At 46.1% G+C, this 144,179-nt stretch overlaps 1 long non-coding RNA gene and 1 other non-coding gene across 3 annotated transcripts; one reads left to right on the forward strand and one right to left on the reverse strand.

Moving 5' to 3' along the window:
- The first annotated feature begins 27,268 nt into the window (after positions 1 to 27,268).
- LOC103234414 (uncharacterized) lies at positions 27,269 to 75,130 on the forward strand. 2 transcript variants are annotated; one of them, XR_497602.3, is made up of 4 exons: positions 27,286 to 27,366; positions 54,098 to 54,172; positions 70,284 to 70,413; positions 72,980 to 75,130. It is a non-coding gene; the product is annotated as an uncharacterized lncRNA (long non-coding RNA). The 2 variants fall into 2 exon arrangements; XR_005238216.2 differs by lacking the exon at positions 54,098 to 54,172 and having other exon boundaries at positions 27,269 to 27,366.
- On the reverse strand, positions 74,960 to 75,062 carry LOC119621824 (small nucleolar RNA U13). The gene has a single exon (XR_005238423.1). It is a non-coding gene; the product is annotated as a small nucleolar RNA U13 (small nucleolar RNA).
- Positions 75,131 to 144,179: the final 69,049 nt, after the last annotated feature.

Genomic DNA, 144,179 nt, shown 5'->3' on the forward strand with positions numbered 1-144,179 from the left:
TGGCTTCCCAAAATGCTGGGATTACAGATGTAAGCCACTGCACCCGGCCACTTTTTCTGACTTTCACAGGCAAGAGCAGGAGAGCTTGGTGCAAACCTCAGCATTACAGACATCTGCAAGAACTTTCCGGAAGGCTGCTGGCTTCCTACGGCTGAGTCCCTTTTTCCTGGGGTAGGGGTGGTCTCTGATCCATAGAATGTCTGCTGTTCAAGTGGGAGAGCCTGGGCCCAGAACTGAGAAAAAGCCTTTTCCAAGTCCCAGAGTGAGCTGCTAAGCGAGATGGAACGAAACCTTCACCTCTGGCTTCTTCTCAGCCAAGCCCACATTCATTTTCCCTGTTTGACATTTTTGACTGGAGGTTCCAACTAAAAATAGTGACCCAGTTACACACAAGGACTAGGAAACTCACCCTCCGGCCCTGGTGGCTGCATCATCGCAGCTTCACTCTGCGGGGCGTCAGCCACAGACCCATCCCTCTCCAGCTGCCTCTGCAGTGTCAGGATGATTGAAAACAAAAGGAGACAGTGCTGAGACATGCCAGGCTTTATCACAGCCTTTGAAAGGATTCAGCCTGCAACCTCCAGCCTGGCCATTCATTTCCAGATTATCAGCAGCTCTGAAGATGGCGCTCAAGAGCCTTCATTGGGAGTGCACAGCGCGGCCTGAGCTGGTTGTGAGAGTGAAGGTCCTCCCGTGTGGGCTGGGTGAGGGGGGAGCACAGAGGAGGGGGGTGGTGGTGGGGTCACGTTGAACCAGCCTGGGCAGCAGCCTGTTTAATAGAAGTCAGTGGGCACACAGAACTAATGCCTGAGCTTTTCGTTCAAGACCACAAGGTCCTATCAGGGGTTCGGGAACCCAATGTGCTAGGAATTCTCCTTAAAGGTGGCACCCAACCCTCCCAGCCTGTCTTCCCCGAGCATACCTGAGCAACATCTTCATTACATTTTAGTGCTGAGATGGGGAGGGGACCCCCTCTTAGGGGCCTGATGAGTCTTCCCAAGCATGAAAATAAAGAAAACTCCTGAGTTCCTTGAAGGGAAATTCCAGGCACCTAAGTAGGCCTGAGAAGTAGATAAGCAAGAAAGCAATCGTCACCTAAAGCCAAGGAAATTAGTCCAGAGATTTTTGGTTTCTCTACAGAAATGAAAGATAACATTTCAACATACGTCCCTGAGTTCTTTCACACACTCAGACCCCACCGCAGACCCCTGTGGGATTCGCTGACAGGTAGATCTCAGATAAGGGGGAACTGCAGACAGAACTCTGACCACACTGTTCTTTGTTCTCAGTTTATTCCTGAGAGGTTTGGTGGGAATCACCCCTGTCCCCTAGTCAGTTAACATAGTTAACATGTTTTTCTGCTGACCCCCAATTTTTAAACAAAGCTTCTCTTCCTTAACTAATTTCAAATCAGAAAATCTTTGAATCCACCCATGACCTGTACGCTCCTCCCCTAAAGATGCCCCGACCCTTTTAGGCCAAAATCAATGTGTACCCTCCATATATTGACTTCTGATTTTGCCTGTGGCTTCTGCTCTCCTGAAGTTTACCCATACATTTCTTCTTTCCTTCCTTCCTTCCTTCCTTCCTTCCTTCCTTCCTTCCTTCCTTCCTTCCTTCCTTTCCTTCCTTCCCTTCTTCTTCTCCTCCTCCTCCTCTTCCTTCCTTCCTTCCTTTCCTTCCTTCCCTTCTTCTTCTCCTCCTCCTCCTCTTCCTTCCTTCCTTCCCTTTTCTTCCTTCCTTCCTTCCTTCCTTCCTTCCTTCCTTCCTTCCTTTCCTTCCTTCCTTCCTTCCCTTCTTCTTCTCCTCCTCCTCTCCTTCCTTCCTTCCTTCCTTCCTTCCTTCCTTCCTTCCTTCCTTCCTTCCTTCCTTCCTTCCTTCCTTCCTTCCTTCCTTCCCTCCTTCCTTCTTTCCTTCCTGTCTATCTTGCTCGGTCTCCCAGGCTGTACGGCAGTGGTGCGATCTTTGCCTCCTGGATTTAAGGGATTCTCCCACTTCAGCCTCCCAAGTAGCTGGGACTACAGGCGTGCGCCACCACAACTGGCTAATTTTTGTATTTTTAGTAGAGACAGGGTTTCACCATGTTGGCCAGGCTGGCTCGAACTCCTAACCTCAAATGATCTGCCTGCCTCAGCCTCCTAAACTGCTGGGATTACAGATGTGAGCCACTGCGCCTGGCCTATCCCCACCTTTAAACACCTTCACCCTCAAGCCGTCCGGGAGGTCAGGATCTGAGCAATAGCTTCCAGATCCTCCTTGCTTGGTGCACTGCAAATAAACACTTTCCTTTTTATTGCTGTGAAACCTTGGTGTGGCTGTCAGGTTTTACTCACCTAGCGAGTGGACCCCAGCTTGGTTCTATAACAGCGTCTCTCAGTGCCCAGGGCTTCGTGAAGATAAGGGCTGCAGAGCTGCTGTCTCCCTCCCCAGGGCCAGCTCGGGGTCTCACGTCTGAACCACATGCTTTGTTCAGTCTGTCACAGTTGCTTTTCTATCTTAGAGGAGAAGCTTCTTCCCATCTTCCTACTCACATTTGTGGGTGTCATCCCGAGACCATCCCACGTCTTGCTTAAGGCATGGGGCTGGGCAGGAGAAAGGCAAACCGTGAACTTCCAAGAGACCCATCTGCTCCCACAATTTGGTGCTTGGGGGATTCTCTGACTCCATTCCTTTGGGTGAGGGGAACACGTGTTTAGTCAACACCGTCCTTGTTTAGCCAACATTTGCTTTCAGAAAAGTACATTTCCCAGGGAGACTTTTATTCCCAAGCTTGGTCGTCCTGAAAAAAATCTTTTCTCCTTTTTCACCCGTTAAGCAGAAACAAAAATGCATTTCTGCAGGGAATAAATAATTTGCCTGGAGGCCAAAACTCTAGAGGAAATCTGTCCAAATGTTCATTTGCATATTTGAGCTTTTAGCATTCTCCTCGTGTCTCTGGACTGGAAACTTGGGAGAAGTACTGACTCAGTGTTCCAGCACAGCATTTTATGAAACCCAAACCAAGTTGATCAGTGAATCAGTCACCCAGAGCCATCTCCTCCCAGGAATGAGCTCTGGGAGCTAAGCTTGAATCAGGAAGACAAGATGAGGAAGGAAGGAGGGAATCACTGGATTAGAGCCGCCTCTGTCACCTGGTGGCTGAGAAATTTTTTATTTCTCTGAGGCTTGTCTTTCTTATCTGTAAAATGGGCACACCTTGTTTTCTTCCATCCAAGTATTAATCAAGCAGAGCCTGTTTAGCTTCTGAGATCAGGTGACACCAAGCACGTTCATGGTGTTATGGCCATAGACACCTTGTTTTCTTAACTGCAGACAGTTTTTTTTTTTGGCGAGGAGGGGTCACATTTTAACCTTTCTGAAGCTACTGCCGCTTTTTCAGTGGACCAGTCGTCCTCTTAACAGGCTCTTCCTACAAGCCGCTTGTGTGGAAAGTAATAGCGGGGCCTCCCTTTGGCAGAGGAGGGCAGGGACGGGGAGCTGGTGGCTGCCTCCAGCTCTCTCTCACCGTGACGATGCCATGCTTCCCCAAGACTGCTGCCCTAGTGTTCCCAGGAGTTGGCCACATTCCCTCCCGTGCTCATGGGTCCTGGCGTGGATGCACCTCTAGACACCTGGACATTTCCAGGGCTGGGTGATGTCCTCCATGCTGGCGTTAGATTCCTAGATAAGATTCCAAGGTAGATTCCTCCCACGTCTACTCCTAACTCCCTGCTCTCCAGGTGCATAATGGGATGTTTGTAAAGAGCAGTTCCGGAGGCCCTGGACCCTGGTTCCATTCCAGGACCAGTCACCCACGTCTTTGAAGTGGAATCCCCGACCCCTCTCCCCACCTCCCCCACCCCTCTCCCCACCTCCCCCACCCCTCTCCCCACCTCCCCCACTCCTCTCCCCACCTCCCCCTCATGCACCAAGGATGGCTGGGGCACCACAAGGATGTATTTTGGAGTGAAATGACATGACGTTGGGAATTTGTCTTAAAAATGTATGTGTACGGGGCAGCTGAGAGAAGAACGACAGAAATGCGTAAGTGTTAAAAATGAGGGCTCGTTATATTATTTTCTTTACTTTAGGGAGTGTTAGAAAATTTCCCTAATTGAAAGTAAAAAAAAAAAAATTAAAACTTATGAACAGAGAATTGAATGAAGGCTGTGTGTACCCCACTGGCATTGATAAACAGCTCTTGCTTAGAGCAGGGTGGGCCATTTTTCTAGGCTTCTGAATCCAATTTACTCATTAACCTAATTGTGGACTCATTGCAGGGTGCAGAACACCAGGGGAAGAGCTGGGCCTGGGGAAGCGTTTCGCAGGAGACAACCTAGCCCTCTGTGTGTCACCCTCTCAGCTCGCGGTTCCCTTGCCCCTTGGGGTGTCCCAGGACAGAGACACAGAAGGCAGCCTACTGGGGTAGGTCACCTCCTCCATGCCCACCTTCTGCTCTTTCAGAGCTCCAGCACCTGAGGGGGATGGAGATGTGATGACGGGGATGCTGATGGCTCCCCTATTCTGAGCACCTACTGTGTGCAAGCCCCCAGGTATCTCAACTACACAGCAGCCCTGCGAGGTGGTTGCTGTCACCTAAGTTTACAGGGGTGGAGTCTGAGGCCTAGAGGGACTGAGAAGTGGTTCTTGGCAGTATTGAAACCCAGTTCTCTACAGGGACTGCTCTTGCCGGGGGCCCTTCTCAAGGTCACCCAGGTGGCTGTAGGCTGAGCTAGGGTGAGAACGGGCTTGGTAGCCACAGCTCTGAGCCTGCCTCAGGAGGGAGGGAAAGAACATGAGGACTCTCCAGTCCCTGGGGTTCTCCTGGCACCGTGGCTCTGCCCCTGAATGAGCACAAATGACCTTACAAGCTTCCCTGAGGCTACAGGTGAAGGCTGCTGGTGCAGGCCCCAGCTGTGGCTCCCTCAACCCCCCAGTCCCAGGGATACCTGCATCTTCTTTGCGTACCTCCCTGGAGGCTGGTGTTCAGAAAACCCTCTGAGAAGAGACTCTGACAGTTTGAACCTGCGCCAAGAGCACCCTGGCTGTGTGGGCCACGTCTGACTGCCTCGAGCAAGACTGATAAGCTCTGACATTGCAGGGAATTACATCTGACCTGACACCCATTAGGAGATAGTCATAAAAATCTCAACAGCGTCAACAGCCCTCCTTGCGTCCTGATCACCCGCCAAGGCTGACGGCTGTTATTATTCAGCAGTTACAGGGCGCTTTATATTTGCAAAGCCCAGACAGGAAAGGTTATTGTGCCTTCTCCTCTGTCTTATTAGGCAGTCAGGACCTGCCCTGGGAGAGAAGTCAGCCAGGCCTTCAGCGGCAGGGTGGTGGCTTAGAAAGATGCCTAGGGATGGAGCCAGTCACACCCAAGTTTAAGTTCTGATTCTGACAGTTAGTGGCTGTGAGACCTTGGCGACTCACTTTACCTCTCCAGTTCATAAATGGGAAATGATTCTCCATGCTCCAATAATTTTGTTGTGAAGACAAAATGACCTCATTTATGAGCAGTGGATGTGCCGAAGCCCACGTGTTACGTTCATGTTAGATGTGGGAAAGCTCAGATATGATTTGGATATTTGTCCCTCCAAATCTCATGTTGAAATGTGATCCTCCGTGTTGGTGACGGAGCTTTGTGGGAGGTGTCTGGGTCATGGTGGTGGATGGCGGGGTGCGCTCCCAGTGGTAATGAGTTCATGGGAACGCTGGTTGTTTAAAGGAGGCTGGTGCCTCCTTTCTCCTCGCTCTCTTGCTCCCTCCTCACCACGTGACACTCCTGCTCCCCCTTTGCCTTCTGCTGTGAGTAAAAGTTTCCTGAGGCCTCCCAGAAGCTGAGCAGGTGCTGGCACCATATTGATACAGCCTGCAGAACCATGCGCGAAACAAACCTCTTTTCTTCGTACGTTACCCAGTTTCAGGTGTTCCTCCACAGCAACACAAAATGAACTAATACACGCTCTTTATCAAAATGAACTGATAAACATGTGTCTTGCTCTTGGGAATATACAGTGCAGCAGGAGAAACAAGACATAAACATGTGACAGTTTCTATTAATTGCAAGGAATTTATATTTCAAGGTAGAATAAACCATCGACCCAAGAGTAATGGGCCTCATGAGCTGAGGCTTAAATTATGTGGAAGCAAATGGTATAATTAGGGTGGCCATATAATTTATCATTCAAACAGAGACACGGTTAAGAGTGAAAGGGGGTGTTCTGAGTAATCAATATCAGGACAACAGATGTGAGTGGGGACTGACCTGGGCACACTAGGATGTAGGGCGTGCTGAGGACGGCACATGCTGCCTCGTTTATGGTGTAGATGTGTGAATGTTTAACCCGTCCCTTGGAGCATCTCCAGGCAGGCATGTGCCTTTTCTTGCATGATATAGGCCTCTGAGAGCATTGGTGTCCATGGAGAAGCCTGCACATGTGTTAGAATTTTGGTCTGTTTCCTGGGAATTGCTCCTGCGCTCACCAGCTTCCCATCTTCCTTAGGAGACAGTCCAAATTCCTGATCATGCCCCACAAGGCTTTTGATGATCAGGTCGCAAGCCACCCTGACTCAATGCTCCCTCCCTCCTCTCCTGCCAGGGTGCTCCCTCTCCACCCATTTAACTTGCTCTTCTTCCTGCCTGGATGCTTGTCCTTCAGCTTTCACACAGTGTATTAGCTCTGTGGTTTGCATTTTAGCTTGGCGTCACTCCTTGCAAAGGGCTCCCATGACCATCGATGCCCAGCCAGCCTCAACAGACTCCACAGCCTCTGGCTTACTTGTGTCATTGTGAGGAGAGAGGCCATTTCTCTTACTGTCTCCTGTCTGCAAAGAAAAGGAGGAAGTAAAAACTGAAAAGTAACAGACTGATTGGCATCACTGGCCAAGTCTGAAGGTTAAAGATTAACCCCGACTCTAATCACTTGTGCTATCTATAGAACATAGACAATAGTATTGAGAAATACTTGCCTTGCTTACCCCCACCTAGTCACGTACCACCTGCTTGCTCAATCTATTACAACCATGTCATGTGGACCCCTTAGAGCTGTAAGCCCTTAAAAGGGCCAGGAACTCTTTCTTAAAGGCGCTGTGTTCTTGAGAGCAAGTCTACCTATGCTCCTGGCCAAATAAAGCCACTTCCTTCTTTAACCTGGTGTCTGAGGGTTTTGTCCATGGCTCGTCCTGCTACAGTTGTCTCCAAAACATTCAGCACAAACGATATTCTTTTTTGTTTTACAGAGAGTCTTGGTCTCCCATTCTCCACTATCTTGCACCCAGAACATTCCCTTGCCTAAAACAGGCCTGGCTCCTTATACAAACCTGACAGGTGAGTGGTCCAGTGGCCTCCAGGGGAGCTGTTAGACAGAAGCATGGGGATTGCTTTCTGGAGAATGATCGTCACTCACCTTGATGAGCCAAGGATAGAGACCAAGAGATAAAGGAGAGGAACTGTGAGGCAGAGCTGAGAGCAGTGGAAGGGGCTTCAGGAAAGGGGAGGATCAGGAACCAGGCACTCTTGTCCCAACTTTACCACTATCTGCTCAGTGACCTTGGGGAAAATGTCTTCCCTCTTTGGGTCACAGTCTCACCGTCTGTTAGTCTAGAACTATTCTGCCAAGGACCAGATTGTAAATGTTCTGGGCTTTGTGGCCACACATTCTCTATTACAAGTGTTCAGCTTTGTTGTTGCAGCCGAAAGCATAGGAAGCATAGGAACGAATGTCTATGGCTGCATTCCAACCACAGTTTACACACACAGAGACGCTGCAGGTCACATTCTGCCTACGGGTCTCAGCTGCCAAACCCTGATCTAGAACAGCAATTTCCAAACTGCCTTCTTCCAAAAGAGGGTCAAATAAATGGGGGAAATATTGAGTTCAAGGTATCTCCTCATTTCAGAACTTCTGAGAACACTTACTACATGAGTGAATACCGTGACTTTCCAGAAAGGGATATTACACATTATATTATATAGTGACTGTGGCTTTTGTGTGGCCTGATTAGAATGAGGGCTTCTTGGACTACAGAAATTTTGTTTTGGGGTAGAGTATTAGAATTCTCTACACACACACACAGAGGAAGATTTTGTTTTGTTTTGTTGATGGAGTCTCGCTCTGTCACCAGGCTAGAGTACAGTGGCATGATCTTGGCTCACAGCAACCTCTGCCTCCTAGGTTCAAGCGATTCTCCTGCCTCAGCCTCCCAAGTTGCTAGGGCTACAGGTGCACACCGTCACCCTCAGCTAATTTTCTTTTTGTACTTTTAGTACAGACGGGATTTCACCATGTTGGTCAAGCTGATCTTGAACTCCTGACCTCAAGTGATCTGCCTGCCTCAGCCTCCCAAAGTGCTGAGAATTACAGGCGTGAGCCACCATGCCTGGCCGTAAGAGACATATTTAATATGAGGGACTTGGTTCACATGATTATGGAGCCTAGGAAGCCCCCACAGTCTGCCACCTACAAGCTGGAGGCCCAGGAAAGCTGAGGTGTAGTTCTGATATGGTTTGGCTCTGTGTCCCACCCAAATCTCATGTCAAATTGTAATTCTCAATGTTGGAAGAGGGACCTGGTGGGAGGTGATTGGATCATGGGAGCATATTCCTCCCATTCCCCCTTGCTGTTCTTGTGATGGTGAGTGAGTTCTCTCAAGATCTGGTTATCTGAAGGTGTGTAGCATCCTTTACGCTCTCTCCTGCTCCACCATAGTAAGACGAGTTTGCTTCCTCTTTGCCTTCCACCATGATGTAAATTTCCTGTGGCCTCCCAGCCATGCTTCCTGTACAGCCTGTGGAACTGTGAGTCAATTAAACTTCTTTTCTTTATAAATTTACCCAGTCTCAGATAGTTCTTTATAGCAGTGTGAGAACTAACTAACACAAGTTCTAATCAAAGGCCCAAGACTCAGGAACTCGTGTCCAAGAGCAGGAGTAGGCAGATGTCCCATCTTAAGAACAGAAAGCAAAACCCCCCTCCTCAGTTTTTTTCTTTTTTATCCTCTTTTGGTGCTGAATGGATTGGGTGACGCTTGCTTGCATGGATGAAGACAGTCTTTACTCGGTTGCTTGATTTTAATGCCAACCTTTTCTGGGAACACCCTTATAGACACAGCCAGAAATAATGTTTTCCTAGCTAACTGGGAATCCCATATCTCAGTCAAGTTGACATATAAAATTAACCATCACAGGCAGGGTACCATAACAGACACTGACAGGGTTCCCACACGGTTCAGTGCCGACTCTCCGCAGGCGAGCTCATGGTGCCTTACTGCAAGCGCCAACTTCTCTGTGCAAGGACTTTCTCTCCCCACATGCAGAGACAGGCCACCGCTGCTAGAGAGCCACTGTCCCTGAGGGCTGCCCTCCATCAGCGATGAAGTTTACTTGGATGATAGATACCCAAGCTTCAAACTAATCCAGGAACAGAAATCCAAATACCACATGTTCTCACTTATATAAGTGATAGCTAAATGATGAGAACACATGGACACATAGAGCAGAACAACACACCCTGGGGCCTATTGGAGGATTAGGGTGGGAGGAGGGAGAAGATCAGGGTAGTAGGGTAATACCTGGGTGATGAAATACACCATACAACAAACCCCCATGGCACAAGGTTGCTTATATAACAAACCTATATGACAAACATGTACATGAAGGGCACATGTACCCCTCAACCTAAAATAAAAGTTAAAAAACTTCTTGTTCCTTAGGGATGGGTAGAGACAGAGGGTAGTACCAGTGGGCACCTGTGCTTCTCCAAGTGTGGTCCTGGGCCCAGCAGTGGCCATATCACCTGGAACCACTGAATCGGGAACTCTGGGGTGGGGCGCAGACTCTAACAACCCCTCCAGGGGTTCCTTCATGTGCCACTGTATGAGGATCATTACCCTTCAGAGGTCCCCAGGGGACTAAGCTTCAGTTGCTTACCAACATTCCTGGTGTGGGCTCTCTTCTTTTCTCTATTTCACTTCCCACTTCCTTTCTGTGCTTTCTGGAATTGCCTCCTAAATCAGCCAAGTGGCATGCAAACCCTTGTTTCAGGTTTGCTTCTATGGGAACCCAGCCTAAGATAGACCCTCATAACTTCTAATGGAAGAGGCACTCTATAAATCCAGATCTAGACGCTATCAGAAGCCCCTCTAGCAATGTATTATATAGCGACTGTGGCTTTTGTGTGGCCTGATTAGTCTGCTTTATCAAATAACCAGTGCGCGTTGGTTAAGTGCCTATTGTTTGCTCAACGTTATACCAGTTACAAAAATACATTTAAGAGGCATCGTTGTCTGGGGTAAATACCGGGGTTCATCATCTCATGCCAAGGAGATTAAGGACACAGGCACACATGAGGAGTGAGTCTAGGAGCAGAAGCTTAACAGGCAAAAGAAAGAGAAAGGGGAACAGCTTTCTTCCTAGTGAGAGAGAAGGGCTTCTGAAAGGAAAATCTGGCCCCCAGCATATCGCGCTAGATTTTATAGACAGGCTTGAGGAGGCGGTATCCAATTTACATAGGGCCCATGGATTGGTTCCACCAGGTGTGACATTTACATAGCATGCGAGGAAGGCTGGTCGCCCCACCCTAATCTTATGCAAATAAGCTTTCCACTTGGCCGGGCCATCTTGTCTGCTCCTCGCTGTACACGTGGCTGGCAAAGAGAAGGGAACATGGAGCTGCCATTTTGAATATGCCTAGTCCCAGGTAGCCTTTTCCTAGTGGCACAACTGCCGGCATTTGCCTGTGCAAGCTTCCAGCTTGCTTATTTATGCCTGTAGCTCAATTTTACAGGCTGCTCTTTGTTAGAAAAGAAAATGATTTGGGGGCTGCTTTTATTAAAAGGAAAACCTTGCAAAGGTCTTTCTTACTCCTACTATCTGCCTAAATAATTTCTTCTTAACTCCTATATCCATATTACATGTAGAAAAGTCATTGGTATGTCTAGGAGTTCCCCTGCAACTGGGGCATCCAAAGAAGCACCCACGGCTAAGCACGCAGCCACGTGTCACTGGTGGCTTTACGGGGTCTGTCTGAGCACCCTGTGGAGTGTGTGGTACCTAACAGATGAACGTTGTTTTAAAATGTGTTTTATTATTATTATTTAATAAGGTGAGGTCAATGGATCAGAAGAGGATTGCCAATAAAATGCTAATTTGTTATTCCTGTAATTGCCTGACCAGTTCTTCCTGCCTGCTGCACAGATCAATCAACTCACTGAGACCACAGCATCGCAGTAAAGAAAAAGTTTACCTGATACAAGGCCAGCCAAGCAGAAGATGGAGTTATCATTCAAATCAGTCTCCCCAAGGCTCTTGGGGGTTAGGGTTTTCAAGGATAGTTCGGTGGGCAGGGGCTAGGAATGGGGACTGTTGATTGGTTAAGAATGAAATCATAGGAGTATGGAAAACAGTCCTCGTGTGCTGTGTTTGCCTCTGGTTGGGGCCACAGGACCTATTGAGTCATGAGCCACAGGTCCGGGTGGAGTCATCTGGTCTCAGAAATGCCAAAGCCTTGTTATATGTAAAAATGTTGATTTAAAAATAGAATGCTTGTTTTCTGGTGCCACGAAGAAACAGTACTTGAATACAAATTTAATTCTCTCAGCAAGGCCAGTTTTACTTTCTGCAGAAAGGGTACGCTCACCAGCAGTTTTGCCACGAGAGTACACTGAACAAAGGAGACAGGGTCATTTATAACCTGATAACCTACTGCTGTGTCCAGTTTCCATTGGCTGGAATGGGACCTCACATTTTGTATTTGTTCCAGTTGGCTAGTAGCTTAGAACTTTCTAAAAGAGGCAAAGGCAGAGGAGAACAAAGGAAGGAGGAAGTAACTTGTGGAATGCTGGGAAAGGTAAAAACACCTCCAAACAAGGAAGAGGAACAGGCTGTGACCTAATGCTTGCTTGGAGCAGTATAAGCATGTCAGGGCAAATATTTAGGCTAAATTGTGGGAGCTAAGAACACAAAGTACATTGATTTCTTTATTACGGCTAGCAGATATTTAAGAATGTTAGCACAGGTCTTTGTATAAATTTTGCTTCTAAGAGAAGTTACTATTTGTTCTTAATTAGATAGGGAGGAGAGTCTCTTTGAAGAGGAACCTCTACTTCACGTTTTGCAGTCTGAAAAGACATCTCCAAAGGCCAGGCTTAGGTTCTACAATAGTGATGTTACCTGCAGGAATAATTGGGGAAGTTACAAATCTTGTGACTTCTGGAGCAAAGGCTGGTTATCATTTAGCTATGCCTAGATCTTAGCAGAATTCAGGTGCCTCTCATCATCCTAATCTTGTGGATTTTCATTAGTTTTACAAAGATGGTTTAGTTTGGGGAAGAGCTATTATCATTCTTACTTTAAACTAGAAAGCATACTTCCTCCCAAAATTAACTCGGCCTATGCCCAGGAATGACCAAGGACAGTTTGGAGGGTAGAAGCAAGATGGAGCCTCTTACTGTCAGATTTTGCAAAGACAGTTTCACTCGCAGTTCCCAAAGTGGGAGGCATGCCATGCAGGGCCTACTGGGGATGCACCAAAGTCAGTCAGGAGGCAGGGAGAGCAAGGGAGAAACAGAGACCAGAGCCTTTACTGTGGTTCCCATGGGAAAGACAAGGCAGGGCAGGGTAAGTAGTCTTGGGGCTCAGGATTGGCTCATTCTAGTACTTTCAGAGGCCTCTGGGCTATAGGCGCCTGGCCCTGGGATGATCAGGGAAAGGGAATAGTGGCCCAGAGTATATGAGCCCATGCAAGTCTGATAAAGGGGGCCTGGTGGGATGTGGGCTCTGTATTTGGTGGTTTTCATATGAAAGGGATGCTCATTTACTATCTCCAGCCATTGGCTAGCCCTAGGAGGGGTAGGCTCTCTAGGATCTGCCAAGTTCCAAGACAGAATATAAAAAGACGTAATTAATACACATGTGTTAGTCAGTAAGGCCGTAAAGTTCCAGAGCAAGGTGCCCTGGCAGGCAGGTTCTGTGCAGATCAGAGCTCCTAGGACATCCAGGTGGGGCCTTCCCCTGGGTTTGAAGGGCACCTGAGTACAGAGGACAAGTAATATCTTATCAAGGTAAAAATAACTTTATTATCTTCTCTAAAATCTAAAAAAAATCCAAGCTTATTAGAGAGAAATTCAAGAATTCAGGCCAGAGAAAGGAAGTTATAAAAAAAAAATTGTGATTTTGGCCACCCAGAGATGATCACTGGGTAAAGTGCATTATAGCCAACCTCTAGATGTTCAGTTATTTCAGATACAACTGATAGGGAACCCAATCCAAACTGGCCTAAAAACTCAAATGGATGGAAACAAAAATTCTAAATATGGGCTGGCTTCAGGTACAGTTTGATCCAGAGATTCAAAATGTCCTCAGAATTCCAGCTCTATTTCTCAGACATTCTCTCCTTTGGGTGTTAATTTTGTCTTCAGACAGGCTCCCTTTATCCCTGCAATAGTTATTTTAGCAATCTCAATAGCCCATGGCAGCCTGGCTGATAGGAAGAGGAGCTATGTCCCGCCATTCCCAGGAAGAAAGTCCTGGATGTCCTCCTGTCAGATAAGCCTGGGTCACAGGCTCGACCATGAGCCAATCTCTGTGGCCTGCGAACTGTGATGCACGAAGGGATGGCCAACTGGGGGCCTCTGTAGTTGAAGGTAGGTTAAGCCACAGGGAAAGCACAGCGATTTTCAGCAGTTTTTCCTATTGCAAATTTCCTTATAGTTAAATCTCCACACCCAAGCTTGCCTAGGAAGTATTCTATTTACCCTCCCTTTCAGTCCAACTGTGGGATCATCAGTGTAGGGTGACAGATCCCCCACCAGGTTACCAAAGGGTGCATGTCCGCTGCTCGAACCCTGAAGGACAGGTTATGAATCAAGGCCATAGAGCCCAGCCGAGAAGCAGGTGTCCCTGAGAACCCAAATATCCCAGAGCATATCTGGGAAGAAACCAAGAGAAACAGTCTCACTGCACACAGAGCCAGAAACCTAGCTCAAAAGCAGCTTAGAGATGGGAGGCGGAGCAGATCTCCAGAGCTGTCCTGCCACCACCCAGGGAGGCCCTGCATGGAGTCCTAATAAACTCATCTACTCCTCAAGCTGGGCATGTCCGAGTCATTCTTTGGTCTCTCGGCTCCTTCCCAGTTAGGGGGGATGTTCTTCTACACGGTCCAGGTTTTTCCTTTAACAATAAGCAAGTGTCTCAAGGATCACTTGGGAGAGGAAACGTTAAACGCCAGGTAGAGATTCCACGGCCGGGACAGCGCTTCCTACTTCCCCATGCCTGGGAGCTGCCGCTGGCTGCAGGGCTCCAGGAGGAGCGTGGCTCTCCGGGCTGAGAGATGCCTGCCTGTTAACTGCCTCCCAAGTCCGGCCCTCCCCTCTGGCCTTGCAGTCAGGGTGCACAGGGTCCCACCTGGAAGATGCCAGCTGCTGCTGTCACCCCGCCCTGGGCCTGCAGTTAAGGAGGAACTGGGCAGGAAGGAGAGATCACATTTCCTTCCCTAACCATCGGGCCAGTGAGGCGGCATAAGCGGATGGCAGGCTGGTTTGTCACAATGACCGCCTCTCCTGCTGGCTGGTGGGGGCCCTCGCTCAGGGTGAAGCTGGCCGGCTGTTCGCGTGCTCTGGTGGTATTGACACTGTCTGGCCGCACTGGCTGTCAATTTCCCCGGCCCTGGCTCCTCCTGTAGGTCGTATCCTAAAACACCACCCAGGATGCTTAGTTCATCTGTGGAGTCTGGCCACAGTACGGAGGGCCAGTGGTCACAGGGGCTGACTGAGTAGCCTTTTTTTTTTTTTTGATATGAAGTCTCGCTCTGTTACCCAGGCTGAAGTGCAATGCCATGATCTGGGCTCACTGTAACCTCTGCCTCCCGGGTTCAAGCCATTCTTGTGCCTCAGCCTCCTGAGTAGCTGGGATTACAGGCATGTACCAACACACCTGGCTAATTTGTTTTTTTTTTTTCTTTTCTTAGTAGAGACAGGGTTTCACCATGTTGACCAGGCTAGTCTGAAACTCATGACCTCAGGTGATTTGTCCGCCTGGGCCTCCCAAAGTGCTGGGAATAGACATAAGCCACTGAGCCTGGCCTGAGTAGTACCTTTTGACCTTGGATCTTGAGGGCACAGAGGAGCAGGACTCCAAGACAATCCCACCTGCTCTCAGCAGCCTCTGTCCTAAATACAATGAAAATAACTGTTTTGGAAAAACTCTCAAATTGTGTTTTTCCTCTGTCCTCAAACCACTGCAACAGCAATCATCAGCACAGAAGTGCGCAAACTTGTGGGGCGTTTTTCTCACCAGCAAGCGAGCGATGATTTCTGCAGCAGACACCAGCAGGGTGTCCAAAATCCATTCTGACACCGTCTACCCGGAGAGAGTGTCATATTCCACAGGGTGACGGCTCCATCCCCAACACTGCCCCACTCCCGACACCAGTCACAAGTCTGGGCCTCCAGAGCCTCTGACCAACCGTAGCTCACAGAACTCAGGGAAACACGTGTGCCAGTTTGTTATAAAGGATGTTATAAAGGATAAGAGATGCACAGGGGAGGCAGACCTGAAGGAGGCCATGGGGCTTTCGTGCCCTCCCTGGGGGCCACCCTCCAGGAGTCTGCCTGTGTTCAGCCGTCCTAAAACTCCCAAACCCAGTCTTCTTGGGTTTTTAGGAGAAGCCCCAAGATGTGTGCATTCCTTCCCCCAGGGAGTAGGGTGGGACCCTCTCTGGGGAGGATCTTATGACCCCAAATCAGAGAGGCAGGAGAAGATTCGAGTCCTGCTTTGCGGCAGGTGAAGGTAGGGCAGGAAGAACTTGGAGAGATGCTGTTTCCTGAGGCCTGTTCTTGAGGCCTGACACACCCAACATGACCACAAAAGACAGTTGCCTGGGCTACGGAGGTTGTCAGTCAGGAACCATTGCCAAACACCAATATAAATACATCTGTCACAACCCCACACTACCTGATCTCATCGGACAAGGACAGCACATGGCCCTCATAATCCCCACAGGGTCCAGGCTGAAACACTCAGAGCTCATGGCAGTGCTGAGTGCGCGGGTCAGGGTGAGTGCCTGGAGGGAAGCGGGTGGGCCCCAGGGAAGCGTGGAACCAGAGGAGAGGGGCAAAGCCTAGGGTGATTCCACCGTCCACCTCCAAGCCCAGCCTTATGCTGCAATCGAGGACAGTGAAAAGGGAACCCCGGGGCCACCGTGGAACCCTGCCCGACACACAGCTGGCCTTCTCCACTCAGAACACGAGGCCCTGGTCCAAAGTGCAGGACAAGGGAGTCTCCTGGGAGACCAGGAGTACTGGATCCCTCCAGACCACTGGATTCTCATCTTGTGACTGAACTGTGGGCCGCTCCTTCTCTGGGGCAACAGAGGAAATAACCAGCTTGGGTTTCGGGGCCACAGCTCTGAGGCACCTACACGCCGAAGCCGGTGCACAGATTCACTCCTGATCTCACGCACGCCAAGGGAATGGCAGGAGCAAGTGTCTACGTTTATGTGATTTTTCCCTCTTGCTCCTTTAAATGTTTTGAGAGTTAGTGTTTGTTTTTAATATTGTGATAAAGTTACCAAAGAGGTGCAAAAGAGTGCAGAGAATTCCTTCATACTCTTCACCTAGTTCCCCAATCTGTTAACATTTTATACAACCATAGACCCTTCATCAAAACTAAGACATTAGCCTTGGGACAGTGCTAGTAACCACAGCACAGAACTCATTCGGATTTCACCGGGTTTCCCTCTAACAATCTTGTTTTGTTTGCCCTTCCTTCCCTCCCCGGCTCCCTCCTTTCCTCCCTCCCTCCCTCTCTTCCTCCCTCCCTCCCTCTCTTCCTCCCTCCCTCCTTTCCTCCCTCCCTTCCTTCCTTCCCTCCTTCCCTTCCTTCCTTCCTTTCTTCCTTCCTTCCTTCCCTCCTTCCCTTCCTTCCTTCCTTCCTTCCTTCCTTCCTTCCTTCCTTCCTTCCTTCCTTCCTTCCCTCCTTCCTTATCTCTTTCTCTCTTTCTTTTTTCCCCCTTTCTTTCCTTCTCTCTTTTCCTTCCCTCTCTTCCTCCTTCCCCTTCTTTCCTTCCCTCTCTTCCTCCTTCCCCTTCTTTCCTTCCCTTTCCTTCCTTCTTTCCTTCTCTCTTTATCTCTCTCTTTCTCTCATCTCTTTCTTTCTTTCCTCTTTTCTTTCTTTCTCTTTTTCTTCCCTCCCTCCCTCCCTCCCACCCTTCCTTCCTTCCTTCCTTCCTTCCTTCCTTCCTTCCTTCCTTCCTTCCTTCCTTCCTCTCTCTCCTTTTCTTTCTTTGATACCTATCTCTTACACAAAAATAAAAATATTTTTTCTGTGTCAGGATCTGCCCCAGGCTCCCATGTGTTATTTAGCCACCTGCCCCTCCGTCTCTCCGCCCCACAATCTGTGAGTTTCTCTTTCCTCTCTTGTCTTTCTTAATCTTCAAAATTTTAAAGAGCAGCCTGGACAAGATAGCAAGACTCCACCTCTACAAAAAATACATAAATAAATAAAAATAAGTCAGACATGGGGGTATGTGCCTATAGTCCCAGCTACCACGGAGGCTGAGGTGGGAGGATCACTTGAGCCCAGGAGTTCAAGGCTATAGTGAGCTATGATTGCACCACTGCACTCCAGCCTGGACAACAGAGCAAGACCTTGTATTAAAAATATTATTTTGAAGAAGAAGACTCTTAAGATGGCTGGGCATGGTGGCTCACACCTGTAATCCCAGCACTTTGTAAGGGAGGAGGATCACTTGGAGCCAAGAGTTTGAGACCAGCCTGGACAACAAAGCAAGACCCCATCTCTAAAAAAAAAAAAAAAAAATAGCTGGGTGTGGTGTTGTGGTCCCAGGTAGTTGGCAGACTGAGGTGGAGGAGCGCGTGAGCCTGGGAGTTTGTTGAGGCTGCAGTGACCATGATCATGTCCCTGGATATCAGGCTACTGCACTCCAGCCTGTGCAACAGATCAAGACCTTGTCTTTAAAAAAAGAAAAAAAAGAGAAGAAGAAAGAAGAAAGGAAGAAAGAAGGAAGAAAAGGAAGAAGGAGAAAGACTGGCAAGTTATTTATTTTGCAGAATGTCCCTTTATTTGGGTGTGTCTGCTGTTTTCTCCTGATTCCGTTGACATTATGCTTTATTGGGAAGGATCCCACAGAAGCGACTTGCCCTTCCTGGGGACACGTGATGTTACTTCAATGTGTCTTACTATTGGTGAGTCCTTGATCACTTGGCTAAGGTGGTATCTACCAAAATGGTCTACTGCAAACGTACTATTTTTATCTTTGAAATTACTAAGTATTGGAAAGCAGATATTTGAGACTATGTAAATATCCTGTTTTTGCTTAAACTTTCTCCCACTCATTTTCATATCCATCAGTAGATCTTGGCTGTAACAATACTTGTGGTGTGCCATTGATGAATTTCTACTTCCCTTATTTCTTCTACATTTATTATTTGAAATTCTTCCGTAAGGAAGAATTGCTGCTTCTCCCTCATTTATTTATTTGTTCAGTTATGTATTTAATCAGGATAGACCTATGGATATTAACATTATATCTTGGGCTATAATTCAATACTACAGTTGTTTATTTCGCTCAAGTTGTTCTAACTTTGGCCATTCGGAGCACCTTCAGTTTGCTTCCTGTAGCCTTTTGAAATACACATATGCATACATATATGTTTTTGTTGTTGCTGATGTTGTTTTTAGAGACAGTCTCACTTTGCTGCTCAGGCTGTAGTGCAGTGGCACAATCATAGCTCACTGCAGTCTCAAACTCTTGGGCTCAAGTCATCCTCCTGCCCCAGCCTCCCAAATAGCTGGCTATTTTTTATTTTCTTTTTTGTTGAGACGGAGTCTGGCTATGTTGCCCAGGCTGTCTGACCTCCTGGCTGTTTTTAATACTTTCTTACTGTCTAGTGGCCACAAGGTACTCCAGGTTCTTCCTCTATTTTCTGTGCCCCATCCCTGAACCAGCTGGTTCTCCATGGTTACTCCCTTCTGTTCATTTACCCCATGATGCGTGGTCTCTGTATTGCCACATCTCAGAGGCAGAGACCATTTTGGTTGGAGGAGAGGCTGGGAGAGCATAGACCCTTCATTGTACTGGGGAGAGGTCTTGGGAAGGCCGGTGGCATGATTGTCAAGGTGCTGCTGAGACTGAAGCATTAAGGGACCACAAGTTCCAAAGCCCCGAGAAGGGATTTCAGAGAGTTGACCCTGTGTCCACAGTTCCGGATCCGTTTCTCTCCCTGGAAGACCCACCCAGGAATCCATGACATAACTCCCAGGAAGGGGCGAGGCCATGGAATAGCCCAGCTCCTGAGCTCGCACCTCTCCCCACCTGTGCCCACCCACAGACAAGAAGGGGAAGTAAAACCCCAGCCTGCTTTCAGCAGAGGAGGGTCATGCATGCCATGGCTGGAACTCCTGTGGGTCTGCAGGTCTTTCTGTCTTAGCTTGGATTCCTCCCAGGACCCAAGAACCTGGGACGAGGACCTGTGTGTAGAAGGTTGATTTTTGGAAGTGATTTTAGAGAATTTGGGATAGGGAACTGAGAAGACAGGAAGAGAAAAGGAGGGAAAGTGAATATGGGGGCATGTCTATCCACTGGCTCCGTCCCCATCAGTCCAGCATTGTCACGTAAGATGCGTGATCCTTGGCATCTCTAGAATGGTACGTGAAGCAGAGAAGCTCTTGGGCAGAGAACACTGGCCAGTGTGAATGAGGCAGTGAGTTGGCAGGACACATGGCATGAAACCAGCTGCAGAGAAGGAGAATGAGGCCCAGAGAGCTGACAAAAACGTTGTCCAAAGTGGCAGAGCTTGAGATCACTCCTAGGTCTCTGGGGTGCCATGCTACAAAACAGGTTTCCAGAAGTGCTCCTCATGTATCCACTCTGCTTCCTAAATGCCTGTGAACTCCAGATGGCCTCTCCTCGCCCTGGGCTTGCAGAGCTTTGCACCAGTAAAGTGGATTTGGATTCCCTCTTCACAGCAGGCTCTGCAAGTGAGTGGCCGTTGTGCTCAGTATGGCATGGCATTCCCGCCAGCCATCTACCTCAGACTCCTTCAAAAGCAGATGAAACGGGGGTTGCTGCTTCCGGCAAACCTCCGATCTGCCCAGTTCCATCAAAGGGAACTGCTGTCCCCTGCCTCTTCAATGTGAGATGCACCCGACGGCCGGCTCGTCCTGCCCTGCACTCTCCTTGGGCTTCAGAGCACCAGGCGTTGGAGACTGACAGTGGCCAGATCCTGCTGTCCAAGCACGCCTGGCTTTCTTTGGAAAATGTCCGACTTCCCACCTTGCTCCTGCTGATGAGGTGTGGAGGCTGCACGAGGACTCAGACCAGGGGTGTGGCTCTTGCCACGGCCACCTCGGGCTTTGGGCTATGTTGCTCCCAGTGGACTAGGGGTGTGGCTGGGGTAATCTATGGAATACCTGAGCATCACTATTGCTGCTTCTTCCCTTTGCCTTTCTAGGTTCCTCTTCCTCTTCTCCTTTTTCTTTTTAGAATTTTCCCTTTTATTTTAGATTTGGCAGCTGCGTGTGCAGGTTTGTGACCTTATATTGAGTGACAATGAGGTTTGGGCTCAAATGACCCCATCACCCAGGCAGTGAACATGGTACTCAATGGGTTGTTTTTCAACCCACACACCTGTCCCACCCTCCCCCATCTAGTGGTCCCCCCATCTATTGTTGCCATCTTTATGTGCATGGGGAACCAAGGTGTGGCTCTCACTTGTAAGAGAAAACAAGTTTTCTGTTTCTGCATTAATTCTCTTAGGATAATAGTCTCTAGCTACATCTATGTTGCTGCAAAGAACATGATTTGGTTATTTTTTATAGCTGCATAGTATTCCACAGTGTATATGTACCACATTTTCTTTCTCCAGCCCACTGTTGATGGACACCTGGCTTGATTCCATGCCTTTGCTATTGTGAATAGTGCTGTGATCAACATACGGGTGCAGATGTCCCTTTGGTGGAACAACTGACTTTCCTTTGGGTAGATACCCAGTCATGGGATAGGTGGGTTGAATGGCAGTTCTGTTTTGAACTCTCTGTGGGCTCTTCATCTTAAAAAGTAGAGTTAACCTGAGAATCACTCATGCCTTGCTGTGACTGTGTTGGTCAGACCTTATCCTTTTCATGGAAAGAAATTGCAGACAGCTCAGGGTGGAGGCAGACACCCATCCATACTCTCCCACTGGGGGTCCTGGGCCTAGCTCTGTGGGGGTCTTCACCCAGCTCCTTACCGTGGTTCCCCTGTATCAGTGTGGGCATAGGCAGTCCTTCCCCTGCAGGGTGGCCATGCCAGCTGAGCTGTCCTGCCCTCAGGACAGCTGGTCTCAGGACATTCTGCCCTCAGGACATTCTGGTCTGTGTCTGTGTCCTCCCAGGGGCCTGCAATGTGGGGGCCACTTGACCTGGTGCAGAGGCCCTGACCCTCAGGAGCTGCTGTGTGACCTCAGGCAAACCCATTCTTCCCTTTCAGCTCTATTTTCTGCTCTGACCAATGTGAGGTGGGCTGCGGTGAGGTGGCCCTCATCATGTGGCCCTCAGAGGGCCTCTGTGGGCCTAGTGAGTGCTGAGACCACACCATGGGACCCCAGGAAATGATCTTAAGTTCCATATACTCCCAGCAGGGAGGCAGAGTGGCTTTGGGAATAAGCTGTGTTCCCACCCAGCCTGTTCTGCTCCAATAACCGCTGCGGCAATTGTCTCTAGAAAGAGGACTTCATGCATATTCATGAATCCTATCATTCTCTGCATATTACCGGGGGCGGCCTGTTTTTCTGTCAAACAGTGTTTCATCAAAACAGCAAGCTCAGCTGTTCAGGTACTTTCCGAAGCCTTGGCTGGCTGGCTTGGTGTTTTGGGATAATGACGTTTAGGTGTCTGCACAGAACACCTTCCAAATGGCGGGGTTTCTGCGGTGATGTGTGGGCAAAGGCTGCAGTGCACTCTGGAACCTGGAAACCTCACTCACCCAACCACGGACACAAACATCCAAAGCCTATTACACACCACCTTCCAGCTGCAGCCCTCCCACTCTGGCCCTAGGTCTCTGACCAGCTTTGGAAACATCCCTAATCCATTGAGGCCCTTCCTGTCCCGGCAGGTGCTTTACCTCCATCTCCTTCCGCACACCTGTGGGCTTGTGCAGGACCAGAGGCTACCCGCTGCAGCTCTGTGACTCCTCTGTCCTCTCCCAACCCTCAGTTCTCACCTGACAAATGGGCTGGGATGTTCCATACACCCTGTAGGACTGCTGGGGTCACACGGATCCATGCTTGTGAAAGCCTCCGCTATGCACGGCCTTAGTGTGCACAGGTTGGGAGCTGTACTCCGGAGAAGCCCCTCCTCCTGTCCATTTCTCTCTGATAACCAGATGAGGACCCTGCATGGCTTGACCTATCCTCTTTACTTCCTTTTTTTTTTTTTTTTTTTTTTTTTTTTTTGAGACGGAGTCTCGCTCTGTCACCCCGGCTGGAGTGCAGTGGCCAGATCTCGGCTCACTACAAGCTCCGCCTCCCGGGTTCACGCTATTCTCTTGCCTCAGCCTCCCGAGTAGCTGGGACTACAGGTGCCCGTCACCTCACCCGGCTAGTTTTTTGTATTTTTTAGTAGAGACGGGGTTTCACCGTGTTAGCCAGGATGGTCTCAATCTCCTGACCTCGTGATCCGCCCGTCTCGACCTCCCAAAGTGCTGGGATTATAGGCTTGAGCCACCGCGCCCGGCCCTCTTTACTTCCTTTTAAGCAGTACTGAGGTGGTTTACTTTAAACAATTTGTTGTTGTTGTTGTTGGTGGTGGTGGTGGTGGTTGGAGACATGGCCTCACTCTGTTGCCTGGGCTGGAATTAAGTGGTGCAGTCACAGCACACCGCAGCCTCCACCTCCTGGGTTCAAGTGGTCTTCCTGCCTCACCCCCCGAATAGCTGCCACTACAGGCATGCGCCACCATGCCCAGCTGTAGTTTGCCTTTGAAATCTTTCAGTCTTTCTGCCTCTCTCTTTCTCTACCTCCCCTTCCCTGTCCATTTTTCCTTTCTCTCCTCTTTCTTCTTTTATTTCTGCCTCCATCATCCTTCTTTTCCACGTTGCTCTAGAATAAGCTGGTCCACCAGTAGATGACACAGGGGAAGCCAGGGACTCTGGGTGTCCAACTGGTCGTCTCAGCGCACACCCCTGATTCTTGAGACACATCCAGGGCCTGGCCCTCCCAAGTGTCCTCAGCCTTTAGTGGATGGGTCTGAAGTTTCTGTCTGTCTTCATCTCCCTAGAGCACAATTTCTTCTACTCATTTGTCCTTAATGCCCCCCAAATATGTTTCCTTCATTCAGATAATAAACAGCCCCAGCTTTTAGGATCAGTGTCCACAGGGCAAGGGCACAGGCGTTTTGCCCCCATCTCCAAATCCATCCTCCTCCTCTCTCCTCCGTCCACCCTTTCTCTACCCCTCTCTCTCCCCCTTTCCCTTCTTCTCGCCCCTCCTTCTCTCCTCCTCACCTGCCTTCCTCCTTCTCCTCCCTCTCCTTTCCTTCCTTCACCTCCTCTTTCACTTCTTCTCTTCCTCTCCATCTTCTTCCTCCTCCTCCTCTTCCTCTCCTTTCTCCCAAAGGTGCCTAACTGGCACAAAAGGCCTCTGTGTTTCCAGGCCTGGGCTCATGATGTTTTTAATTCCAAGGGAACCAGCAGAGGCCACAGTCCTATCTGTGGCCTCTCTGTGCACAGTACATGAGGCAGCATTTGCTCACAGGCTGGCTGTGAGGAGCCTGTGGTCAAAACACCTGCACAGGGGCAGAGCGCAAAGGCCATGTGTGCTGTTTCTGCCAAGCTGGTATCCCAGAATGTCCTCCTTTAGGGGCTACTTGGACTCACCATTGAGGAGTTCAATTGTTCATTTGTCAGGGACCAGTGATGTGTGTGCACCTCCTGTCCCTGTGATGGCTCCTGAGAATGGCGCAGGCTCCTCCAGCCCGAGCCCAGCCCAAGGCCCCCTGCCTCACTCCCATCCATCTGTTCGTGAAGAACGGCCACTTTCTGGACCAGCCCTAGAACTGGCTCACCCACCTCCTTCACCTTCCTCCCTCCTGGCCGTTAGCCAGGAAGGAGTCATTTTTCTCTCTCACTTTAGAGTATGCAATTTTTTTTTCTATAAAAGTGGCTGGCACGGGAGGACGTTATGCTATGAAACAAGCCAGGCACCGAAGGCAAATCCTGCATGGCTTCATGCATATGTGGAATCTGAGAAAGTTGACTGCGTAGAAATAGACGGCAAAACAGTGGTGACCAGAGGTGGGGCAGGTGAGGGGCGGGGTGAAGGGAGATGCTGATGAAACGGTGCGAAGTTTACTGCAAGAGGAAGTTTTACTGATGTATTTCGATGTGTGGGGACCACAGTTAATAAGAATGCATTGTATACTTCAAAATTGCTAAAAATAGATTTTTTACACTCTCAACACAAAAATATGATAACTTGGTGAGGTGATGGATATGTTAATTAGCTTGATTGAATTTTTCTACAATGTATACATAGATCAAAATATCACAAAAACACAAATAGAAAAAATGTCAATGTCACTTTCTTTTAAATAAAATTTGCAAAATTCAAAAGTATAAATAATGAAATAAAGTCTCCTGTTATTCTATTATACAGATCCAAACATTGTTACTGTTTTAGTGTATTTCTTTATTTTTAAATACCTAGCTAGATAAATAATTTTACAAAATTGGTATCACCAAAATATATAATTTTGGATCTTACTTTTTATCACATGACCTTGTTTAACAATGAAAATTTTCCTTAAATTTTTTTTTTTTTTTTTGGTGAAAACACAATTCTAATGGGTTCGCAGAGATTCCACCATATTTCTAAAAAATATGGCACTATTTTTGGACATGCAGGCGGTTTTCAGTTTTCACCACTGTTAATCTCAGTCAGCAAGTATTTGCTGTCTCTTCCGTGTCAGGCACTGGAGACAGCAGTGAGGATGATGGGGTTTGATGAGATCCCATCCCCAGGGGAGTCCAGACAGGCAATAGAAAGGAAATGCATCAAACCTATCATTTCAGGCTGCGATCAGCGTTGTGAGGAAAATTGAGATGGAATTAGGGACTAGAGGGTGATGGAAACAGGAGCAAAAGAAGAAGTCATTTTCATCCAGGGCCAGGAACGTCCTTCCAGAGCAGGCGAAATCTGGTTAAATCTAGGTGTGGATTGTTGCAGGCAAGTGCAACTTGACCTGAGACAGGAATGAACTTGGCCACTGGAGGACAGTGGTGGGGCAGTGTGGTTGGTTTAGAGAGAGCCAGAGAGAGCAGAGAGCAGGAGTCTAGGAAAGTGAGCAGAGACCACACAATCAAGGTCTTGAGGGCCAAGGTAAAGAATTCAGAGTTTATTCTAAGTGTGAAGGAAACTTCAGAGTCACAGGTTTTTAAGCAGCTCACTCTGACTGCAGATGGAGAATCGCATGACTTGGAAGGGCCGGCTGGATTAGAAGCAGGGAGGCCAGGTAGGAGCTTAGAGCAGCGTTTCAGGTGCATGTAAATGTCTTGGGTGTGAACAGTCACAGAGGAGTTGGCAAGGGATGGCTGCATTCAGAATTGATGTTGAAGGGAGCACAATGTGGATTCCCTGGTGAGTTGGAGGTGAAGTGGCCGGGCAAGAGATAACTCAGTTATAAACTGTGGGTCTTTCATCTAAGCAATTGTGTAAACAGTGGTGTCATTTACTGAAATAGATAAGACACAGGAGAGGAAGGCTTGGGAGGGGACCAGCAGTTTAAAATTTGGAACCTGTTGTGTTGGGGTGCTTATTAAATATTCAAGTAGTGATGTCTACTAGACTGCTGGATGGACAAGGCTAGAACTCAGAGAAATTGGGACTGGATATGGAAATCTAGAAGTCATCAGGGTGCGGATGACTTTCAAACTATGGAACAGTAATAGATCCCTTAGGGAGGGTGTGGCCAAAAACAGTCCCACGTAATAGGTCCTGGGTCCCAAGTGTTTAGAGATCGGATAGAGGAGGAGTCCACAGGACGATGGGAAGGCCCCTGAGTTAGGGGAACTCACAGCTGTGCTAGGGAAGAACATGCATTTTCTGTTTATCTGTGACCATTTCTTTAGAATAGATTCCCAGCAGTGGAATTACCAGGCCAAAGGGCATCTGAACACATTTAAAACTCTTGCAAAATGTTGTCACATCCTTTTCCAAAAATGTCACATCAATTTATATTTCCATTATCAGTGCACGGTCTTGCCCATGGCAGAGAACCCTTACATGGTTGCCAATTTAATAGGCAAAAACATGACATCCTGATTTTAACTTGCAATTCTTTGCCTTTCTAGTGAGCTTGAGCCTTTATTTTCCATGCTTATTGCTCATTTCTGTTGCTTGTATAATTGTCTCAGTGTCCTTGTCTATTATGGTTATATAGTGTTTTTGTAATTGTGAGAGGATTTTTTTAATGTGTTAATAACTAATCCTTTCTTGTATTTCTTACAAATGGTTTTTGGTTTGTCATTTCCCTTGGAATTTTACTACAGTGTTTTCCGATACGAGGTTTTACATTTAAACTTAATTACATTTATCCATCTTGTTCCTAATGATTTCTTCCTTTGCCATTATTGTTAAGAAAAGCCTCCCCACCACTGTATTTTGGGAAGTGCTGGTGAGTCCATTTTTCATGCTATTTTTGCCAAATTTGGTTAATAGAATTTCTTCATAAAGTAAATGGATTTGCCTTTCATTTTCTTCTAGATTCTGCTGTAAATTTTATAGTATGCAATTTATCTATTCCATGAAGTCCAGACAGCATGCACTAATAATAAAGTCTCATCACCTCCAAATACTTTCCAAGGCAGTGTACTGACAACACTTTCCTGTCTCTTCCATGGCTATGGCTTCGTTCTAGGGTGTTACTTCCTCTTGAGCTATTTTTCCTAATTTATTATTTTCACTAAGTGTTACATTTTTACATGTTGATGGAATTTATTAGCATATAACTGTGCATAATATTATCTCATAATTATAATTACTTTTATCAGCATATGTTATGTCTCTTTCCTTAGTTCCAATTTTCTTTATTTCTATTTTTTCTTAATTAGATTTGTTAAAGTTTTGTACTTTATTGGGTTCTTCAAAGGGTCAACTCTCCAACTTACTAAATCATGTTAATGTTTTTCTTTCCAAATGTGTTCTGATCTAATCTCTGTCGTTTCTCATGATTTCCACTGACTGGTCTTATCTAACTTCCTCCACTTCTCGAACTGCCCTTTCTGTTCCTCTCAGACGTGACAAACAGCTTGCTACAGCTCTTCCTCCTGGTTTTCCCGGAACAGGACTCTATTGCTTCCAACACTTAACGCTGCAGAGGAGTCTGAGGTCAGAAAGATTTCTATTTCTTTTACAATTCTTATTTTCTTCTTATTTCTTTTCCTCTGTAGATGTCTGTGGGCATTTTCATTTTCTCTGAGATTCCGAAACATCGACTAGGTCTAGAATGCCACCTGTAGCGGTGGCCACCGTCCTCTCTGCGGGCACTGAGCTGACCACAGCCTCTTTTCTTCCAGGGAAGATGTGTCCAAAGTTCCCAGCAGCTCTCCGGGAGAACTGGCCCAGGAAGGGGCGCATATTTGCCCTCCCTGGTGGAAGTGGTGGCCTTTCCTCATTTATTTTAGTTGGGGCTCCAGAGGCAAACAGTGGATTTGAGTCTTTCTTGGGCACAGCAAAGTTTTTTATTTTGTGGATTTCAACACTGCTTCTACATCTGCCTTTTAATTTTAACCTTCCAAGTTACTTTTAAATGGGGGTTTGGACTCCTAGGTTAGTGATTTATGACTATTATCCTTTCCCTTTGTTTCCCTGTTTTTGTTTCATTACCTCAAGGAAATCTAGCATTAAAATAGCACCATTTAGATGGGGCCAGAACAGATTCCTGGACTCACTCAACCATTGTAGCCAGAAGCCCTGGCCACAGTGACTGTGACACCGGGCCCAGTCTGTGCCCTGATGTCTGCTCACTGGTGACAGGTTTTCCTAGAAGCCAGGGGATACCTAAGAATGTCAGGTAGGGCGGCGATGTTTCTTTGAACAACGTAGCGCATGCCAGGGCCCACTTCTCTGCAGAGTGTGTTCCGGGTGCTATTCCTGTCTCTTTCTCCATTTTAAAAATACTGTTATATTTCAGATGCATGCTTGCTCCACGGGAACATTGCACATTGGGGACCGGACTTCTAGTGTGCCCATTTCTCTCATTTTTAGCTTATGTCTGGTGATCTGGGGGTGCCTGTCTCTTCCCCTCCCCTTGTGATGCACTCTGAGGGTGGCCGTATTTGACCTTTGGAGAGAGTAGATGAGGAAGGTGGACAGGCCGGTGGGACGGTCCACCTATGGCCTGTCTTCTTTTCTAGAATGTTAGCTTCATGCAAGCAGGAAGCTTGCCTTTTTTAATCCACTTTCTCCCCAGGCCTTAGAACACAGTGGTGTTTAGTAGTGAGTTGGCCAATTGAACGTACACAGGAACAAAGGCGGTTCCCAAGCTCTTCTCAGAGTTGAGGCTTCAGCCCGGCTGCGCCTCTCCTCTCCTCTCTCTGCCATGCCCCCTGTCCACTCCACGCTGTCTTTGGACTTTAGCGTCTCCTCCCTCCCCTCCGGGGGAGCTTCCTGTTCTGAGATCTTCCTGGTAGCAAGCAGAGTGTGTACCTGGCAGTGGCATGAGTGGAGCTGGCCTTCAGCCAGTTCCCAAGTAAAGAACCTGTCCCTGGATCCCCAGTGGCTTGTCAGGAGACAGAACACTCTGGGCTTTTGAAGTCTGGGGCCTGGGAGCCAGGGGTGCCTTCAGTCCTCAGGAGGGTTCCTGGAGCCCTCATGCAATCCTGACTGCGCCCCTATCCTGAACCTCCTGAGGGCAGCATCTCTGTTTATTTTCATGACGTATGACACCCCAGTGAGTTGCAAATATGTGCTTTTCACATTGGATGGAATTCTTATGATTTTGGCGAATTGTGCGTTCACAGGAAGTACAATTAAAATCAACCTCCTGTGTGTCCTCCGTCACCCAGGCATATGAGAGTAGGGGGCAGAAGTTCAGTGTGTCTCCATCTCAGGTAAAGCACCCTGGAGCCTGGCTCTTCATGCTCAGATCTCAGTGCTGCCACTTGTTAGTTGGGTAATCTTGGATAAAGATGAAATCTCTATGCACCTTCATTTTTCCGTAAGCCACACCGGGATAAAAATAGCACCTGCTTCATAGGGTTATTGGGAGAAGTAAGTGAATTAGTTTATGTGAAGCGCTGAGAACAGTGCGAGGCATGGAGTACTTGCAACACAACGATTAATGTGGTTCTGACTGTCCTTTCTAGAGAGATGTGGGCCTGCACCTTAGAACTTGCAGACCTGGACTGCCACTGTCAACTAAAGCCACACATACACACACACACGCAGAAACCACACATGCACACACACACATGCTTGCGCAGACACACACATGCACAGACACACAAACCCCTACACACCACGGGCGATTTTCTTCCTCACTTCTTTTTATGGGAGGTAAGAGTGAACACTTGCTCGTACCTTACAGGTGGGGTTGAGGGCCCAGGTGGGGCAGGCTTGTGGCTTGAAGCATGAGGCCCCAGATGGCTATGCATAGTGGGCGTTCCCCATGATGGGTGTTCCTGCTGCAGAGCCTGGAGTAAATGCCCTGCGTGCCCCAGAGCTGTTAGGGTATCCTAGCAGCTAGCGCTACTCCTTGTGCAGAATGAACAGACTGAGCAGCTGCAGAGAATACCTCCTCCTCCCGGCCTCGGGCCTTTCCCAGCATGTGCAGGTTTGCTTGGGGTCTGCCTCCAATGCCTTGAGGGTCACTGTTTGGTTTTGGCGGTGATGCCTGCTCTCACAAGCCCACTTGGGCCTAACTTTGGAAACAATCCTCTGACTGTACTCAGCTTTCAGTGCTTTCTCAAACATGACTTCACCTAGGCTTGGTCTAATACCAGCTTCACCACTTCCTAACCCTGATCCTCTGCAGGTCCTGGTAGCTTTGTTTATAGAGCAGTTCTTTGGATTGAACCAGAAAATATATACAAATAATTTCACGCCGTGTCTGGCATCTGGTGTATGCTGAATATAAGTTGGTTGCTTCTGGAGATCCTCAGTCCAACCCCAGGAAGTCTAGAAATGATTCTCCCTCATTGAAAGGTGTCACAGAGACTCCTCAGAGTAGAGAGGGCTGGAATCTAGGCCCCCAGTTCACTGTTCCCTCCTTTCACAGAGTTCCCTTGCTGTTCAGGAACGTAATGTCCATATGAACATCATTGCCAGAATTGTCTCAGGCCATTGATATATCTTCACTTTCTGTTTTGAGTCCTTTGGAGGCCATCGGGGAGCTGCTGTTCCCCTTCAGCACGGCTACCTGCTCTGGGAGGTCTTGGCTGCCGCAGGGTGGGCCAGTTTGCACTGCTCTGTGGGTGCACAGTCCCTGAAACGCCCTTTCTGTGTGGATGTAAATGATGCATAAAGATCTAAAATCCCAAATCTTAAGCTTTCTCCAGGATTTCTGCTGCAATCCCAGAAGAGCAGCTCTGGAGTCCCTCTGAATTAAATACACAATTTATTTTCAGATCTCTTTTATCGTGAGGGCTCACATGTAGCTTAATGCATACCTCTGTGTTTGAGGCTGCAGTACGGTACAAGACCCACTGCTGGCAGAACCCATTCCTTCCTGTGAGGTCACCCACATGTTATTTAAGTGCAATATTTTGGATCACACGAAATAAAAAACCTGTACTGTTGTGCTCCCATTAAGCACCCATTACATAATCTCTGAGTCGCCTGGAAATGGTTTTTCAAAATAGCTTGCATGTTTACTGTTTGTGAAGCACCTGTGCTAAGAGCTTTGCATGTCTTCTTCCATGTAACACAGCAACCTAAGGAGGCAGGAACTACTGTTATTCCTGTTTAATGCATGGAAAGCTATTGTCCACAGAGTGGGAAAGCGACATCAGCAAGATCACATAGTTGGCACCCACAGGTTTAAGCCAGGGCTCAACTCCACCAGACATAATGACTTTGCTCTCAACTGCCACATTTTATTGCCTTTCTTGATGGTTACTTTGGGTCTTAGTTTGCATTTATCTGATGACTAATTTTGAATTTTTTATATATTTACCCTCTTCTGTTACCTACAATTTAAAAATCTTGCTCCTTTTTGATTTTTCTTAGGATATACTAAATAACCCTCCCTTATTGGAGGGTTGCAAATACCTTCTCTAGTTCATAGCTTGCTTTTCAGTTTATTCATGGTATCATTTGATAAACAGAAGCTCTTAATTACGAGGTCATAATCGTGATCAATTTTTGAGTGGTTAGCAGTTTTTATGTCTTATTTAAAATATCCTTCCCTATTCCAAACTCATAAATATATGCTCCTAAACATTTTAGGCTTTGGGTTTTTACAATGAACTTTTTATTCCATCAAGAATTGGTGTGTATGTATGGCACGAGGTAGCAATCTGACATTATAATTTTTTATATCGGTAATCAACTCTCTCAGTGCCATTTATTGGCTTTCACTTGTCTTAGTTGAGTTCCTCAAAAAGCAGAGCCCCAGAAAATGTCTTGGGTGCAGGTTGCTTATTTGAAGGTGACTGCAGGAAATGAGAGTGAGGGTATAAGGACAGTGAGACAGGGACGGCACATGAATAAAGTTGCTGCCATGGACGGCAGGAGTTCAAGTCCACCAGGACCCACCAAGACATGGACAGGATGTCTTCCAGAATTCTCCACCTGAAAGATGGAAAGCAGGACTGCATATCCACCATCTGCTACTGCCTATCCCCAGGGATGATAAGCCCATACCTCTGGGCTGTCTTAATGCGGACCTAGAGGTCTCTCGTGAAATCAGACAGGGCCCCGTAGCAGAAAGTGGAATGACCCCGAGGTGGGACAGCATCAGAGCCAGGTGCAGGAGCTGTCATGGACCTCTGATGAGAGGGAACCTGGGAGGCAACGTGGGCCAGGGCGCCAGGCGTTTGGCTGTGCTCTCCCAGGACCATTGTCTTCATCTTACAGAGGATATCCAAGTGGTGCCGCCAGAGCCTGGCCCAGAAGCTTTTCTGTCTTGCTCTGGGCCTCGGGAGGTGACATGGAGGGATGACCCAGTTTGCTTCCTTGCCTCTGCTCCCTCAGCTCCTGGAGGGCCCTTGGGAGGAGGGCAGAAGGAGACAGGGCCTTCATTCCTCCTGTGTCCTCCCTCCAGGGCCACCTTGGGCTGGCTGAGTCCCTGCTCTCAAGGCAGCTTCCTCCTTCTGAGCACCTGGGATCACGTCCCTCTGCTGTCACTGTTCCACCGAAATCTTTGCAAATTGTCAGGTTATTGAATCCTCTGATGTCTATGCGCCACCTGTTCCTTTGGGGATTCTGAGTGATAGAAGCAACTCAGTCCATTCACAGGGAACAAGACCACTGTGGTCTCCCTGAAGTGAGTGAGCAAAGGAGCTTAATTTCTCCATGCCCTCCCCTGGCCCCACCTCTGTGCCTGCTCATTGCTCAGGGCTGTGGAAGGGACCGGGCACACGTGTGCAGCTTCTGCCCTCCGGAGGCTTCCAGTGTGGTGAGTGAGATGAATGAGAAGGGGAATGAGGCCCTCTGGAAGGACAGCGAGAGTGCTCAGAGCACACTGGAACTTTGTCCCACACCTGAGTCTTCCTAGGTTCCTCTAGAGACCCCCGCCTGGGCCTTCCGGGGCCACCTCCTACATCTCGCCTTTTGTCTCTTCTCCATCCTGGCTGGAGTTGGGCTTTTCCCTCATTCTCTTTCATGTTGCAGTTCCAGAGGTTTCTGCTGACTGATGTCTCTTTTATAGATGTTCATATGACTGAAAAGCAGGCTTCAGATGCACACATCTCATATTGACGAGAGAGTGAGTGAGGACAATGGGGAAATTCATGGTCTTTTAACCAAGCACAGGGATTTTGGAATCGTGGTGGGGTTTTTTTTTTTTTTTTTTGCCTTTTTCTTCTGAATTCTGCAAAGCTGTTATACTAATAGCCGTGATTTGCATAATTTCTGGAGTGCAGCAGAATAAAAAGCCAGGCTTACAGGCAGACAGTCTGGCTCTGCTGGTGGAGGACAGGGCCTTGTATTAGGGGAGAGACAAATCAACATACAGTCCCTGGGTGCTTGCCAGGGTGAGAGGGCATGGCTGGAATGGGTGTGGTGAGTCAGAAGGTGGCTTCCTAGCCTTCCCCTGTGACAGTGTCTAACTCAGGGACTGACACTTAGGGAGGGGACTGGAAGAGGGGCAGTCCTCAGTCTGTCCTGGACTCCAGGCCCAGGTCAACCCCTCCACAGTAACTGGTGCTTCGTGTGGAGCTGTGCAGACATTGGCTGTCCCAGGTGAAGGTAAGGTCTCTCTGATTTGGGATCTCCCTGCTGAAGGTGTTCTTTGGAGAAATCCATCATTGTCAAGTCTAGGTCATACTTCACGCCAGACTCACACAATGGTGAGACTCACACAATTAGCCTTCATTGGGCTAAATGTTGCACCACAAAGGGCATCTGTGTGGTATTGAGGTGAACAAATGGGCTTTAGAGTTGAAAAGAGAAGACTCCCCATGCACGAGGCTAAGCGAGTGACTTTGGCTTAAGAATAAAGGTAATATGGCAGCGTGCAGTGGTTCACGCCTGTAATCCCAGCACTTTGAGAGGCTGAGGCAGGAAGATCATTTGAGGCTTGAAGTTTGAGGCCAGCCTGGGCAATGTAGTCAGACTCTATCTCTAGAAAAAATTAAAAAAAAAAAAAATTAACTGAGCTTAGTGGCGTGTGCTTGTAGTCCCAGTCCCTGGGGACTCTGGGGTAGGAGGATCACTTGAGCCAGGAGTTAGAGGCTGCACTGAGCACCTCACACTACCTTGTGTCACTGACTCTAACTGGGGCAACAGAGCGAGACCCTGTCTCATAAATAAATAAGTAAATAATAACAGAATGAAGACAGTGTGGCTTCGTAAGGATCTTGTGACCCTGTGATCGTACAGTGTGTGTGCTGGCTGCATAGTTGCTATTGTTACATTTCATTCTCACTGGCTTCCTTTGCCAAACTTTTATTTCAGAGTTTGTGTTAAGGGGTCTGGGTTGGGTTAAATTTATCAGTGTCTTCTGAAGGACAAGAGTCATCGTTACAGATGTCTTCTGACAAATCCAAATTTTATGAATTCCCCACTAAAAAGTCTTGTTCATGCCCCCTGCTGCCTACCTCTCTTCTGAGGGCTAAAGGCCTCTTGTTGGAGGCAGGCCAGCAATGACACGTTTGTCAAGGCCACAGATGCAGAGGCCCACAGGAGGAGCCTGGGGACTCTCAAGACGCGGTGGCCAGAGAGTTCTGGAGTGTAATTAACAGCACAGCAGCCGTGGAGACGTGGGCCGACACTTGGGCTGGTGTCGAAGGACATCCTCCCTTTACCCCACTCTGTGCCAGTGTGCCTCTTATTTCTCCCTGGGCTACAACTGTTATTAACGTTCAGATTTTGGAGATAATAGTTTTAATTAAACTACTTTGCTGTTTACTACTGTTTCGGGAATTTGCTAATTAATCTTTATGTAATTGTTTTTGCAATGGTTGTACAGCAAAAGTTCTTAAATTATAAGTTAAGCCCCGTGCAGAGAATCTAATTTTTAATCAGTGTCCCATGTTAGTAAGCGACAATGGGGGTGGGGAATTAACTAATTGAAGTCCCTGCTCCATGGAGGTTGTCTGTCTTCAACTTGGCAAGTTGGCCGCACTGTGCAGAGCCCTCTCCCTGCGTCTCCCCATGGTCTCTGCATTTCGATAGTGCTGAAGGAACAGTGGATGTCCACGTATTAGGATAATAATTCTGACGCTTTCTTTGTAGGAATGTGTCTCTAAAAGGGCTGTTCCTCACAGATGTCTGAGGCCACCTTCAATTAAACCCAAGCCTCTTCCTCTTCTACTGGAGCCCCTGTGAGTGAAGTCTGTGGAAATCGTATCTGTTGAATTTTGGAGAAGTATTGAAAGGTGTTTTAGGCTATCCCACAATATTTGATATGGAAGAAGCATTTCTAATGGTAACTGGAGGGGATTGCTCTTTAACTCCTAAATTAAGAATAAGAGACTTCAAGTACATCTGGAGCTTGTTTCCCTACTGTCTTACGATCTTAGCCTGTTTGTGCTGCTATAACAGAATACCAGAGACCAGGTAATTTACAAAGAAAACATTTAATTGGCTCACAGTTCTAAAGGCTGGGCAGTCCAAGATCAAGGGGCTGCATCTGGTGGCGCTTTCTCGCTGCATTACCCGTGGCAGAAGGCAAGAGGGAGAAAGACGGAAAAAGAGCAAGTGTCCTTTTATAATGGACACTAATTCATTCATGAGTGTGGAACCCCCATGACCTAGACACCTCCCATTAAGCCCACCTCCTGACACTGCTGAGTTGGGGATTCTAATACATGCTGTGTGGGAAACACATTCAGACCATCACATCTACCTTGCCCAGTATCCGTCTCTCTCTGATTCAGGGTTCTGATCCCAAGACTCATGGAAGAGACAAACTACAGATTAGACAGAAAAGTCTAATCTCCGTCCTGGTATTAGCCCCTCAAAACAGGCATGTGATCTCAGTAGTGCTCATCTCTGCCTGAAAGTTACGACTAGCAGAGAACTCCACCAAGCAGTACAGTCAGTACTCAGGTTAGAAGCATGAAATTCAAAACCAGCCTTCCTGGGATCCAAGCCTGACTCAGCTCTGTGACCTTGGATGAGTTACCCAACTTCTCTGGGCCTGTTTCTTCCTCTGTGAAATAAGGGTTTGTAGGAGTGTATGTCTTATAGTACTGTTATAATAAGCAAATGGGATGAAACAAGAAAGTCTTAGTACACTGCCTGGCACACAGTCATGCATATTATTATAATCCATTAAGCAATTTTATCCATGTTTTTGTTTTCAACTTCTCCCACAGTGCATGCTGGGTCTCACAGAGGGATTGCCTAATTTGCTCATAGCTATGAACTTCTCACCACCAAATATTTCTTTCCTATTGTGCTTTTATATGTTGGGAGCTAGTCTGATTTTGCTTCATCTGTGATCTCAAGTGTATTTAGGGAACTGCTGACTTTAAGCACACATTTGCCACAGAAGGATGGCTCAGGGGTGGCATGTACTAAGTATCTTTTCTCACACCTGTGGAAGAACTCATTCATGCACCACAGCACTCTTGTTCACCAGGTGTGAGTCCAGCCTGGACTCATCCTTCTCAACTCACTGCCTCAGCATTCAGGAGTCAGAATCTTAACCCAGGAAACAGAGTCCCAAGCAGAGCCGACATGCTAATGCTTTACTGGGAGGTGCAATCCCAACAACCAAAGTAAGGGATGCAGGGAGATAAAACAGGAAGGAGAGAAAGCAAATACAAGGTCATGTGTTACCAGAATGGCCATGGTTTTTCCAGAACTCCAGCTGGTTGCTGAAGTCATGTGGGACATCTGTAGGGAAGACATGTGAAGCACTGTGGCTCAGAACAGTCCGTCATAGGAGAGGAAGGCCAGATGATTTATCTGCTGGCTTTTTTCCATTCTCTGTCTCCTACTGGTCAAAGTTCACATTACGGACCACCAATGTGTTAATTATTCTAACCAGCTTCCCTGTCCCAGGACAACCATTGAGGAGGCCAGAGCTTCCATGAATCCAGTGGAGTTAAGCTAGGAGAACAAAAACTGTTTTCGGTCCCAGCACAGCAAGTGCAGTGGGAGCCATGCAAGCCTGGCAGACTCCCCAGCGGGGGCTGAGTACACTTGGGTGGCAAAGAGTCAGGCCACAAGCAGTGGTGTGTCTACAGGAATTGAGCTAAAGCTCCAGAAGATGTAATTGCTGAGTGGAGCTGGTGGCTCATAGACTGGCTTCTGTGAAGTTGGCATGTGGCACAAAACCAATCTTGGCATTCAATGTTTCTTTGAGAAACATCCCAGAAGTCCGGATGTGGTGGCTCACATTGTAATCTCAGCACTTTGGGAGGCCAAGGTGGGAGGACTGCTTTAGGTCAGAAGTTGGAGACCAACCTGGGCAACATAGTGAGACTCTTCTTGATAAAAATAAAAGGAAATTTAAATTAAAAAATTTTAAAAAGAGAATAGCCCGAGAGCTTTGATCTTCAAAGTCTTTGTCCTATTTCTTCATTATTTCCATCTCTTTTAACTAGTTCCTTAGCTTTTTGCTAAAGTGCAGGAACCACCCCTGCTTAGGGTGTAAGATATACATTAACCTCTTATCCCAGACCCGAGAGGCCCATGATGGGACCACATGGGAGAGGAACAGGGTGGCTACTGGTTTCAAACTAAAACACCCTGACGTCAGCTTCTGCATCTTCTCTGCTGTACTATATTCCTCTGTTCATCTCTCATGACCTTCTTCCACCTGTTGAGGTTGTATCTCATGTCCAGCGTCTCACCTAATGGTCTCTGGCTACACTATCTTTTTTCAGCTCCCAGCAAAGACAACAGTTTGTGCTGAGATGTGTTTGGGAAACCCCTCCACTCCTCTTTGTGTGGTAAACTCCTGCTCATCCTGTCAGTCTTAGCTTCAGAAAGACCAGCCCAGACCCCACCATATAAGTCTCTGTTGTCCATCACATCGTATCATATTTCTTCATCTGTAGGAGAATATTTATTAGGGCAATTACTGAATTCACATCTGTGTCCTCCACCAAGCTGTATGCCCCATGAAGGCAGGGAATACAATTATTCTCTGCACCACTGTGTCGCTGGCTCCTGCCCTCTGGCTCATAAATGTCACACACACCCACACATGTGCACTCACAATGAAAGAATAAGTGAACAAATAGGTGAACATCTGCATCTCTCTAACTTTTTGATCATTTGTCTCCATGAGCCTGGAGGCTGACAAGCTAATAATTCCTACAGCAAGTCCGGGGCTACTATCGTTTTCTCTAACGGTTGTCCTGATGGCCTTTCAGAAAGTAATTGACTTTAATTATGCCCTAAACTGACCCTTTGAGTAGAACTGAAGAATAACTGAAGAGAGAAAAATGATTCAGAATGGTCCTGTTGGGTCCAATTATCAGTAGATAAAGGGAGTGAGGATGAGGCCTGGATAAACCTGAGCTGCCCAGCATGAACCGCACTGTCTGCTCATTACGTGTTCCCTGCAGCCTGTCTGGGCTTTTGGGAAACTCGTCTGCCCATTATTCATGCCCATTTATCTTCCCTGATAGAGGTGGCAGGAATAGGCTCCGAGTTGTGAAAACATAGTGGGAATTCCAGGCCCACAAGATCAAGTGTCAACAATAGCTGCTATTCCTCTACCAGTGCCAAAATCTACACTTCGGGTTTGGGATAGTAGGTGTTGTTTGAGTAGCCCTGACCCCAGGGCCAGAGGGCAAGGGGGTAGTTGTCAAAGTTCTCTGCCTCTGATCTTATTATAAAGTGTGATCTGCCTATAGAGAATAAGGAAGAGGTTACCATGGACCTCAAGGGACCCAGTGGACAAAACCACATGTAGGAACCGAACCACCTCCTTGGCTGAGTCCTATTGCATAGAGCTGTAATTAGGGCCTGGAGAAGATGATATATAGGCCTCCTGGTGAGCCAGTTGTCCCTGGCCAGTTGACCTGGGCACAGAATTTTATGGGGAGCACAGATTAGTATCCATAAGGTGCACCTGTCTAAAATTTCAGAACGTTGATGTTTTCTTCACTTCCTATCTACTGGGGCTCCATGCACCCAGCTGGGTTTGTTTTGCAAAGAGCAATCTGTTATTTTCTCTTAAAACTTCTGGGACCTGTTGGCAAGCTTGTCATATGCTCTCTTCATCCCTCTATTCAAAGAAGCCTCAAGAGTTGACTCAGATACCTTGAGCTCTTTGTTGTGAGCATCAGAAGATCCAGAGAGATCTACTCTCCCTGTTCTTCTTTCAAAACCCACCTTCCTTTTGAACTCAAATAAGGCGGGGGCTGTGTACATCCACTTGTATAACTCTCAGAGGTGTCCAGGGTGATGTCTTTTTTGTTTTATAACACTGGGAACACTGACACCCTTCTTTTTGGTCTCCAATTGGGTGGGCTATTGCTTGCTACTTGCACTCCTTAGTTAAGAAAAATCCCTCTACAGCGAACTCTCGGGAGAATGTCTTAAACCTCTGGTAAAATCCCTGGAAAGTTTGGAATAGGTGAGCAGATGCAAGGACTGTACAGAAACATCCTGTCTTCATAGAGTCCTTTTCAATCACATCTTCCTTTACATTCACTGGAAATGTTTATAATTTAGGATGAGCAATAAATGGAGCATAATGCATCTCTCTGCTTGTGAGAATGAATTTCGTGCCTACTGAGGATTCTTCACCCAATAAAATCTCCAATGAGATGAGGGTGAAAAGACTCATAAATGTGTTCTGTGTCCTGCGGGGAGAGGGATGTACATTGTCATTTTTATGCCATGCATAAAAAGCTCCAAGATCCCCAAGTTACAGGAGATATTAGTTTTGCAGAGGCCAATATAGGGAATATTAAATTACTTTGTTTATATTTCCTAAAATAAAAATTTTACTACAGATTTCAAATATGTACAAAAGCAGAGAGACTAGTATAGTGGCCCCCTACCCATGTACTAATCACCCAGCTTCAACAATTATAGATGAGTGGCCAGTTCCGATTTTTATAATTTGATGTATGAATATTTCAGTATGTATCTATACAAATGTTTTTTGTACAATTGTACAAAATGGACAATGTACAAATGTACAAATCAGGTACGAATACCTGATTTTAAAAAGTTATACCCATAATACAATTTTTTACACCTAAGATGTTAATAATTCTTTAATAACATCAAACATGGAGTCAGTGTTCACATTTTCCCAATTGTCATATGGATGCTCTTAAAATTTTTACATGGTTTGTTTGAACCTGGGGCCAAAACAGACCTACTCATTGTAATTGATGGGTATAACTCTTATGTTTCCTTTAATTTACCTTCTCCCTCTGTATTTTTTCTTTTTGGCAGTTTTTTTTTTCTTCACTGTTGTTGTTTTTGAACAATATAGACCTTTGGTCCTGGAGAGTTTCCAACAATCTGAATTTTGTGAATTTTGCCCCACGGAGACATTTCCCGTACTCATCTGTCCTCTACATTTTCTCGATATCCATAAGCCAGTCCAGATGCTTGATCAGATCCAGGTTTAAGATTTCGTGGCAAGACTGCTTTAGAGGTGGTGCTGCCTGAGGTTCATAAGGCCTTATTGTGTGATGTTCACAGCCATCGATGATCACGTCATAATCTGTCACCTCACAGAAGGTTACACATGGGGATAGTCTAGCCGTATCACACCTTCTTCATTTGTCAGCTGAAATATGTTCATAAAAAGAAACTTTCCCTCATCAATTTTGTGGTTCCACTGAGAAAGCATGCATACAGGAAAGGCATTACACAGGCTTTGGTTTTTCTCCTTTATTTGCAAGGATTTTTAAATTAAATGTTTAATTTTAAGATAATTGTAGATTCACATGAAGTGTTAGAAAGTAAATACAGAAAGGTTCTGTGCACCTTTACCCTGCTTACCCCTCATGGTACCATATTACAAAGCCATAGCACAATAACCAGCCAGAAAGCTGACATTAGCACAGCCAAGATTCCAAACATGTCCATCACCACAAGGCTCCCTCCTGCTGCCCTTTCATAGCCACGCTTCCCTGACTTCTGCCTGCCAGTCTCTAATCCCCGGTAACCACCAATCTGTTCTCCATTTCTATAATTTTGTCATTTTATGAATGTGTAACAAAAGGAATTATATAGTATATGACCTTTAGGGATTGGCTTTTCTCACTTAGCACCATTACCTGGAGATTCATCTAAGTTACCACATTTGTCAATAGTTCATTTCTTTTTATTGGTAGGTAGAATTTCATGGTATGGATGCGCCATCATGTGCCAATAATCTGTTCACCCATTGAAGATCATCTGATTATAGGTTTTTAATGTGCTTACTTGCCTTTTATTACATTACTTAGTAAAGTATCTATTCAAATCCATTGCCCATTAAAAAAATTAGAGTTTGGCTGGGCACGGTGGCTCGCACCTGTAATCCCAGAACTATGGGAGGCCTGAGCACAGGAGTGCTGGATCAGTGTGGATCACCTGGGCACAGGAGTTTGAGACCAGCCTAGGCAACATGGCAAAACTCTGTTTCTACTAAAAGCACAAAAATTAGCCAGGCATGGTGGCATGTACCTGTAGTCCCAGCTACTTGGGAGGCTGAAGGGGAAGAATTGCTTGAACCCGGGAGGCAGAGGTTTCAGTGAAATGAGATGGCACCACTGCACTCCAGCCTAGGTGATGGAGCAAGACCTCATCTCAAAAAAAAAAAAAAAAAAAAAAAAAAATCAGGTTTTTTTTTATTGAATTGTAAAAGTTCTTCATATATTCTTAAGACAAGCTCCTTATCAAATGAACATTTAAAGAATATTTTCTCCTGAACTGGGTCTTTCCTTTTAATTTTCTTCATGGTGTTGAAGGTGGAAAAACTCAATCTGTTTCTCCTTTGCTGTCATTCCACACAATAATCAACACAGAGGACTTCTGTGACCAAACGTGTGGGAATTTCTCCCCACCAATGAGCAAGCAATCAAGCCTGCAGTGGACAGGACCTGGGCCTCCTCCCATTCAACGCTGTTTACCTAGAGACAGTTTAGATCTCACGGGTTAAGAGCTCAGTCACTGAGCCTGTGAGGGGGACCACTGCACCCTTCAGTCACCAGTTGCAAGTTCAGGCCTTCAGAACTTCTGAACGACTAGTTATATAAATCAAGACTCCAACAGCCCCCTTTTTGGGTTCAATTAATTTGCTAGAGTGCATCACAGAACTCAGGGAAACACTTACATTTATCAGTTTATTATAAAGGATATTACAAAGAACACAAAGGAAGAGATGCATGGGGCAAGGTAGTGGGGAAGAGGCATGGAGCTTCCACTTTCTCCCTGGGCACACCGCCCTCCAGCAACCTCCACATGTTCTGCTATCCAGAAGCTCTCCAAACCTTGTTCTTTTGGGTTTGAATGGAAGTCTCATTACATAGACATGATTAATTAAATCATTGGCTATTGGTGATGAACTTAACCCTCAGCGTCTCTTCTCTTCCCAGCTGTTGTGGGGTGTGGTTTAAAGTCCTGACCCTGAAATCCTGCCTTGGTCTTTCTGATAACTGTTCCCATTCTGAAGCTACCTAGGGTCCCCCAGCTACCAGTCAACTCATTAGCATACAAAAGACATCATTTTGGAGATTCTAATCTTCAAAAAGAGTTGTATGTCAGAAAACCGGGTTGAAGACCAATATCATAGGTATCTTTCAAAAAGCATATTTTTAAAACGTATACATTTTGTTTCCTATCAAAAAAAAACTTTCCAACTCCAAAGTTGCAAAGATTTTTTCCCTATGTTTTCTTCCAGAAGTTTACAGTTTTAGTTTTTAAATTAATGTCTATGATGTATTGAGTTATCTTTATCTTTTATATGATGTAAGGGAAAGATTAACATAAATTGTTTTTCTATATGGATATATAGTTCTTCTGGCACCAATTGTTGTTAAGACTGTCTTTCCTCCATTGAATAACCTTAGCATCCTGGTTGAACATCATTGGATCATTCATATGTGGATCTATTTCTGGATAGTTTATTCTGTTCCACAGATTTATTGTTTTTTCTTTTATACAAATACTACCTTTCTTGATTAATACAGCTTTGTATCAACACATATTATATATGTCTTCAAATCAGATGTCAATCCTCTAAATGTTTCTTTTTTAAAAAAATTATTATGAATATTTCAGGTATTTGACATTTGGCATTTTCGTATCAATTTTAGAATCTGATTATCAATTTCTGCAAATTCCTGATGCTAGAATTGGACTGACTGAGTTTTGGACAAATCTGGGGAGAAACGGCATGTTAACCATAATTGAGTCTTCCAAACCAGGAACATGGGCTATCTTTCTATTCGTCTAGGATACTTGCTTTGTCATTATTTTCAAGGATCCAGGAAAAAAAAAAAGTTAAGATAAAATATAAAATGAGGTCACACTGCTACTTTTAACTCAAATTCAAGACTATATGATTTTAGTTTATTGAATTTAGTCAAATTCAAGACTGTATGACTTTACCTTATTGATCTTATATCTGTATTTTTTTCCAAAGATAAAAATGCAAATTTCCAACAAAAACTACATGATTAATCATTTGCTTAATTCTACATTACATATATGATACTCTCATAACAATACCATTGCTAATACCAAAAGTATGACAGAAAACAGTTTAATATTCTTTTTTAAAGTTCTTTTTATCAGAAAGTAGATTCCACCAGGAATATGCAATCAAATTATTGTGTTCAAAAGCATTTAGAATATTTCCTCTGTGTGTGATTATGCCAGGACTCATCAAATAGTTTCTTGTAAAGAGTCAGACAGTTGATATGTTAGGCCTTGTAAACCACAAATAGTCTCTATTTCTTCTCCTCTTCCTCCTTTTCCACAAAGCCTTTAAAAAATATAAAACTTCTTAGCTCATGTGCAGTATAAAAAGAGACCTGGGATGGATTTAGCCTGCAGGTCACAGTTTACCACCCCTGGATTATACCAATCATTGAATTTACAATTAAGAACATTGATTTTGCTTTCAATCTTCTACCTTCCTTATACCTATTTATATTATATTATATTATCATTATGCAAATATTCACCCCCTTCCCCTACCCTGCCTTCACGGAAGAATGGTACTCCCCACCCTGCTAATGTTGAGCCAGGCCTGACAACTTGATTTTGCCAGTGGAATTCATGCAGAGGTGACTGCATTCATTCTAAACCCAGTCCTTAGTAAGTGTGTCATGCTTCTATTAATCCCTCCAGGAGCTTCCTCTGCCATGAGGAAGACTATGTTTCTGTAATTGCCCAATGAGTTCTTCCTGCCCAGTGCACAGACAAAACTAGTCCACTGAGACCATGATGTTGCAGTAAAGAAAGTGTGTAATTAACATGAGGTTGACCACATGGGAGAACTGAAGTTACTACTTAAATCAGTCATTCTGAAGGCTCAGAGGTTAGAGTTTTCCAAAGATAGTTTATTGGGCAGGGGCTGGGGAATGGGTGCTGCTGACTGATTGGGGGTGAAATCACAGGGGTGTGGGAAACAGTCCTCATGTGCTGTGTCTGCCTCTGGGTAGGGGCCATAGGACTGGTTGAGTGATGAGTCACAAGTCCAGGTGGGGTCAGTCTGTCGCCGGAATGCAAAAGACTAAAAAATATATCAAGAGACCAATTTTAGGTTCTATAATAGTGGCGTTGTAGGAGCAACTGGGGAAGTTACAAATCTGGTGCCCTCTGGCCACATGACTCCTGAGCAGTAAGGAATTATAGAAACTACAAATACATTCTAGCAGAATTCAGGCTTCTCCCACAATCTTGTGGCCTTCTGTTAGTCTTACAAAGGTGGTTTCAGCCCCTAAACAAGGCGGGGATCAGTTTTAGGGAAAGATATTTTTATCTTTCCCACAAAGTTAAACTATAAACTAAATTCTTCCTGTGGTTAGCTTGGCCTCTGCAGGAATGAGTGAAGACAACCAATCTGTGAGGCTGGAAGCAAGATGGAGTCAGCCATGCTAGACTTCTCTCACTGTCATCATCTTTGCAAAGGCAGTTTCATTTCTGGTAGCCCTGTCTTTCAGCTGGGTCCCTAAGTGAGATACCTGAGCAGAGCTCCACCCATTGCCTTGAAGACCCACTGCCTAAAGCAAAGCTTCCCCTGCTGACCCCAGACTCACATCTCAAAGAAAGAAGACAAACCCAGTGTGACCCACAAGCCTGGGAACTTGGGAGTAAGTGGCTATTCTTTTAAGCACTGAGTTTAGGGTAGTTTGTCACATAGCATTATTGTAGATATAGTTGGCAGATACAGTAACCATTCTTATCTTTCCTTTTTTAATATAAGGCAATCACACATGCATTATCTATGTGTGTGTATATATATACACAAACATTGATATAGATCTATATATTAAAAAGGGGTGATGAATACATACATATCACCCCTTTTTGGTTTCTGTATTTTTCTGTTTTAGTACATGACAGCATACTAGCACATGACTTTCCTTTTTAAGAATCTCTTGACAATATCCTGGAGGTCACTGCATATAGTGTATGAAGAGATCCCTCCTTCCTTTTCACAGCTGCATGGTACTCAATTGTGTTGTGCACTGTACTCTGTTCAACTGACTCCCTACTGGTGAGCAACTGGGTTTTTGCTATTTCTAATAGTGCTACAGTGAATAGCCTTTTAACATGGCTTTTCACGTTTGTTTGTTTTTTTCTTTCCCAGTACATCTTTGGGCTAGGTCTTTAGAAGTGGGATGGCTGAGTCAAAGGATAACTACATACATGGTTTTACTATATATTGTCAAATTTTCCTTTCCTGGGCTATACCATGTTGCACTTACACTGCCAATTTATCATAGGGCCCATTTCTCATAGAATCACCAACCAAATATGTCATCAAACTTTTAGATTTTTTTTTGTCTGATGACACAAAACTCAGTACACTTTTAATCTGCATTTCCAAGTTATGAGTTTAACCTTTCAAAATATTTTAAAGAGATATTTGTGTTTATGTTTCTATGGAATGTGTGTTCATCTAGTCTGTTATAAAGTAATTGGTTCCCCACCCCAACATTTTAAAAAGTCCTTTATGTAGTAAGTAGATCAACTCATTTCCTGAAATATACATTGCAAATATTTTATCCTGTTTTGCCATTTGACTATGTGCTTATTTTTTCTATTGCTACCAGAAAGGGGTCCTGATCCAGATCCCAAGAGAGGGTTCTTGGATCTCAAGCAAGAAAGAATTTGAGGCAAATCTACAGAGTAAAGTGAAAGCACGTTGATTAAGGAAGTAAAGGAATAAAGAATGGCTACTCCATAGGCAGAGCAGCAGCTTAGGCTGCTGGACTAAGGATACTTACAGTTATTTTTTGATTATATCCTAAAAAGGGGTGGATTATTCATGAGTTTTCCAGGAAAGGGGTGGGCAGTTCCTGGAACTGAGGGTTCCTTCCCATTTTGGACAATATACGGTAGCTTCGTGATACTGCCATGGCATTTGTAAACTGTCATGGCACTGGTGGGAGTATCCTTTAGACTGCTAATGCATTATAATTAGTGTGTAATTAGCAGCGAGGATGCCCAGAGCTCCCTTTTATTGTCATCTTGGTTTTGGTAGAATTTGGCTGACTTCTTTACTTCAACCTGTTTTATCAGCAAGATTTTATGACCTGTATCTTGTGCTGACCTCCTATCTCATCCTGTGACTAAGAATGCCTGGCCTCCTGGGAATGCAGCCCCGTAGGTCTCAGCCTTATTTGACCCAGCCCCTGCTCAAGATGGAGTCACCGGTTCAAATGCCTCTGACACGATCCTACTAAGATCTTAGATATTTTATTTAAATTTACTAAACATTTCTCTTATGTTTTAAAATTTTATATTAGCTAGGAAAACATTTCTTTACTCCTAGATAATAGAAAAATTCACCCAAGTGTTAAAAATTATTTTGTTGCTTTTTTTTACATTTAAATATATGATATATTTAGAACTTTTTGGTATTGAATGTAATCAATAGATCCAATTTTATCTTTTACCATATAGGTATGTGGTTTTTCCAATACTACTTTTTAATAATTCTGTTTTTCTCCACTAATTTGAGATGTTGCATTTATTGTATATTAAATTTCCACTTATATTTGGCTATATTTCTGAAGTTTTGATTCTGTGATTGGATTTTTTAATTTCCATAAAGATAAGACATATTGCAATAAATGTGAATCTTTACCACAATAAAGTTGATTATGGTAAGGGTTGAAACAGTAGTTTTTCCTCTGCTCTTCTAAGGTTTTAGCTGGGATCCCCTGTAAAAAAAAAAAAAAAAAAAGAAAAAGAAAAAAGAAAGACAAAACAAACAGAAGTTTATTAACATGCATTCTTTATGTATGCACAGGAGATACTCAGGAAAAAAGGGGAAATATAAAATAAATGACTTTGAATTTAGGCTTAAGTACCATTTTCATCTAAAACAAAGAAAGAAGACTGTGGGGGAGGCCAGTCCTGGGGAGGTGACCAGGGAAAGCATGATAGAAAAGGGTGAGGTTTGTTATGCAGATTTAAATTGGTGCCTTCTCCATGGAAGAGTCTTTTGCAATTTAGCCATCCTTTCCTTCCTGGTACTGAAAGGAAAGCATCCTTACAGAAGGAGATTTTCATTATAGAAGTAAGTCTTCCTTGCAAAAGAGTAACTTCTACTCTGTTTCTCTGGTGTCTGCTGTTTCTCAAAAATAATTGGCTCAAAACAATGCATATGCTAAAGAGGCATATTTTGAGGTGGCATATTTTGATCTCTTAAGTTATCCATAAGTGGAAAAACATATTAGACATGCTTAACACATGAGAGAGGCTTAAAGATGCCATTCAGAGTGTAGAGTGAATAATGCTGCAATGATTGTTTAATTACCAAAGAATTGCTCAACAGTTAACATTGCTGGTACAAAGAGAGTTTAGAGATTGGAGGAAGAGCCCTTTGAATGGTGTCTATTGCTCATTGAACAGGAGGATGTTAGGCTATTGTGGTGTACCAACCTTAAACAACAAGATTCAGAAATTATGATGAAGTATAGAGTTTATTTGAGCTTGAAGATGGCCACCTGGGAGCATAGATTCAAGTTGCCTTGAATATACACTCTCATTAGTAGCAGTTACAAGTGAGTTTTTAGGGAAAAAAAGAGATAGTTTCTAGAGCTTACACTAAAATAATATAAGTTATTAATTGGCTATTCATTGTTCTTTGCATCATAAATTACAGGAACATGAAGATAATGGGCTGGGCAGCTACTCAGGAGCAAAAATGTCTTAAAACAATTGCTCCTGGGCATGGATGCAGGAGAAGGACTGAAGTCCCAAGCTCATGGCTCTCTGGGTCTGATAAATTTTGCTGACCTCACACAGCTCAGTCTGCTATGAGCTGCTTTCCTTCCTCAGGTGGCTGCTATCTTTCGAGATCCTCTATACAATACCCAATAGGGGTGCCTTGGGATGCACTGAGGTGTGAAAGCCTTCGGATTTTTGTTCTTGCTCATGAAACCAAAATATTACCTGCCCACAACATCCTCTGAATACCTCTCACAGCCATTCTCAGAGAAGAGATTCAAATGCTACCATTTCACAAGTCTGCAATAATGACAGCTAATGCATTCTATATTCTGGAGAAATGACCCAACCATTTTAGAATAATTAATCTTGGGACAAAGGAAGCTTATGGGAGAAGTGAACTAGCCAAATATTTAAAAAACAGAGGGTGGTTTTACATATCTTGTCATTTCCAGTGGTTAATAATTTATTACCAACTCAACCACAGCTTTGCAGAAATGAACTTTTTAGGATTACTGTATAATTTTTTAGCATTGACAATGCTGCTCACTTACTCTAAATGTATATTCTAGGAATTCTCTTACTTTTTCTCTTTTTTCCACCAGAAAAGAAGACAATGAAACACAAAATGAGATTTAAAGAGTTTACTTGAGACTGAGAAATAAAAATCCTAAGTCCCTCAGTGGACTAAACAGATTCCCCTGTTGGCCAGGAGGATCCCAGATAAACCTTAAAAACTGAGTTCCTGACCATGATGTGTTGGAGGTCACACACACCTCAGCAAGTCCTTTCCTCATTAACCTTTAACCAGAACTCTTTCCTAAGGAGTAAACAGAAACCAGCTCTAGAAAGCAAGAAACAGACAATTTATTTTTTAATCACCTTTAGCCAGTCATCTGAGGCCACAACTGGATTCACTTGACATAGACACATTTGACCCAACAGCTTAGCAGTTTCACGATGCTTCTCCTCCTAAAAACTGACTGTCTCTGGACTAGTTTTGGCCAACTTGTGGAGGATGCTCAGTGAGAGTTTTTGTATCCTTCTCTGTGTCACCTTTTGGATATCTGAGGGCCCAGATATCCACCCTCAGATCATGCCAACGTCACCATTTTTTTAACATGTGACCCATGAAGAAGGATGAAACTCAATTGCAAATGTGCTTGTTTCTCCTTTCACAGACATTCATGATGTCTCCTATAGCTTGTTAAATACATACACTTAGCCAACCTGTTCAGCCTAAATTCCTGTTCCCTCCACACCTCCCTCAATGTGCTTGCTTTGGGCTTCAGTTGGAGGCTACATTTCCCAGCCCATGGAATGACCAGCCTGCAGGCTGCAGCCCTTCATGATAAATAAAGATCTCCTTTCCAAAGTTGTGAGCCTTGTGAGTCTTTAGTTCACGTGCTAAAATAAGGACAACTGTCCAGGAGGCTCAGGTCCAAGTTACCTCGGATATGAGCTGTATTTGGCCTTTGTTATGGCAGGCTTTTAAAGGAAAAAAAAGAGAGAGAGAGAGAGAGAGAGAGAGAGAGAGAGAGAGAGAGAGAGAGAGACAGAGAGTGTGGTGATGCAAGGTTCTGTGAGGAATTCTTATTGGTTTACAGAAATAAAACTGATCACTGACCAGCTATACATTCTTTACACAATGGAGTGTGGAATATAGCATCTGGTGAAGCATGATTAGGTTAATTAATAGTTATCTGTGACAATAGAAAGCTGTTTCAATAGGTGAATACGTAGCTTAAAGGCAGAAGTAGGATGTGATTGCTGTCTCATTTCATGTCTCTCTAGGCCTCATCATTTGAAAGGGCTCGCATTCCTCAGATAAAACTTCTTTTCTTTCCTCACTTGAATGTGGGAGACAAATAACTTACTTCTTTACACTACTCTAGTTCCCTCTGATGTCTTCCTCATACATTTTCCTGACAGTATAATTTTATGTGTAGTTATCCTTTTAGTTATTTTTATAACTATAGGTAATATACATGCATCTCTGTTTCTTATTCTGTTAATAGTTTAGAGAGTATGAATTTCTAGATTTGAAATTCCATACTCTCTATCAGAGTTTATCTGTCTCAGATAGTTCCCCTAACTATGTAATTGGGCAAATTTGGATAAGGAAAGATATGGGTTTTATAAGATGTGGGTAACATTTAGGAAAATCAAAGGGATCGTGGCAGATCCACTGCAAGCCCAAAGAGAGAGCAGATGAACAGGGAGGGCTTCCTTCTTTGACCTGTGGTCTTGAGGAAAGAGACGCAGCCAATCTGCAACTCTCTGGCAGGAACACAATGAGGGGATACATACTTTGACTTCATTCTCTTTCTCCTCTCAGTCTTCTGCTGGTATCTCTCATCCTCACAACCCAACTAAAGGTTGGAGGGTAAGGTAGTGCATAGCTGCTGGTCTACCGGGGCACAAAGCAGGATGGCAAGAACAGGGAAGGCTGGAAATAGCCAAGCTCAAATAATTTTTCTTCACAACATCTAAGACATCATGTCTCTGCCTTCTCATGCCTACTAGTGGCAGTGAAATATTTCAGTACCAGTCTGAAGATTCCGGTTCACTTCTGGAAGTGAATAAACTTCTCTTGACACTTGGTTCTTTGAAATTTCCTGGGAATAAGTTTATATCTAGTTCCTGGGAATAAGCATGAATATTTGTATTCATGCTACCAAGAAATCAGTGGACATTTTAAATCTAAAACCTCAGATACACTTCAGTTCTACGAAACAGTCTTGATAGCCTCCCTCATTTTTTTCCACTTTTCTTTTTCTAGAACATTTATTAGATGGCGACTGCCTTCTCAATAAATTGATTGCCAATGCTCCTCAAATTTTATTTTCCTTTTTTATTGCTTTGTGTTTTGCTCTATACTTTGAAAGACTTGATGAATTCTACGACTTTTTAACTGCATTTTTATTTTGGCCATCATATTTTAAATTTTCAGTGATTTGTTCTTATTTACATATTGTTTCTTTTATATAGCAACTTGGCTTTGTTTTATTTCTATGGATGTGACAGTTTCTTGAATTTCACTGGAAAAATTATTTAAAGTCTATAAGAGATTATCTCCTTTTAACTTTCTCTTTTCTCTTCAGAGCCACACAGTATATGTTCATGACAGACAGAGAACCTGGGTTTTCATCCCGGCTCTGGCATTCACTCGTTTTTTGACCTAGAGCAAGCCATCTAGCCTTTGTGCTTTGGTTTCCTCCTTTGTGAAAACCACCCCAGAGGCCGGGCGCGGTGGCTTACGCCTGTAATCCCAGAACTTTGGGCGGCTGAGGTGGGAAGATCACGAGGTCAGGAGATCGAGACCATCCTGGTTAACACGGTGAAACCCCTTCTCTACTAAAAATACAAAAAATTAGACAGGCGTGGTGGCGGGCACCTGTATTCCCAGCTACTTGGGAGGCTGAGGCAGGAGAATGGTGTGAACCCAGGAAGCGGAGCTTGTGGTGAGCCAAGATCATGCCACTGCACTCCAGCCTGGGCAACAGAGCGAGACTCCGTCTCGAAAAAAAAGAAAAGAGAAAAGAAAACCACCCCATAGAGTGGATGTGAGGATTACATCAGTTAATATTTGCAAAATCTTTAGAAAAGTGCTGGCACAAAGTGCTCAGCGAGTGCTAACTAGAACCTTTACTCGTCTCTCTTCTGTGCTCTGTTTACCACAGTAGCTGGTGATTCTTCATTGTTTCAAAGTATTTATAAATTAGGGATTTACGAATAAAGGAGTTTCTGTTTTATTTCTGGCCATTCTCTCACAAGGCTGACTGTGAGCTCTGGATGGATGGGTGGATCTGGTTCGCTGGTGGAATTTTCCTCAAGGCTGGGGGTAGACAGGCCTGCAGGCTGCTCTGCTCTTATCCCACAAGCCCATGGAAGAGGGCATGTAAGGATTCTACTCACAGGGCCCCGCCACCGCTGAGAAGCAGATCATTCACTGTCTTGCTGCAAAGTCCCTCTCTCCGTGTGTGTGTGTTAAGCAGGGCCGCATTCCTAGCCATCCACCAGGCAGTTTTCAGGTAAACATTTCTGCGTGTGCCTCTTACATTGCAAGTGTCTGTACCTGCTGATTCAGGAATGGGATTCTTCTCTTATTCCCCCAAAAGAGAGCTCCTACCTTTCCAGAGCCTTGTCCTGGGTTGGCTCAGAACAGCATCCACACTTGAGATGCCAGAAATCCTTAATAATTCTCCCTCCTCTGATATTTTTCCATTCTACTCTGATCTTCTTGGAAATTCATTCCCTTTTCTGTCTCTTTACTCCTGTTTTTTTAGAGAAAGAGAAAATGTCTTAGCTCATTTGGAAATGCATAATAAATAAATAAATAATAACAGTAATAATAAATAATAAATTATTGTGGCTTACTCAACAGATATGCATTTCTCTCAGTTCTGGAGGCAGGAAGCCTGAAAGCAGGGAGCCAGCACATCCAGGTTCTGGTGAGGGCCTCTTCCAGGCCGCAGACTGCTGAGCTACCATTGGATCCTTATATAATAGAAAGAAGGCAAGAGAGTGCTCTGGGGTCCCTTTGATAACGGCACCAATCCATTCACGAAGGCTCCATCCTCCTGATCTCATTAACTTCCAAAGGCCGTACCTCCTACTGCCATCACATGAGGGTTTGGGATTTCGACATATGAATTTTAGAAAGGCAGATTCAGGCCACTGCAGGAAATAAATACGTTCTGGCTCTGTCAGCTGAACCAGACACTAAATTCAACTGAAAATTTTTACTTCTTAGATAGATGATATTCCATTCTGAAGGGATATTTTGAGTTTTGCTATCTAGGAACGCTTGACTAGCTGCTGGTTTACACATCCTTCTCGCAAGTCTCCAGACACCTCGTGCACGCCTACGCTGTAGATGTGGTCTCACTGCACACCCATGCCTGCTTGTCCACCTCCGCCATTGTGGTAGAATGGGCAGGAGCATCCTCCCAGCATTCACGGTCACTCGCACAGCACCTGATGCATGCTCAGCATCTTCCCATGCCTTCGCCTGTTCCCACCTCACTACACAACAAGAGGATTTGACACAGATCACAAATTTATACTGGACCAAGACAGTGGAGTTCTAAAACATTTGGGCCAAAGGAAATGTTGAGTAGAGTTGGGATATAACACCAGTTAAAGGAGCAAGCAGTGGGGAAGAGATGACATTCAGGCCCTCAGAGCCTTTACAGTCATGAAAGCTGGGCAACAAATGTGGCATTTGGCCTCTGGGAGGCTACAGGAAGAGTGAAGCACTTTAGAAACACCTATTTTGTATATAATGTGTTCTTGAAAGCATGCATAAAAGACATTTCAGAACAAATAATACTGTAGTTTTAGCTGTGGTGGCAGCTGGGTGGATGTGCTCTGTTGCCAGAGACTGAAAACTAGTATAAAATATCTGAACACATTGTGCCTTTTAGGCACAATATTTAACACATTTCATTGAATCTAGTTTTTTTCCTTTATAATGCAACCATTTGAAAGTCTATTTGAGATGGAGACTTACACATGCAGCTCATTGATCAATTCCATCTCGGCCTTAATTATATTACAGTGATGGGACCAACATCTTTGTTACTAGTATCAGCAGCTTCATTTTTCTCTTCTAATTTATTTTTTGAAGCATAAAATAACAAACACATAAATAGTGGTACAAACATTGGCTTACGGAGCTGGACCTTTCGGAGGCAGGCATTGCTGCACCTGAGAAAGCTTCTAACACTTGTCAAGATGTACAAAAGTCCAAATTCAGACTGTGAAACATTTAATTCTACCAATATATAATTAATGCAAGTCAAACACATGAAAGTGAAAGAAGACTATAATCACAACATTTGCATTTTTTCCAGAAGAAGAAGCAACTCAATTTATGACAATAAACAATCCAGGTATCAGAGTCTTGTACATTAGAAAGTGGGACTCCCCACCCCCCACAACACACACACACACACACACACACACACACACAGGTGTAGTTTAGAAGATGGACATCGGTTGTAAATGTTCTTACTAAGATTTTCACTTGCCTGGGTAAGCTAACATACAGAAGGAAATCTTTGCTGATACGTAATATGTATTCTTACCCTAAATAAATTATTATTATTTGTATATTTTTTAAATGCAGGGATTACCCATGGATGAAAGAAGTTTAAAGTTGAGATTTGTTCTACAAAATGGCATTCCTTCTGTTTGAGTTTTGGTAAGAACCTCACCAATATAGATATCAACTATTTCCATAATCCGTAGCAAGCTGCAAAACCACCTTTTTAGTTCAGATAGTACTTGCTGCTTTAAAAAAGAAATCCCCAGCCGGGTGCGGTGGCTCAAGCCTGCAATCCCAGCACTTTGGGAGGCCGAGACGGGTGGATCACGAGGTCAGGAGATTAAGAGCATCTTGGCTAACACAGTGAAACCCCGTCTCTACTAAAAAATACAAAAAACTAGCCGGGCGAGGTGGCGGGCGTCTGTAGTCCCAGCTACTCGGGAGGCTGAGGCAGGAGAATGGCGTAAACCCAGGAGGCGGAGCTTGCAGTGAGCTGAGATCCGGCCACTGCACTCGTCTCAAATAAATAAATAAATAAATAAATAAATAAATAAATAAAACTTGATAGCTTGGCATAGTGGCTCAGGCCTGTAATCCTAGTGTTTCAGGAGGCTGAGGTGGAAGGATTGCTTGAGGCCAGAAGTTTGAGATCAGCCTGGTCGACATAGCAAGACCCTGTTCCTACATCAAATGAAAAAAATAACCTGGTGTGGTGGTACATGTTTGTAGTCCTAACTACTGAGGAGGCTTAGCAAGAGAATTGCTTGAGGCCAGGAGTTTGAGGCTGCAGTGAGCTGTGATTGCACCACTGCACTCCTGCCTAGGCAACAGAGCAAGACTCTGTCTATAAAAAATAAAATAAAATAAATTGAACTTACAACATCTGAATTTTATTCCCGGATACAGACCCTCTCTTAACACCTCTGACCTCAGCTTTGGTACCTGTGCAGTGGAAACTGTATTACCCACCACACGGCAATGTGGTCAGCATAAAAGAAAATAACAAATATCAGGGAGTTTCCCACCCTCTTATATCTGGAGTGGAATGTGCTTTCTGCGTGGAGTGCTGCATGTCTCTGAAGTTCTGCACAAGCTGTTGGCCCTCACAGACTTTGTTCTTCACTGTCATTTCCAAGTCTGTCCCGGTTACTGTTGTGTGTGGTATAGATAAAGCACTTCTCATTTTCTTAGTATCTCGACTACAGGGGAAAATTATAGTCATTAACGCACACTATTAAATTATGTCAAACACTAGACTCAAAATTTCTGCTGAATACCAAGTAGGTTTTGGTTAAAAGGAAAATCTGATGTAGATTTAGGACTCTGTTTGGGATTGTCCCTCTAGCCTCCCCTCTGCTCTGCCCCATCTTCTTCAAGATGGTATAATATGTTGCTGAATTTGAAAGGAGATAGGAATAAATAGCCCGTGGGAGATCTGGGCCAGGTGTAAAGTCTGACTTTGAACCTGGCAGCGTCAGACCGTGGACCTGAGTCAGGGGCTGCCATGTACCAGTGCAACTGTGGGAAGAAGCAAGTGCCTTCTCGCCAGCAGCCTGGCTGTGGCAGGCCTCCCACGGGCACCCTCGGATCTAACCTTGTGGCAACCTTGCGGCCCCCAAATGCAAGCTCCTTTCACAAAAGTGGCAGTCACGTGTTTACTGAAAATTTCACTGGGAGATCCAGAAAAAGGTCTCTATCACTCAGCACCTGTCAGACAACTTCAGTAATTCAACTTCTGTAATTTTGCAGCCCCCATCATTCCCCTTTCCTGCTACCTGCTTGCCAGCCACTCAATTTTCCCCTGGCCCTACCCCATCCCTGTGTTAGCCACTGCCTTGGTGTGTTGGAAAATTCAACTCTGTACCAACTCCTCCTCTCCTGCATCTCCATAGTCATCACCCACTCAGCAGAGGGCCTCTGACGAGGGATTCACCTCCCTCCCATCTCCATACCCATCACCCACTCAGCAGAGGGCCCTGATGAGGGATCCCCTCCCCCACATCTCCATACCCATCACCCACTCAGCAGAGGGCCCTGAGTGGGTGATGGGTATGGAGATGAATCCCAGGAGGATTCCCCTCCCTGGGAGGCAGGGGGGATGGTAACATACACATTTACAAGTGCTTTCCTTTCTCTCTATGGTACTGTGGATGGCACAGTGTGAGGCTCTATGACTCCAGCAATGATTAAGAAGCGGGTGTTGGCCAGGCATGGTGGTCACACCTGTAATCCCAACACTTTTGGAGACCAAGGTGGGATAATTGCTTGATGCCAGGAGATCAAGACCAGACTGGACAGCACAGCAAGACCCTGTCTCTACCAAACATTTTAAAAAATAAACTTCATGTGGTGTTGTGCACCTGTACTCCCAGCTACTCAGAAGGCTGAGGCAGAAGAACTGCTTGAGCCTAGGAGGTCGAGGTTGCAGTGAGCTGTGATCCCACCACTGCACTCTAACCTGAGTGATAGTGAGATTTTGCTGAAAGAAAGAAGGAAAGAGAGAAAGAAAGAAAAAGATAAAGAGAGAAAGAAAAAGAGAAAGAAAAAGAAAGAAAGAAGAAGAAAGAAGGAAAGGAAGCGAAAGAAAAGAAAGAAAAAAAGAAAGAAAAAGAAAGAAGAAAGAAAGCAAGAAGAAAGAGAAAGAAAGAAGGAAAGAGAGAAAGAAAGAAAAACATAAAGAGAGAAAGAAAAAGAGAAAGAAAGAAAGAAAGAAAGAAAGAAAGAAAGAAAGAAAGAAAGAAAGAAAGAAAGAAAGAAAAGAAAGAAAGAAAAGAAAAGAAGGAAGGAAGGGAAGGAAGGGGAAGAAAGAAAGAAAGAAAGAAAAGAAGGAAGGAAGGGAAGGAAGGGGAAGAAAGAAAGAAAGAAAAGAAGGAAGGAAGGGAAGGAAGGGGAAAAAAGGAAGGAAGAAAGGAAAGAAGGAAGGAAGGAAGGAAGAAAGAAGAAAGAAAGAAAGAAAGAAAGAAAGAAAGAAAGAAAGAAAGAAAGAAAGAAAGAAAGAAAGAAAGAGAAAGGAAGGAAAAAAGGAAAGGAAAAGAAAGAAAGAAGAAAGAAAGAAAGAAAAAGAAAGAAAGAAAGAGAAAGAAAGAAAGAAAGAAAGAAAGAAGGAAAGAAAGAAAGAAAGAAAGAAAGAAGAAAGAAAGAAAGAAAGAAAGAAAGAAAGAAAGAAAGAAAGAAAGAAAGAAAGAAAGAAAGAAAGAAAGAAAGAAAGAAAGAAAGAAAGAAAAAGAGAGAAAGAAAGAAAGAAAGAATCAGGTCTTGTCCACAAAGTGCTCTCCCTCTGTGGGGTGAACAGCCAGCTTTCTGTGGTGGCTTAGTTTGTCATCATGCATTTTACGTCGTTCACCACTGTTTGTGCTCCTAAGAACCCCCTCCAGGAAGACAGACTTTCTCATCTGCACACAGCAGCAGGTGACACAGGGCCTGTGAGTTGTGGCTTCTCTGGCATCATATGGGAGTCTTGGCCAGAATAGACTACCGCCTCTCACATTTTAAGAAAAGTGGTTTTGATTCTATAACAGAAAACTCACAAGTCATTCAAGAGAATTCCAAATGACTAAATGAATAGAGCAGGTTTCATTACCACACAGAGCCTCCCTCTCTGTGGAGGCATTTGGAATTTGGTGAGGACTCACCGTGTCCCTATAACAAGAACCAGGGCAGTGTCTGGAACCTGCACCCCTAGGCCTCCCAGAGAGGAAAACAACAGGACGTTCCCAGGGAATCTCGCCTTCCCCTTGCTCTCATCTCCAACCGTCCCCATCTCATGGAAAAACACAAAATAAACTTTCTGCTCTGAGTCTGGAATTTGGAGCCAGCACTAGGGGAAGGAAGAGGGTGCCAGCCCTCCAGAAACCCAGCCGCCAGCCGTGGGCCCCCTTCACAACTTCGGTGGCGCCTCTTCCTTTATGGCAGAGTTGCTGATGGGAGCTAAGTAGGGCCATCCATCCGTGCAGTTGCGCAGGTTTCATCAAGGGTCTGCCTGACAGTGCTGGGGCTCAGCAAAACAGCTCCCCCGCTGTGAAAAAGTGCTCATCGATGTTCCAGTGTTCTTTCATTTATGGGTGGCTCTCCTCATCCCCTGACATCCTCCTCCCCTGCTGCTTCTCTGCACCCATGACAGCATCAGAGGCTCGGGAGAGCAAGATTGCTCCAGCAGACGTCTTGCACATCCAGAAAACCAGCGGACAGTTTCCACGCGGACTTGGAGGGGCCGGAGACGCAGCTGCACCAGGCTGCCCTGTGAATGTAGGGAGGAGGTCGCGTGGAATGGCTTCACTATAGTCTTCCCAACTGTCGAGGACCCTGACCTCTTCCTTTTAGGTGCAGATTCCCATACAGTTAAAAGCAGTAGCTGAAAGAGGCGTGTTAAGCAGTCAACAAAGCCCCTGGAAGCTTCATCACTTACCTCCAGTGTTCAGATTTCCCATCCTCCTAGACCAGGGCATTTTGACCTGGGCCGCACTGACATTTTGGCTGGATCATTCTTTCTTGTGGGGGCTTTCCTATGCATTGTAGGGTTGGTTAACAAGGTCCCTGGCCCCCACCCACTGGATTCCAGTGGCACCTCCCTCAACAGTGTGAACAACTAAAAATGTCTCCAGACACTGCCAAACATCCCCTGTGGGTGAAATCACTCCTAGTTGGGAACCACTGACCTAAATGGTCCTGACATGTACCATGTTCTTTCTTCTGCGTTCTCACTGTCATCCCATTGTCACAGCAGCAGTGTAACCACACCTTCATCATCACCATCACCACCATCATCATCCCTTAGGCAGCATCTGTGTCAGTCGTGATTACTAACATCTGTTCATGATGATGGAGGACCTCGTGAAGGAGCTGTACTGCTCCCCAGGTGCCTGGCATGTTCCTGGAAATGTGTGCAGAGCAACCCAAGATCCCTGGGAACCCTAAGAGGTTAATCCTATTATGCCCATTTTAGAGATAAGAAAACTGATGATCACGGAGCCTAAGTAACTTTTCTCGAGATGCAGCAGAACACAACTGTGCCTCTGTTTGACCTAAGTCAGAGATTTTGTTCACGGTACTCTGCTGCCGTGCACTTCTCTTTGTTCCATTATCTCTGCCCTCAAGCTCCTGGCAAGGGTCAGGCGGAGGCCTGGCATCCTCATCAATGTAAGGAACAGGAATCAAGCCACTCAGCTTAGCTCAAGTAATTCAAATTAATGTGCACCTTGTCTTTTGAGGCAATAAAGAATTGTTTGTAACACAGGACTAATCCCAGAATTCTGGTTCCAGCTTTGACTTGCTCTGTGAGCTTAGACAAGCCACTTGACCTTTCTAAGCCTCCCACACTTTATTTGGAAATGCACTAATACTTGTAAGAAGATAAGAACCGCACCTGGATACAGTTAACCCTCACTGAAAGCTGCGTGTTACTATTAGTGACAGACACTCTCCGGGTAAATCAACATCTTTCTTTTTGTTCTCTCTGCAAAAGTGGTTGGGGAGATGCTGTGTGAGTTTAGGGGAGATTAGAACCCCAGTGTTGGGGTCAGACAGGAAGATGCCTGACTGCTTCTCTTAATTTCTCCCCTGAGAAATGGCAGTTTGTCTTGGACAGAGCCCAGCCTGGGTGTCAGAGGTCCTGAATTTCAGTTTTGGGAATGGACCACATATAGCAAGACTGAGCAAGTCATGTACCTGCCAGGGCCCTGATTTCCTTATCTGCACATTAGGCTAGATAATCGCAAAGCTCCTACATCAGCATGTGTACGACAGACAGTTTTACTCACCTGCTATTGTAATGCACACACTAGCACCTTCTATGTCAGCATTGGATGAGGTCTTTCTCCAGTGCTGACTGGGCTGGCTAAGACCAGAGAGTGGTCGGGCTCTCTCCCTGGAACAGCTCCCCAATGGCTGGCACCCATCCTTGCCCATCTCTGACAGCAGACACCCTGCTCAGGATTGACGACCAGAAGTGTGTGTATATATATAATGGATAGATAGATCAATCAATAGATGCTTTTTCCTTTTATACATATTTTATCTTTTTCTTCCGTCTTTCTATAGCAACAGATTCTTCAAACAAGCTGCATTCCCATGTGTACTCAGTCAGGTGTGCTTTTCTTAGGCAGAAAGCAGGATATGCAATCAGGTTCATACACAGCTGGTGCGACTTCATGAATGCATCTGAAGAACCGATTGGCTGGACACGTTTTTAAAGCTGTCTCCTCTTGACCTGTAATCTGAAGATTGATTTTGCTGAGAGAAAGGGCTGAATTGCAGGTCAATACCTTTTTTTAAGAACCTTCTCACTTTAATTAATTGTCCTTACAATGTCCTAGATTACAGCTGAGGGATAGGTGATAAGAAATTAATGAAAGCGCAGAGCGTAGGGAGGAGGTAAGCCCTGACAAGATTATAGGGTGCGGGAGAGGAGGATTTAGGAAATGGACTGAGAGGAAGCAACGTCTTGGGTGATAGCAAAGGGATGATTTCCTGTCTGTCTGTCTACCTGTCTGTCGCTCCATTTGACAGCACTGTCTCTAGGCCATTTTGTTTTTCAGTGGTGCTGGACACAGCTCACACCATCACCTTAATTTATAAGACACAGGGTTATTGGAAGGAGCTTTGCAATCACACGATCATGCTGGCAGCTCCAGGTCTGTCCATTGCTCACCTTGGTTTGCTTCTCTGGTAAATGGGTATAAGAGTTCCTACCGCATACGGAAGCTACTTGGCTCTATGGCAAGCAGGGGCTGTGGATGGGTCAGGGAGGAGGCTGGGAGACAACCCAGGGTCACACCAAAGCCATGCCTAGTGTCCTGCCTCCTCCCTGAGCTCTCTGGGACACAGTGTGCTTCTCCTGCCAGGTAGGGAGAGGCCCACAGGGGCTTCGGAAGTCATACAGTGGCCCTCTTCCACAGAGGCTTCATGCACACTTTCTGCTTTTCTGTTTCTTTCACTTCCCTTCCTCCAGGGATCTTTGGGTAGTGAAGTGCCAAGAGTAGAGATCTTTGAAATCAGACAGCCACCATCCAGCTCTGCCTGGCTTTGTGAGCTTATGGAAGGCATGCATTCAACAAAAGACATACATGCCAAAGCATGCTAGGAGTTCAGTAAACCATGCAGGAAAACTAGAAGGTGGTCACTAGCCACTGGAAGCTAGACTGGAAGGTCAGCAAAGCTTTCTCTGAGGAAGTGACATTCAAAGCCTGAAAAGACAGCTGGGAATCAACCAGGACACAAAGAAGCAGGGAAGGGGATGGAGAAGAGTTCCAAGGGAAGGGAAGAACCTGCTCAAGGCCCCAAGCAGGGCAGAGGCCAGTGTGAAAGGCTGAAGGCCTTGCCAAGCAGGGCTGGCAGAAGGGGAAGTGCAAGAAATGAGGTTGGAAACCAAGGGAGCAGAGGGAACATGAAGGTTTAATTTATAAGACACAGGGTTATTGGAAGGAGCTTTGCAATCACACGATCATGCTGGCAGCTCCAGGTCTGTCCATTGCTCACCTTGGTTTGCTTCTCTGGTAAATGGGTATAAGAGTTCCTACAGCATACGGAAGCTACTTGGCTCATGGCAAGCAGGGGCTGTGGATGGGTCAGGGAGGAGGCTGGGAGACAACCCAGGGTCACACCAAAGCCATGCCTAGTGTCCTGCCTCCTCCCTGAGCTCTCTGGGAAGTAGAAGTTGGTGTCATATCTAAAGGGCAAGGAGAAGCTCTTCACGGATGGTGACTTCTTTTTTTTGTTTTGTTTTTGTTTTTAAAGAGACAGAGCCTTGCTCTGTTGCCCAGGCTGTAAAGCAGGGGCACAATTATGACTCACTACAGCCTTGGACTCCTGGGTTCAAGCAATCCTCCTACTTCAACCTCTGAGTAGCTGGGGCTACAAGCACACACTACCATGACCGAATAATTTTTTAAAAAATTGTAGAGATGGAGTCTCATTATGTTGCCCAGGCTGGTCTCCAACTCCTGGCCTCAAGCCATCCTCCCACCTCTGCCTCCCCAAGTGTTGGGATGACAAGTGTGAGCCACCATGCCTGGCCTCTAGAGACTTTAGTGCATCAAAGTTTATGGTTTCTACAAAGGCTCTCTATATATCTTTATATCTCAGAGATATAAAATTAACAAGTCCCTACCCTTGAGGAGCTCCTAAAGTCATGGAGGATCATCTTTATAGATTTAACATATAGTTAAACCCACAGTCCTTGCTTGTTAGATCTGCTACATGCTGGGCTCCATACTAGGAGAAAATCAGTCATAATCTATGCCCCACAGGGCTTGCTGCCCAGTGAAGACACAGATATTGAACAAATAATCCCAACAAAGATGTAGACCATTTTCACTATAATCCAAGGCCATTGCAAAGAGGAGTAGAGGACTTTAGGGAAAGCACAGTGTGTGCAAAAGCCCTGTGGCAGGAGGGGTCCTGGTGCATCTGAGGGGCTGCAGTGGGAGTGATGAGAGGTCACTCTAGGAGGAAGGTTGGGGATAGACCCTGCAGGTCTGCAGGGCCTTGTGAATAGCCTGAGAGTGTGGTCAGAATCCACACAGTGCATACAATGCACAGAGGGAGCAGGGGAAAGAGCGACCCCACCTGGAGGATCAGGGAAAGGCCAGTAGACAGGGATCTGGGTTTAAAGGATGCCTTGTCCCTCTCTCAGCCTGGTGTAGAGAAAAGCATATGAACAGCAGGATGAGAACATGTTCAGAAAAGTTCCTGTGGCTGGAGGGCCAGAAGATGGGGGTGGAAGGTGAAGTTATGGAAGGAGGCAATTGGGGTCAGATCCTGAGAGCTTTCTAGACCAAGCTAGAGCAACCTGGACAAAAGGATCCACCAGCTTCTTGAAAAGGCACTTAGGCTGTGGGGGTCAGGGCAGGTCTAGAATTCAGGTCCAAGGGAGTAGCTTGTCCAACATCTTCTCTTTAAGAGGAGACTGAGACCCCTTCCAGCTCTGACATCCTCTAACTCTCAAATGTGATTTGCAGACTCAACCATTGCACCCTTGGAGATTGTTGTTGGGTAATTCTTACATACTTGGTGGCTTTAATAACAGAGTATGATCTATCAAAGCTCTAGACACCAGAAGCTGGATGTTGGCAGGGCCATGCTCCTTCCCAAGGCTCTAGAAAAGAACTATTCTTTCCTCTTTCAGATTCTGGTGGCTTCAGGTGCCCCTTAGCTCAGGGCAGTTTCTGTCCAGTCTCTGCCTCCACTTTCAATGACCCTCATTTCTTCTCTCTGTGTCTGTTATCCTTGGATTTATGGCCCATAAATTAAACCAAGATGATCTGCTTCTCTCAAGACCCTTAACTCAGTTACATCTGCAAAGACTTCTTTTTGCAAATAAGATCACACTCACAGATGCTAGAGATTAGGACATGGGCATATTGTTTTAGGGGACACCATTAACCCACTGCTGACCAGCCTCAGAGACAACCACTAGATTGTTTTTCTGCAAAGGTGCTCACGATAGTCTCATAGGACTTTCTAGTATTTTAAACTTTTTTGTTGTTGTTTTCGAGATGGAGTCTCACTCTGTCATCCAGGCTGGAATGCAGTGGCACGATCTCAGCTCACTGCAGCCCCCATCTCCAGGTTTCAAGCGATTCTCCTGCCTCAGCCTCCTGAGTAGCTGGGATTACAGGCACATGCCACCAGCCCCAGCTAACTTTTGTATTTTTAGTAGAGACAGGGTTTCGTCATGTTGACCAGGCTGGTCTTGAACTCCTGACCTCAAGCAATCTGCCCACCTCGGCCTCCCAACGTGCTGTTAAACTGTTTTTAAGATCTTTGTTTATGACAAAGCAAAATGAGAAAAGGGGAATTCTCCACAGTGGCAAAATTTTCACTACAAAATTTTCATTTGGTTTCTTCTCTCTATGCCCAAGTCCTGTATCCACATACATGAGTTGTGAAGGTCTGGGCAGAGCTGATTGTCATCCAGCCTCAGTAACAAAGACTGTGCCACCTCTGTAACCAAATGTAAGCAGACAAGCGGCAGGAAGCCTCATGAACTCACCGGGATTGCGAGGCACTTTGGTCTCCACTCCGGAATGAGAGTCTCAGTGAATGCTTGTTGGCTGCGGGGCTTGAATGCATGAACCCTGCTTAGTGAGGTTTCCCTCCCTTAACCAGCACTCCGTGGTTATCTGATGCCTTTCTCCACAATACGTGGTTCTGAGAAATCAAATTAAATATAAAGTCCCTCTGCCACTAAGCAGTTCATTGGAACCCTCCTAATAAAAATTCTTTTGAATGTGCCACTCAGCGGAATTCTGTGTAATTCTAGACAAGAAAAATTATTTCGGAAATATGTTTCTGTATTCAACGGTGTAATGAATACAAACCTTCTTATCACCCAGCACGGAGATAGCGGGTGTGACTGCATGTTAAAGACTGTTTGTAAAAGGGGCGCCTTAGCTATCCTGCAGCACACCCAGCCACCAGTCCACGTGGGACCTGCCTTATCTCCTTTCTACGGCTACAATTGTGGGAGAGGAAGATAATGAGGTTTTTTTGTTGTTTTTTAAAAACCATGTCACAAAAGGCAAATAGAAACTTAAGCCCCAAAAGAAATTTCTCCATTAACACAACTTCTGAAAATATTCTGTACAAAGAAGTCCGTCATGCTACCCCTCCAAAACCCTTGCAGAAGAAAAACATGTGGAAATTCATCTACAAACAAAGTTGGAGTGTTCCTCGGGGTTTGTTCAAGACATCGTTGTCCTCGAAAACTCTTCAAACTTCTCAGAGGCCGGTCTGGATCACTGAGGTTCACATGAGACACTATTTGAAAAGGAGTGCTGCTTCATTCTGCAGACCTTACACTACACAGAACAGTCAAATGTGGTGCCAGAGAAGAGTGGGAGAAACAGAGCCTGCTGAGCCAACTTCAATGAACTGATAAAAAAGACTACAATTAGTGCCACCACCAATTTTTATATTTCATGTTAAAACCATGCATTTTCTTATATAGGTTAAACATATTTCTTACAATGTTATTTTCCCCATCTACAGAGAGCACACTTATGGCTAATCAAGGCTGAGTTCTTAGTGCCTGGATTTTTCGTGTGCATAGATTCGTATGTTTCACAGGTTCCTAAACGCCAGAAGTCAGAGGCCAGAGCACCTGAAATGTGAACTGAGCTCACGGAATCATCATTGTCACTCAGGACATTCCAACATGTTTTCCTGACATATCTGTACCAATTGTCATCTCTATAATTAAAACTATTTTAAAACTAAGTTCCCTTCCTTAGACTCTTTCCAACACTGCCAATCTCAAAAGAATCACTTGAAGCATGATTCAAATTTTAAAACATGTTAGGGCCAGGGAAGTGCCTCAAAGTCAGTGTGACCTGCTTGGGCACGGGAGGTGGGGGCAGAGCATGTGTGAGCCCTGCCTGTGAGCAGCGTACCCTCATGGGCTCTGCGGTTCCAGCCTTTCCTGCAGAGCTGAGTCCGACAGACAGCGCTACGCAGGAACTCCTTCTCACACCAGAACTTTGCCAAAAGATACTCACAGGCTGAAACTGCCAGTGTCACTTTTTGGCTTAGAACATCACACAACGTCCATATGGTCATTTGTACAATGGAATCTATGTTGTGGAACAGCCAAGATAAAAGAGGCAGATTCAGCAAGGGGAACTCTTACTCTGATTCATAAATACTTGGTGTTTAACGCAGAACCTCTCTTGGTCCAAACTCTGCTCTCCTTTGACTCCCTAATCAAGTGACAGGCACTTGACAGACATCCTCCTCTCTGTCCCACCAAACCACAAAGAACCTGCTCATCCCTGAATTTCTCCGCATTCCCCAAACCTGGCCAAAGCCTTTGGGTCAGAACTTTCTCCTAATGCACCTGCTTTCTAGTTCCTCTGCTTCCCATTCCTTCCCTTGGTGCTAAGATCTTAGTTAGATGCTGGCATGGGCTTCTTTTTAATTAAAACCAAAGGCCACCCTCACACCTCAGTGCCCTTCATCATCTCCCAACTCCTTGCCAGAGCAAGTCCGGCCTCTTGAGGGTGATTCCTGTCTTTGCAGCATCTGGCTTCAACCTGCTCCCCCAGCCTCCCTCTTTGCTCCCCTCTACCAACACGCCGTGCCCTTTCTCACATGAGCATGGCTCTGAGGAATGTAAGACCTATGAACACATGAGCACAACCCCAGGTATTCCCAACTACCAATAATTAAGCAGGTACTTTGTTAACCCTGACAACAGCTATGAGCAAAGCCCCAGTACATAGAAGTTACAATTTCCCGTCTATGTGGCAGATATGAGTGGCTGTTAAGGTGTGTGTTAATTATTGAAATGTGCCCTCTCCATTCTGAAAAACATTCTTTTTCTTTTTTTAATTTAGTTTTTATTCCAATAGGTTTTTAGAGACTAAGTGGTATGTGGTTACGTGAACAAATTATTTAATGGTGATTTCTGAGATTTAGGTTCACCCATCACCCAAGCAGTGTACACTGTACCCAGTGTATAGTCTTTTATCCCTCAACCCCTTCTACCCTTTCTCCTGAGTCTCCAAAGTCCAATGTGTCATTCTTATGCCTTTGTGTCCTCATAGCTTAGCTCCCACTTGTGAGAACATGCAATGTTTGCTTTTCCTTTCCTGAGTTACTTCACTTAGAATAATAGTCTCCAATTCCATCTAGATTGCTGCAAATGCTATTATTTCATTCCTTTTTATGGCTGAGTAGTACTCCACGGTGTGTGTGTGTGTGTGTGTGTACATATGTATGTATGTGTGTGTGTGTGTATATATATATGTACTACATTTTCTTTATCCACTTGTTGATTGATGGACATTTGGGTTGGTTCCATATATTTGCAATTGCAAATTACGCTCTGAGCAACATTTTCATGCAGACTGATGGGGTCCTGCTGGCTGCCCAAGCACGGCATGCTTCACTTCTCATCTAAACTCAACTCCCCTTCCAGTTGACTTTCTGCACATTGGAGGCGCCACTAAGTATGCATGTCAGAAAGTATACTCCATGGAATGCCAGTTCAGCTGCAGGCTAAAGACCGTTTATTGAGGCCAAGGGTTATTCATTTTTATCTCTTTGTAATAAGAGACTACTGGTTTGTTTTTCTATAGGATTCCTAAAATCCTTAAATCAGTTTTTAAAGGCTGAGTAGGAGGGCATTAGAGTATGCAAACTTTCCCAAACTTGTTTGCCTGGATATCACCAGCGAAGGCTGTAGAACAGCAAAGTTTGGAGAGTGTAAGTGAAGTAACTCAGGCGAATTGCTAACTAGAATAACCAGCTTAGAGAAGAACATAAATGACCTGAAGGAGTTGAAAAACACAGCATAAGAACTTCATGAAGCATACACAAGAATCAATAGCCAAATTGATCAAGTGGAAGAAAGGATATCAGAGATCGAAGATCAACTCAATGAAATAAAGTGAGAGGACAAGATTAGAGAAAAAAGAATGAAAAGAAACAAACAAGGCCTTCAAGAAATATGGGACTATGTGAAAAGACCAACTCTACATTTGATTGGTGTACCTGAAAGTGACAGGGAGATTGGAACCAAGTTGGAAAACACTCTTTAGGACATTAACCAGGAGAACTTCCCCAACCTAGCAAGACAGGCCAACATTCAAATTCAGGAAATATAGAGAACATCACAAAGATACTCCTTGAGAAGAGCAGCCCCAAGACACCTAATCATCTTTCCCCATAAAGCTCATCGGACTAACAGTGGATCTCTTGGCAGAAACCCTGCAAGACAGAAGAGAGTGGGGGCGAATATTCAACAATCTTAAACAAAACAATTTTCAACCCAGAATTTCATATCCAGCCAAACTAAGCTTCATAAGCAAAGGAGAAATAAAATCCTTCACAGACAAGCAAATGTTGAGAGATTTTGTCACCACGAGGCCTGCCTTACAAGGGCTCCTGAAGGAAGCACTAAATATGGAAAGGAATAACTGGCACCAGTCACTGCAAAAACATACCAAATTGTAAAGAACATTGACACTATGAAGAAACTGCATCAACTAACAGGCAAAACAACCAGCTAGCATCATAATGGCAGGATCAAATTCACACATAACAATATTAACCTTAAATGTAAGTGGGCTAAATGCCCCAATTAAAAGACACAGACTGGCAAATTGGATAAAGAGTCAAAACCCATCTGTGTGCTGTATTCAGGAGACCCATCTCATGTGCAAAGACACACATAGGCTCAAAATAAAGGGATGAAGGAATATTTACCAAGCAAATGGAAAGCAAAAAAAAGCAGGAGTTGCAGTCCTAGTCTCTGATAAAACAGACTTTAAACCAACAAAGATCAAAAGAGACAAAGAAGGTCATTACATAATGGTAAAGGGATCAATGCAACAAGAAGAAGTAACTATCCTAAATACATATGTACCCAATACAAGAGCACCCAGATTCATACAGCAAGTTCTTAGAGACCTACAAAGAGACTTAGACTCCCACATAATAATAGTGGGAGACTTTAACACCTCACTGTCAATATTAGACAGATCAAAGAGACAGAAAATTAACAAGAATATTCAGGACTTGAGCTCAGTTCTGGACCAAGTGAACCTAATAGACATCTACAGAACTTTCCACCCCAAATCAACAGAGTATACATTCTTCTCAGCACCGCATCACACTTATTCTCAAATTGGTCACATAATTGGAAAGAAAACACTCCTCAATTTTTTCTTTAAAGCAGCATTCGTACTGGTTTCCTGCCGAGCTTATTTTGAAACACACCATCTTACAGTTTCCTGTTGTCATTCCTGTAGGCAGCTGCAGAATAAAACCCTGCCACCAAACGTCATTCCCACAACATTTACTTTTCTGTTCCTAGATCCATTTTTTCAAGTGGGACGTCTGGCCGTTTGCTGTCTATATTAATTTTCTGGGGCTGCCATAACGCAGTCCTGCAGTCTGGTTGGTTTAAACAACAGGAATTAATTTTCTCACAGTTTTGGAGGTGGGGAGTTGCAGATAAAGATGTTGGCAGATTGGTTTCTTCTGAGGCTGCTTTTCTGGAATTGTAGATGGCCATCTCCTTCCTGTGGTCTTCTCCCTGTGTGTCCAAATTTTCTCTTCCTATAAAGACACCATTCATAATGGATTAAGGTCCACCCTAGTAATGTCATTTCAGCTTACCTCTTTAAAGACACTGTCTCCCAATGCAGTCACATGTTGATATGAATTTTGGGGGGATAGTCCCTAACGTTGCCAGAGCATTGCAGTGCTAAATCGGGGGTATTGCAGGCAACGTGAATAAATCACTAAGTTCAAAATTTCAAAATGCTGTAAGAAAATACATAATCAAAAATACATATATAATCTGGTTGGGTGCAGGAGCTCAAGCCTGAAATCCCAGCACTTTGGGAGGCTGGGGCGGCTGGATCACCTGAGGTCAAGAGTTTGAGACCAGCCTGGCCAACACAGTGAAAGCCCGTCTCTACTAAAAATCCAAAAATTAGCCAGGCGTGGTGGCGAGTGCCTGTAATCCCAGCTAGTCTGGAGACTGAGTGGGGAGAATCACTTGAACCCAGAAGGTGGAGGTTGCAGTGAGCTGAGATCACGCCACTGCACTCCAGCCTGGGCATACCAGGATGAGTGAGACACCATAAAAAAAAAATACATATATAATCAAAGTGTTCAATCATATTGGAAACTCCATCGGAAAAGTGAATTCCACAAAGAATTTCCTGGCTTTGGTGGATGTGGCAGGAATAACATACGTAGCAGTATATTTCTATGGACCTGGGTTTCCAAAACCTAAATCAAAAACAGAAGGTAGTGGATTATTTACCTCATTATCTGAAATACACATCACCTAGTCTTCTTCCTTAGAATACACACGAATCACACTCACACATACACACACTCACATATCCTGCTGGAATTTAATTTTTGAAATTTCACGTACATTTTTCAGGGAACTCTGACATCTTTCATCTTGGCTGGTTTCTACTGCAATCCTATTAAACAAATACAGATAAGTTCATTATTTTCCATTGACAGATAAGACCACTCAAAGTCAAAAGAAATTAAGTGACCTTCCCACAAGATATTCCCCTCTCGGCTCTTTTAATAAATTTATTAAGATTCTTTGGGTAGCAAATAACATAAACCCAATTCATACTGGTTTAAGTAAACAGAAAAAATAAGCTTATGTAACTAAAGACCAAGGGTAGATCTTTTTGACCAAAAGGATAGCTAGGTCCAGGTTTGCAAAGGACCTCATTAGAAATTAGTCTCTCTCTGTGTCTTGGCTCTGATTTTCTTGATTTGTCTTCATTTTCAGCTAGCTTCTCGCCTCTTGGTGGCAAGATGGCCACCAGCAGCTTCAGAGTTCTCTCTTCATCGGAGCAACCTCAATAGATACCATGTGCTGCTCTCCAACATAAAACACACTTGGTTTTAGAGAAGAATTGGTAAGTGAAGGCTGTTTTTCATTTGTTTGTTTGTTTTTTCTCATAGGCTTTTTTGATGGATTAAGACTCGTTGTTGTTTAATGATGTAGTTGAATTTCTTTTTGTCTTCATTTGTGCATTCCACACCCATGGCAGACATCACCAGTCAGTCATGGAATATTTTCTGGCTGGTTTCTTTTTTTTTTTTTTTGAGACAGAATCTAGCTCTGTAGCCCAGGTTGGAGTGCAGTGGTGTGATCTCTGCTCACTGCAACCTCTGTCTCCCGAGTTCAGGCGATTTTCCTGCCTCAGGCCTCAGTCTCCAAGGAGCTGGGATTACAGGCAGGTGCCACCATGCTTGGCTAATTTTTTATTGTTAGTAGAGACGGGGTTTCACCACATTGGCCAGGCTGGTCTCAAACTCCTGATCTCAAGTGATCCACCTGCCTCAGCCTCCCAAAGTGCTGGGATTACAGGCATGAGACACCGCACCTGGCGTATTTGCTGTTTTCAGTCAGTAAGATCTGGTATGTGAGTTGAAACCTTAGAATTCCTCCTAGCAAGGATGCACATCCTGGTGTCTTTTCTTCATCATACTCTTGTTTTTCTTCTTTTTGAAAATTCATCAATTACTTGAATGTTTTTTCCAGAAGCTTCTCTGGCTGTCGATAAGTGTTTCCCCAATAAAACCTAAATGAACCAAGTAACAGTGAAGTGAATCACTAAAGCATAGCTGGACTCTTCTTTACCCTCTCCTTTGCCCCATCCTCTCCCCAGCAGACCAGGAGCTTACCCTTAAACTCCAGAAAACTCTGCAGAGCCATTTGGCCCAGTTCATACTGATTAAGAATAGGCATTTATGATAATGATGACTTTTCAAATTAGAGCCTGAGTATTTGCTGCTACCATATATTCAGCACAATCGCATTTGAAAGACTGCATCAACTGACACAATTTGGGCATTTTAAAGGTAACATAAAGTGACGATATCACATTAACTAATAACTCTGCAGAAATTACAGAAATGTTTGCATTGCAGTGGGAAAGAAAAGCCAGACACCCTCTTTCCCCTCCCTTTCCACTCTCCCTACCCCACACAGTGACAGATGGCAATGGTGTCTGTGAAACCTCTGGTCTCCGGTCCTGTCTTGCCCACAACCGGCATGTTGGTGGCTGTGGTGGGCTCTGAGCATGAGTGGCAACAAGACAGAGCCAGCAAGTACCCTACAGGCCATTGCGAGTTGCTGCTGAATTAATAGGCTGACAACCAGTAGTTGGAAGATTTGCCACTGAGTTTGATGAGACAGCTTTCTATGCCTAAGAGAGCTGTGGCACAAGGAAGCCTTTTTGCTAAGAGACCATGACCTCCCCTAGTGTCTTGGCTGTTTAGGTCTAACACATTAAGAAGCTGTTTCTAAGAGTAAAATAAAGAAATCAAACCCAGCAGGGACCTGATGAGAGCATCCTCTGTGTCTTGGGTGGGAGGGTCTTGGCCAGGGCTGCAGGAGGCCAGCTTTCAAGTGTTTGAAATCCTGGGTGAAAGGCAGGTGAGCACTGGGTCCACAGTAATGCAGGCGGCAGGGAGTGTTATAGGGGGTGTCAACAGGAACACAAGGCAGGAGGCACAGGCAGGAGCACACGCAGTGGAAATGCACAGGCAGGAGGCAATTCAGTGGAACTTGGTGCAGGGAACGAGGCTTCCTGCAGCTGTGTCTTAAAAAGTGAGTAGGATTTGGACAGACCAGGGAGCTACACCGGGTAAGGTGATTGATGCCAGTGATGCCAAGGGACTTCCACTGGTGGTGTGTTCCCAGGTGAAGAAACCAGACTTCATTTCTGTAGGCAGAAGGAGCCTACAGTGACTGGTCAGAGGCACGGCTGTGAGAAGAGCGTTTGTGAGGGCTCTGAGAACAGCGTTTTCTATGCATCACTTAACTTCACCGCCTCTTCTAGACCAACGCATGTGCTAAGCTGTCATTCATTTACTCACAACTTCCACTGAGTGCCCATCTGTGTCTGTGCTGTGCTCTGTCCATGAGGCGGGCATGGGGTATTTCTGAGGTCATGTGGGTGTGAAGGACCTTTGGGGCTCCCACACCTTGGACAGCCCCTGGCCCAGGGTATACACCTACAATTATGTGTTGAATAAATGTCTCCATACCATGTCTTCAGATGATCAGTCAGACAATCAGACCGAATGCTTAAGGTTCTCTTTCTCATTTTGTTACTCACATGACAGGCGGGTTCAATGGCTTGGCGGGTGACGTCCAGTACCACAACCAAGGCGGGTTTAACAAGGGGATTTGATGCCTTGCAGCAAGTAAGGAGGACATGGGGGATAGTTCCCAAGCAGTGCCTCCCGGAACAAAGGTGAAAGCCTGGCTTTTATTGGGCTGGTGAGCTGAGTCATCGAATGTGGAGATGGAGTAAAGCCCATCATGATCATGTTCCACATACCTCACATGCACGGAAAATGGTGAATGAGCTCCTCCCTGGGCAGGGATTTTAGTACACTAACAAGGGAAGTTCTCCAAAGTTCATCTCCAACTCAGGCATCTCTGGGTCAAACCCATTTTTGTTTTTCCAGGGCTGAGATTCTTCCCGGAACTCTTTGAAACAACAACACTGGCTGCAGTCATTACCAGTGGGAGGTTGTTCGCAGGGCATGCACAGAAACCTGCGGACGGTGGGTTAGGCTCTTGCAAGACTTCCCTGAAAGATCGGACCTGATCACTGACAACACTTGTCTGCATTTTCCCTTGACAAGAAAGTCCACTGCATGATGAAGCTGGTTCTCCAAGGCAGACTAGATATAGAAAGGTTCCTGGAAGAGAGAGCTTAGGAGCTGCAACTTGAAAGATACGTCAGAGATCTCATTGTGTTTGCCCTCCGGCCATCCATTCTCCCTTCTGCTGCTGCCAGCATCTCAATTTGCCTTGAAGAATCGTCCTTCTGTTGGTCTCAGACAATGTGGATCTGGTGCCCAGCTCCTTCCTGTACACACCAGCTTGAGCAGTTGACAGCTGACTCAAGATGACAGCTGTGCCATCCCCGACCCTTGTGACCGGTTCAGGAGTGTGCATTTTAAATAGGTCAGTCTACTATGGAGCAATCCCACACATTTTTCTAGAAATCGGAAAAGGGAAATTCTCTTGTCTTAGGGACTGTGCAGTAAGGCTTCCAGGGCGGACTCCCCAAGAGTGTGGTCAAGTAGAAAAAGTAGAACCAGGAGATGGAGCGAGGGCAGGGTCTGATTAGAGCTGGGGAAAGGCTCCAGGTGGTTCGTCTGATGAGACAGTTTCTAAGTAATGAGGACAGTTCATAGGTAATGAGGAAGTATCCTCCAGCTAAGCTGTAGCCCCAAGCAAGCTATCTGGTTCCCAAAAGCATGGCAGACTAATACCTCCTTCCAGAGTGTTCCCGAGGAATACTAGACAGTATTCACTGAAGAAAGCATCACACTGAGAGACTTCCATCCCAAAGGTGCAGTAATGGCAGATTTGGCAAAAATAATTGGAAAACAGTGTCATGGCATCTCAAATTATTCCACATCTCTCCATCTCTATCACCATCACAGGCATTCAGGCCATTGTTGCCTTGCCCTGAAAGTCTAAAACAGTCCTCAGTTTTCATCCATATCCTCCTGTCTGCCATTTTCCACAGTGCATCCAGAATCATCTTTTTAAAATACACATACTGTTAAGTCCCTTTCCTGCTTAAAATCCTCTAACGACTTCTCATTAAAATGAGAGTAAAATCCAAATTCCTTATCAAGGCCTGTTTGGCCCTAAAAGACTTGTCCCAAATCTCCTCCTCTATCTCATCTCATGTGACTAAAATTCAGCTACAGTGGCCTTTATTTTGTTTCCAAACACATCAAGCTCCTTCTGACCCTATGGCTTTGTTCTTATGGTCCCTGTCACCTGGAATATACTCTTTCATACTTTTCTTATAGCTGAATTCTCAACCTTCTGTCCCAGCTAAAATGTCACCTCCTCAAATAGTTCTTCTCTTGCCACCTTATGTTCTCCACCTCAATCAGTTTTTAACCTAGGCAACCCTGATAAATTACTCATGACATTCAAACATGTATCTACAGCGGCTCCAAATAACTGAAAGTCAGCTACGCAAGGGCAGGGATCTTGTCCATCCTTGTCCACAGCAGTGTTTTGAGCTCCTGGAATGAGCGCCATGTTCCGTATTCCGTTAGTATTTGTTAGATAAGTGGCTGGATGGATAAATGGTGATTGTCCAAGGCAATGTAGTTCCTAGATGCTATGGAAAGCTGCCAACCTCAACCAGAAGCTGTTTAGGAAATTTTGAAATCAAAGAATCTCCGGCTCTTAGAGCCACAGAGTCCTTGGCAAGAGACAGCTTTCTCAGCACAGACTACCACCAAGTATAGAAGCAGACAATTCAGATGAGAGCCAGCTTCTTCCATTGCAATGAGATTAAATCTGCTAGTAGGGTCAAGTGCAAGGTACCTTAGTTTCTCCCGTCTGCTTGCATTGAGATGATGACTAACTTTCAAATTGCTGTGCTGTGCAACCTGTCTTATTCTACTTCACATGGGATGGGTCACATACTGGTGGTATGAGACAGTTTGAGGGAGGTACATCTCACACATGAGTATGAAGCCCAGTCATCACACTTATAAACTCTAGAGGGATCAACCTATTGTATTTTGGAAGGAAGGGAATAATTTTGGGAATCAGTAAAAACCGAGCATGTGCTTCAACTCTCTGTGGGCACTTGTTTTCCCCACTCTAAGAGTGACCCATTCTGGAATAATCTGAATACATTTAGCTGTCCACTTCACCTGGCAGACACCAGACAGCCATGGAGTTCAGACTCCTGACACAAGATGAAAGTGGTTCTGATCCTGAATTCCTTCCAGCAGTGACACTTCCCGACATCATCAATCACTCAGACCCAGAGAGTGGGCCGAGAGCTTTGGGCTAAGGTCCTCGGCAGTCCTTTAGCTGATGAATGTGTCTGTAGGCTTAGAGACATTTTCTGTGTTCTTTTTTTTTTTTTTAATCAAAGTAATACATTGAATAGTAAAAAAAATTCAAAAGATAAAGGAATAGGTTATTATGAAAGCCAAGTTTAATGCGCTTCCTCCATCTCATGTCTCAGAGATAATTTCTTCAGGTAGTTTCTGTCTTATTTCCTTTGTTTTTTACCTCCGTGGTGTGAAATAATATGAATGTATATCTGTATTGATTTATTAAATTGAGGCCAGGCACAGAGGCTTACACTCATAATCCCAGCACTTAGGGAGGCTGGGGCTGGAGGACCGCTTGAATTTAGGAGTTCAAGACCAGACTAGGCAATATAGCAAGTCCCTCTCTCAAAATTTCCCAAAGGAAAGAAAATATTTTTTAACATTGGCTAGGCAAGGTGATTCACACCTATAGTTCTAATGACTCAAGAGGCTGAGGCAGGAGGATTGCGTGAGCCTGGGAGGTTGAGGCTGCAGTGAATTCTGATGACACTGCTGTACTCCAGTCTGGGTGACAGTGAGACCCTGACTCTAAGAAAAAAGAAAAAAATAAAAATAATTTAAAAGATGTATTAAATTTGGACAATATCTATTGACTCTCTAAAATAAGAAATAAGGACTTAGCTCACCAGTACCTCTTCCTCTGTTTCTCTTCTTCATGTTTAATAGTTGTATTATTTTTAACTCTTCCATTGATTACATTGTTCCCAACATTTTATTATGACTCTTTTCAAACATACACAAAGTTCATAGAATTTCACAGAGAACACCCATATTCATATCACATAGATTATTTCATCAACATCTTACTCTACTTGCTTTATCGCACATCTGTTCGTTTGTCTGTGCCTCTAACTGTCATCAGTCCATCTTATTTTTCGATATGTTTCAAAGTAAGTTGGAGACATCAGTGCACTCCACCTGTCAACACTTCAGCTTGAAATACTGATCCAGAGTTCAGGGTCAGCCATGCAGTCATCACCACAATCTAGTCTTAGAACATTCCACCACCCCACGCTGAGGCAGGGAAATTGCTTGAACCCGGGAAATGAAGACTGCAGCAAGCCGAGATCGCGCCACTGCACTCTAGCCTAGTGACAGAGCGAGACTCTGTCTCGAAACAAAACAAAACAAAACAAAACAAAACAAAACAAAACAAAAATTTCTGATACCCATTTATAGTCGATACGACTCTCAGCCCAATCTTTTTCTTTCTTTATCTTTTTGAAATGAAATGTATATAAAATTCAATACATGGATCTTAAGTGTACTCTCAAATGAGTTTTGACATATGCATATTCCTGTGTAGCCAAATAGGTACTGAACATTACCACTGTCCCAGGGTTTTCTCCACGTCCCTACACTGTCCCCAGCACAGAGACAATGACTGTTCAGATTTGTTCCATGGTAGTTTAGTTTTTCTTGTTCTATAACTGATACAGAAAGAATCTGTATAATAAATAATGTTTTATAAACAGTGTTTCTTTTTCACTCAGCATAATGTTTTTTGAGAAGGTTCATGCCACTGCCTATGTCAGTTGTCTCTCTGGTTGTTTATTGATGGCCTGTTTCCATGAGTTTTTGCTCACCGTAAATCTGCTATAAACATACTTCTACAAGTATGTTATTTGCAGACATATGTTTTTATTTCTTGCAGATATGCACCTAGAAGCAGAAATGTTGTGTGTATTTAGCTTTATAAGAAACCACCAGAACATTTTTAAAGTGAATGTACCACTTTATGTTCCCACTAATAATGCTTCAGAATTCTAGTTCCTCAATATCTTTGCTGATATTTCACTGTTCTGGTAATTGTGTCTCATTATAGTTTTAATTTGCAGTTCCCTGATGACTAATGATGTTAAGTGTTTTTTTGTGTGTTCATTGGCACTTGTGTTGTGGGTGTGTGTGTGTGCATGTGTATGTGTGAAGTGAAGTGTCTGCCTATTCCCCAGTCATAAGATTATTCTATAATTTTCTTCTAGAAGTTTTACTTATTATATTTTTTAAATATAATATTGAGATATAATTTGTATGCCAAAAATTGTAAGTGTGCAATTGAATGGTGTTGGTAATTTGTAGAGCTGTGCAACCATCACCACAATCTAGTTTCAGAACATTCCCATCATCCTAGAAATGTTCTCCTACCCATTTAAAACCAGCATCGCTCCCATCTGAGCAGTAGCCAAACACCACTGTGCTTTCTGTCTCCAAACATTTGCCTTTTCTAGACATTTCCATCTACAGGAATTTACCCAAGAAAATTAAAACACATGGCTACAAAAAGACATGTAAGTAAATGTCCATAGCAGTATTATTCATAATGGCCAGCAGTTTGAATTAATTTAACTTTAAATATAATTTAGCATTATTGCTTGCTCCAGGAGCTCTCTGCCCTCCACTATCTGGGTGAGAATCTTGACACCTCTAACCCTTTCTCTATCTTTTCCATCTACTTCAGCCTCCCCATCCAGGATCCACCCTCCATCAGCCATGTTTCTACTTTTACATCTGAAGGTTACTCATACTTAAATACTGTTTTTTTTTGTTTGTTTGTTTGTTTTTTTTTTTTTTTTTTTTTGGAGACGGAGTCTCACACTGTCACCTAGGCTAGAGTGCAGTGGTGCCATCTCGGCTCCCTACAACCTCTGCCTCTGGGGTTCAAGCAATTCTCCTGCCTTAGCCTCCTGAGTAGCTGGGACTACAGGTGCACGCCGCCACGCCTGGAGAATTTTTTGTATTTTAGTAGAGGCAAATTTTCACTGTGTTGCCCAGGCTGGCTTAGAACTCCTGAGCTCAGGCAATCTGCCCTCCTCAGCCTCTCAAAGTGCTAGGATTATAGGCGTGAGCCACCACGCCCAGCCTTAATACATCTTTCCACCTCAGTTAAGTCTCCCATTCTTTGCCCAACTGTGTTTCTATAATTGAAACCTAATAAACAATGTTTGTAATATTAAGGCTGTATGAGCACTCATTTATGCATTGAAAAGTGCCAGGTGGTGCTCCAGCTGCTGAAGTTACTGTGACGAACAGACAGAAGGAGTCCCCTGGGAGTGAGGGGTGAGATGCAGGCAAGAAGTGAAAAGACAAGGGGATCAGGCAATGGTTTAAAGAAGTGTTGTGCTATGGAGGGTAAGGCTGCATCTCGCTCTCCCTGGGTCCAGCTACCTCACTTCTGGACCACAGTTGGCTGTTCCCAACACCAAGTTCAAATGGGCTTCCTTCTTCCTCTTTATTAATTGCTTAAAATTATGCTTCATTTGGTTTGTTTCATATTTGTACTTAACATTGCAGATGTATTTTAACAGGGAATTAAAAACTTACAGAAAAATGAACAATAACAATAAAAAATCACTATCCCATTCTATTTTTTTTTTTTTTTTTCTAACAGCCTTGAACTCCTGGGCTCAGGAGATCCTCCTGTCTCAGCTTCCTGAGTAGCTGGGACCACAGGCATGCACCACTACACACTGCTAATTTTTAAATTTTTGTATAGATTGAGTCTTCCTATGTTGCCCAGTCTTGTCTCAAACTCCTTGGCTTCACAAGGTGTTGGGATTACAGGCATAACCCACCATGCCCAGCCTCTTTTTAACTTTTCTAACATCTAAGTTTACTCATGAGAAATACTGCTTTTTCATTCCCACTCTTCATAGGTGAATTTATTTTTGTCTCTCAGAAAGCTTTTAAGCTAGTCTCCTTATCTTTCATGAGAATGTGTCCAGATATGGGACCTCGGTAGACCCTTTTTAACTTTTTTTAGAGACAGAGTCTTGCTCTGCTGCCCAGCCTGGAGTGCAGAGGCACAATCATAGCTCACTGCAACTTCCAGCTCCCAGGCTAAGTGATCCTCCTGCCTTCAATCTGAAAATCAAGTGTTTCAGCTCTAGAAAAGTCTTTTCTGATGTTTATTTGATCATTTTCTCCCATCCATTGTCTCTTTTCTTCTGGGGTTTTTATTAGATATGGGATATTCTGCACAGTTTTCTCTCCCTATTTATTTATTTTTTACTTTTTGATCTTTATTCTGGAAGATTCTTCCAACTTTACTTCCCATATTTTTCATTCTTTCTCATCATCTGTATTTGATTTACCAATTTCAGCTATTCTCTTTGTTTCATAGTTAATACATGTTTTGAATCTTGTTGAGTATATTAGGAATCATGTTCTCTTTTCTTCTAAGTTCTTTCCTATTCCCTTAATTGACTATTTTCTCTGGGGTCATGTTTTCTATTTGTGCATTTTGATCCTTCCCTTCCTGCTTGCCAATTCCCCTCCTACAGTTGGTGACGCCTGGGCGGCCCCGCACTTATACAGTGTCTGACTAGGAGCTCTGTGTAGGGTTGGGGAGAACATTAGAGTCTAGTGTCAGGCCACTGTCCATCCCTCTCCTTGCCAGACTGAGGAGGGTGTCACTCTGGGCTGCCATTGTCCACCCCAAATGCCTTTGCATCCACCATGTATCTTTTCAATATTTTTAGAGAAAAGCCATGTTGGGCTTTGCTAGAAGCAAGCTGTCCTACTGAGTGTCCTCCTCTGGGGACCAGTGGGTGGGAATGGTGACCTGCTGGTGTACTGTTGCAGACTTCTAAGAATTCTCTTGATTCCAGCCACTCCTGAAGGACCCTGAGCCCAGTCTTGTCTGGGGTGCTGGAGGACAGACTGGCTTTCATCTCCTCTACAGTCCAGTCGCTTTTCTAAAATGCAGCTTTCTCTGTCCATTTCATTCATGAACTTGTCCCTTAAAACTATTGTCTTCTAAAATTTGATGATAATTTTATTTGTGATTTCCTTTTTCTCTTTGCTGTTTACTCCCTTTTCAACAGATAATTTTTATTTTAGCAATGTTCCAAGAAAGTCATAAATAAATGAATATTCGCATTCTTCTACCGGAAACCTGAAGCTACAAAATGTGACTGGAACAATTCATCAACACCACTGGAAGATTGTCATTGCAGTTCCAGGCATAAGCAACATACACAAAAGTTACACATTTTATATACATAAAAATGCCTTTATCTTTAACATGTACTACCTTTAAAAATTGCTTTATTTTCTCTGGTGATGTTAATTTTTTCATAATTATTATCAAGTCTTTCTTTTAAACAACAAGTATGCTTCCTTTGATAAGATAAAAAAAGAGCCAGGCAACTGAACTTGTTTCTGATTTTGCTTTGGCTACCAGGAAGTCCTGTGTTATATTTAGTGTACCATTACAGAAATGATTTCAATCTCTCAACTGTATTCTGCTTTTAAATATATTTAATCTCTTATACCAATGACATATATATATATATAGTATACATAGCATACGTCATTACTTTGAGAGATTAAAAACATATTTAATACATTTATGTAATTTCTACTTAATCTCATCTTTTAAAAAATAAGTAGAATACAGGTCGAGCATGGTGGCTCACACTTGTTATCCCAGCACTTTGGGAGGCCAAGGCAGGCAGATCATGAGGTCAGGTGTTCGAGACCAGCCTGCCCAGTATGATGAAATTCTGTCTCTATTAAAAATACAAAGATTAGCCTGGCATGGTGGCGAATGCCTGTAATCCCAGCTATTCGAAAGGCTGAGGCAGGATAATTGCTTGAATCCGGGAGGTGGAGGCTACAGTGAGCCGAGATCATGCCACTGCACTCCAACCTGGGCAACAGAACGAGACTTCATCTCAAAGTAAATAAATAAGTAGAATACAAATTGTAAATGAATAAAATAAACTTAAATGCACTCTTGATACCCTATATGATGGAATAAAGGAATTCTTAGCATGAACGGGGCCTGAGCTTAAGCACTGTGCACAGCTGCAACCACGGTACAACAGATAAACTGGTAGCCAGGCTCCCTGTGTGGCCATTTTTCAAGGTTCCGAGAATCTTTGTGCTAGAGTCCCCACTATAGGGGAGAGGGAGCCAGGCATAGCAAAATCACTCAGTAAGAACACTGTGTTCTTGGTTGTTTTATAGGAGAAATTCTGATGGAGTGTGCTGTCTGTTATATAGATTATTTCCCAGCCAAGCTCCTCAGGGATTCATAATTTAGAACTATAAAGCCTAGAAAGACTATGAGCATAGCATAACTATTTCATTATAAACTCAGATTCTCATGCAGAAGTAACACTATTGGGTCCGTTAGTAGAGGTTAACCAAAAAAGGAGGAAGGTATAAACATAGAGTTTGGGCTTGGCTTGCTGTTTTAAAAAATATATTCACAATGCCCTGGTTTGGGATGAAAGTATTGGCGTGAAAGGCTGTTTGTTCAGCTGGACACCTTGAAGGAGAGGTGAGCCTGGACTCTGACGCTGGATATGCGGACATTGACATTTGAGGTAGCTTTCTCCGTAGCTTTGGAGAGTGGAAAGGTCTCATGTGATTCAGAGACAATAATTCTGTGTTGCCAGGGGAGATCTGATAGAGAAGGGAGGAACCAAGAAAGAAGCCATATATATTACATGGTGTTGCGGCTGGGGTCCAGTGGCCATTTTCCTTAACCATATAGTGGATACCACTTTAAAATGGAACCATGTCCTGGAGCCTAAGTCAAGGAGGATAGGCTTCTCTATTCTCTCTCTGTGTAGTGGCCTCAGTGTTTCTAGCCATTCTTGCATGGGGGAGGCAGCCCTCCAGAGCTCCTGGCTTTCTGTAGGGTGGGGAGGAGAAAATCTTCACTCCAACTGCCCAACTCTCTCAGGCCCATGGCTTCATCTCCCTGAAGCCATGAAAGCCCAAGCTCCCTGGCTGGGGAGACTGCAGGTCATGGTTATAACTTTAGTTTTAGTTTCTGTCCTGGTTTTATTTTCTGAGTATTTGTCTTATTGTTGTGTGCTAATTTATGCATTTGAAAACTTGGTTTGTTTTATGCATTTTATCCAGCATTATTGGGAGTTTGTTTTGGAATAGGCCTTAGACATAATTTTTATTTATTTAGCTGGCCGCCATGCTGATAAAAGGCTCTCCGTGTCCACAATGTGAACTTTACCCTATAGCTCCATGAAAACTGCTTCATCAATATCACCAATCACCTTTACTTTGGCCAAATCTATGGACAAAAATAAAAATGGCCTTATATTTTATTCCCTCTGCAAATTTTTGACACTAGTGACTACTTTCTTATTCTTAAGGAGTTTTACCATCTTGCCTTCAATATATGCAAATGCTTTTCACACTTATGCCTCTAACTAAAACCTTGGCAGTGAGCTGCAGCTTTGCGTACCCGACCGTCTCTTTGACATCTCTACTCAGATGTTTTAGAGGCACCTCAGAATACCATGTCTGAAACACAGCTTCTATAGTCCCTCCCTCAGTGCCAGGACGCCCCAACCCCCAAACCTTTACCTCCCTTCTTATCACATCTCAGAGAATGGCACACCATCTACCACTCACTTGAACTAACGGTGAATGTACTCCTTGGTTATTTTTTTTCTGCTTCTCCCTCCCAATTTCCAGCAGCCTACACAGCCCTGTCTTTTTTGTTTTAATGTGCAAACTGTATTCAGATTTCAAACTTAGCCTTGACACCACACTTCTCTATCTAGACTGCACCCCCTCTTGCGTAATGCACCCCCAGCCCCTGCATTCTTCCCCCCGTCATCTTCTGCCACACTCACACCTTCTCTCCTTCTGTGTGTCCTCCCCAGAAGAACCAGGGGACCTGCTCATGGCACTCAGCACCGCAAATATTTCTTTCTTTGAATAAAGAAAAGAGATGTGTTTCTTCTATTTCTGGAAGCTAGGAAGTCCAAGGCGGAGGGGCGGCCTCTGGGGAGGATCTTCGTGCTGGTGGGGCCTCTCTGCAGAGTCCTGAGGTGGCACAGGCCGTCACACGGTGAGGGGGCCGAGTGTGCCGGCTTAGACTTCTCTTCCTCGTCTTCTTAAGCCCCAGACCCCTCACGGGGGCTCTACCCTGATAACCTCATCTAGTCCTAACTGCCGCTCGGAGGTCCTGCCTCTCAGCAGGGTTACAGTGAGGATTATGTGTGACCTGAGACTCGGAGGGGGCATTCAAACCATAGCCTTCTGTCCCAGCCCCCAACAGCTCATGTCCTTCTCACACACAAAATAGATTCATTGCATCCCAGTACTTCCAAAGCCAAAATGAAACAAAACAAAACAAACAAACAAAAGCAAGCAAACAAGCAAAACAAGTGGTCTCACTCTGTTGTCCAGGCTGGAGTGCAGTGTCACAATCACAGCTCATTGTAACCTCAAACACCTGGGCTCAAGCGATCCTCCTCCCTTGGGCTCCTAAGCAGCTGGGATTACAGAAACATGTCACTACACCCCACTACTTTTTTTTTTTTTTTTTTTTTTTTTGGTAGAGACAGGGTCTCATTATGCTGCCCAAGTTGATGCTGAACCCCTAGGCTGAAGTGATCCTCCCACCTTGGCTTCCCAAAGTGCTAGGGTTATAGGTATGAGCCATGGCAGCTGGCCTAAAAGTCGTAACTTGCTCCATCATCAACTTGAAAGTCCTAAATCCAGAGTCCCATCTGAATCTGATGTGCGCAAGACTCAAGGTGCAATTCATCCTGACGCAAATCCTCCTACCGTGAGCCTGTGAAATCAAACAAGGCATCTGCTTCCAAGATACAATGCTGGGACGGGAATAGGGCAGGCATTCCCACCCCAAAAGGCAAGAAGAAGGGAGTGACAAGCCCAAGCAAGTCCGAAACCCAGCAGGGCAGACAGTAAATCTCGAAGCTGGGCAATCACCTCTTTTCACTCCCAGTCCAGCATCCCATGCACATTGGGAGTTTTGGGCCCCCAAGGCCTCGGGCAGCACTCAGAACCCTATCATGGCTTTGCTGGACTCCATGCTCCTGCGCCCATGGGCTGGAATCTTTCCCAGGAGATGCTGCAAGCTGGCTGCTCTACAGTCTTGGGGTCCCTGAAGTGGCCCCCCTCCCATGGCTCCACTAGGCATTACCCTAGTGGGGACTCTGTGGCAGCTCTGACCCCACCTTTCTGTTTGGAATTGCCCTAGAAGGGGCTTTCTGTGAGGGGCTCCACCGTTGCAGCAGGTTTCTGCCTGTGGACCCAGGCTTTCCAGGGCATCCTCTGAAATCTAGGTGGAGGAAAGCCCCCACCACTCTTGAGATCTGAACACCTGCAGACTTAACACTGCTTGGATGACGCCAAGGCTTATCACTCAGCAGCTCAAATATTTCTTAACTACACTCAGAACTGAGTCCCAAATCCTTACAATCCCCCTTGTGCGCCACCTGGCCTGACTCACCAGCCCCTTGCTCCACAGACCAGCCACCCAGCTTCCTTTCCATCCTCCTCAAATGCCCAGAAGCCGTTCCCACCCCAGGGCCTTTGCCCTTGACATTCTTGAGAGGGTAGGGCTCTCTTCCAGCCCAGATCTTTCCAGGCCCACATTTTCCTCTTTTGGAGTTCACCATAGAATTCCCTCCCTAGGGTCCTTCCCTGACTGCACCATTTGAAGCTTACCTACCACCATTCTGTGTTATCAGAGCACCTGTCTATTTTTGTATTTATTCATGTGTATTTCTTGTGCGTTGCCTGCATCCTCACTAGAATATTAGTACCATAAGCACAGCAGCATTTTCTTTCTTGTTCCTTAATCTGTGCCCAAGACTGGCACTTAGCTGCTCCTCAACAATGTGTTGAATGTGTGACTGCTGAAAGGACAAAGGGAAAATCAGGGCCCATTGAGGATCTTTCAGTGCACAGCAGGCACTTTGCTGGGCGCTGCTGAGCCTCCCTACAGAGCAGCTGTCTGTGGCTGGGAGGAGTTGCCCTCAGTCACATTTTCTCTGAGCTCCTGGGAGTGCTGCTCTTTGCAGCGTCTCTGATTCACAGAGCCCCAGCTGATGGGAGCAGAGCTGTTCAGAATGACAAACAAAGCGCGAAGCTGGAAACTGCATCCACCAGGCGTGGGGCGGAAGCTCGCGGGCCTCCCTGCCTGGCCCCAGGAGGGTGGCTTTGTGAAATTCCGATGGAAACTTGAAGAGGTTAATATGCCTTGAAAAGGAGGCCAGGCATTTTATTTTCCACGTTGGACTATTTCTGAGAGTAAAAAGGGTACTACTAAGAAGTATGCCAGAAAAATAGGCAAAAATTAGGACTGCGCTAGGCAAACTCGACCCGGTATCACTCAGGGGAGATTCCAGCTGATTTTTAGAGAAGGAGCGACTGCCCTCCAAGTCTAAAAAGGCAACTCAGATTTCAGAGAGCAGGCACCTAGATGCCAGGAGGCCTGAGGTCAGCCCATGAGGTAGGGCTCACCTGTGAGCTGTCCACAGAGGCAGCCACATGGCCTCTGGGTTTCTTCCTTTGTAAATTGGAGATAATAGCGCCTGCTCCTTCTCCTCCCACCCTCACATGAGCCATAGCACTCCAGAAACTGTCATTGTTTTAGAAATTTTTGGTGGTATTGATATTCGTTCTTGTTCTCAGTTTTCTTTAGCTTGAAATTAGAATTTTTTAACTTTAAAAAGAATGTTTTTCCACTGGAATTTCAATATTGCTTACATTATAAAACAGAAAAAGGGGCTGGGCACAGTGGCTCACACCTGTGATCCCAGCACTTTGGGAGGCCGAGGCAGGCGGATCACCTGAGGTCAGGAATTTGAGACCCGCCTGGCCAACATGGTGAAACCTCGTCTCTACTAAAAATACAAAAATTAGCTGGGGTGTGGTGGTGGGTGCCTGTAGGCTGAGGCAGGAGAATCGCTTGAACCTGGGAGGCGGAGGTTGCAGTGAGCCGAGATTGCACCACTGTACTCCAGCCCAGGCGACAGAGTGAAACTCCATCTCAAAAAAAAAAAAAAAGTGTGATGTCTCTTAAAATGTCAAAGTCATCTCTTTTTTGTATATTTTGTTCTAGTCTTTTTTCTGACATATAAACATGTGTATGTGCATATTTTTAACATTTGTTTACAAATTTAGGATTATACTGTATGTACAGTTGATTCAGTGACTGGAAAAAGAAAAGATACAGGCATACAAAACAAGGTAATTCTTTGCTGGAAAATATTGCCCATGAATGAAAGACTTAGATCTATTTCTTCCCTTATTTTTGAGATAAGGTCTTGCTCTGTCGCCCAAGCTGGAGTACAGTGATGAGATCATGGCTCATTGCAGCCTCAAACTCCTAGGCTCAAGAGACTCTCCTACCTCAGCCTCCCAAGTAACAGGGACTACAGGTGCACACCACCACACCCAGCTATTTAAACATGTTTTTTGTAAAGACAGGGTCTTGCTATGTTGCCCAGACTGGTCTCAAACTCCTGGCCTCAAGCGATCCTCCTACCTCTGCCTTCCAAAGTGCTGGGACTCCAGGCATCAGCCAGTGAGCCTGCCAAAGGACAATGATTTTAATCAGTGTATATTTTGATCGGTGATCTGTTTCCCTGGTTTTTTTTTGTTTTTTTTTTTGTTTTGTTTTTTTTTTTTTTTTAATATGTGAGGAAGAGGAGAACATTGTAATAATAAGATTTGTGCCACAGTTTCTGATAACTTCTTAAGAGGCCGCAGGAGAAAGTTTCTGGGTGAAATGATCAGACATTTCTAAGCTGCCTGTTGCGTATCAATCATGCTCCTGGCGCAGTGTGTGAGGATCCACCTCATGCACCCCACAGGCATGGAGGATGGCTGGGGTTCGTCGTGTTTCAAGATTTAAAATTAAAATCTGCCAGGCATGGTGGCTCATGCCTGTAATCTCAGCACTTTAGGAGGCCGAGGAGGGCAGATCACGAGGTCAGGAGTTCGAAACCAGCCTGGCCAACATGGTGAAACCTGATCTCTACTAAAAATACAAAAATTAACCTGGCGTGGTGGCACGGGCCTGTAATCCCAGCTACTCAGGAGGCTGAGACTAGAGAACCACTTGAACCCAGGAGGCAGAGGTTGCAGCGAGCCGAGATTGCACCACTGCACTCCAGCCTGGGCAACAAAGAAAGACTGTCTTGAATAAATGAATGAATGAATAAATAAATTAATTAAAGTTAAAATCTTTCTTGAAGAGCAGCTCTTTTCTGGACGTCTCATTCATGAGCCCCCATTGGCTCTGGGCTCCCCATCCTGCTTTGTCTGAGTCAGAGAAGTCTCCTAAAATGTGGAACTGTCAGGGATACAACCTGGAGTAGTCCTGGAAGCCCAGCTGGCTCGTCACCCAGCAACAGGCTGCTCACTGGGAGCACAAAAAACCCACGCCTCTTTGGAGGGCCTCTTGGTCTAGCAGTGGTCGAGTTGGAGATTTAGCCCATCCGGGATCCCCGACAACATTTTGGGTGGAAGAGGCACCATTTCTGCTAAATGCTTTCTCTCAGAGCTGGCCAGGGGCAGCCACAGGGACCAGCCAGCACCACCCAGGATTGCTGCCAGAGCTTTCCTTCTCTGGTGAACACCTGGTCTTCTACGCCCACCTTGTGAGGAAGGACGTCCCCAGAGATCCCTCCAAGACCAAACATTGTTCCCCAGATAGGTGCCGTATGGGAAGAAAAAGGAAGGGAGCTCCTCTTCTAGGCTTTAACACAGACGTCAGTGCCACCCAGCGCTGTTTCTCTTGCCCACGGGCTGATGGCACAAGGGGCCTTGCCCTGGACGAAAGGAGGCCCTGAGTGGTCTGGAGGCACCAAGAGAGCCCAGCCTGGAGGAACAAGTGCTTCCCTCACGCGCTTCTCTCGCTCGCCCCATACTGCGGGGCTGCCGGGCCTGAGCTATCTTTGGCAGCTTCCCCAAGGCCAGAGAGGAGCCGGTGCCTCAAAGTTTACCACTTGAATTATCCGTGTGTTATTAATAGCAGCAGTGATGAGGACGGGAAAGTGGCAATCCTAACACTATGACAGTGGCCTGTCCCGAGAGAGCCGGAGAGGCAAGGCTGCCTGTGAGTCCGGTCACACCAGCAGAGGATGAGTCACGCCTCTCCCGCCTTCCTCTTCTCTGCAGACAGGGTCAAGGGCATCACAGTCCCCACCCCGAGAGAGCCCCTTCCCCAACTGAGGTTCTGTGGGCTCCCGGAAAACTGTCACGCCTGGTGCAGCACAATGGCTGAGAGTCCAGTCAGGGGCAGCTGAGGTCCCATCCCACAACCTCCACTTAGGAGCCCGTGACCTTGGGCAAGGGCCTCGCCTTCCCTAACTCTTCCTGACACTCCAACAAGGATGAGAGCAGAACCTCCCCGTAGGGCCACCCCGAGGATTAGATGAAAGAAAGGACAGAGCATGACACCTGGCAAACAGTCAGTGCCAGGAAATAGAGTTACCTGAGCCTCCTGCATGCTGTTGGCACTCACTCTGTGCTGGCTCGCATTTATTCCTCACCCCACTCAGGTGGTCCTCTTTGCTCAAACTGGAATTGCTCTACTGGTTTCGAGTAAGCAAATCCAGTCTTCTCCAAGGTACCTTACCAAATCGTTTCTGTCCTTACGGAGGCGGAAGGTCAGGTCTCAGGAGGGACTTCTGAGCACACGGAGTTTTGCACTGGTTGGTGAATGGCAGTCCCTGACTCCTCATCAACCAGTGCTTCTGCCTCTTGCTTCAGCCTGGCCTGAAAGGCAGGGCATCCAGACCAGCCACTCCTGGGAGAATCTGCTAACTTCTTCCAGGTCTCGCTAATTGGCCACTGCCCACTCCAGGAAGAGAGACCATGCCAGTCGCCAGCCTCTTTCACTGGACTCTAAGTGTGCTAAGATGGATTTCTTAAGGCTTTGACTCCAGTCTCCTCCTCATTTGTGAAAGAGAAGAGAAATATGATCATTCATTCTTCACAGGGTTGCAGGAGGAATAAATGGTAGCTCACAAATAGAACTTCACAGTGTCTGGCATTCTGGAAGGGCTAAATCAATGCTGAATTCTGTTATAATTCTTCTACTCATAAAAGTTCTATTTTGATGTCTACTTTATCCCAAACCTCCCTGACTGGAATTTTCCAAGGCAGGTAATAAGGTGCTTTGGTTGGGGCATTTTGGCAACTCCCTAAAACGATTTTGAGCAAAATCCTTTAAAACTTCAAGAGTTACCTCTGGTACTCACATCCCAAAGGGTGAAGACTGAATCCGGCTGGAGGAATCTTTAGGACCTTGCTCAGGATTTGAACGTGAGCCTCAGACCCTACCAAAGCTCTGACATGTCCACAAAGAGGTTACTGGAAGGCTTCAGGCCTGGAAGGGAAGTTTCTGATGAGATTCTCATCTTAGGATGGATTTCCTAGAAAAAAGAGCTGAAAATGTGAATCCGTGTGAACACAATTTATTCAGAAATGACTAATAGGATCACTTGAGGACAGGAGTTTGAGACCAGCCTGGGCAATATGGCAAGACCCTGTCTCTACAAAAAAAATAAAAAATAATTAGCCAGGCTGGTGACATGCACCTGTAGTTGGAGAGGCTGAAGTGGGGGATTACCTCAGTCCAGGAGGTCAAGGCTGCAATGAGCTGTGATAATGCCACTGCACTCTAGCCTGGGTGACAGTGTGAGACCTTGTCTCAAGAACAAGCAAATAAAAACAAACAACAATGAAAAAAGAAAACAATTAAAAAGAAGCAAAGGGACATTTCCACCTCCCCACCCATTGTTAGTGGGGGCTGATCCTGGTGGGGATGCAACTCCTGAGGCATTTTCAGCCCTCAGTGCAGGCGGACAAGGTCAGTCAGGGCAGCTGGCACAGAGACCGGGGGAGGCTGAGGGGAGTGGGCACGCACAGAGTGGGTGTGCTCCAGAGGGTGACAGGGGCAAGGAATGTGGGGGGAGCCCCGATGGCAAGCCTCCCCACAGGACAAGGTAAAGCTCCCTGGGAACCCACTCTTGCCATAAGAACAGACCCCAGGTACTGGGCTTTTCCCTTCCCAAAGCGCTTGCCTCTTCTTCCTTCTTCCTTTGCTTGGACATTTGCAGAGCATCTTCTAGACACGAGGCTTGGTTTCAGGGACTCTGGGAGAGCATTGAACCACAGCAGCTGGGTTCCTTCTGATCTGAAGCCATCTGCTGAATTTGCATCCCAGATCAGCCACGGAGCATGAATAAATGCTGTGGCTCTCTAAGCCTCATTTCTTGAAGTAAAGGAATAGCACTTATCTACGCCCACTTTGCAAGCCTATTTTCAGAATACCGTGAGGGGATGGGTATAGAGAGCCCAGCCCAGTGTGCAGTTTATGCACTGACCCCTCCTTTTCTCTCTGTTCTTCTCATTTGTTTCCTTTGCCAGGTGCCAGGTTGCCACCCTCCTGTCCTGAGTAAAAGTCCTGGATCCTTCAGCAGTGACCCCTGTAAATTGGTTCCTGGGCTCATCATCCCAGTGACTGGGAGATTCCTATGGCAACAGTGAGTGAGACTCTTTAAGAAGAAAATGGCTGGGCGTAGTGGCTCACACCTGTAATCCCAGCTCTTTGGGAGGCCAAGTTGGGCAGATCACGAGGTCAGGAGATCAAGACCATCTTGGCCAACGTGGTAAAACCCTACTAAAATACAAAAAATTAGCCGGGGATGGTGGTGCATATCATACCGGGGATGGTGGCGCATACCTCCCAGCTACTTGGGAGGCTGAGGCAAGGGAATCACTTGAACCCAGAGGCAGAGGTTGCAGTGAGCCAAGATCGCACCACTGCACGCTAGCCTGGTGACAGAGCAAGACTCTGTCAAAAAAGAAGAAGAAGAAAGAGAAGGAGAAGAGGAGGAAGAAGAAGAAGAAGAAGGAAGAAGAAGAAGAAGAAGGAAGAAGAAGAAGAAGAAGAAGAAGAAGAAGAAGAAGAAGAAGAAGAAGAAGAAGAAGAAGAAGAAGGAGGAGGAGGAGGAGGAGGAGGAGGAGGAGGAGGAGGAGGAGGAGGAGGAGGAGGAGGAGGAGGAGGAGAAAGTAAGAAGGTAATTAGGAGGACACAGGCCCACTGGAGGTGCTCAAGACCTTCAGGAGCGGCCTCGTTTTGGGTGCAGCTGCTCACTCTTCCTCTCATGGCTGGTATATGCCTCTCATCCTCCAGCTGGCAGGTCCTTTTTGTAAGCTCAGGTGCAGGTCCCAGAGCTGCAGATGGATCAGCTCCTCCCCGAGTTGGTCAGAGCCCCTGGTGGGGGCCCCTTCCTAGGGTGCCGGCCTCTGGATGGCTGTCCTTGTGCAGGTGTTGGCCCTTGATCCAGAGATCACATCACCCCATGTATGAATAGACTTGTGCTGCTCCCCCAAGAGTGAGGGCAGGCTGAGGAGAAAGGTGTGGCCAGCCTGCTCACTCCTCCCAACAAGGGCCAGTTTGTCCTTTTCCTCCTTGGAGATCTTGGAGCTTGCCTTGGAAGTGGCTGGGAAACAAGATGTCATGAAGAACACATGACTTGGCTCAATCCATCTCTGCTGGCTATCTCCTTTCTCCTCCCTGCACTCATGCCCTCTCTCTTCCTCTGGGCTTCTGCTTGCTCAGAGGGTGGCTGTGACAGGCCTGGGGTGTCCTGGGCCTGTAGATAGAGCACTTTCTGCAGCTCCAGTCTTGAGGCTGGTCTGTGCAGGCTTCTCCCAGGGAGCAGCTCCGGTCTTGTGTTTACTTCCTTTGAATCCTCATCATTTGAGCACAATCCCTGGCACACAGTAAATGTTTAATAAACTGCATTTATCCAATGAACCAGTGAGTGAATTCTCATGAATACACATGTGTGGCATACGTGGGAAAGAGGCTGTGCAGGGCAGGGGCGCTGTCCAGGTCCTGTGGCGCCCACTGCAGGTGCCAATTTCAATGAGAAACACACCAGGGACCCAGCTGAGCTTGTGTGCCTAACCTGACTTATGCTCATGGCTGCCCAGAAGGGTGAGCTGGAAAGGCCGTTTCCGAGCTCAGGATTGAGTAGTGATGTCTGCCCTGGGGAAGAGCAAGGTGGTAGCTGCACCTGTGTCATGTGTCTCCAACCCTGGGCCTAAGCCATCTGATCGTCATTTCTGAAACCTCTTTAGCCTGAGGGTAGGGCCCAGTACAACCCTGAGAAAAACGCATTAGTCTATTCTACCGGTAATAACTGGCAAAACCTGGTCAGCGTGGTCCTCCTGGCTGCCTATAGTTAAGAAGGGGCAGGGACATCATTTCAGTCCCAACACGGTGATTGTCATATGAAATGCCAGGCAACCCCTGAAGCTGTGCACGCAGGAACTGCTTTCCTGAAACATCCTACACAAACTCCAGACTCTCAAGCCCTTTTCCCTGAGAGCTCAGATCAGCCCCAGTTTCCAACCTCTGGGGACCCTTCTTCTTTCCCTGGTGCTCTCTCCTGAGAGGAGGAAATTGAAGTGTTCCAAGGCTCAGGGCAGGGCTTTGACACCTTAAGCTAAATGCAATTCTGACTTCTGAGCTCTTGCAGCGGGGCTCGGTGTTCAGTCTGGGTGAGTGAGCTGAGTGCTTGGCCTGGAGACAGAATGAATTTCTGTTTCAGAACAGCAAGGAGGAGATTTGCCCAACTGCCACTGTCACTGCACAGCCCAGCAGGGGATGGCAGATCTGCAGAGAGACAGGGCGCCTTCATCTCGCCGGGCCTTGGTGCTATTAGGGCTCCAAGGGAAGCAGGGTAGTTTTTCTTCTTTAGAAATTAGCAAAACCACATATGCCTTCTGTCAGCTGAGGCTGAGAAGTTAGGCCTTGGTGCCCAGAGCATGCTCCCTGGAGCTGAAGAAAAGGCAGCGGGCATGTGCAATGGAAGAATGTGTGAGCCTGTCTCAGCAAAGGAGGGGGTTTCACGCCAGGCTGCTCCTAAGGCGACCTAGTTCAGCATCAAATAGAGAAGTGTTTGCACCCTGGATGCCTACAGTGGTTCTCTTGGGTATGCAGCAAGGCTTCTGAGAGCTAGGGTTCTCCTTTGCTGGACTCTGTGTGCACCATGAGATGGCAATGATGGAGGTGGAACCCTAATGAGGCAGAGATCGTTGGTGTCCCACTGCACCTCCATGAAGCCAGAGTCTGCCGACAGTCAACATCGGCAGCTCCAACTCCCAGGGGCTTTTGTTTCTGACCATTCTTGCACATGTCAGAAGCAGCCCTCATCAGTGCTGGAGGAAAGCCGACAGGTGGATACCCTGAGAATCCTCACTCCTTGGCTGTGACCATCCTGTGCTGTGTTCCACACTGACTCTCAACATTCTCCAGTGGGATTCAGGCCAGGGGCCCATGCCCTAACCCGAACATGCTGACAACTCAATTCCAATTAGCTCCTTGTCCCTGTTTCTCCTGCTTCCCAGAACCCTAATGGTACTTCCGGGGATCACCTTCCAGGTAAACCAACTACACTCCTCCCTTGTTTGAGGTCTGCTCCCGGGGCAGCCTGGTCTGAGACAGCTGCTTTCAAGATTGGCTTAGGCTCACCTGGGCAGATCAACATCCATCGCATTCTAATCCAGTTGAGAGAACCCATCTTCCTGGATAGGCGGATGCGGTTTTAAATCACGTGGCCCCTTGTTATACACATGTGAACACTTTTCTCCTTTTGGTAACTGATTTCTTCCTCTTCCAATATCTGCGGGGCAGAAAGCAATGAGGCTCAAAGAGTCCCTGCCATAGAGAGGACCACATCTCTCAGAGGAGGTTGGCATGGACTGTGACATCTACACACAAGAAAGAAGGGGCTAAGGCCCCTAGGGAAGTGCAGGGTCGGGACCACAGGGACGCTGAGGTGGGTCCCTTCCAGGCTGGAGGGAAGGAGGCTCAGGAGCCACCTCAGGAACGTGGAAGAGAGGAGCTGCAGGTCTGGGAACGGTGGCCCCCAGGGTGGCAGCCTTGATGGGGTAATACCGTGAGGCAATGGAAAAGGCCACGGGTGCACTTGGTGAGGGGTAGTATGTACCCTAGTGGGCCAGAAGATGATTTCAGGAGGCGGGCAGAGAGGAGCTGTGTCTGCCTTGCTCGTGTTTGGTGAGAATATCATGAGAAGGGCGAGGCTTTGTCACAAGTGGACTGCTCAGTATCTTAGCATGTCTTTAGGGAGGCCAGGGGAACTGCTGGGCCCCAACACAGCATAGAGGCTGGGGAGTGGGCTAGGAGGGGAAAGATTCAGCCATAAGCCCCTCTTTCCCACTCATCCAAATTTCATTCTGTGGGGTGTAACATCCCAACACCCCATCCCTGAGGGCTGGTGTGGGCACTGTGGGTGGACTCCTCAGCATCTCACACTTCCACAGCAACGGGGACACCCCAGGGCAGGAGCCAGAGACACGCACAGCAGGAGGGGGCGAGATGCTCTTAGGGTGGGCTTGCGAGCCACCGAGAGCCCAGAACAGCTGTCTTAGAAGGCCCCGACCTGTGGAGGAAGTGGTGACAGCTCCGTGGCCAGGGGCCACGTGGGCAGCCCAGAGATGGCATCTGATACGACACAGACACGTCAGAGGCTGCACGCTTGTTTTCCTGTACCTTAGAAAAATGAGAATCCAACATATCACACCTATGATAACGCAGACTTTATGTAGACAGAGCGGATAAATCAGCACACAGCTGGAAGGCAATCATGACACCAGCTGTGAAGGGGCACAAGTGTGAAGCACTGGGGCAGGGAGGCAGGGAGCGAGCTGCCCAGCTTGTGTCTATCCTAGGCCAGGGTGTCTGGAAGGAAGATGCAAGGCAGGAGGCTGATGAGGAGCTTGGGGCCGGGGACTGGGGGGCCTGGTGTTCACACCAGGGACACTTGCAGGCAGCTGTGTTTTGGTGACGTTCAAAGTTTGGAGGGAGAATACTGCTGTGACTTGTTACTTTGTCAATAGGAGCAAATAGATCTGCACTGGGGGCCACGTCTGGGTGTGGGAGAGCGCTTCCCAAAACAGTGCATACCCTGGAGAACTTTCTCTAAATCCAACTTTCTTTTCTTCTAAAAATTAGATAGATAAAAGTAGCATGAAAGGTATTATTATGAGAAAGACCTTGAATCTTTCTAAAATAATAGTAATTTTAAAGGACTGAAATTGCCAAGTGTTGGTGAGAATGTGGAACACACTACACTCCCATGCCGTGCTGGTGGGATGTGTATTGGTGCAACCACTTTAAAAAACCATTCATCAATATCTCCTAAAGCCACACTTATGCCTATACTGTGACCCAGCCATTATATTGTTAGATATATGCCTGATAGAAATGTGTACTTATGTGTAATGAAAGGTTGCATAATTAATTTATTGGCAACATGATTTATAAGGACAAAATCTGGAAACTACTCAAATGCCCATCAACCAGAGAATGGAGACACAAACTAATGTATTCACACTAGAACACAATGCAAATAAATGCTTCATGACTGTGTCCCAAAATCTGGCTGAATCTCACCAACATTATGTCGAGGGGAAAAAGCCAGACATGGAAGCTCTAATGACTCCAGATCCATGAAGATAAAGAGCGGCAAAAGAAAGTCAGCACAGCCGTTCCCCATGTGGGTGGAGGCCAGAGAGGGAGCCCTGACAGGCTTCATGGGGTGGGGCATGTCCTGTTCCTTAGTCTGAATGCTCCTTATGCAGATATGCTAAGTCTGTGAAAATTCCTCAAGTTTTAGGCTTGCAATGTGTGGATTTTTCTGTATCCATGTTATACTTCAGCAAAAGTTCAAAAGAAAAAAAGAAAGGAAAGTAAACAATTTGTAAATGTCTACACTTCTATACTGTGGTGCTATTTTTAGTAACAAATCATATCATAACTGATTACAACACTCAGCTGATTAAAGCTGAATCAGAGACAGCGGAGAAAGAAGCCCATTTGGGGAATTTTCCTGTGTCCGGCAAGAGGGGCAGGTGATGGAGGAGTTGAGCTTCGTGCCCATGGTCTCAGAGATGCTGGGACTCCCTGCAACCGCTTCAGTAAGTGAGGTGTGAGATCTTGCTGCAGGGCAAGGACTTGCTTCTGCCTGCAATCATCGCCCTTCTTCAGATTAGCCTGGGGAAGTTCCCACAAATGAGTTGTTTAGGGAGATAACTTGAAATCAATGCCATCATCTCCAGGGAGGAAAAAAAGTGGAGGCCAAAAATGTAATCACTCTTTTCTTCTTGGTCATTCCTGAAGCAATTGTGTGGCGTCTCATTTCTTGCGCTGAATGTGATAGAACGTACTGCTGTTCCCGCGTCAGATGGTCTTAGCAAGCCAGCTACGGGGAAGGGCAGCTGTGCTCTCGGAGATAGCAAGACAAGCCACAGTGGCCGAGCCATCCTAGCTGAGGGAGCAGGAAGAGCAGAGTGCAGCAGCCCCAGGGTCCCTCTCTCTCCCTGGAACACAGCAGGGCCATCCCTCCAACTCCCTGAGAGACACTGGGCTGCCGTGTCACCCTATCATTCAGCAAGAGAAGCAACCATTCACAGGTGTAAGTGATGGTTTTACCATGGTCTGGGTGGTCTCAAACGAACCCTTCAAATTCCCAGAACTTCAGTTTTCCCATCTCCAAAATTACACCCACTTTGCAAAGTTGTTATAAGGACTGCATGAATCAGGGGTCATTTTATTGTAAAGAGCCAAACAGTCAATGTTTTAGGTTTTGCTGTCTATGAGGTCTCTATCCCATACTGCAGTGTGAAAGCAGCCATAGACAACCATAACTGAGCAGCTGTGGCTGGATTCCAACGAAGCTTTACTCACATGACAGGTGACAGGCCAGACGTGGCCCGTAGGTCATGGTTTACCAACTCTAGCATAGGTTAAGGGATTACTTCGCTTATATAAGGTGGAATGCGTGGCATACTCAATATGCGTTACTTTCATTCTTTCCCCTTCCCGCTGTGTTTTTAGCAGGGCTACATAAGCCGTGTGGAGAGAAGCATCTAGCTCAATATCTGCATAGAGCTGGTATTCAGCATATACTGGGTGTTTCTACCCATTTCTCAGTTGAGCAGGCCACCATTTGTCCGAATGACTTCCAAGCTGTGCCCTGAGGGCATCTGTTGGTAAATCGGAGCCCTGGAGAGGTGAGCGGTGAGGGAGGGTGCAGATGGAGCAAGAGGAACCTCAGGAAACGCCTTACTTCCTTTCCAAGTCAGAGCAAGACGCCCACTGATGATCCCACCACGCCCAGACAATGTGACCCCAGCACACTACTTAACCTACCCATGGCTGTCTCCTCCTTTATAAAGCAGGATGTGGACATCAGTGAGGATTAAATGAGTTGATATCTGCAAGTAGTTGTAACAATGCCTGGAGCATAATCTAGTAATGCAAGTTGTATTCACAGTAAAGCAACAGAAGCCTGAGGTCTCTGTCCAACCCTCACGAGTTCACAGTTCAAGGCCCCCTGGCTGTGGGTCCTTAGGAGACAGCAAGGAGACAGGTGTGAACTAGGCCAAGCCATGTCCAAGGCTCTGCTTTCCTTTTTTCTTTATTAAATACAGACAAGGTCTCACTTTGTCACCCAGGCTGTAGTGCAATGGCATAATCTTGGCTCACTGCAGTCTCAACCTCCCCAGCTCAAGGGATCTTCCCATCTCAGCCTCTCAAGTAACTGAGACTACAGATGCACGCCACTATGTCCGGATAATTTTTAAATATCTTGTAGAGATGGGGTCTTGCTATATTGTCTAACTCTTGAGCTCAAGGCATCCTCCCGCCTCAGCCTATCAAAGTGTCGAGATTATAGGTGTGAGCCACTGTGTCCGGTCATGATTCTCTCTCTTATCTTGTTTTGTGGGTGTAGGCAGAGCCAGTGTCAGAGAAACACAGCATTGGGAAATATATTACAGGTGGTAAACCTGTGTAAGTAATGACTGTGGCAAAAGTTGGCACATTTTCTCCTTCATTGCCTGGACCTGGAACGTGTTCCCTGATTTCACTCTCGTCGGCTGCAATGTTGAAATGGGTAGCTGCTTTCAGTGCTATTGCTCTGGACTGTGGCCTCCTAGATTACAGCAAACTCAGGGGCTCATGTCATCTGTGTGTGTGTGTGTGTGTTGTGTGTGTGTGTGTGTGTGTGTGTGTTGCAGTCCAGGTAAATAGGCACTGAAGCAGTTTCTTTCAGTCCAAGAATGAAAACTGGCTTCTAAAATGTCAATTTCCCCCTGCCTACCCCAGTTAGTTTCATCAAGGAGGTCCAGGAGGAGAGATGTAAAGTCTGAGCGCTCTGAGCCCTAAAAGACACATTTTCTCCGACATAGGTAATGTGTCATTAATTAGACAACTGGGTGCACCCAGAATTCATTTTACATAATTGTCCATCTCAACTCAGAAGATGGGCTTTGCCCTCCTGGCAGGGAGCAGTCAGCCAGCCGCTCTTCGTTTAAGGTGGTCCAAGGTTTCTAAAATTTCCACATGGATGGGGCACTGAGAAAGGAGAGCCCTGAGGAAAGGCATCAACTACCCACGGACTCACAGAGGGTGGCGGTGGCGCACCCAGGCCAGGACACTCAAGAAGCGCTGGTGAGAAGACAGGACTCAGCCAAGGTGGAGCTGAGAGCAAATCCCGCTGACTCCGCACGTGGCCGTGGGAAAGGCAGTGACCCTTCTGAGCTCAGCTTCCTCACCTGCCACATGGGGAAAGTGGCGCCTGCCTCCCTGGGCTGTTGCGAAGATTAAATGAGACAGAGCATTTGCAAGGAGCAAGAGAAAATTACTCGCCAGCAGTCTTTCCAGGGAAAGACCATGTTTGGGGAAAAAAAATACATTCTCTGATCAGCCACTGGATTGCCCAGGGTTTGAGGGCAAGTGATTTTCTTGGGAGGTGACCTCAGGAAGCTTAGGATCATGTCAGAGCATCGTGGAGGAACTGAAAAGAGTTTGAGTATCAAGGGTAATAGAAAAAGTGGGAAATGTGGCCAGGCGTGGTGGCTCAAGCCTGTAATCGCAGCACTTTGGGAGGCTGAGGGAGTGTGGATCACCTGAGGTCAGGAGTTTGAGACCAGCCTGGCCAACGTGGTGAAAACCTGTCTCTACAAAAAAAAAAAAATACAAACATTAGCCAGGCATGATGGTCAGTGCCTGTAATCCCAGCTACTTGGGAGGCTGAGGTGGGGGAATTGCTTGAACCCTGGAGGTGGAGGTTGCAGTGAGCCCAGGTGACAGCGAAACTTGGTCTCAAAAAAAAAAAAAAAAAAAGAGTGAGAAATTGTGAACTTCAAAAGCTCCAACAATAGAAGAATGGTTCCATGCAGTCAGAGAATTCACTTAATCTTCAAAGATGACTTTAAAAATGACACCTGATGATAGGTAAAAACAAATAATATATTAAGCAAAGTAATAAAACTATATACATATATGCAGAGGAAATGAGAAGAAACATATCAAACTATTTGAAGTGTTAGCCTCTGAATAGGGGGTTATAGATAAATTTAATGTTATTTTTATATAACAATCTATACTGTCCAATGCTGTATTCAAGGTATATACAACTTACTATTGTATTACATTATCAGTTTTGAAGAAAAATAAACATAAATTGTAACAGCAACTACAGAAGACAATTAAATGCAATTGGTGGTACCAACATCCTTCTAACTTAGGAAACATTAATACCTACAGCTATTAAATTAAAAATTCCATTTCTTGAATTTAACGTTTTTAAGTAGTCCACGTGGTCAGAACGAAGATGCATTAGATGCTCTGTTCAAGTCTAGTATCTATCCCCAAACACTTCATGATGGATTTTCCTATAGACCAGTGTATGGCATTCTCCACACAGTATCCTCATACATGCAATGCTTATCATCAGACAGACTGTGTCCTGATCATCAGAAGGATGACTCAGGCTGGAGCTTCACCCCCAAGATTGCCACAGTCACTAACCAGTCACAACCAACAGCTATCTTTGCTGGAGATCCAGAGGTCCCTAGTGACTCAATGGATGGGCTCTGAGGGTCTACCCACCATATCTGTATGCAAAATGTTGAGTGTGGACCTAATGATAATGGTCTGGGGGAAGCCTACCAGCCTTTTATCAACTCTCAAAGTTACCTCCAAAGTTTAAGAACTCCTGTTAAGTGAAGCCATTTGAGGCTTCGTGGCTGTAAAATAACCTAAACATATCCAAGACCATCTCCAAATAGAGTCTCCATTTGAAAACTGATCTAATCCCAACTTGAGAAAGAGGTTAATAGCAGCAATGCCCAGTTCAGTATATGAGTTTTAATACCAACAGACTAAATGTAAAATTAGGAAATGTAAGCCACTCGTTCCCCCACTAACTGGATTCTGGACGGCTTGTTCATCATGAAACTTAGGTACTTGGAAAGAGGCCATGAGGAAAATGTTATCATCTAAACCCAGACCTGGGCCACTGGTCCTGTGCCTACAGTGTTTCCCAGTCTCGGCAATAGGATGCGTTTTAATCATGGCAAAGCCCTCTCCTGCAGGAGCTTCCACAGGGCCACACTCCATCCCCTGGGCACTGGGCTGCCATATTCCTGGGATAATGTCATGATTCATCCGGTTTCCTGCACCTCCAGAATAGGCCATTTATCTGAGCCTGGCCAGGTGGCACCGGAATGATGACTAGAGAAGGGGCTTCATTGTTCGATAATAATTTACACCAGCCTGGGGAAATACTGTCTATCTTGCAAAATAATGTTCTGCATGAAGGGAAGCATGCACGTACTGGAAGACGAAAAACAAACAAAATCAACAACAAAAAAGGAGAGGCTTCTATCAGAAGTTGGTCCACGTAGGAAATGAATTTAACCTAAAGTAAACGGACATTGACACTGAGTCTCCCTTAATCATTTCCTGGACTCTGAAGGAACTTCCCGCACCTGCAGAAACCAGTTTCCCTTTATCTTCATCACGAGCAGACCTCGTGATGAAGATATTGGGGCCAGGAGCGACTCCAGGGAGCACTGAGAGAAGAGCAGGGAGCTGGGAGACGGAGAGGAAAGAAAACCAATGCAGGGTGTGTTAGAGCAGTTTGCCTTGCAGGAAACTGGAGTTTAATCCTGTCGGATTTGGTGCATGCTGTGAAACACATTTTAGAATTGTTCTAGCCGCGAGGCAAGGAAGCTCAAGTGTTCACTCGCCACATCCCAGTGGTGGCTGGTGGAGAGCTGTTCCAAGGTGCATTTACTCCCTGCCTCTTGTCGTCTGCCCTGTGTGCAAGATTAAGTGTGGAGCCACTGGTATTTGCAGGAAGAAGCCTTTGGTTTGCACACAAACAGTGAGTGCTAAAGGGAAAAGAGACGGTCTCTGATGGTGCCTGCAACAGCCCACTCAAAGCTCCATGGACCATCACCATACTCGAAGAGCAGAGCCCCCACCCCCGGCCTATAGAAAATGAAATGATTATGCCTGTTCCTCTTTCTGTTCTTTAATCAAGCAACACATCTCTTGTGAGCACCTTCAGTGCATTCGCCCTCTGTTTTGTCCAGTGGGAGAAACAAACAGAAGGGAAGATGTGATCCCTGGCTTCAAGCAGCTCATTATGCAGTTGGAGAGGCAACATCCACAGACCCAAAACAATCCGCCAAGCTGATGTTAAGCTGAAAAGCTGGCTGTGAGCAGTGCAGTCGGCCTTTTTCCAAACCAGAAAAATTGTGACCCTCTCCCTGGCCAGGCACGGCACACGGGCATTTCTTCACCACCAGACCCTTCCCTAGTCAGGCTGAAGCTGGAAAACCAGGGTACGGCCAGACTCCCTCTCCAGTGAGGCTACTGTTAAGTCCATTAAAAAGAGAGCAGCCACCAGTTTTAAGTACATTGGTGTTTGCCTCCAGACAGAATGTGTCTTAGGCTGGACTCTCCCAGGAGCAGATCCTGAAACAAGGATTAGCGGGCAGGTGGTTTGCTTGGGATGTGATCCCAGACAGCACCGGTAGGGGATGGGGAAGTGGAAGAAGAAAGGAAAGACACTAAGGAGCAGGTTACTGCTGGGGACTACTAAGGAACTGGGGGCTTCACTGCCCTGGGGAATTATGGGACATGATGTAGAAACCACTTGGGGTCTTTGCATCTGGGAGGTGAGAAATCTAAATGTTGATCTCCAAGGAAAGAAGCAAGCAGGGAGTCATGGGCTTGCCTGGAATAGGGAGTGCAGACGGGTGATGGGCGGGAGGCATTGATGAGACACTGACAGTGTCTGTCAAAGAAAGAAAACAACTTGGTTTTTGGTCACATTTCCATCCTGGCTCAATGAATGCATGTTGGGGATTGCTGCCTAACTCACAATCAACTCCCCTCCTTGGAATGGCCCCAGCGATTACACTGTTGCATGGGGTTGCCTCTCTGGTCTTAGCTCATCAATTCATTGGCAAGTACCTGCTTCTAGCTGGGCCACTCCAACTTTCTCTCCCATGAATTTGAAATTTGAAACAAAGAGACACAAGGACTTAAAGTCACTGTACGTGAATCTCACAGAAAGTCCATAAACTTTTGACGGCTGAGAGTCTCACTGCTGTCCTGTCCCTGTTCCCTCACCTCCCTGCTTGTTCAAGTTCTTCTTTGAATAAATTATTTATTTGTTAGTTGTGAAGAGAATCATGGTTTGTTTCTGTTGCTTTCCATGAATACAATGTTAATATGCATTTATGTAGGCTCAATGTTAAAAACTCGTATAACCTGAATGCAATTCTAGCAGTCTAGGTTTTTGTCTGAATCAATAGCACTTACCGACTGACTCTCCATCCAGCAGGTATGTACCAATGGGAAATCCTGGCAAAATGGTAAGGCTATTCAATATTGACAAAAGTATATCCATATATCCCCCTAGAGCCCATAAGCAAGAACACCCGATTCATGTATTTAGTCAGATTTTAATGGGAACAAAACAGTTAATCCCAAACTCTCCAGTATAAAGGAAATCTGTTTGCCTTTCAAAAAAAGAATGAGAGTTTAAACTGTGAGTTAAGTAATCCTTTAGACAGCAGTACCCATACCTCAGTATATTAAATGTTTTTCAATCATCCACTCTGTTCATTATAGAAAAGTAAATTTGCTTAGCCGCTAAATACCAAATGTTCACTTAGAGAACATTAAGTAATGTGATCAAGAGATTTTCTTTCTTGTGAAATAATTGCCTCAAAGCTGCATAAACACGAAGTGCACATTTTCCAAGGGAACGCGGGAATGACCCTCAGCAACGGGCAGATTTATTTGCTGCTGGAAATTTCTCCCTCGCCTGCTGCAGCCCTAGTGCTTTTCTTGGTCTGTCTCTTGCGCATGTCACCCTCCTAGGGGAAGAGCCCGCTGTGGGATTTAGGTCCAGATTTCCAGTGGGAGGTGTGGTTTTTGCATCTACACACATTTGGTCAATAGTCAGACACAAGAGCTAAGAATAGAAGCAGGGGCCGGGCACGGTGGCTCAGGCGTTTAATCCCAGCACTTTGGGAGGCAGATCACCTGAGGTCAGGCGTTCGAGACCAGCCTGGCCAACATGGTGAAACCTTGTCTCTACTAAAAATACAAAAAATTAGTTTGGTGTGATGGTACACACCTATAATCCCAACTACTAGGGAGGCTGAGGCAGGAGAATTGCCTGAACCAGGAAGACAGAGGTTGCAATAGGCCGAGATCACACCATGGCACTCCAGCCTGAGTGACAGATTGAGACTCCATCTCAGAAAAAAAGAAGAAGAAGAACAGAAGCAGAAATGATTCTAGACTGGAAATGAGGAGCTCTGGCATTTTCTTAGGGTCAACTGCTATTTTGCCGTGTGACTTTGGGTAAGACACTTTCCCTCTCTGTGCCTCAGTTTTCTCACTGTAAAAGGTTGATCAGAGAGACTTCCTAGTTTCATTCTATGAATTAAAGCATCCCTCAGTCAATGAGAGCTGTTATTTAGAACATGGAATCTTGGTGCTCTCGGGTTCCATCTTTAACAACACATTATCCCTCTCTCTTTCAATAGTAATAATGACAGCAACAACTGGCGCATGAGCAATGGTTATCATGGACCAGACACCGCTCTCAGCACTTTGCGCATTGCCTCATGAGCCACACTGCAGTTCCACCAGACAGGGCCTACTGACTGTCCCCATGCTAGCAAGGGGGAAACATAGGCTCAGAGAGATGCAGTAACTTGCCTAAGGTCACATATCAAGTAAATGAAGAAGTGAGAATTTAAACCCAGAACATCTGGCACCAGATTGAACCAATATACTATACTATCTCTATTCTAACAATCCACATCTGGAAATACACTGAAAGAGTGTTTTCTTTTTCATTTCATATCTCTGATTTATGATATTTCTCTGGTTTATAATATTTTGAGAAATATCACAAAGGAGTTTTTAGAAAATGAGTCAGCGAATCTTTATTAAATATTTTTAGCGCATGCACATGTATATGTCCTAATGTTAGGCACACAGGAGAGAAAGGAGAAGGAACTGGCCCTGTCCTCAGATAGCTTACTGTCTAATTAAAAGTCTGCCCCATGCAATCTTGACTACATTCCTATTGGAGCAGAAGTGGGAGGCAAACATCCAGAACTACCATCGAAGTTTAACTTGCTGTTCTAAAACTGAATCTTCACACATGAGCCACCATGCCCGGCTAATTTTTGTGGAGATGGAATTTTACCAAGTTGCCCAGGCTGGTCTCAAACTCCTGGGCTCAAGCAATCTGCCTGCCTTGCCCACTCCAAAGTGCTGGGATTATAGGCGTGAGCCACCGTGCCTAGCCTGAATCTTCTTTTTGATGCTGCCTGTTTCTGGAACTGAGTAATTCCTTGCCTAGCTGATTGCCATCAGATTCCTGGAACTACTGGGTGTTGGGTTCCTGGGTCCCAGGGCTGGGAGAAGGAGGATGTGGTAACATCTCAGTTGAGCAGTGCACAGGCACTGAATTGGCCCAGCTGGGGGCTCTGGAAGGAGCCTCTGCTCCACTGTGATCTCCTGCACAGGCCCTCATTCACTCCGCAGTCTGAAAGGCTCTCATCCATTCACATGTTTGGCCTCCCAGATTCGTTATTTTCTACATTAGTCCCGGGACACTTACTCATGGTGCTTTCTGCTATGCTGATTGGGGCCTGACCATGCCTTATCCACTAGAAAACAAGTTCCCCAAGGGCAGGGCAGGGTCTTCATCCCCGCTGACTTTCACATACATCCAGGATAGACTCTTGGAGAGAGTAAAACTTACTAATTAAGCAACAAAGGAATGAGTGAAAAAGATGTGTTAGAACACTTTGGGTTAAAAGTTAAACATCAACCTGAAACTACCTAATCAAACAAGGCAATCTAGGTGCTCATGTAGCTGTGAAGTTGAGAGGCGGGTCTAACACCAGGGCCCCAACTGCCATATCTCCACCTCTCCCTCTGCTTCCTTCTGTGGCTTCTTTCTCAGGCTGGCTCTGGTCACATGGTGGCATCCAGCAGTACCAGGTCTCCAATTCACCAGCTAAGAAGCCTCCAGTAGAAGAGATAGAACACTTTCCAGTGATTTCTGCCAGTTTGAAGGACCTGACTCTGTTACTTGCCCAAGGATCAGTTAAAAGGTTGTTATAATGACGCAGGGAAGTGGAGCTCTGCTTTGAGTGGCTCAGTCTAGGGGAGCAGGGAGGCCCACCGTGGGCCCAGCAGTCTTCTCCATGTGTTACCAGTCATGTGAAAGAATTTAGAAAAGCACCCATAATGTATCCTTCACCATGGATGCCATGTTTGTGCACATGAATTGGAGACGTAAAAAATGTAATGTTTCCTTATTGCAGAGGGAGGATGGATGCTCACCAGTGAAAATGAAAATGCCAGGTGTCTTCCACAGGAGAAAGGAATTGGAGTTGGGACCCAGCAAGTTGCTCAAAAGGGCTTATGCAAGGGTGAAAAGAAGGATCTGGCCTCGTAGGTATCTGAACTGTCCTAGAAGGAGACTGTCTTAGAGTAAGATTTGCCTCATGTCTACCAAGCATATCTTCAATACTCAGCCTAGTGGATGAAACTTAGTAAGAAAATGAGTGAACCATGTGTTAAACTGTTTCCCAAGTTCAGACTCAGTTAACTTGCCATCTAGTTCATAAACTGCTATAACAAAATACCACAGACTGGGCAATTTGTTTAAAAAATATACATTTATTTCTCATGGTTCTAGAGGCTGGGAAGTCCAAGACCACAGCCTGGCAGGTTGGCTGCCTAGTGTCTGCCTCAAAGGGGCCTTCCTGACTGCTGCATCATTCTGAATGGAGGAATGCTGTGTCCTCACATGGCAGAGGGCAGAAATGCAAAGGGGACAGACTCCTTCTATCAGTCCCTTTTATAAGGACATCTAATCCCATCCATGACGGCTCCACTCTCATGACTTAATCACACTCTTCTGGGCATCCCAACTTTTAATCCTGTTACACTGGCTATTAAATTTCAGCATGAATTTTGAAAGGAACGCAAACATTCAAACCACCACACCTACCTGTAAAAGGAACAGGGAAAAATGTCATTTCCCACAATTTGTCTGTGAGGACATAGAGATTCGCCCTCAACTCACAGAGCTAGGAAGAGGTGGAACTGGGATTTGAACCCAGGGCCTCTGGAAGGCCTTCTCTGAAATGTCTACACAAGGAGATTGCTGCCTGCTCTTGGCAGCCTAATAGCTTACCCACCATGCCCATCACAGAGCTGCTGCCAGCTGCATTAGCACCTCCTCAGCAGGGAAGCTATTTTCAGTGTCAGCAAACAGAAATGGCTTATTTGTCCCCTGACAGCCCATATTGTGGCAAAACAGCCTCACTCTCCATTAGAAGGCCAGGAGAGCAAAATCAGGGATTGTTTTAAGCGCGGTGGCTCAAGCCTGTAATCCCAGCACTTTGGGAGGCCGAGACGGGCGGATCATGAGGTCAGGAGATCAAGACCATCCTGGCTAACACGGTGAAACCCCGTCTCTACTAAAAAATACAAAAATCTAGCCAGGCGAGGTGGCGGGCGCCTGTAGTCCCAGCTACTCGGGAGGCTGAGGCAGGAGCATGGCGGGAACCCGGGAGGCGGAGCTTGCAGTGAGCTGAGATCCGGCCACTGCACTCCAGCCTGGGCGACAGAGCGAGACTCCGCCTAAAAAAAAAAAAAAAAAAACAGTGTAGCAATAAAGAATCTCAGAAGGATCCCAGTATTTCCTTTTTTCCTGTGCCTCCTCACTGCTCTGCTCACATCTGTGTGATCCTCAGAGAAAAGACTCAGCAGTTCGATGTGCACAGGGAGGCCCTCTGAGCAGAGCTGGTGCCGCTCATGCCCACTGTGTGGGATTAGCACCTCTCTTCCCATACTCCATACTCCCAGATAACCTCTGAGGCAGGAGTCCTGTCTTCTGTCCCCCACTGCCATCATGCACAGAACCCTGCCAAGGGAGCCATTCAAAAGTGCAGACAAGGCTGGGGGTGGTAGCTCATGGCTCAGCCTGTAATCCCAATACTTTGAAAGGCTGAGGAAGGCAGATTGCTTAAGGCCAGGAGTTCAAGACCAACCTTGCAAACATGGGAAAACCCTGTCTCCACAAAAAAAACAAAAAAATTACAAAAATTAGCTAGAAATGGTTGAGGCCCTTGGGGCAGGCCCTGGGTCCCGGGTACTTGGGAGGCTGAGGTGGGAGAATCACTTGAGCCTGGGAGATCTAGGCTGCAGTGAGCCGTAATTGTACCACTGCATTCCAGCTTGGGTAACAGAGTGAAATCCTGTCTCAAGAAAAAGAAAAAAAAAAGTTCAGACAAAACATCTGGAAGTAGCACTCCCTCAGCCTGTCCCCAGCTAGCCGGACAGCTGAGATGCTCACCCAGTGGTAGAAAAAATGCTAGCCCAGTCAGGGACTGCAGGGCAGAGGCTCTGCCAAGTGATGAGACACACACAGCGGGGAGAACAGACAAGGCTCTGCCTAAAAGAACTTAACCACTCAGCAGGTGAGAAGCACTGGAAACGGTCGTTGTCATGATGATTAGGACATTGCCGTCTGTGCATTATGAAGCAACAGGAGCTGGGTCTATTACAGCGTGTAGTCCTGGTCTAGGTGGAGGGGAGAGGCATGAAGATGGGTGAAGGTTATCCAAGGACACTTCCCTGCAGAAGGCGTGAGAGACAGCACAGGAAAGTAGGGGCCCGAGTTCACATGCTGACTTGGCCACTTACGCTTTGCATAATTCTGGACAATTTCCCTTCTCTATCAAAAAGGGGCTGTGATAACTATAGTTCCTACTCCCCAGCCTGTTATGAGCATTCATGATGGAGCAGTGGCAAATTCTTTATTTTCTTCTGAAATTCTTTGTTACCACACTATTTGTTTAAAGCAACCCCCGATTTTGCTCTCCAGGCCTTCTAATGGAGAGTGAGGCTATTTGGCCATCAGGGGCCAACGAGGGTCCTGGCACTTCCATGGTGCAGAAGTATTCAGTGACTTCAGAACTTGCTTAAGTGGAGGCCTGAAGGTTGATCCGTAATGACAAAGACAAGAATGAGGACCTGGTTCCAGGCCGAGAGGACAACACATGTTTCTATGTTTTGAATGTTTCTTTCCAAATGTACATTTCCAAAACTTACGTTGAAATGTAATTGCCATTGTAATGGTCTTGGGAGGTGAAGCCTTTAAGAGGTGGTAAGGCCATGAAGGCTCTTCCCTCATAGGTGGGTTTAATACCTTAAATAAAAGGGCTTTTGAGAGTGGACTCTCTCTTTCCTCTTTTGTTCTTCTACCATGTGAGGAACTGTGTTTCCTCCACGCTGGAGGATGCAGTGTTCAAGGCGTCATCTTGGAAGTGGAGAGTGGGTCCTCGCCAGACACCAAACCTGCTGGCATTTTGATCTTAGATTTTCCAGCCTCTAGAATGGTAAGAAATACATTTCCATTATTTATAAACCACCCAGTCTCAGGTATTCTGTTAATGCAGCACAGAACAGGCTAAGACACATGTGGAAACTCTGCAGCTGGGCAGAGGGTGGCACGTGGAGGCCCTGGGAGCAGGCCCAGCCCATGGGCTCGGAGAGCACCGTGTGATGAGGAGGCTGAGGAAGGGCGGGTGCAGCGCACGTGGGACCTCAGAGGAAGAGAAGCGGATGCTCCAGTCCATTCCAGGGACAAAGTGAAAGGTCTGAAACAGAGGGGGCCATGATCAGAGTTACAGCTAAGGAAGGTATAGCTGACTGTGACATGGGGAAACAAAGTAAGAGGCGGTGGAAAGAAGGCTGTCACTTCTGGCTTACTATTGACCCTACTGGTAACTGAGAGTAGGTGAGGTTATCCTCCAGTTTCTGGATAGTCTTCATTTAACTGGGCAACTTTGTGATCACCCTGGTGCTGTGACTGCCTCTCAGCTGGGAAACATTTGTTGATCCCATCCACGGTGGGGAGAAACTGGGGCAGCATCACCCAGGTGCAATATGTACGTCATTTGGCCCCGTGTGTGGCCCTCTTTGACATTTGCAGAGCCCCAAGGTAAAAGTCAAACTCTGTTTTGCCTCCTTGGGTCCTAAGTCCATCACAGACCTTTTTTCGTCCACTGCTTTCTGTAGAGCTGCGTTCAGTGAAACATGAAGCTGCCATTTTATGTGGGCTTGGGAACTTGGTGAGAAGAACAACCTACTCCAACCCTATATGAATTCCCATTGCGTTGAAGGCAGGATCGAAGAAGCAGAAATGTTAAAAAGGAACACTGACATTCTATAGCGGGCCGAGGAGCAAGACACTTTGACTCATTTAAAATTACTTATTTAATATAAATATAGCAGACAAGAGAGTTACAAGGACCCTAGGAATAGGGAATACAACTATTTTAAATTGAATGTGTAACCCCAGGATGCATGTGACTTTTACTATCTTCATGGTACAATCCTTCTTGTCATCTTGATATTCTAATCTTGGTTCCATTACATGTGTCTTCACAATGTCAAGTAGAGACTGTCTAACACTAAGATATTTAAATCAGATCAGCCTGACCTGAGATACATTTTGCGTCAAGTTGCCATGAGCCTGTGGATCCGATTTCTAAGATGTAGCATGTTTGATGATTACAAGTGTGGGGAGGGGTCTCTTCAGGGTCCCTGGCCTTGCCGGGTTACTGTCAACTCCAAAAGTGCATTTATGTCAGTGAAGCACCACCTCAGCCCGTGACCTTTTCTGGAAATGGATATAGATGAACTCAAAAGGCTAAGTTAAAAGTTCAGATTGTGTTTGAATGTTTATCACTTTTCTTCTCACCAGTTAAGGTTGGCTTTTAAAGATGTGGATGCTTCCTCCAGCTCCCACCGAACTCCTTGACAAAGGGGTTCTGGGAACATGGCACACCCCAAGTCAGATATCACCTGACTGCTATGGTGCAGTCAGGCTGGAGAGGCCCCACTCAGGACCAGGCTCCTATTGTTGCCAGGGAAAGTCCTGTCCGCTCCTGCACTCTGGCACGGGGAGATGTGTGCATTTCAGGATTTGCACAAGTATTTCCTCATTTGCCATTCAGGTCACATAGCATCCAACACCAAGATAAATGGAAAAAATATGTCTATGAAATAGTTCATTAAGAAAAGCTCATCATCTCATTCCATGACACCAAAAGGGTAATCATAATAAATGATTTACAATGGGGGGGTCTGAAATATTTAGAGAAAACATTGCTTTGGTAGTGTTACTACATCAGCTCACTTTTATAGCTACTCAGACTTGAGATACCTGCTGACCTCAAGGTGTAATAACTGGAGGCCAAACTTCTCCTTGCTCAAAAAGCTGGAAGCAGCATCTCTTCATTAATTTCAAGCTCCACATAGGCCCATTCTGCTGAGCCAAGGACTCATCTGCAATGAGAGAAGATAGAGCAGGGGGTAAAGGATATGTCTACAAGGCCTGGGACGCCTTCTCCCCTCACTCTGCTAAAAAATAGGTTCGTTTCTAGTCAGTATAATAAAAAGTATCTGAGCATCACGACTGCCCATCAAAGGAATTAATTGCATTAGAGGCCAGTTAAATACATCACGGAAGACAGGCAACAGCTGCCTCCAAAGTCCCTCTTCACTCAGAGATTATGTGATTATTTAATTCTTTCTAAGTATTATTGAACACAACACACTTATCAGTCCTGGAAACAGATAAAAGTAAACAATGATTGGGGACTCGTTGTACAGTAAGCACTATAATAGGTACAGGCAGGGGAAATGGTTACACAGAGCAGACACCTCCAGGTTTCAAGAGGATGGCAACTGACTGGGAGATTTTCCTTTCCTCTTGATAAGAAGGTTAATTGGGTCGGGCACAGTGGCTCATGCCTGCAATCCCAACACTTTGGGAGGCCGAGGTGGGCGGATCACCTGAGGTAAGGAGTTAGAGACCAGCCTGACCAACATGGCAAAACCCCATCTCTACTAAAAATACAAAAAATTAGCTGAGTGTGATGGCAGGCACCTGTAATCCCAGCTACTCGGGAGGCTGAGGCAGGAGAATCACTTGAACCTAGGAAGTGGAGATTTCAGTAAGCTGAGACCGTGCCACTGCACTCCAGCTTGGGCAACAGAGCAAGACTCCATCAAAAACAAAACAAAACAAACAAGCTATATATATATATATATAAAAAAAATCAAAGTGTTTAGTCATATAGGAAACTCCATTGGAAAAACAGATTCCACAAAGAAAAGAATGTCCTGGCTTTGGTCGATGTGGCAGGAAAAAAAAATAAAGAAGGTTAGTGGCGCCAAGTTTCCACTTGACATCTAGGACTCTTTACCTTCTGCACCTCCACCCACTTCTCCTGTTTCACGTATCACCAGGAGCACATGCAGGTTTGGTCCAAGGAGAGGCCCAGGCCTCAACCTCCAGCAGTTAATGGAGTTTGCAGGGAGGAGGAGAAAGGCACCAGGCTGAGCTCAGTCAGCAGGAAGCAGCATCATCCATTCAAAGTAACAAAACTAACTTTTGGTGGGGCCGAGCGTCTGACCGATCAGCAGAAGCTAGCCAATTTTTCCACCTCTGTTCCCCAGTTGTCTTGCTGGCCTTTGGCTGGATCCCAGAATCCAGAAGATTCCCTGAGAGCTAACCTACTGCTGACAACTGTGTTAAATCCTAAATGACTCTGGCAATCTGGCCACAGCCATAAATTCGTATCACCTATAATCTCCAGGCCCAGATATATATCTTTCTTTTCTGTTCATTTATTTGCCTACTGGTTTTTAAGGAGCTGACACTCAATATTAGAAACATACAAATGGCATGTGTTCATGTGTGGAGTCCAAAGAGAAAGAGGCTTTAGAGATTTCAGGGCCAATGGGATTCCTAATGCACATCAGTCTCATGCTCTGTGCAACTGGATTATAATCAGAGGATTTTGATAAAGATGAAATTGGAGATGAGATTGAAATATGATTTTAAACATCTTGCTTGTTGGCAAAGTCCTCAACTGCACCACTTGCCAATATGCACATCCAACCTTACTAATGATCAGAAGAACACAACTCCAAATAATCAGGGCTGATTTTATGTTCAGAAACTCTCATCTTAACCATGGACTGTTAATTGGTTCAATTAGCAGAAAAAGTAAGCTAAGGTGGCCAGTGCTTTAGATCAAGTCCAATGGGCTATGAAGGGCAGATACTAAAACTAGTAATTAGTTATTTTTTTTTAACCATTTCACTCATCACCTATTTATTAAATGAGGTATACCTAAAAAAAAGGAAACCTTTCAGGTCACATTATGGCTAATACCAGCAAAAGTTGCAGCAGGGGAAAGGGACATGAGGAGAAAGGGTGGGGGAGGGAAGAAAGGCGGGACAGTGGAAAAGGGGTGAGGAACTAGGAGCTGAATGAGAAGGAGAGGCTGCCCAGAAGCGAGAGGGCCAGTGCTGGTCACCTGGCTCTCCTGACATCCTGTGGGTGATCCAGGCATGTCTGTTTCAGACAATCATTGTCATTACCACCCCTTGAGGTTTTTATTGCCTTCTTGTAGTATAAATTATTGCCTGACTTTGGGCCAGGTGTGGTGGCTCACACCTGTAATCCCGGCACTTTGGGAGGCTGAGGCAGGTGGATCACGAGGTCGGGAGATTGACACCATACTGGCTAACACGGTGAAATCCTGTCTCTACTAAAAATACAAAAAATTAGCCGGGCGTGGTGGCAGGCGCCTGTAGTCCCAGCCACTCAGTAGGCTGAGGCAGGAGAGTAGTTAATATTTATTGAGTGCCTACTATATGCCAGGTACTTTTTCATGTATTTATAAGTATTATTTTATTTAATCATCACATCATTTGTATGAGGAAAACACTCCTGTCATCTCATGTTACAGAGGAGGAAGCGAAACACACAGATGTTCCAATAACTTATAAGCCAGAAAACTAGGGAGCAAGGGAACTGGAATTTAACACTGTGCAGTGTGACTCCCCAGCTCATGATCATACATGTGAATCTGTGTGTGTGTGAAGCACTATATTCTGACATTTGTTCTCTCAAATTCTAAATGAATTACTCGTTGTAATAAGTGATTCAAACAGGCCAGTCATTTCACACCGGCTATTTTGCTGCCGCCTTCCCCAGGCTCTGCTCTAGCCCAGTCCATCACCTCATCTGCGATAGCTACTGTCTTCCTAAGTGGGGCAGAATCTCAGGCCTACAGCTGCCATAGGCATCAGTGGAAACCCCTAGAACTCCAGCCAGCATACAGGAAATTATAAGGCCGTGCTTGTGTGCACCAACCACGTTGCAATACTGCCTCGAGAACTAGGGCAGACTTGAGTTTCAACAGGACTCTTCCATTGATTCCTGGGTAACTTTGGTCAAATTGCTTTATCTTTCTAAGCTTCATATTCCTTGTCTGACAAACAAAACTCTTCAGATCAGGTTTTGTCGTGATAATACCATGTAATAAACATCTCCCAAATTTCTGTGGCTGAAATCACATTCATTTAGATCTCATTCACGGATGAGCTACTGCTCATCAGCTACTGGTTGGCCGGCTGGGCTCCAGAGTGACACTTGGGCTTAGGTGTGTTCCGTACAGCTCTTCATTTTGGGCTCAGTGACGAGCTGGGCATGCTCTCATCATGGCTGAGGGCAGGAGGGAAAAAGGATGGGCAGAAACTCCACACATACATTTAAAGCTTCTGGCACATGTCTGCTCATGTCACATTGGCCAAGCAAGTTATATGGTCATGGTCAAAGGCAGGAGGGTGGGACTGTGAACTGCTCTCAATGTACCAAAACTAGGAGAGGGAGGGAAGGAGGAATCATGAGGAAATATTACCAACCAACACAGAAAAGTGGACTAATATTATTTTGGTATTTTTACTTCCACAACAGAAAAAAAAAAAAAGCAGAAAGAGGCATGGCCATATTAACCTATCCGAGAATTTCAGCTTTGTTTTGGCAACCCTCTGCCTTCAGGAAAGCAGAAGCATTTTATGCTGTATGCGGTGGGGCGGGTGTCTTACTTTGTATCAGAACAATTTGTAATAGGTTCATTCTTTGATGCAGTCATTTTTAGGAGCTTCCAGGAGCATATTTTAAAGAAATAATCATAAGCATAAAAGTATTTATATTTAAAGATGTCCATCAAGGCATCTTTTGTAATAGCAAAAAATAAGAACAACAATATGTCCATAAAGATAATATTTAAAATTGCATTGGGAGTTATACCTGATGTAAATGACGAGCTGATGGGTGCTGACGAGTTGATGGGTGCAGCACAGCAACATGGCACAAGTATACATATGTAACAAACCTGCACGTTATGCACATGTACCCTAGAACTTAAAGTATAATAATTAAAAAAAAAATTAAAAAAAATAAAAATAAAATCCATACAAGGGAAGATTATGGACTTAAGTTTTAAATGGTATTTTTCTAAGAATATCTATGGAGACAGATAAATGCACCTAATACAATGCTAAGTACATAAATCAGAATGTAAAAATATACAATAGAATCTCACTTTTGTGAAGCATATGGCTCTGTATCACCGAGAAATGAATGATTGGATGGAAGTTTAAAATGTTAACACTGGCTAGCTATAGTTATGGACAGATGATGCAGCATGGGTATTTAATTTTTCCTATCTATTTTTTTTCTATACTTTCCAAACTTCCCACAGGAAAAAAAAAAAAAAGAATTATTTTAGACCAGGTGCGGCAGCTCACGCCTGTAATCCCAGCACTTTGGGAGGCCAAGGCAGGCGGATCACCTGAAGTCAGTAGTTCGAGAGCGCCTGGTCAACAAGGTAAAGCCCGTCCCTACTCACTAAAAAAATACAAAAATAATAAAATAGAAGAATGTTTTTAAACTGCTAAGCTGGTCCATGGGATGCTTCAACTGTGGAGGTTCCCAACCAAACCCAGCTAAGAGTTTAGACCGCGGACCTGGAACTGAGAACTCCCAGGAAGCATGAGCGCTACCGCAGCTCACTTATCTTCACCCTGGAATGATAAATAATCGATGCAAATGCATGCGTGGCCACTGCTGAATCCACAGTTCTGTCAGGAAGACACCACGGCCTACTAGCAATACTGATGGTCTAAAGGCTCTTCATTGCTGCCCAGGATGAGATTTCATTTCATTTGATTATTTTCTAGACCTTGAACATTTGGACAGGAATCTAGTTACCTTGTTTGTTAAGGGCTTTGGGAAATGGAGCAGAGCCATCTGATGATGGAGAACCAGCATTCCCCATTTAGGTCCTCATTTATTAGGCAAAGTAATTCTTTTGGAACCTGCATGACCTAGAAGCAGGAATTTGACTTACGACATCGGGAGGACAGTCAGCACCGAACAGCCTTTAGACGGCAGATTCGATGAATTCCCTCAGAAAGGTCAGGAAACCAGGCACAGTTCCTAGAGCCTCAGATGCTATCTGAGCTCTTTCTAGGGGGAAAGGTGCCCTCTCCTCTACTCTCCTGCAGCCACTGGGCCAATGTGCTTTGCCCCCAGAATCTGACCCTCCTATAGGCACTTCCAGTTAAACATCAGGCAGGTACTTTCTGGGCAATATTTCCACGAACATTCGCCTACTGTTAACTTGCTTACAAACAAAATCAGGTGATTTGTTCCAGTGCCAGACCCATCTGCGTACTCAGGACAGTTTTTCTTTACAATCTCAAATTGATCTGAACTAATCTGTTCAGTTCCCTCTTTCTGGACAAAGACCTTATGTGCCAGGTTTCTTCTGCCTGGAGCACATCTTTGCTTTCAAGTTATAAACCCTGAAAAATGGGTTTCATAATGGGAAGACCGACAGAGTCTCAGCCATCGAGACTCAAGCAGCCACCAGCCTCACTCTGCCAAATATATTTATGATTATTTCCTCAAATAGCCACCATTTAATACCTGTCACTTTTTTTCCTTACGAGGATGAGGGCTGTGTAGTCTTGGTTGCAAGCTCTCTTGGCTGTCGTGATGACTTGTCCTGGGGAGGCGGGTGCTTAGAGACAGAGCCTTGTAGCAGGGAGTTCTGCACTGAGCTCCCCAGTGGAGGGAACAGTCACAGCCACTGCATTAAGCCCCCGTTGCAATGCAGGGTGTGGAACCGCTCTGCTCTCTACAAAAGCTCTCTACAAAATGCCTACAAAAGCTCGGTGGAGCAGAACTTTCCAGTGTGGTCACCTCCTGGAGGGCAAGGCTGAAGGCCTGAATCCCCACGGCATCTCCACACACTTCTTTGCACATTTGCTGCTTGGTGCTGTTTTCAGCTGTTGGCGTGGATAAAGCTGCAGAGCTGGCTCCTGAAATGTGGTTGGAGATGTCTTCCTCCCGCGAGAGGCTTCTACAGAGACTGCCTGGAACAACTTTTGAAAACTCATTGTTTAAAATGTATGAACCCAAATCCTTTCCAAGTCTTCTCTGCCAAAACCCAGCACAGAGGACCACTTCTCTTCCTTCATGTGCCCTGACATCATTACTCCAAGGCCTCTCCACCCTGCCTCACCCCAAATGCCCCTCAAGAGATGGGTCTTTCTAAAGCCAAGGGTTTCACCCAGAAAGCCTAGGGGCAGCTGCTGCCACCTTTCTTTCTGCACAGCCTGAGACCACCCTCTTCCGTGTTCCCTGCCCCTGCTCAGAGGACACCTGCATTCCACATCCTGTGTCTTCCATCCCCGGGGGACTCAGCCACTGAATCCTGCCTTCTGTGGCTCCCTTCCTTTGTGCAAGGCCGGCATTCCATCCAGAGCCAGACTGGGCCCTGGCCTGCAAGCAGACACGGAAATCCCTTCTGCCGAGCCAGATGCCAGACATGCGGGAGCTCAGCCGGCCTTCTCAACAGGACTCTATCTTAGAAAACACGAATAAGACCTATTACAGTTATTAAGCAGTTATTGAAGAGGGTCTCTGTGTGCTCTGCTGGAAAAACGCATTGGGAACATTGCTTTGTGATGTGGGTGAGTTTGGGTGAGTCCCCTTAGATTCCAGTGGCAGTGATTGGAGATCCCAGAAACAGGTGGCGTGTCCCTGCCTAACTCTGATCCAGGGAGTTCCCCTGGAAGACAAGACAGATGTGGCATACACCAGCCACACACTTCAGTGCCCCTGACCGGTGCCAGGAAAGAGAGGCCTTATGAGTCCATCAGAGTTTCCTAAAAGCCTGCGAAGGCACCCACGGTCTCCTGATCGAATCTTCCCGTGGCTCCTGGCTTGCACCGGATAGGGTGCCCTTGCCATGGAGGAGTCTCTGAGTGATGCCCCGGGGCTCAGGGACAGCATGAGGCAGGAGGTGTCTATGATGCCCTGGCTCCCCGATCCCAGGGCAAAGGCCTGGCCCTCTAGACTCCATGGGTAGCAGGGACCCAGGGCTTCTGCTGCTCCTACCAGGCATCCCCCAGACACTGACTGGTGCTGATGGGAAAACCAGGAGCACCTCTGACCTGCTCACCTCCGAGTGCCCCTCGCCCGGCCTGGAGGTCTGGCCACTCAGGTGAGCACCGTGCAGCCTCCTTCCATCAGATTCCCCTGTTCCACCAGCTGTTTGCAGCTGGGGAACAGCTGCTGCGCCTCTGACTTTTCCACCCATCTGCAGCCAGAGCTGGAGCCCAGCCTGACTTTCAGTTGGCCACATCTGTCTCTGATCTCTGAGCCCCACTTCCAACCCACATCTCTAATTTCTGCTGTACATCCCAGACAGAATCTGATGCCAAACAGAGCTGAGTGTGAACTCCAACAGGGCCCTCGATCCTGACCCCAAGGTGATGGCAGTACCTACATACCCGGCATGGAGACAGCGGCTGCCAGCCCGCATGCCCCTGAGGCCGCAGGTCCCACACCCACAGCAGGGCGTCACACGATCCTTGTGCTCACCGCCTCCCATTTCTCTATGCAGCTTTTACCTGATTTGGGTCATGGATACAAAACACACAGGAATTCATCAGTCAGCAGGTGTGGGAGAGACAGGGGTCATGTGTGAGCTGGGACTCTGTGCCCAGTGTCCTAAGGGAACCAAGGGTCCTGTGTGAGCCGGGACTCTGCCCAGGGTCCTGAGGAAGCAGGGGTGTCCTGTGTGAGCCGGGACTCTGCCTAGGGTCCTGAGGGAGCCAGGGGTCTTGTGTGAGCTGGGACTCTGCCCAGGGTCCTGAGGGAGCAGGGAGGTCCTATGTGAGCCGGGACTCTGCGCTCAGCATCCTTAGGGAGCCAGGGGTCCTGTGTGAGCCGGAACTCTGCCCAGGGTCCTGAGGGAGTAGGGGTGTCCTATGTGAGCAGGGACTCTGCCCAGGGTCCTGAGGGAGACAGGGGTTCCTCCGTGAGCTGGACTCTGCCTAGGGTCCTGAGGGAGCCGTGGGGTTCTGTGTGAGCTGGAACTCAGTTTCTATCAGGCAAAAGCTCACAGCTGGCCAAAGAGAAAACTGAATTTTCAATTTTTAATTCATAGGTAAAATCCATTAGAGCAACACAATTTATTTTCAGAAGTTGTGTAATTTCTGTGTGCAGTACAGTCATTGACTTGCTATTTCCCCACCTTGACAAGTGTAAACCTTGAGTCAATTTAAATACAAAATTCACTGCATTTCACATTGTATTCTAGCGGCCTTTTCTCCAAGGCACTTTATGTAGTAGATTTCAAAGCCCTTTCAAAGCATTTTTCCACCTTCTTCACAGAAAAGGTGCCTATTATGTTTTTAAATGAACAAGGAGCACTGTTATAGGAGTCAGATCACCACTTGTAGATAGCTTCAGCATCTCAGGGCCTCGGTTTTCCCATCAGTAAAATGGGGTTATTCCCATGAATCAGTATTATAGAAACTACTATTTAAATTACATTAAGTGGCTCACACCCGTAATCCCAGCACTTTGGGAGGCCGAGGCAGGTGGATCACTTGATACCAGGAGTTTGAGACCAGCCTGGCCAACATGGCAAAATCTCATCTCTATTAAAATACAAAAAAAAATTAGCTGGGCATGGTGGTGCGTGCCTGTAATCCCACTTACTTGGGAGGCTGAGGCAGGAGAATCACTTGAAACCAGCAGTCAGAGGTTGCAGTGAGCTGAGATCACGCCATTACACTCCAGTCTGGGTGACAGAGTGAGACTCTGTCTCAAAATAAATAAATAAATAAATAAATAAATAAATAAATAAATAACTTTGAATGAACTTTGAAGGTGACCAGGGATATGAGAATACAGTAGAATTTCCCTTAACCCTACACCCTATGTCCACCTCCAGATATTCAGATATTAATTTATGCTCAAGTGAATACCTGACACTTGTATTTAAATTTTCAATACTTTAATATTCAAGTATTTGCACAAGCCAAAAGAAAATGTTGCTGAGTGTAGCTACCAGACCAAGACAGCAGAGAGAAGTGTAGTATGGGTGGAATTAGACCAGCTTGCCTTATCTAAATACGTTGAAATCCATCTTCCTTTTCTAATGCTGTGAAAGAAAACCCGAATCTCAGGACCTGAAACTCACCAAGCCAAAGGGAAGGTTAAGCTTGGGAACCCAGTCATGCAAAAACTACCTTCCATTTGTTCCCAGATAACTGTCATTTCACATGCTTGCTTATGTAAAATGTAGATTTACTGGGCTTCAGACAAAAGCATCATTGACTGCCCTGCCCCCCGCCGCCACCCCGTGCCTTCCTTTTCACGTGCGAAATGCGTGTTCACTGAGCACAGATCCAGGCTTTTCAAGAAGGTAACACTGCCCTCATTGCCTACCTTCCTTCCTTTTTTTTTTCATTTTTTCTTCCCCTCCCACTTGATCTTTCCCCTTTAAATATTGAAGCTCGTGGAACTCTCTTTAGAAAAAACAGGCCACAGATCCTCCTGGGACTTATGTTTCTTCTTCCTGGGTGCACCCTCAGCCTGGTCACGGAAGCCTCGATTCCATCGAGACGTGCCACTTTGGGGTCACTTTGCAATGCTGTGGGACTGGACCCCACAGGGGCCTCTGCTTTGTGACTGTGCCTGCACAATGATTGTAGGGGTGTCCCTGCTACTGCCTTTATCTTGTTTACTTTCAGGGTTTATTTTTATCTTAGACCCTGAAAACGCCCTATTACCATTGGCTGGTGAAAGTTAGATATTTGAGATCTTTAAAGGCGAGAAGCTTGACTTCGATCCAGGAAGTCTGAGGAAGTAGAAAAACATCCAGACGTGCCATATAGCCCAAATGTCAAAACTATTCTGGAATCCAGAACTAAGGTGCATCAAAGACTTTTCTTCCTGCTAACCTTTACAAAAAGGGGCTTTTTGGGATCCAGGCAAATCTGAATAAATGTGTCTTCTTTGGAGGGGAGCTGGAGAAGCCCTCGTGGTGTCTTGTCTTTTCTAAGATAATCACATTTTCCAGTTAACATGACCTTGCTTTGCTGTTTTCTTTTTCACTAACCCTTGAACCCACAGGGAACACACCCACAGTGGGGCAGCCCCGGGTCAATGTTGCAGAGACGCCTTGCAGGCACTACCCATGGATAAGGTGACCTCTCACTCAGCCCCGTTCTCCTGTTCTTCCATTTCTACAAGAGCAGTGGCAAAGGTCATGTTCTTATATGTTTTTTTCAAAATCCACCTTCCCTTGGGCTCAATGCTGAAGTGTGTTACCAAATCATGTTGTTTTTTCAACTATGCCCCACTTCACCTCCCTCTCAGGGTCTTTGCCCGGCCTCCTCCTGGTTGCTGTGGTACAAGAGGGATGCGGATGTGCCAACAGAAGCAAATGGCAGTGGAGAAGTGCTCAAGGTTCGGGCATCACCAGGAGCCCACTATCTGCCTCCCCGCATGACAGCCCTATTCTCCCAGGATGGCTCCAGCCAGAACAGGAGGATGTTTATTGACAGCACAGAGACTGTGTTTTTCACCATCAACTCCATTCAAAACATCGCCGGGGGATTCCATGATTGTCCCAAATGGCTCCAGTGCTTGTGTGTGGATCAACCGTTGTGTCCAGGAGTAGGCGGTAAGAAAGCCTAAAGGGTGGGACCCTACGCATTAGGGGAAGTTCTCCTAGAGGCATTGTTGGAAGGAGCATTTCCCAAGGGGTGAACAGACCAAGAATTAATGTCCACCTGGCTGGCCTCCAGCCATGCTCCCCTGCACCAGTCCTAGAGAGGTAAAAACTGTGGGGGCAGGGAAGGTCAACATGGACCAAAATGGCAGGAGGCAGTTCTCCAGCAGAAACCAGGAACATTGCCTACACAATGCCGCCTATTCTTCAGGGCACAAATGGCAGGTGTGTAATAGGAGCACTGCCCACACAACACCATCTATCACTCAGGGCATGAGCAGCGGGTACGTAAGAGGAGGGTTGCAGTGTCTCTGGAGAGACTGGACAGCAAGAGCAGCTAAGCCTCTGATGGGGCTCTGGGCAGGCAGCATGTCTCCTATGAGAGGTTACATTGTCACAAAGGAGAAAGGAGCCCTGGACTGATGAAGCGCGTGTGCAAAAACCACAGGGCCAGCTTGCAGGAGAGCTGAGATTGAGCTATTAGGTTAGAGGGTCCTTGACATGGTTTGGATATTTGTCCTTTCCAAATGTCATGTCGAAATTTGATCCCAATGTTGGAGGTGGGGCCTGGTGGGAGATGTTTGGGTCATGGGGGCTTGTCGCTCATGAATGGCTTGGTGCCCTCTCTGCAGCAATGAGTTCATGTAAGAGCTGGTAGTTTAAAAGAGCCTGGCACAAGGTTACATGGAAAAGGGAATTTCTGTACACTGTTGGTGGGAGGATGAACTAACTCAGCCATTGTGGAAAGCAGTGTGGCAATTCCTCAAAGAACTTAAACAGAATTACCCGGAAATCCCCTTACTGGGTATATTGACCCGGAAATCCCCTTACTGGGTATATTCCCAAAGGAAAATAAATCATTCTACCATAAAGACAAATGCACACATATGTTCACCGCAGCACTATTCACAATAGCAAAGACATGGAATCAACCCAGGTGCCCATCAACAGTGGACTGAATAAAGAAAACATGGTACATATGCACCATAGAATATTATGCAGCCATAAAAAATGAGATCATGTCTTTTGCAGGAACATGGATGGAGCTGGAGGCCATTATCCGATGTGAATTAATGCAGAAACAGAAAATCAAACCCCACATGTTCTTCCTTATATATGGGAGCTGAAGGATAAGAACCAGTGGGAACAAAGAGGGAAACAATAGACACCGAGGCCTGCTTGAGGGTGGAAGGTGGGAGGAGAGAGAGGATCAGGAAGATTGTCCATAGGGTACTATGCTCATTATCTGAGTGATGAAATAATCTACATCAAACGTCCATGACACACAGTTTACCTATATAACTAACTTGCACATGTGCTCCTGATCCTAAAATAAAGGTTAAAAATAATCACACAAAAAATACAATAAATAATAAAATAAAAGAGCGGGGCACCTCTCTTGCTCCCTGTCTCGCCATGTGAGATGCCAGTTTCCCTTCCCTTCTGCCATGAGTAAAAGCTTCCTGAGGCCTCCCCAGAAGCAGATGAGGGCACCACGCTTACGGTACACCCTGCAGAACCATGAGCCACTTATACTTTCTTTTTGTATATGCATTGCCCCGTCTCAGATATTTCTTTATGGCAACATAAAACAGACTCATGTAGCATCCCACGAGTTTTTGCAGAAAAGAGAAGGAAAGACAGGAGGACTGGAAATGGGCAGCTTGTCCCAGGCAGAGATACACTCATATGGGAAGGTGAGCGAATGAGGTAATTAGTGGGGTTGCAGGAAGGGATGCTTCCGGCAGGGATAGGCAAACAGGATGCTATCATCATAGAATACGCGTGCACACATAACGCGCGCACACACACACACCCCTCAGGAAGCATGCAAGCAGGCATCACCTTGGCTTGACAGTAGATTCCAGGAGCACAGAAGCTGCCTTCACCCCAAGGAGCACAGCCTCTCACCTCCGTCCTCTTTCATTGCAATTCCCTGCCTTCCAGCAAGTGTCCGGTGCCTGCTTAACATGCGGGCAGGCTGTCAGTGAGACAGGCTCAAGCCTGCTGCAGGGACTGCCTCTCGGGAAAGAGAAAACAAAGCCGGAGCCTTAAAAATAGAGCTGTCCGCTGATGGAATTCTCTCCTGCTGCCATGACCAAATATTTAGTCCCAAGGGAAACGGCTGATCAGACACACTCCCAGCAAGGTCACGAGGTGCTCAGAAAACACGCACTGAGGCAGGCTGCCGGCACTGGCTCTCCTCACCCCTGGACCCTCGAGGGCCCCACAAGCTAGGGAGGGAGGGCCGCTCCAGTGCCAATCTGTAACCACAAAGCATGCCTTTTCTCTTATGATGCTGGATACCAGCCTAGCCCTGAAGTCAGCTGCTTGCACAGACAACATTCACTCATTCAGACACAAATGAGATCAGTTCTTATCCGAATCACAGGTCAATAGGATTTGAGAAGCCGCAGAGTCCTAGAGATTACATTATTTTAAAGACTGCAGAGTTCAATACAGCGAGGTTCAAAACAGAGGGAGGATTTTGTTGTCACACAGATGTCCACCCCTCCCCACACTGCGCCATGGCGCCTGCCTGCTCCAGTTCTCCTGGTGTGTCGCCTCCCACTGTCCACTTCCCAGGCAGCTTGTCTGGATCTCTTGCAAGAGCAGGGCCTGGAGCCTGGTGACCTTAGTGGCCACAGGGCCCAGCACACAGCTGGGGATCCATGAAATCCCAGGAGGGAAGGGATGGAGAGGGAAGGAGGCCAGGTGTCCCAAAGGGGATCCCTGGGGGAGTGGTCCTTTCCTATCTGTCACTGGTGCCTAGTAAAGTGACAGCAGAAGATCCCAGCCCCAGCTGGCACATGGCTCTGAGCCCAGGGCCTGTCCCTTCATGAAGGAAGACAGTGTGGCCACCATTGGCCCACAGGCACTGTCTCTGCTGAGGCCCCTTCTAGCTGTCTTCTTCTCTGGAAGCCCCCGAGGACCCTGCCTCACACTGTTCTGGGTGAGTCTGTTTCCTGTGAGTATTTGCCTTCTGAGGGTGCAGGCACAGGGGCAGGGCAGGGGCAGAGCAGCAGGATCCCACCCACATGTGTTGAACTGAGCTGATTTGTCACTTTGTAAAAGGCTTGTGTTGGGCAGGCTTGGTGTTGGGCCTGTGGTCCCAGCTACTTGAGAGGCTGAGGCAGGAAGATCACTTGAGTCCAGAAAATGGAGGCTGTGGTGAGCCATGATGGCACCACTGCACTCCAGTCCAGGCCACAGAGTGGGACCCTGTCTTTAAAAGAAAAAAAAAGATGTAAAAGGCTAGTGCATTGATAGGTGGGTGGCCCCAAAATTCATTTTTTGAGACAGAGTCTCCCTCTGTCACCCAGGCTGGAGTGCAGTGGTGTGATCTTGGTTCATTGCAACCTCCATCTCCCAGGTTCAAGCGATTCTTCTGCCTCAGCCTCCTAAGTAGCTGGGATTACAGGCGCTCGCCACCGTGTTCAGCTAATTTTTGTATTTTTAGTAGAGATGAGGTTTTACCATGTTGGCCAGGCTGGTCTCAAACTCCTAACCTCAGCTGGCCTGTCCGCCTTGGCCTTCCAAAGAGGCGTGAGCCACTGAGCCCAGCCCCAGATTCTGTTTTAAACACAAGCTAGAGTCAATGTCCACACTGGAAGTCATTTTCAAGGGGGCGATCAGAAAGCAGCAGGGGAAGTGGCTACTTTGAAGCAAAGCGACTGACATTTTAAAGCAATTAATAACTGTGTTTCCCCAGAGACAAGCCGCGGGTGTGGGGAACCGAAGTTGCTCCTCTCATTGTTCCTCCTGTGCTTGGGCAGCAGACTGGAACCCTCTGGGCAGCTTCTCAACTCAGCATGTCTTGCTGATCTATTAAGCTGAACATTAATCATTAGTGGAGCTCATCTTCCTTCCCTGAATTTAATTGCATTAGTTATACTTTCTTTCCCTATTAGAACAGGCTCTGATGCATTTGCTTAGAAGGCAAATGGGCACTGGCTCTATCTCCCACCTCTCCTGGATGGAGACTTCCCTCTAATGGCACAGACAATTGTCAACATGTCCAGGTCAGGCTGGTTGATCTGGATACAGTCAGAACTCAAATCTTTTCTTATGAACTCTCAGGAACTCTCTTTAAGAAAATCAGGGCCACTGTGGTTTTGTTACTTGAAAGGGGTTTCAATCCAGACCCCAAGAGAGGGTTCTTGGATCTTGCACAAGAAAAAATTGGGGGCAAGTCCACAGAGTAAAAGCAAAAGCCAGTTTATTAAGAAAGTATAGGAATAAAGTAAGGGCTACTTCATAGACAGAGCAGGGCGCTCCCAAAGGCAAGAGGAGGACCGCATCCATCTTACCTGAAGTGCTTGTTTATATATAGAATAACAAAGCAAAAGCCGTGGAGGATGTGCTCCACACCAGGGCTGTGTCAAAGGATGGCTAATCTTTGTGTAACTACCATCTTCACAAGAATCTGTATCTTTAAAGCGAAACTTATTCTTAAACTAAGAATGCTTTTGTTCTTAAGACATCGGGACATTAGGACATTTCCTGGGTCTGTTAAGTCTTGGGTCTGTTTGCTCAGCATGAATTCAACTATTCCTTTAACCATGAACCTCATGTGGCTAAGAATGTCTAACCTCCCGGGAACAGCCCAGCAGATCTCAGTTCCCATTTATCCAGCCTGTATTCAAGATGGAGTCACTCTGGTTCAAACACCTCTGACGGTTTTAAACCAAAAAAATAGGATACCCAATCTCTGGGATCCTTTGTCTTAAAAAATATATGCAAAAAACACATCAGGAAACCAGAGGCAATGGGGTCCCAGGATTGCCACTTTAGTCCTGGACAAGCAGTAGGGCAGGACACTGGAGATTAGAAGGGGGGCCTGTGCCACTGGAGATTAGAAGTGTGAGTCTGACAGGAGGGAGCCCCAGGAGAAAGTCATTTCTTCATCCATCTGCTTGTCCATCCATGCTTTAATGCTATTCTTCCAGGCTGTACACCAGGTGTGGGGAGGGTTCAAGGATGTCCAAGCCGAGTGTTCTGGCCTCCTTGCCTTCCTTGCTCCCTCCCTTGAAATATTTGAGTGCCTTATCTACCCCCTAGCACTGTGTCCAGTGCTAAGTAACCGGTGATAAGGTTAAAACAACAAACTTCCAAACAGTATGGAGAACAGTTTGGAGGTTCCTCAAAAAACTAAAAATAGAGCTACCATATGATCCAGCAATCCCGCTGCTGGGCATAGACCCCAAAGAAAGAAAATCAGGCTATTGATGAGATCTCTGCACTCCCATGTTTATTGCAGCACTGTTCACAAGAGCCCAGATTTGGAAACAACCTGTCCACCAACAGATGAATGGATAAAAAAACATGTGGTCCATGGACACAATGGAGTACTTACTACTCAGCCATTAAAAAGAATGAGATCCTGTCATCTGCAACCACACGGATGGAACTGGAGGTCATTATGTGGAGTGAAATAGGCCAGGCACAGAAGGACAAACTTTGCATGCTCTCACTTATTTGTTGGGGCTAAAAATGTAAAACAATTGAATTCACAGAGATAGAGAGCAGAAGGATGGTGACAGGGGCTGGGAAGGGTTGGGGAGGGGAGAGTGTGCATGGTTAATGGGTATAAAAACATAGATAGAATGAATAAAATCTAGTATTTGATAGCACAATATGGTGACTACAGTTAACAATCATTTACTGTACATTAAAAAATGAGTATTTTGCTTATAACACAATGAAAGATAAATGCTTGAGGTGATGGACACCCCACTTACCCTGATGGGATTATTATACACTGCATGCCTGTATATATATATATATTTTTTTTAAACAAACAACCAAGTTCTTTTTCCCAGGAAGCAACCCAGCTAGGGTGGAGACCAACAGAAGCACAGTGCTCCTAGATCCACACTCTGCTGAGAGCTTCAGTAAACAGAACCGAGTGCCTGAGAAAGGCAACTAGGCTTGGGATAATAATCAAATCCATTTTGAGAAAGGAGAAGGGCGCTCCACACAGGCGGGAGAGAGGGAGTGCGCGGATGGACCCGACCGTCTTACAGTCTTGGAGGAATTAAGGCATCATAGAGGTAGGGTCTAACCACTTCAGCCCTTCCTAGAAATTCAATATGACTATAGCTCAAAAGCCCACCAGGGGGCGATGCAGGACAACTTATTGCTTAGCGCTAGCGGGGCTACATCCATGATTTGTGTAATTCACAACGAGTGCCTTAAAACTCTGGGTGGGTGAAAAACTCCTGGAAACTGGAGGCCCAGGGCAGTCCAATGATAATCCTAAATAATAGCTTGAAAGGGACTGAGCTAGGAGTCCAGAGACAGAGATTCTAGTTTCACTTCAGCTCTTGCATTTATTTTTTGTATGGCATATTTCTTAATCCCCCCTAGACCTGGGTCCTCAAGGGTTAAAGGGAGGACTGGGCCAGCACATCCCTGAGCTTTTCCTAGTGCAAGCTCCTGCCCGTGCTGCTGGGAGTGCAGTGGTGTCTGTGGAACTGTAGAGGGAAGAGGCGCTCCCGCACTGAGTCTCCAGGTGCTGTTTGCTCCAGTGAGTTTGAGAGAGACACATGGCTTTGGAAATTAACACTTTAGTTTTTTATTTTTATTTTTAAATAGAGACTGGGTCTCACCATGTTGCCTAGGTTGGTCTCAAACTCTTGACTTCAAAAGATCCTCCCTCCTTGGCCTATCAAAATGCTAGAATTACAGGCTTGAGCCACCACACCTGGCCAGAAATCAACAATTCAACCTATGGTTTTAGAAAAGGTCTGAAGCATCACTGGCATCCTTTCCTCCGACGCTCTCCCCATTGTCCCAGCCTCACCCTGTCTTCTCCCTCATCGCATATTCCCCACCAGGCGACAGTGGAGCGGGAAGCACGGCTTAGAGGCCCAGAGCCCGGAGTTCAGATCCAAAATTTCCAGAGACTCGAGGAGGGCTTCTAAGTCCCCTGACCAGCTGCAAGAAAAAGGGCCCAGTCTGTGGCTGTGGTTCCTTCCTCAGGCAGGAACATCCGGGTCATGCCCTCCACCCTTCAGAGAGCGACCAGAAGCCCATCCCAGGCAGGCCTCCTATCCCTAGCTAACAGCAGTCCTGCAGCTGCCCCAAAGCTTGAGCCAACGTTTGCTGTGAGGAAGAGGAATCCTAATTCAAAAGGAAGTTAATGGACAGAGAAGGCTGTTTTCTATGGAGAGCTCCCCCCTCTCCAAAACATCCCCTGGTAGGTTGGCCACCAGTCACCTCGCCATCTGATGGACAAACGAGTTTTGGAAGACAGGCTGGTTAATCTCATTTACAATAGCAAATTAATTCCTGCTGGGGCCATACACAGCCAGTTTCAGAGGGACATTTTTACAAGTGTCTGCTCCACTCTGTGGGGCATGGTTAGCAGACAGCTGCGTGGCACGGCCATCTGAGCTCAGCAGCTTTCAGCCCAGACGGTCGTGGAGGGGCCTTGATTGGCCTTCGGGTGCAGACATTTCTGCTCATCCCCTGAGATGTCACAGATACTGTGCAGGTTGAGGTAGTCCGGGGAATTTGCCAGCCAGGCAAATTGCACATCAGAGAGGGGCCTGGAGCATGGGCAGTGCCGTATGAATGCATGCTGAAGAGGTGAAGCAAAGGCTGAAGGAAAAGATCTCAGCCTTTCTCTTTTGGTAGACTTTCGTTCCATTATTCAGCATTTCCTGGGGATCTACCATAGACCAAGGACTTTGCAAGAACCAGGCATTGGTAAGGCCAGGTTCCTTAACAGGGTCACAAAACCCAACTCTTTCTTTTGCAAGTGGTGGAAACCACAATCACAGTGATGTGGGAAAACAACATAAGAACAAAAATCCCCTAAAATTTACAAAAAAAAAAAGATCTTGGTTAATTCACACAGCTACACACTTACAGGGTCTAACAGGTGGTCACTGACAGATTCAGGCATTCAGAAAGTGCCAGGAGTTGGTCTCCATTGCCTGCTTCTGCTTTACTCCAAGTTGGCTTTGTGCTTGGGCAGGATTTCTCCCATCCCAACCAAAAATGGGCCAATATTTCAATCCCAAATCTCGAGACCAACCCTCGTTGGACCCACGCATGTCCCGTGCTCACTTGTGAATCAATCACTGTGGCCATGAAGTAGAATAAGATTGGTTGGCCCAGACAACATGCCGTAGGATCAATCGCAACGCACCACAGTTTAGGATTGGGGGGCACGAAATTTCCCAAGATAAAACCAGGATGCCATGAGCAGGAGAAGGGTGAATGGGGCCCAGACTAGCCACAGGGATTACTCTACTCATGCAAACAAGGAATGTGGATAGGGTAGAAGCTCCGGGAGAGGGGCTAGTACCGGGGGGCGTAAGACAAGACAAGAGTGAAGAGACAAATAGACCAAAGGATGCTTGAGTAAAAATCTGAAAGATGAATACACGTCCATCATGGACAGAGAGAGCCATTGCAGACAGAGCTGACAGTGTGCGCAGTGACCTAAATATACACACACACATAACCGCACACACAGATACACATGCACACACATACACACACAGACACTAACCCACGTGTGCAAATACTTGCACACACACGTATATACACACACGCACCCTTACACACAGACCCAAAGAGTATCAGCCCTGGGACTGCAGATTTTTGGCTAGATGTGTTACACATCTTGTTTCAATTTAATTGCTGCAATAACCCCATGAGAAAGCTAACATTTTGTAAGGTTTAGGGTGAGGTTTGTGAACTTGTTTTTTTTGTTTGTTTTTTTGAGACAAGGTGTCACTTTGTCACCCAGGCTAGAGTGCAGTGGGATGATCTGGGCTCACTGCAACCTCTGCCTCCCGGACTCAAGTGATTCCCCCGAGTAGTTGGGACTACAGGTGTCCACCACCACACCCGGCTTATTTTTAAATTTTTGTGTAGAGATGGGCATTTTCCATGTTGCCTAGGCTGGTCTCAAACTTCTGGCCTCAAATGGCCCACCTGCCTTGACCTTTCAAAGTGCTGGGATTACAGGAATAACCCATTGCGCCCAGCCATATATTTGCATTTTTAATAAGTTCCATGGCGATGCTGAGCCTGCTGTTTCAAAGCCCACTCTCAGAGACCATTGTCCTACTGTACAGTAAGGCACGCTAGCAGGGAGTCAAGAGGGCGTCCAGTCAGTGAATCTGCAGAACATTTATATGTAGGGATTTTATTTGGAGCTTGAAATCAAATGTAAACGAAGTGTCAAATATCGGGGCCCAACTACCCTGTGAGAACACAATGCCCTGTTCTTGATCTCAGGAACAATCCATATATCTGAGAAGACCCAGAAAGCTGGGACATACCTGGGGCTGTGTTCTCAGCTGTTTGATATGGGCATGGGTGGTGCCAATCACTCCGTGTGAAATCGTAAGGAAGTTGACTTTGTACCAGCGATCCCAAATTGTGACTCCTGAGAAACAGCCCAAACCCACCTCCAGCCTGCTGTCTTCCTCCTCTGGAGTGGGACAGGCATGCACCATGGCCAAGGACCCCTGGATACATCTGCCTTTAGGATGCCTCTGTGGAGGCTGCTCAGAACGACTCAATTCCTGTTCTTCCCAAACCCCAAGGAGGCACACGGGGAGAATGGTCCATGCTAATGGCAGCATTTTGTCTTTTCAAGTTCAGTCAGTTTATTCTTTTGCACCCACCTCCATTCCTTATCTCTCCTTCCTCCACCCCAAATCTGGGTCAGCTGGGAGCCACATATCACAAACACAGTCCATCTATACTTCTGGGGGTTCAGGGAGCAGTTGCCAGCCTCCTGCCACCTGGAAACAGTAAGATACCCTAGGTCGGGGAGCCTGGCGTGCTAACGCCTGACTACGGAAGACAAACACCATGTCCAGCGGCAGAATTGCTGCTGTATCAGTCAGGATGCCGATGCAGAAATCAGAAACCACTCCAGCTATTTCAAGAAAAGGGGGTGAATACTGGAAATGAAGTGCTTCCTAAACCCCTGGAAGGCCTGCAGGGGCAGGCTCTGTAGGACTGGGACCCAGGACCTCACCGCAGTAATGGCCCATCCAGAACACTGCATGCTGCATTTGCTATATTCAGGCAGGAGGTGAATCATCATGTCTTATCCTAAGCACTAGCTCCAGGTTCTACCAGCTTGGCAGTGACACGGGCATCAAGCAGCACCCCTGCACCTGCTGCACACAAACCAGCGAAGTGGCTGCCTCCCCTCTTTCATGTAACTTGGCTGCAAGTCAAGTCTCATAGGACAACACCTGGTTGGTGGAACCTCAATCAGATACAGAGCCCTAGCTGGGAGGGGCCTTGGAGTTGGAGCTTTTGCTTCTCCCACCCCTGCAGTAAAAGAACACCCACTAGAAAAAGACTGGAACAGATGTCAGGCGAACCAATCTACTCTATCCCTCCTGGGGCCTGGGGCCTCAGAACACTTAATGTCCAAAGTAAATTCACCACAAACTGATCAAGAACAAAGCAGATTTACTGCTTCATAAAACTAGAAAATCAAACACATATGTGACTGTCAGGTGTGGTTTGATCCAGGGACTCAGAAAAGAAAAAGTCACTGGAACTTCATGTCTATCTCTTGACCCGGTTTCCCAGCCTGACTCTTGGGCTTCGGCTTTTGGATAAAGGATTTAAAAAGCCACCATCCCCCCGTCCCCACAGCAGCCAGTCCACTGGGAAAAAGTCATTGCTCCCAGTAGCACCTGTGCTCATCCTGGGGACATTCTCATGGGACCTGCTTGGGTTACAAGATGTGCCACGAAGTAATCATCATCTCCAAGGCTATCTGAAAGGCTGATTGCTCCAGGCCCCTTGAATCAGAGGGCCCCAGAGGCTACTTGGAGTATGTGGACTAAGCGAGGGGTTGGTGTTGATTTTCTAGGAGACCATATATGTGACCTTGAAGATAGAAAAACACAACACAGCCACCTCTTCTAGGATCTCCTGCCATCCGCTCCATCTCTCCCACCCCCTCCTGCCTTCTATGCTATGAGCGAGTTGGGCCACTAGATACAGCAAAGGCTCCTGACAGACCCGGCTCGCCTAGATCTGTGAGTCCTCCCCAGTGGCCCTCCTCACTGCCGTTACCGTCTCTTAGAAAACCCTTAGATTCTGGGTGATTTCTTCCTTCTCCCAGCCGTGGAGACTATTTTAGCAAAGTCTCGTTTGCATTTCCAACCTGCCTCCCTGTCACTCCCAGCCCTCGCTTCTCTCCTCTCTAATGTATTTGTTTGGTTTTGCTTTAATTTTAATTACACCTTCCAGGGCAGCATCACTAGAACATCTCATCAGCAGGTGGATTCAGGTCGATAAGAAAGTTAAATGATAACACAGACGACTGACCTCCGCAGAGTTCCAGGAGACATAATCCCACCCCCTGAGGGAAGACAACTTGCGCTCCGCTTGCAGTTATTCATTTCTGAAACACATTATAATAGTCAACACTAATTAATTGCCTACTACATACAGGCAAATGCTTTACGTGCTTTGCCCCTCATCCTCCCAACAGCCCTAAAGGGTGTATATGTATTATCGTTCCCATTTACAGAGCAAGATTTGGGATTCAGGTGACTGTTACCAAACAAATGACTGCTACCAAATGAGTGACTGCTGAGGGCTGAAACATGCCAGGCACTGCTAGGTGCTGAGGGTGTGGGCAAAAGAAGGTGAGAGCCAGTTTCTGCCTCCCCGGAAAACAACCTGGAGAGACAGAGTTAGATACTAAAGACGGTGCCAGTGTGAGGTAGTGTATACCGAACTTCTGAATGCAGAATGCTGGTACTTGGGCAGCTGGAACTCAGGGAACGCTTCCCGGAGGAAGTGTGACTTGAGTCAGGACTCGGAGCCCCTCCTTTGCAAGTAGCATCATGAAGTTTAAACACAGCTGATGAAAAATTCTCATGCTTCCTCTAACGTGATGATTGCATCGGAAGAGAACACAATGTGGACATCAGCCTCTGGCAGAAGCCCATCCTGGGAGCCCCTCTCTGCAGTCCCAGGTGCACATCTATCCTCTTCTTAACAGACCCTGCACAATTTGTTCCTGCCACAGAGCTCTGGGTCAGCAAGTTTTTCCCGTTATATTTAGAAAAAGTAATAAAATGGTTCTCCCCACAGGCTTTGCCAACTGGATGTTGTTATTTCAAATTAAAAAACAAAAGCAAAAGCTGGAACAAGGAAGGAGACCAAATTACCCACTTGTGGGAAGGAAGGTGCACAGTTCAATCATGGGGCTCATTCCAGGCTGCTCACAAGCTGCCCCCCAACCCCAACAAGGGTGGGTCTTGGACTCCAATCCTGGCAACTCCCTGAGGTCACCACGATGTGAGGGATGCCTGGCTGCACCCCACAAGTGTAGTGCAAGGTCTACAGAATCGCAAACCCCTGCTTTCAAATCCTGATCAGATACTTAGCAATTCTGCATTAACCTCTCTCTACCCTCTCACTCATTTGTAATGTGAGAAAGATAATAATATCCATCTCATCTCATTAAGATGAAGGGAGATGATACAGTGAGGCCCTTATAGGGGACCTCGCACATCGTGGGAGCTTAGTAGATGGCACTAATCCTGATTACTGTGGATCACTCTGCTTGCTAATTGATTTTTCTGGGCCCACACTGTTTAATCAAACCTGAATCCACGGTCTCTGTCTAAACACCGAGAGGAAAATGTGCGACAAGAGCAGCACTCAGCACGAAGGGCTCTCTTGTCACAGGGAGCTGGGGGACTGGATTTGGGGTGGAAGCGGGCTGCTGATCAGCCCAGGGGAAACTCCAGCGTCCACCTGCCTGAGGGCCTCTGGAAGCCCTGTGACGAGGCTTCTGTGTGGGGACAGAAGGCTGATTTCTGTGTAAGGTTTTCCTTTGCATATGGAAGGGTAAAGAACCCAAAGTTTCCTGGCAATGGGGACAGTCCCCAGAGTGGGTGGCAGAGAGGCACATTCAGGGTACCCTTCCCCATGTGCTCCAGATGGGAACTTCTAACATGGACGCAAGGGGATTATGGAGCCCAGGACGATGTCGAAGCCTGGCTCTTCTAATTTCTTAAAATCCAAATGTGCACAAGGATAAAAATCTATTTTTTCTGTAACAGTCTTTGCAAAAATGATCATCATAATTAATTCCAGATAAAATTAATCCAGAAATTTCCCCTAGAGTATTATTTAATTTCGCAAGACTCAATTTTATCTTTTGGGCATCCTCTGTCCACACTGACATCTGCAGAGCTACGGGGTTCCAACTGATCTTCAGTCATTACGTTGCACACTCTGAATGCTCGCAGTTCTGATCACAAGGCCTCTTTCAGCCACTTCCTTATCCCTCTGGCCCTAGTCTTGAGTTGGAAGACACTACAATGTCTGCCCACTCGTGAACTGAGAGGAACTCCTGCGTCTGTCTGGTCCTGGCTGTGAGAAGAGGCAGCATCTGCATAGACCTGGGCTGTGGGGAATGTAGCATGTGCACAGGCCTGGACTGTGAGATGCTGTGGGGTCTGCCCAGTCCTGGAGAATAAGGAAAAGGTATGTCCACACCGTCTGAGCCATGTGGGGCTGTGGCGTCCGTACCGTCCTTGTGGGACTCTGGTGCCCGCACTGTCCTGGGCCTCGTCGGACTGTGGCGTCCGTACCATCCTGGACCGTGTGGGACTGTGGTGTCTGCACTGTCCTGTGCACTGGAGACTGTGGTGCCTGCCAGTCCTGAGTTGGGAGTGACGATTGACAATTTGGTGTGTGCAGTTCTTGCCAGCCTAAGCCCTGAGGGACTACATCCATCCCAGTGTTCCAGACCACTGTTCTAGGTTTTGTGGAGATCCAACACCAGAGATGTAGAAGCAGACCCTGCAGTTTTCATCATGTCTATCTGGAAACTAGCATAATTCCTCTCCAAATCCAGATCTAGAAACTGGCTTAGGTCCTCTCTGAATCCAGATCTAGAAATTGGCATAGGTTCTCTCCAACTCCAGATCTAGAAACTAGCATAGTTCCTCTCTGAAACCAGATCTAGAAACTGGAATAGGTCCTATCCTACTCCAGATCTAGAAACTGGCATAGTTCCTCTCCAAATCCAGATCTAGAAACTGGCATAGGTCCTCTCTGACTCCAGAACAAGAAACTAGCATAGTTCCTCTCCGACTCCAGATCTAGAAACTGGCATAGTTCCTCCCTGAATCCAGATCTAGAAACTGGCATAGTTCCTCTCCGAATCCAGATCTAGAAACTGGCATAGGTCCTCCCCGAATCCAGATCTAGAAACTGGCATAGGTCCTCTCCGAATCCAGATCTAGAAACTGGCATAGGTCCTCTCCGAATCCACATCTAGAAACTGGCATGGTTCCTCTCCGAATCCAGATCTAGAAACTGACATAGTTCCTCTCTAAATCCGGATCTAGAAACTGGCATAGTTCCTCTCCGAATCCAGATCTAGAAATTGGCATAGTTCCTCTCCGAATCCACATCTAGAAACTGGCATAGTTCCTCTCCGAATCCGAATCTAGAAACTGGCATAGGTCCTCTCCGAATCCGGATCTAGAAACTGGCATAGTTCCTCTCTGAATCCGGATCTAGAAACTGGCATAGGTCCTCTCCGAATCCGGATCTAGAAACTGGCATAGTTCCTCTCCGAATCCGGATCTAGAAACTGGCATAGGTCCTCTCCGAATCCAGATCTAGAAACTGGCATAAGTCCTCTCCGAATCCAGATTCTCCTGCCTTTCTGGCATTTCTGTTTCCTTTCATGGTGGACCAGGGGCTTGTTCTAATCTCAGAGACCTTTCTCATGTGGGCATATCCTCCCTTCAGCTCTCCTTAACCCGCCCAGCTCAGCCCACACCTGTGTTCCATATTGATAATGATCAGTGCAAAAACGAGTTTCAGTGTAGAGGTTTAAACAGGTCCAACATAGAAACGGGGGCTTCAGGGGGAATCCATACCAGGCCACTCAGAGATCCCGGGATTTCTTTAGTGTGCCAACTGCTGGCTCTGAAGGACTATTGCTGCTTCCTGGATTTGTCACCAGAAGTCCCCGTGCGGTTTTAACAACTCCATGAAGGAAAGTTCCAAGCCTGAGGTGTTTTTTTTTTTTTCCCCTTGACCCTACTGTCAGCTGTAAGACTCCTGGACTCGAGGGTCATGGTCCTGGCCTTAGGCAGGATGGTGTCCACCCCTTCTGTGACCCCTGCAGACTCTGACAGGAAAGTTCAAGGGGGACAGAGAGTCACTGAGGAGGGACTGCCCAGGGGAAGGACAAGATAGAAAGGGCCATGCAGAAGACCAGGGTAAATCCTAAAAATGGGGTAAATCCTAAAAAAGTCTGGGAGGGCCACGTCATAAGGAAGGGCAAAGAGGAATTGCCCTTCTATAGAAGCTCATTGCCAGGCAGAGGCAATCACAGATGAGGGCGCATTCCCAAGTTCTCTTCACAGAAAAGGGCAGGTCCTTGGGGTTCCCTTGACGGAAAAGGCCAGGTCCTGGGGTTTCCCCCACAGAGGACAGCGGGTCCCTAGGAGGACCTGACAGAGAAGGGCGGGTACCCAGGGGCTCCCCCTCACAGAAGAGGGTGAATTTCTGGGGTTCCCCACACAAAGGAGGGAGGGTCCCCAGGATTTCCCTCAGAGAAAAGGGTGGGTCTCCAGGTCTTTCCTCACAAAAGAGAGCTTATCTCTGGGTTCCTCTCACAGAAAATGGTGGGTCCTTAGGGCTTTCTTCACAGAGGGGGTCAGGTCCTTGGGGTTCCCCTCACAGAAACTGGTGGGTCCCTATGGCTCCTGTCACAGAGGAGGGTGGGTTCTCAGGGTTCCACTCACAACGTAGAGCAGGTCCCCAGGGCTCCCCTGACAGAGGTGGATGGGTCTTCAGGGTTCCTTTTCCAGTAAAGGGTGGGTCCCCAGGTCTTTCCTCACAGAAGAGGGCTGGTCTCCAGGGCTCCCCTCACTGAAAATGGTGAATCCTTTCTTCACAGAAGAGGTCGAGTCTTGGGGTTCCCCTTAGACAAATGCATGGGTCCTCAGGCCTCCCCTGACAGAGGAGGGCGGGTCCTCAGAGTTTCCCTCACAGATGAGGGCAGGTTTCTGCAGTTCCCCTCACAGAGGATGGTGCATCCCTAGGGCTTCCCTCACAAAAGAAGGCCGATCCAGGGGCTTCCTTCACAGAGAAGGGCAGGTCCCTAGGGCTCCCCTCACAGTAAAGGGTGTGTCCTTAGGGCTTCCTTCACAGAGGGCAGGTCCCTAGGGCTCCCATCACAGAAAAAATTGGGTCTCTGAGGCTCCCTTCACAGAGGAGGGCAGGTCTCAGCGGTTCCCTTCGCAGTAAAGAGTGGGTCCGCAGGTCTTACCTCACAAAAGAGGGCTTGTCCCCAGGGTTCCCCTCACTGATAATGGTGAGTTTTCAGGGCTTCCTACATAGAGGAGGTCGTGTCCTTGGGGTCCCCCTCACAGAAAAGGGCAGGTCCCCATGCCTCCCCTCACAGAGGAGGGTGGGATTCCAGGGTTCCGGGGTTCCCCATACAGAAAAGTGTGGGTCCCCATCTCCTGGCTTGAGACACCCATTCTCCGGCAACAATAATAAAGCTCATCTTTGGGCGCCAGAGTGTTCCTGATTCCTGAGACTGGGCCATGTGTAGTGTGTAGCCTGCGGGGAGAGGAACCAAACAAAGACCATGGAAAACCTTGAGGCAGGCAGGGAACACAGTGCGTGTGTGTGTGTAAGTGTAAGTGTGTGTGAGAGACAGACTGTGTGTGAGTGCATGTGTGTGACTGTGTGTGTGCTTGTGCATTTCTACGTGTGAGTGTGTTGAGTGTGTATGTATGCGTGTGTGTGAGTGCGCATGTGTCTGTGCGTGTTGGGTGTGTATGTGTGAGAGAGTGCATGTGTGAGTGAGCGCCTGTGAGTGCCTCTGTGCGTGTGTGTTTATATGCACTTGTCAGTGCATATAACAGCTTCACTGACAAGCTGTTACCCGAGCCAGGACCTGAGATATTAAGGGAGGGAGCATTTCATGAAGACTGAGGAAGCCACCAAATAATTGTAGGAAAAAGTCCCTGAGAGTGAGGTGTGGTGGGGACGGGGGAAGCGGTGCTTTAGAAAGGTCCCTCACTGAAGTATGCAGATCAGACTTCCCTTCCTCTTGCTGTTTTAATCTAGGGTGGTTTCTAGTTTTAAGTGATTAAATGTTCCTTTAAATTGGTATATCCTTATATTTAACAGGATTTTGGCAACCAGCACATAGATCTCTATTTTTTGGTTTAAGAAACTAGAGATGCAAAAAAAAAAAAAAAAAAAAAAAATTATAAAAAACTAATATAATAGGCCCCAAATGCCAAAGACCATTTTATTTTTCATTTAAGAAAAATAATTTCAACTTTTATTTTAGATTAAGGGGTGCAGGTGCAGGTTTGTTACATGGGTATACTACACAATGCTGAGGTTTGTGCCACAAATGATCCCGTCACCCACATAGTGAGCATGGTATCCAATGGATGATTTTTCAGCCCCCCTCTTTTCCTGCCCCATTTAGTAGTTCCCAGTGTCTGTTGCTCTCATCTTTATGACCATGTGTAACCAATGTTTAGCTCCCCCTTATAAGTGAAAATATGTAATATTTGGCTTTCTGTTCCTGTGTTAATTCACTTAGGATAATGGTATCCATTTCCATCCATGTTACAGCAGAGGACATCATCTCATTCTTTTTTATGGCTGCAGGGTACTCCATGGCATATATGTCCCACACTGTCTTTATCCAGTTTACCATAGATTGATTCCGTGTTTTTGTTATTGTGAATAGTGCTTCAGTGAACACATGAATGCAGGTGTCTTTTTGATAAAATGAATTATTTCCCTTTGGGTATATACCCAGTAGTGGGGTTGCTGGGTCGAATGGTAGTTCTGTCTTTAGTTTCCAAAGACTACTTTGAATCTCACTTGAGTTATTTTATTTTCAGCTTATCTTAAAACCTAAAGGTTATTAGTTTGTTCTCCTGTTGCTATAAGAAAATAACTGAGACTGGGTAATTTGTTTTTTGAAATGGAGTCTTACTTTGTTGCCCAGGCTGGAGTGCAGTGGCACAATCTTGGCTCACTGCGACCTCTGCCCCCCGGGATGAAGTGATCCTCCCGCCTCAGCCTCCCAAGTAGCTGGGACCACAGCATGTACCACCATGCCTGGCTAATTTTTGCATTTTTAGTAGAGACGGGGTTTTGCCACGTTGGCCAGTGGTCTCAAACTCCTGACCTCAAGTGATCACACCACTGTACTCCAGCCTGAGCAACAGAGCAAGACCTTGCTTCATTAATAATAATGATAACACAAAATATCCATGGAGAAAGACGGCCATCCAGAGAGGGGAATCATACAGTCTGCTGCCCAGGACCAGGGCAAAAAGGAAGGGCTCTTATGAACGGACCAACTGCCTTCAGTCTCTACCCAGGGAGGGTGAGCCATTGATCCAGCCATACAGCTCATTAAAGGCAGAGCTTAGGCGCAAGCAGGACCCCTGGATACCAAGCTGGTGTTCCCCTTTCTACCACGGGGCCCTGGCAGACAGTGTTTACTCCTGCCATGAAGCTCTGGAGCCAGAGAGAGATGAGGAGTCCCCTGTTGGTCCTGGGGCAGGAAAGAGAGAGGCAAAATCCTGAGAGCTCTTACCCTGAGCTGGAGTCCTGGACTCACAGTCAAGGTCTGGGCCCCATGCACCACGTGGGTCCTAGTTAACGGGCAGTTGTAGCAGATGCCATCAGGGTCTTCCCATCTTCCCACAGGACTCCTTATTCCAGTGCTCTCTGCTCTGACTTCCAACAGCCAGGACCTGCGTTCTTTTGCCTGAAGCCTTTCCCTGGCTGTTAGGACCCTACCAGGTTTGAAGTGATTGAGCATCAGCACCCTTAGGAGCAGCCTAAAAATGACCTACGGGGGCCAGTGGAGAAATACCCCAACTCACTGGGCCTTCAACTGGGAAAACTCTGTGTGCCCTCCCAGAGTTCCCCCATGGGAACCCGCCCATGGTGGTGGCTGGCTCCATAGCATACACCTGATTGGTGGTTTTCCCTTTTCTTCCTAATTTCATCTAAATAAACTACTTGCCCTCAAATCTTCATCTCAAGATCTGCTTCTGGGGAACCTACACTAAGATCCTCTTATGTATACAAGAGGATGGAGGCTCCTAAACATGTCTCTCTCAGTGTTCTCTGATGATAGCTGTTCCAACCATGAGAAAATCAGAGTTAACTTAACAGACGTTTATTGAGCACCTAGTATCTGTCAGTCACTTTACCAAATGCAGAAAGAGCCAGACAGGAAAGCATGACACAAGGTGACTGCTCTCGGGAGACACACTAGCTGGGAGTGTGTGGCTTAAGCACCTCAAAGGTAAAACAACTGCCTAACGAAGAAAATACGGAAAGGGCATTTGTCAAGGAAAAATCAAACTTCTCCTTTCCTCTACTCTCACATTCAACACAGACCACTTCTGTGGCCAGATGCATGGGCGTCCTCCCACACACCGAGCAATTCTCCCGCAGACACCAGCTGGGTGTCCTGTATGTTAATTCAATGCTGACTCCTTCTACCTGGAGTTAGAGTCAGATCCCACAGTCTACGGGCTCAGTCTCACAAGGCTGCTCCCGCTTCAGATACCAATTGTAAGTAGTAAGTTGCCATCTCTGCGTCTGACCCATTAGCTGTAAGCTGGGATTCCCAGCACTCCCTTGGGTTTGCTTAATTTGCTAGGACGGCTCACAGTAAAGAATGTCATAATGGACACAGATGGACAGCCAGAGGAGGAGAGTCACAGGGTAAGGTTTGGGTTGGAGCCTCCATGCCCTTTCTAGGTGTGCTCCCCTCTCAGCACCTCCAAGTGTTCAACAACCCAGAAGTTCATCAAATCTTGTTGCTGAAGAGTTTTTTTTTACAGAGCTTAGTCTCCAGTCTGCCCCCTACTCCTTCCCAGAGGTCTTCAAGGGGTTGAGGGTTCAACGCATTTGGCCTCTCTGGGGACCAGCCCCACCCTGAGAAGATCTAGGTGCCCTGGAAGTCCCTTCATTAGCATAAATTCAGACGTCATGGAAAGGGGCTGATTATGAAAAAGAAAAGATGCACCTATCACTCAGAAATTTTCAAGGGTCTTAGGAACTCTAAGATGAGAACTGGAAAAAAGCACGAGTAGATTTCTTCTTATACGGCAGCATTCACAAAGTTAGTATCCACTCACTTCTGCCACAGAATTCATTACCTTAGTGTTCACTCACCACAGCATACATTACATTCGTATTCACTCGCTTATTAGCTATTCATGTGTACATTTAATGAGCATTGGACTAGGCCACAGAGGCTCAGAAATAAATGACAAGGCGTGGGTCTTGCAGGGATTCCTGAGGATGTGAGAAGCAGGCACACAGCCCTGGCGCGGGAGTTGGGGGTTTGGGGAAGGCAAGTCCAAGCAGTGCCTGTGGGAGCCCCGAGGAGCAACATGGATTTCCGGGGACAGGGAACAGTAGGTTCATGTTTTTTCCTCTGTGATGTTTGTTTGCTTCATGAATTAGGACTAATCTTTATAAAACCTATGCAAAGGCTTCCATGGTACTGTGAAAATCACCCACCATGGTTATGAAGCTTCCAGGAAAACTCACACATACAAAAACTCAATTTTAAACTATTAAAATGAGAGTTAATGAGATAATATGCGTGAAATGCAAAGTGGTCTAGGTTGTATAAATTCAGGGAATAATTATGACTGTCATTCCTAATGCATCCATTCGTATGTTTGTAATTGCTCAATTCTTCAACGTTCTTCAGAGCTTTTTTTTTTTTTTTCACTTTCTGCACGCTCCTCTTCTCATCCCAGTATGAAACCAGCAGACTCATTTTACAACCTTGTTTTGACAGAGGAGGCCCAAGAGCCTGGCCTCTTTCCCAAGCCGCCATGGAGATTTCAGTTTTGGAAATGTGCCCAAAGCTCGTGGCTGGAATGACCTGCACAGAGTTCTAGGAAATGAGCAGCCTTGGACCCAACCCAGCCAGAAGGTTATTCCCTACCCGCTGGTCTCTCCACTGTACTTTGGAGCCACAGTCACCTCCAGAGTGTCTGGTTGCTACCACTATTCTGGACACTTTTTTTTTTTTTTTTTTTTTAAAGCCCCTGAGGAGGCACAGCTCTCCCGAGAAGGGCTAATTCCTTGTCTCACAGCAAGATAATTTGTATGAATTTTCACTAAATCTCGCCATGGCCTTGACTCCCCACATGGAAGGGCAAATTTATTCACCAGTTTCCAGGCTCTGGAAGACTGTGGATGCCACTAGCATCTCTTTTGTTTTTAAACACCATGAGAGGGCGGTGGGGATTTACAGGGACCATGTGGCAAGTACTTGAAACTTGTAAAGGTTCTTTTTATAAATGATTCTTTATCTGGTGACTGTTTACATTGCGGTTTCTAAATTTAGAGTCCCTTGCATTGTTGCTCACTGTATTTTTAATTGACAGATTTTTGTTGGCCATCTATTGAGCCCTCAGCTCTGGTTACTCAAGCACAGATGTAGAGAGTAGGTGTTTGCTTTGAGAAGTTTAGACTCTGGCAGGGGAGAGCCTGTGCGACACACCTGTCTGTCTCTCCCTCATAGCAGTGAATCGTGTGCTTCCTTGATTTAAGGTGCTGGTCTCATCTGTGAGCTGCCCAGGGACGAGGGCCGTACCATTCTGTTTCTGCTCCTAGCCCACTGCCTGACGCAGAGCTCACGCTCCGGAAATACGGGCCAAATGGATGGGGAAGGGTGTCTGTGGTGTATGTGGGCACTTTCTCCGGGACACAGCACCACGTACTGGGTGTGCAGTTTTGGGTGAGGTGCAGCCTGGCAGCTGGGAATTGGCAGCACTGACCACAGTCATTCCCCCAAGTCCCCCACCTGTATTCCCTTTTGCCCTAGCCTGTTATGTAAGCAGTGGTACCATGGCGTTTCCCAGAATGCTCTGAGGGAGGAAACACATCCCTGTATAATTCTCTCCTTTCAAAATTTGCTGTTTTGGCAGCATTGTGTGTCAACTGCAAGAAATCAGGCAGGAAGGTTTATCACTCAGAGCTATTTTTCAGGCTGAAGGACACATCCAGACAGCATCCTCAGAACTGGCAGCGCACTGTGAAAGGAGCCATGGCTGCCATCAACTCCAGGCACTCGCAGTGCCCGAGGACGGTCTGGCCCGGTTCATGAGGCAGGAGGCTCAGGGCTTCCCAGGGGGTTGGGAATGCCCTTTGCAGGTTCCCACTGTGCGCCACACACCATGCCAAGTGGCCTTATCTCAGATATTCCATGCGGTCCTCACAAGCCCAGAGGCAGTCACTTTGTACTGTCAGCCTCATTCTCGTTTTGCAGATAAGATCCCTAAGGGTCATCCAACTGCAACCAGCAATCATTAAGTGTTTCCTAGGAACCTAGCAGAGTGCTAAGCCCTCCACCTGCACCATCCACCACTTTCACGGCCTGCTGAGGTAAGGTAAGGGTGCTGCCCTGGGCGTGAAATGTAAGGAGACCCTCACTCTTAGACTTCTGCAAGTGCAGGGCTGGCCACTGTCAGTTTTTGTACCCCAGGCACCTCCCTTGCCTCACCTTAGCATCTCCCCTTCCATGGAAAACATCCCTGCAAGGTAGAGATGCTTA

This window comes from Chlorocebus sabaeus, chromosome 6 (assembly GCF_047675955.1).
Source record: "Chlorocebus sabaeus isolate Y175 chromosome 6, mChlSab1.0.hap1, whole genome shotgun sequence".
NCBI classification, from domain to species: Eukaryota; Metazoa; Chordata; class Mammalia; order Primates; family Cercopithecidae; genus Chlorocebus; species Chlorocebus sabaeus.